At 45.2% G+C, this 116,747-nt stretch overlaps 2 protein-coding genes, 1 non-coding gene and 1 pseudogene across 5 annotated transcripts; 3 read left to right on the forward strand and 1 right to left on the reverse strand.

The window, feature by feature from the left end:
• The first annotated feature begins 37,857 nt into the window (after positions 1-37,857).
• Rmp24 (ribonuclease MRP subunit p24) lies at positions 37,858-45,293 on the forward strand. Its single transcript, NM_001024905.1, is given in 5 exon segments — positions 37,858-38,009; positions 38,085-38,107; positions 39,973-40,172; positions 42,855-43,057; positions 44,792-45,293. Coding segments are annotated over 5 exon segments (657 nt in total). The 5' UTR covers positions 37,858-37,932; the 3' UTR covers positions 44,946-45,293.
• Positions 45,294-49,930: 4,637 nt separating this feature from the next.
• On the reverse strand, positions 49,931-97,498 carry Rprd1a (regulation of nuclear pre-mRNA domain containing 1A). Of its 3 annotated transcripts, XM_087592572.1 has the most exons (8): positions 97,198-97,495; positions 75,273-75,402; positions 74,079-74,185; positions 73,833-73,930; positions 72,927-73,053; positions 72,648-72,823; positions 53,136-53,331; positions 49,936-52,847 (listed from the first exon to the last, which is right to left on the reverse strand). In XM_087592572.1, the coding sequence occupies exons 1-7, from the start codon at positions 97,346-97,348 to the stop codon at positions 53,182-53,184; spliced, it is 939 nt and encodes a 312-aa protein (XP_087448698.1). In that variant the 5' UTR covers positions 97,349-97,495; the 3' UTR covers positions 49,936-52,847; positions 53,136-53,181.
• On the forward strand, positions 89,603-89,902 carry Rpl32-ps6 (ribosomal protein L32, pseudogene 6; annotated as a pseudogene).
• Positions 97,499-111,741: 14,243 nt separating the features above from the next.
• LOC120098423 (U6 spliceosomal RNA) lies at positions 111,742-111,848 on the forward strand. Its single transcript, XR_015643207.1, has one exon. It is a non-coding gene; the product is annotated as a U6 spliceosomal RNA (small nuclear RNA).
• Positions 111,849-116,747: the final 4,899 nt, after the last annotated feature.

Below are 116,747 nucleotides of genomic sequence, written 5' to 3' on the forward strand. Positions count from 1 at the left end.
AAGCATAGTGGCTGGGGTGGGGTTGTCTATGACAGAGGGAGTGAAACACAATGTTTACAATCCAATGAACTGGGAGGCAAGAGGGCGGGACCAAAGTAAGGCTGGGCTGTCAGTCTCAACCTCCCTTCCATGATCCCTTTCTCCAGTTAGTCCCCAAAACAGCTTGACACCAAGTGTTTAAACTCAGAGCCCACAGAGGATAGTTCACAGTCATACTCCAACATAGAGCAGACTGGCCCTGAGTGCAGGTAGCACATCTAATAAATGGGAGAAGGGGGAAATCCCCCAGGGACTTCTTGGCCAGTATAATCTGTTTTACCACATCTTCCCCCTCATAACTACAGAAACCTCCAAAACCAGAAGCCAAAATAAATCTTTCCTCCACATTATATTGTTCAGGTGTCATTTCATAGAGAGAAAAATGACCAATACATCTGGAGATACAAACTTGGGAGTCAGCATGGAGTATGTTTAAAGAACTTGCCAGTCCGCATGAGTTGACCTGGGAATGTTCCAGGTGGAGGAGAGGGAGGTTAAAGAAAGAGGCCACAGGCAGTGGAATGAAGTCTCCACCAGGCATGGGCAGTAATCAGCACAGCAAACTGACAAGAAACTGTGGGCAGGGAGGCATCCCCAAGACCAGGCAAACTGGGTTTCTAGAAAGAAGCTAGTCAGACCGTGACAGGTGACTGTGACTGTGACAACTATGGAGTTTGAAGACTCCGTTGGATTGGCCACAAGGACCTTTGCAGCCAAGCTCTGGGATGTTCTGGTGCAAAGCTCCACCTAGGTGCGTTCTGGAAGGGGTGAATGGAGCAGCAAGTGGGGCAGCCCGTGGGCAATCCTCTCACAGAAGTGTCCTGAAAGAATCGGAGATGATGAGCCCCAATATGTGAAGGGGGATTTCATCAGAGAGAGGGACGGGGTAAATGGAAGACATTGCAGCAAACTGTGGCTGATGTTCATGGTCTAGAAGAGAGGAACAACTCAGACACAGAAGAAACGGGAAGAATTGGGGACAGAGGGCTGGAAGAGAGGAGAGGAGGTGGCCACTTGGCCACAAACGTGACTCAACCCTCTAGGGATTCGAATATCGGACCCACTTCCTCATACTTTGGAAGACTCTGAGGAGGACACGGGGCAAAGTTAAACTGACAACACTGAACTTCCGAGGAAAATAAAGGGATTTACAAAACTGAAAGTTGGGGTCTTTAAGTCAGATGATGACTGAACAGGTCTTCCCTGCAGGGAACACCAGGAGACAGTGGGAGCAGGGAGCTCCATCTTTTAGTACCTTCGAGTTGCCAATCCTCTAATTAGTTAATTTAGCTATGTTTTGCATTAGTCCAGGTACAGGGCAGCTGCCACCTGAGAAGCATATGCTGTCTCCTCAGAGAAAGTACATCCCTGCTCTCCCAGGCCTGAGGCACCCTCAGAATGTGGATACAAAAATGCCAGAAGACTCATGTCGAAGAGATGGATGGACACTTCTCCAGAAGACTCAAGCTTGGCTCTAGCTAATCTATAATGACTTGATTGGCAGCTTCCAGACACGTTCATGAGCAGTGAAGAACTCAGCACTGGGCACTGTTCCACAGCCACAGTACTCCTCAGAGGACAGGTGGAATTCACAACAAGAAACAGGGCTTGCTTATTGTGGTTGCCTTTTTTTTTTTCTCTGTTATAACAAAATATCTGAGGCTGGGTAATAGATAAAGAAAAGAGGGTTATTTAGCTCAGTTTTAGAGATCAAGGGCATAGTGTCAGCGTGTGGTGCCTGGGGTGACATCTTCCTAGTGAACGGCATCATGGCAGAAGTATGTGGAAGAGGGGAAGATCATACAGTGGGGCAGGAAGCCGGGGAGAATTAGGACAGGTCAGTCATCATATTCATCCATATCCTCCTTAAGGTGCTCAGACCCAGCCTCTATATCTAAACCCTGCTAAAGTGTGTATTGGGGGGGGATTGACCTACCCAACTCCCAGTAGGCCCCACCTCTTAAAGGTAGCATAGCACCTGTAGTGGCTATTCCTGGTTGTCAGCTTGACTATATCTGGAATGAACTGCAATCCAGAATTGGAAGGCTCACCTATAATCCTGATCTTGAGGCTGGGAGATACAAGTTTCTGACCTGGATCTTAGTATGGAGATCTTGAGGCATAGAGGCTATGAATCCCAGGAGACTAAGGCAAGGAGATCTCTGAGTTCAAGGTCTTCTGGGACAAAGCAAGTCCCAGATCCAGGAGTGGTGGTACACACCTTTAATCTGGGGCACACCTTCTCCTGGAGACCTACTTGGGATTGGGAGAAGGAAGAGTCTCTCTTCTTCGCCTGCCTGCCTTGTGGGACTGAGCCACTGCTAGATCCTCGGTCTTCCATTCACTGATGCTGCTGACCATTGTTGGGGAGTTGGGTTACAGACCATAAGTCATCAACAAATTCCCTTATTATATAGAGACTACCCATAAGTTCTGTGACTCTAGAGAACCCTGACTAATACAGCATCTTAACATAACACAGGGATGAAGCTTCTGACATTCAAGCCCAGTGAACATACTCTTACCTTCCCTGGACCACTGTGTCCATCCAGCCAAACTTTCTGTCTTCACTTCTTATTTATCCAAATTCCCACTTTCTCATTTAACTTTTGGTCTGTGACTGCTTGGCTTTGCTCCTGACTGTCTCAAGGTCTCTGCATCTCAGGAGGATCTGCCTCTTGGATTATAGGGCCATGCACGGGACACACATCAGCATGGTCTTCTTTGGAAACTTCCCAGAGTTGGTGTAGGCTCCCTCTGAAAGCCTGAGTCCTCTGAACTACGCAGGAAAGGACAGGGGACGCCTTGGCTGCACATTTTACCAACTGCTTCCATTTCTGCAGTTCCAGCACTGTGGCCGTCTCTAACAGCGGCAGCCTCCTCAAAGGCCTGAAGTATGTAGACAGTAGCTGGCAGGCCCTCTAGGTTTCTGGGTACGGTTTGCCTGCCCCTCATTCAAGGCTGCCTGTCTGCAGCCCTCCACCTCTTGGCCCTTCCTTGGCTCTTCTCCCTTGCTCTCACGGCCATTCTTCCCACTGCAGCCTGCCCATCCTTTATTCCTTGATTCTGCACCCCTCCACAGCACAAATCTTTCCAGTCTGACCTGAGCACTCAGGGGCTGAGACTCAAATCCTTCCTCCTCCTGTCCTCTGGGCACCTTGGGAAAGCATGCTGGGCACCGCTGTACCATTTAGTGTCTTCGTCTGCTGTGAGATTAAATGGCTAATGCAGAGTGAGGTGTTTATTAGCACATTTGTAGCTAGCTCTTCCTGTGGCCAATGAGCCATGCCATCCGCTGCAATGCCTTGGGGAACCTTTGGGTCTGGGTCCTTTCCAGCTGCCTTCAATCTTGTTACGAGCAACTCAGGGAGGCTGTTTCACTGCCAGGAACCTCACTCTCTTCTCTTCCACTCTGCCGCCCAAGTTCAAGATCACTGGGGCTGTTGACTCTGAATAACAGACTTGTTTTCTACTACTTAGTGTAGCCAGCTGCAGTTTCTCTGACTGCAGAGTGGCCTGAACTCCTGTTGGCACTTCCTTGCTCCTGTTTGTCCCTAGCCCTAACTGGTTCTCTGAAACACACACACACACACACACACACACACACACACACACACACACACACCCTCTCATCCTAGAAGCAGCAAGTGCATCTCCTCTATTTGTCAGCATGAAACCTTCGTGTCCTCTGTAGGAACTCATTTCCATCTCCAGCCCTAATTTTTTGCCCTTTTAGACCCAGCTATTATTGCTTCTAATTAGCATTGAATGGCTCCTTAGCAACCATCGCACACTGCTTTGGATACCAGCTCACTTGTAATCCTGCTCGATTCACCAGAGTCGCAGCTCTTCCAGAGTACAATCTAACACGTGATAAACAGAGAAGGGGGCAGCTCTCACCGCATCCAGATACACACGTGCCCTCTACCGAATAATGGCCCAGAACCGAGCTCCCCCGAAGGCACATCTGGATGTGGCATATTGTTCATTGGCCATTAAAGGGAGAAAGAAGACATCTGATCAGTTTACTACCCTTGAAACACTATTCAGCCCTATTAGACACTACCAGAGCTAAGTCTGGAAGAATAGACTTGGATGGGGGACGTCAGACACAGGAGCAGCATGAGCATGAAAACAACCAGAGCGACTGATAAGCAGAGCAATGTAGAGCAAAGCCACAATAAGATCCTTCTCTCTCGGGGAAGGTGGTTAGGAATAAATAAAACAGCAAGTGCTGGAGAAAAGCAGGAGAAAGGGGAGCTTGGAATGTTGGCAGGAGTGTGAATTCGTACATCCGTTGTGGACAACGGTATGTGGATCCTTTCCAAGTTTCAAAAAGAGTCAAAGCTGGTGTACTGATGCACACTTTTAATCTTCGTTCCCGGGAAGTAGAGGCAGGAGGATTTTTGTAGGTTTGAGGCTACCCAGGTTTATAAAGCAAGTTCCAGACCAACCAGAGATACACAGTGAGACTCTGTCTAAAAAGGCAAAATCAACAAGCCGGGACGTTCTGGAACACACCTTTAATCCTGGCACCCAGGAGGCAGAGGCAGACAGATCTCTGTGAGTTCAAGGCCAACCTGCTCTACGAAGTGAGCCCAGGATTGACAGGGTCCTGTTACAAAGAGAAACCCTGCCTCAAAAAACAAAACTTGACAAACAAAAACCACAGAGGTGACCAACAATCCCACTGCTGGGTATATATGACAGGTAACTAAAATTCACATTCCAAGAAACGTCAGCACCCTGCTCCTCGAGAGACTGCTCACCATATCTATAAAACAGACGCGAATGGGCCTGGGATGTAGCCCAGTCACTAAGGCGCTTGCCTAGTAGCGTACATAAAGCCCTTGGTTTGATTGCCAGTGCTGCACAAGGTAGGGAGGTGGCACATGGCTATAACTGGCTCTCAGTGGATGGAGGCTGGAGAATCAGAAATTCAAGGCTATCCTAGGATACACAGTTTGGGGACAACCTGGACTACAGAAGAATCCCTGTTGCGGTTGGGGTTGGGAAGGTAGAAAGAGATAAAGACACAGGGAGAGAAAGACTGAGAGAGGAAGAAAGGCTAAGGAGGGGAAAGAGAGGAAGGAGGGAGGGAGGAAACAACTTATGTTGTCTACCAGCCAACAAGCAGTTAGTGAAATGTCATACAGAGAACAACAGAATGCTCTTCAGCCAGAATCATCACAGAACAGAACCCTGACATATGAGACGACGTTTGAAGGGACCAGAGAGCATTTGAGCCAGACGCTGAAACACAAACACCGCAGGGCTTCAATCATTTGTACATGATATCACCGGAAGCTGGGACAGCAGCCGGGAGAAGGTATGGGCTGAGGTTGGCCTGTGAGTCCCGTGGGGCAGCTGCACAGAAGAGATTCTCGTGTGCACTGAGCAGTAGGGTGACTGTAGATACTAAAACACTGCATATCCCAAGGAGATGTGTTTGAGAAGACAGACATGCAGAACCTGGTTAACAGTACCAGTGTGCAGCAGTGACTGTCCCGTGGAGCACTACTAACACGGATGTTTACATTTAAGTAACATATAATATTAATGGAGACAGATAATTTATAATATCCTTTTAAAAGCTAGGCAGTGGCGGTACACACGTTAACCCCAGTTCCCAAGAACAGTGGCAAGGAAATCTCTGAGTCGGAGGTCAACTTGATCGACAGAGTTCCAAGGCAGCCAGGGCTACACAGGGAAATACTGTCTCAAACGCCACCACCGACAACCATATCTTTTTCTAAAATCACATTTAGCTAGATTCTGCCTTTCCCAGATCAGATGTGAGCTCTGTTGTGCTGGCAGACTAGTTCCTTGGGAGGGAAAAGAAAACCCTGAAGATCTAATTCTTAGTGTTTCTTGCGTTCTGTGGTATTGAAAGACCCACCCCATAAGTCTTAACTCAGAGCTGCAACAGGCTTGAACGAGCCCAGGCACGCCCAGATACCTAGGGCCGAGTCACCGTTAAAACTAACAGACAATAAAAGGAAAGGAATACAGAACAGACTAGGAGTACCGGATCTGGCAGGAAGGGATAAGTCCCTAGCCCCCTGACATTCAGGACGTCCCAGCCCGCACGTACTCTTACCATGTTACAACCTCATTCGAATATGATTCAAACCTGCCAATGTGTGTAGCTATACCTTATTACCTCATCTTGTGAAATAACCAATCATATGTGAACATGTCTATGTGCCTCGTTTGAATCCACCAATCCCCGTAACTATGCATCTGCTTCTGTACGCCCGCTTCTGCTTCCCCAAACCCTATAAAAGCCCCATGCTGGAGCTGCTGGGCGCACAAGTCCTCCAAAGAGACTGTGTGCCCGCAGGTACCTGTGTTTTCCAATAAACCCTCTTGCTGATTGCATCCGAGTGGACTCGGCTCGGTCATTGGGCGCTTGGGACTCCTCCTGAGGGAAAGGTCCTCTCTGGGGGTCTTTCATTATGGGGGCTCGCCCGGGGTTTGGAGACCCTCTGCCCAGAGACCACCGACCACCCACCGGGAGGTAAGCCGGCCGGCGTTTGTCTTGTCTGTTGTGTCTTGTCCTGTGAACGATCGATCAATAGGCTCAGATCTGGGGACTATCTGGGCGGGTCAGAGAAGGAGCTGACGAGCTCGGACTTCTCCCCCCGCAGCCCTGGAAGACGTTCCAAGGGTGTCTGGAGCCCGGTTCTTTGGGGCTCAGCCCGTATCGGAGGGATACGTGGTTTTGGTTGGAGGAGAGGGTCCAGGACCCTCGGCACCTCCATCTGACTCTTTGTTTTGGGTTTTACGTCGAAGCCGCGCGGTGCGTCTGTCTGTTATTTGTCTGATTGTTGGATTTGTCTGTCTAATTTGTGCCCTAATTTTCTTTGAAGCTACCATGGGACAATCGCTAACAACCCCCTTGAGTCTCACTCTAGACCATTGGAAGGACGTCCGAGACCGAGCACGTGATCAGTCGGTCGAGATCAAGAAAGGAAATGGCAGACCCTCTGCACGTCCGAGTGGCCCACTTACGATGTGGGATGGCCGGTGAACGGCACTTTTAACAAGACCACTATTTTGCAGGTTAAGGACCTGATTTTCCGCCAGAAGCTGTACGGACACCCTGACCAGGTGGCCTACATTGTCACCTGGGAGAGCTTGGCATTTAGCCCTCCTCCTTGGGCAGAACCCTTTGTGGACCCGAATTGGCTTCCTGTTTCCCCTAAACCTGTTTCCCCGAGCCCACCTGACCCTTTGGTTGCTTCTTCCTCTCTCTTTCCTGCTCTAACTAAGGAAGAGTCTCCCAAAGTCCCTCCCCCGAAACCTGTCCTCCCAGAGGACCCAAATTCCCCCCTTATAGATCTCCTCTTGGAAGAACCTCCTCCGTACCCTGTACCTACAGCCCCGCCAAGAGAAGAGGAAGTGGAGCCACCTGCTAGACCTCGACTCGAGGCGGCCCCTTCCCCTGTGGCTGGAAGACTTCGGGGACGACGCGAGGTGGCGCCAGACTCCACCTCCCAGGCCTTTCCGCTTAGACAAGGGGCTGGCGGCCAGATGCAATACTGGCCGTTCTCAGCGGCCAACATATATAACTGGAAACAACACAACCCCCCCTTTTCTAAGGATCCGGTGGCTCTCACCAACCTGATAGAATCTGTCTTGCTTACCCATCAGCCCACTTGGGATGATATACAGCAACTTTTACAGGCCCTCCTGACCTCTGAGGAGAAGCAGAGAGTGCTCTTAGAGGCCAGGAAACATGTTTTGGGAGACAATGGACGCCCCACCTTGCTCCCGGAAGAGATCGATGACGCATTCCCACTTACGAGACCTGATTGGGATTTCACCACGGCTGAAGGTAGGAGACACCTACGCCTTTATCGCCAGTTGCTCCTAGCGGGTCTCCGAGGGGCGGCACGACGCCCCACCAATTTGGCTCAGGTGAAACAAGTGGTACAAGAGGCTGCGGAGACTCCTTCAGCCTTCCTAGAGAGACTTAAGGAAGCTTATCACATGTATACCCCTTATGATCCAGATGATCCAGGACAAATGACAAATGTCTCCATGTCCTTCATCTGGCAGGCAGCACCAGATATCAGGGCCAAGCTACAGAGACTAGAAAATTTACAAGGGTATACACTGCAGGATTTACTTAAGGAGGCAGAAAGAATTTATAACAAGAGAGAGACACAAGAAGAAAAGGAAGATAGAGTACGTAGAGAAAAGGATGAGAGAGACTGAAAAAGAAGCAGAGAGTTGAGTCGAATCTTGGCCGCCGTAGTTCAGGGTCAAGAGAAAAGGGGAGAGAGGGTGGGAGTTCGAAAGGGGCCAAAGCTAGATAAGGATCAATGTGCGTATTGCAAAGAAAGAGGACACTGGGCCAGAGATTGCCCTAAGAAACCCAGCGGGCTCCGAAGACCCTGCCCACAGACCTCCCTCTTGGCCCTAGATAAAGATTAGGGAGGTCAGGGCCAGGAGCCCCCCCCCTTAGCCCAGGATAACTCTTGAAGTTGGGGGGCAGCCAGTCACCTTTCTGGTGGACACAGGAGCCCAGCACTCAGTCCTCACCCAGGCCCCTGGACAACTCGGCGACCGGACGGCCTGGGTACAAGGAGCCACTGGCAGCAAGAGATACTGTTGGACTACAGATCGACAGGTTCAGCTGGCTACTGGTAAGGTGACCCATTCCTTCTTACATGTTCCGGACTGCCCATACCCTCTGCTGGGCCATGACTTGCTTACCAAATTAAAAACTCAGATCCATTTTGAAGAAGGAGGGACCCGAGTAACCGGGCCCCGCGGTACTCCTCTTCAGATTTTAACCCTTCAGTTAGAAGATGAATATAGATTATATGAACCAGAACAGGACAAGCCAAAATCTCTAGAAATAGACTCTTGGGTCACGAAATTCCCACTGGCCTGGGCGGAGACTGGCGGGATGGGGTTGGCGCTCCAACAGCCTCCCCTAATTATCCAGTTAAAGGCCACCGCGACTCCTGTCTCCATTAAACAGTACCCCATGTCATGGGAAGCTTATCAGGGCATAAAGCCACATATCAGGAGGCTCTTAGACCAAGGCATCCTAGTCCCTTGCCGGTCACCCTGGAATACGCCTCTGCTACCTGTTAAGAAGCCCGGCACTGGAGACTATAGGCCAGTACAAGATTTGAGAGAGGTCAACAAAAGAGTAGAAGATATTCATCCAACTGTCCCAAACCCTTATAACCTACTCAGCACCCTGCCTCCCACCCATACTTGGTATACGGTCTTAGATCTGAAGGATGCTTTCTTCTGCCTCCGGCTGAGCCCAGAAAGCCAGCCCTTATTTGCTTTTGAGTGGAAAGACTCTGAAATGGGGCTTTCGGGACAGTTGACTTGGACAAGGTTACCACAGGGTTTCAAAAACAGCCCAACGCTCTTTGATGAGGCCTTACACCGGGACTTGGCTGACTTTCGAGTCCAGCATCCCACTCTTATACTTCTTCAGTTTGTTGATGACCTTCTTGTAGGGGCCACTTCTGAGACAGCATGCCACCAGGGAACAGAATCCCTCTTGCAGACTTTGGGGCGATTGGGCTATCGAGCTTCTGCCAGAAAGGCTCAAATTTGCCAGACCCAGGTTACTTATTTAGGCTATCAACTAAGGGACGGACAGCGATGGCTGACTCCGGCTAGGAAACAGACCGTGACCAACATCCCAGCCCCAAGAAATGGCTGACAGCTATGGGAATTCCTAGGAACGGCGGGATTCTGCCGCCTCTGGATTCCTGGGTTTGCCAAGATGGCAGCCCCCTTGTACCCTCTCACTAAACAGGAGGTGCTCTTCCAGTGGGGGGCAGAACAACAGGAGGCATTTGATAACATTAAACGGGCCTTGCTGTCCTCCCCTGCCTTGGGTCTCCCAGACATCACCAAGCCCTTTGAACTATTTGTGGATGAGAAGCAAGGGTATGCTAAGGGGGTCCTAACACAAAGACTGGGACCCTGGAAGCGCCCGGTAGCCTACCTGTCTAAGAAATTAGACCCTGTGGCCTCCAGTTGGCCACCATGCCTGAGAATGGTGGCAGCCATTGCCGTCCTAACTAAAGACGCTGGGAAGTTGACCTTGGGGCAGCCACTCACCATCCTGGCACCCCATGCAGTGGAGGCTTTGATAAAACAGCCCCCCGACCGCTGGCTCTCTAATTCCCGCATGACCCACTACCAAGCCTTGCTATTGGATGCGGAACGGGTCCAGTTTGGGCCCGTGGTCGCTCTCAACCCAGCCACTCTGCTTCCTTTGCCAGAGGAGGCAGAACAGCACGACTGTCTGCAGATCCTTGCAGAAGTACATGGAACCAGACCAGACCTATCGGACCGACCTCTCCAGGATGCTGACCATACGTGGTACACCGATGGTAGCAGCTACTTGGTGAACGGGGAACGGAAAGCTGGAGCCGCGGTCACTACGGAGGACAAAGTGATCTGGGCAAGCGCCTTGCCTGTTTGTACCTCCGCACAGCGGGCTGAACTCATTGCCTTAACCCAGGCGCTCAAAATGGCAGAAGGTAAGAGGCTGAATGTATATACAGACAGCCGCTATGCCTTTGCTACAGCACACATCCATGGAGAGATCTACTGGAGAAGAGGGCTGCTCACATCTGAGGGTAAGGACATTAAGAACAAGACTGAAATTCTGGCCCTCCTGGCAGCTCTGTTCCTACCAAAAAGACATTTATACATTGCCCAGGGCATCAGAAGGGACACAGCCCCGAGGCACTGGGAAATCGGCTAGCTGATGTCTCAGCGCATGAGGCCGCCATGGGCACCCAAGTTCTGTCCTTAAAAGACCAAGATCAACCCACGTCTCCACAGCCGGAACAGACCGGTTGGCTCTACACCACGGAGGACACAAAGCTCCTACAGAAAATGGGGGCCGTTTGGTGCCCACAACTAAAACGGTGGGTCTACACAGGGAAAACAGTTATGCCTACAAAGATGACCTTTGAATTAATCTCCTACCTACATAAATTAACACACCTGGGACTCAAGAAGATGAAGACCCTCTTAAGACGAGAAGAGATTGACACCTACCTCCTGGGACGAGATCAGGCCTTGAGGGAGGTGACTGAAAGCTGCAGGGCCTGTGCTCAGGTAAACCCAGGAAAAGCTAAAATTGGACAAGGAGTCTGTCCCCGAGGACATCGGCCTGGTACCCACTGGGAAATTGACTTCACTGAAATCAAGCCTGGTATGTACGGACACAAATACCTCTTAGTGTTCATAGATACCTTCTCCGGATGGGTAGAGGCTTTCCCCACGAAACATGAAACGGCCAAGGTGGTGACCAAGAAGCTCCTCGAAGAAATCTTCCCCAGGTATGGAATGCCCCAAGTATTGGGGTCAGATAACGGGCCCGCTTTCGTCTCCCAGGTAAGTCAGTTGGTGGCCAAGTTATTGGGGATTGATTGGAAGTTACATTGTGCTTATAGACCCCAAAGTTCAGGACAGGTAGAGCGCATGAATAGAACAATTAAGGAGACTTTATCTAAATTAACGCTTGCAACTGGCTCAAAGGATTGGGTGTCCCTACTACCCCTAGTCCTATACCGGGCCCGGAATACACCGGGCTCCCATGGCCTGACTCCCTTTGAAATAGTATACGGGACCCCACCCCCATTTATCAATTTCTTTGATTCAAACATCGCTGAATTCGCTAATAGCCCTTCCTTGGCAGCACATCTTCAGGCCCTACAAATCGTGCAGAGAGACATCTGGAAACCTCTAGCCGCGGCCTACCAAGACAGGCTTGAACAACCGACGGTGCCGCACCCGTTCCAGATTGGAGACACCGTGTGGGTGCGCAGACATCAGACCAAGAATCTCGAGCCTCGGTGGAAAGGACCCTATACAGTTCTCCTGACTACCCCGACAGCCTTGAAGGTAGACGGAATTGCAGCTTGGATCCACGCATCTCATGCCAAGGCGGCCCGACCTGAGGAAACGGCAGATCACAACATCGCGCCCCAGACATGGAAGGCTCAACGCACTCAAAACCCCCTAAAGCTAAGATTTTCACGTTGTTGCTCTTAACTGTCTTATGGACTAGGGGTGGGGCGAGTCTGGGGGCTAGCCCCCACCAGGTATATAATATGTCCTGGATAATAACTAATTTAGAGACGGGCTGGTCTCAAGTCCTAGCTAATGGTAAGCATGCTGAAGGAACCTGGTGGCCCCCTTTGACTTTCGACCTTTGTCAACTGGCTAAGGACTCCTGGGAGCATACTGAGCGGACTCCCCACAACTCATACCCACCCTGCAGACACTCTGATTGGTATACTTGTCCCGGAGGTAAGAGGACACGGGAGTGTGGAGGTCCTGAGACCTTCTACTGCGCTAAGTGGGGGTGTGAGACTTACACTCAAGGATGGTGGGGGACCAAGAAGGGGGACTTAGTGGCCTTCTCCCCTGAGATTCTAGGCGAATCTCGAATTACAATAGAATTCACGGATCAAGGTAAAAACATAGATTGGAAGGTGGGGCATAGGTGGGGGATACGGTTGTATACCCCTGGCCAAACTAACCCAGGACTCCTGTTCTCCCTCCAACTGGTGAGAGAACGGGTCACACAAGAGATTGGTCCAAACCCAGTCCTCATGGATCAAAAGCCCCCTTCCCGACCAGCACCGGCACTGCCCCCGGTCGGACCCCCACTATGGCTAAACACCACTCAGAACTCCGGGGATATCTTGACAACTCCCTCCCCGACTAGGGACCCTTCCACACCGGCCCCTCAGCTGCTAGGAACGGGAGACCGGCTAATCCACTTAGTGACCGGGGCATACTTGGCACTCAATTATTCAGAACCTGACAAGACCCAAGAATGCTGGCTGTGCCTGGTCTCTAGCCCGCCCTATTATGAGGGTGTGGAAGTCATGGGGAATTATACTAATCAGACTACAGCCCCGGCCAGCTGCACAACCCTCCCTAGCCATAGGCTGACGTTGCCGGAAGTCTCAGGACAGGGACTCTGTATAGGGACCATACCCCCCACTCACCAGGTCCTCTGCGCTATCACCGAGAGGATCCCCACTGGAAGCTACTACCTAGCAGCTCCTACAGGCACCTATTGGGCCTGTAACACTGGATTGACACCTTGTATCTCCGCCGCAATCCTCCGCAGATCCTCAGACTACTGTGTACTGGTAGAAATTTGGCCTAAGGTCACCTACCATGGGCCCGAGTACATATACTCACATTTTGAGGGGCTGACTCGATTCAGGCGAGAACCCATCACCATGACCCTAGCTCTACTCTTGGGAGGAATCACCTTAGGAGGAATGGCTGCAGGTATAGGGACGGGGACCACCGCCCTCATCGAGACGGGTCACTTTCGTCAGCTACAAGCAGCCATGAATGAAGATCTAAAAGCTATCGAGGAATCCGTGAGTGCATTAGAAAAGTCCTTAACATCTTTGTCTGAAGTAGTCTTACAAAATAGGAGAGGGCTAGACATGCTGTTCCTTCGCAAAGGAGGGCTATGTGCTGCTCTAAAAGAAGAATGTTGTTTCTATGCAGACCATACAGGATTAGTGAGAGATAACATGGCTAAGCTCCGAGAACGCTTGGCCCAGAGACAGAAGCTGTTTGATTCCCAACAAGGCTGGTTCGAGGGGTGGTTTAACCGATCCCCTTGGTTTGCTACCCTGGTGTCCACCTTGATGGGACCCTTAATCATCCTCCTCCTAATCCTCCTCTTTGGCCCCTGCATTCTAAACAGATTGATGCAGTTCATAAAGAACAGACTCTCAGTCATTCAGACGCTTGTTCTCACCCAACAATACCAGAGGGTAAGACAACAGGAAGAGATTCCTTAGAATTCGATTTGAGTAAAGGATTTTACTCAAGTCTAAAAGAAAATGGGGGAAAATGAAAGACCCACCCCATGAGTCTTAACTCAGAGCTGCAACAGGCTTGAACGAGCCCAGGCACGCCCAGATACCTAGGGCCGAGTCACCGTTAAAACTAACAGACCATAAAAGGAAAGGAATACAGAACAGACTAGGAGTACCGGATCTGGCAGGAAGGGATAAGCCCCTATCCCCCGACATTCAGGACGTCCCAGCCCGCACGTACTCTTACCATGTTACAACCTCATTCGAATATGATTCAAACCTGCCAATGTGTGTAGCTATACCTTATTACCTCATCTTGTGAAATAACCAATCATATGTGAACATGTCTATATGCCTCGTTTAAATCCACCAATCCCCGTAACTATGCATCTGCTTCTGTACGCCCGCTTCTGCTTCCCCAAACCCTATAAAAGCCCCATGCTGGAGCTGCTGGGCGCGCAAGTCCTCCGAAGAGACTGTGTGCCCGCAGGTACCTGTGTTTTCCAATAAACCCTCTTGCTGATTGCATCCGAGTGGACTCGGCTCAGTCATTGGGCGCTTGGGACTCCTCCTGAGGGAAAGGTCCTCTCTGGGGGTCTTTCAGTATACAGATCCCACCATGACGATTTCCAGCCACGGACTATGTGAGAAGAACTCACGACATTAAGGAAGGTTCTGCAGATTTCTGACAGCTGATAAAGCAGACGGCAACCGCAGCAAGATGGTGTGTAAGTGCGGGGAAAGAAAGCAGCCAGGAGAGAGGTTAAACATGGCGCCCGGAGGGCTGGGGATGAGGCAGCTCAGCTGGCGGAATGTTTAACTCTCAGACTTGGGGATCTGAGTTCGACACCAGAATCCAGGCGGAAACAGCTGAGCATGGCGGTATGTGGCTGCTGGCCCGCCTACCTATGCCACGGGCTGAGCTCCAGGCCAGTGAGAAGTCTTATCTCACAAACAGAAAGTGGAGCCATCGAGATGGCTCAGCAGGTAAAAGCGTTTGCTGCCCAAGCCTGGTGATCTGAGTCTGTTCCTCAGAATCCACATAGAGGTGGAAGAAGAGAACTGACTCCACAGTGCTGTCCTTGGACCACACACATAAATAATTACTACATATTTCAAGGCCCTCATGGAGTCTAGGCACACACACACACACACACACACACACACACACTCACATTATACACTCGCCCACGCACGTGCACACACACGCACATGCAGAATGAATGGACCCGGGTATTTGTAAATATAAACATTTACTGCTGGGCAAGGTGGCGCTCTCCTGTAATCCCTGCACTCAGGATGATGAGGCAGGAGGAAGGAGTATTAAACTGTCATAAAACAACAGTAGGGGTTGGGGATTTAGCTCAGTGGTAGAGCGCTTGCCTAGCAAGCATAAAGCACTGGGTTCGGTCCCCAGCTCCGAAAAAAGAAAAAAAAAACAAAAACAAAAACAACAGTAGTGTGAATACCATGGAGCCCAAGACGCGTTTGAATAACCGCATTTGGCTTTAAGGCTCCCCCAGCACCGCAAGGAGCCTTACCTGGTCCACCATGTTCTAAAGATAAAAGGTCACATGCAAAGAAGAGCCACTTTCCTCTACAGAGTAGGTCACATTCCTCACCTCCCCAGGCCTGGGAAGCAGCAACTGTGCCCTTCAGCACTTCTCCTCATCAGCATCAGCCTGTGCTCCACCTTGGAACTGAAAGGGCCAGCCAGAGGCCAGGGATGCAGGAGTGTGGGGCACAGTGCCCCGGGAGTCCTGCTTTGTTCTGCTGGGCCGAGCTGGGGTGTATGCCATGCCATGCCAAAGAGTAAAAAGAAAAGAAAAAAAAAAAACCTCTTAAAAAAACTACTTTAAAAATAAGCTTTTGTAACTAGGCAAGATGACTTATGTGCAAAATCCCAAATTGAGAAACTGAGGCAGAAAGATTTGTGCAGACTACAAAGTGAGTACCAGACACCAGTACTTCACAGTGAGACTATCTGAAAACAAAACACACATGTACACACACACACACTCACACACTCACACATATACACATTATCACACACACATTCACACATACATACACACACTCACATACACTCACACACATACACACACTCAACACACACTCATACACACATATACACACACTCACACATACACACTCTCACACACACACTCACATACACACACTCACACTCACACACTCACACACACATACACACTCACACATACACACTCACACACACTCACACACATACACACACTCACATACACACACATACACACTCTCACACATACACACACTCACACACACATATACACACACTCACACATACACTCTCACACACACTCACATACACACACTCACACACACATACACACTCACACACACACCCACATACACACTCACACACACATACACACACACTCACACACATACACACACTCACATACACACTCACACACATACACACACACTCACACACACTCACACTCACATACACACTCACACACACTCACACACTCACACACACACTCATACTCACACACTCACACACTCACACACATACACACACACATACACACTCACACACACACTCACATACACACACACTCACACACACATACACACACTCACATACACACACTCACACACACATACACACTCACACACATACACACACTCACATACACACTCACACACATACACACACACACACACACACACACACACACACACACACACACGGATCAGGGTGTGCTCTGCTTTAAGCTACTCCATACTGTATATGGAGTGCATGAAAAACTGTTTCTTCAGGCTGTTTTTCCGACTACGTTGTGCAAGCAGCTTTTGACTCCGTTTAGAGTCTGGGAGATGTCTCTGCACTTGGGTAGATGTGAATGTCACTGTCTGTCAGGCACCACAGACTGATAAATGGCTTATTCCTGGGAATACCCCTTAAGTTTGTTTGGGTGAATTGAGACGTAGGTGTATTAAGATCATATCTGAAAAGCAGGCCTAAGAACTTAGCAGCAGGTGTAACGCCTTCATTTGATCCCATGAAGCAGTGGACAGCTAGCATTATGGCGGCAGGCAACAGCCCCACAAGCTGTCATCTGATCACACAGTGACAAGGACAAGGCAGAGAGTTACCAGCTGTCCCAGGGGCTCCCCTGGATTTGGTCCCTGCTGCTGCTGTGACACCAACTGACATCTGCCTGACGTCGTGTTCACCCACCTGGCCCTGTATATATGGAGACATATCCACCCTTTACAGCTCTTCTGTAATCCAACATGTATGTATGGTGACATATCCACCCTTTACAGCTCTTCTGTAATCCACACATGTATGTATGGAGACATAGCCACCCTTTACAGCTCTTCTGTAATCCACACATGTATGTATGGAGACATATCCGCCCTTTACAGCTCTTCTGTAATCCACACATGTATGTATGGAGACATATCCACCCTTTACAGCTCTTCTGTAATCTACACATGTATGTAGAGAAACATATCCACCCTTTACAGCTCTTCTGTAATCCACACATGTATATATGGAGACATAGCCACCCTTTACAGCTCTTCTGTAATCCAACATGTATGTATGGAGACATATCCACCCTTTACAGCTCTTCTGTAATCCACACATGTATGTATGGAGACATAGCCGCCCTTTACAGCTCTTCTGTAATCCACACATGTATGTATGGAGACATATCCGCCCTTTACAGCTCTTCTGTAATCCACACATGTATGTATGGAGACATATCCACCCTTTACAGCTCTTCTGTAATCCACACACGTATGTATGGAGACATATCCACCCTTTACAGCTCTTCTGTAATCTACACATGTATGTAGAGAAACATATCCACCCTTTACAGCTCTTCTGTAATCCACACATGTATATATGGAGACATATCCACCCTTTACAGCTCTTCTGTAATCCACACATGTATATATGGAGACATATCCATCCTTTACAGCTCTTCTGTAATCCAACATGTATGTATGGAGACATATCCACCCTTTACAGCTCTTCTGTAATCCACACATGTATGTATGGAGACATATCCACCCTTTACAGCTCTTCTGTAATCCACACATGTATGTATGGAGACATATCCACCCTTTACAGCTCTTCTGTAATCCACACATGTATGTATGGAGACATATCCACCCTTTACAGCTCTTCTGTAATCCACACATGTATGTATGGAGACATAGCCACCCTTTACAGCTCTTCTGTAATCCACACATGTATGTATGGAGACATATCCACCCTTTACAGCTCTTCTGTAATCCACACATGTATGTATGGAGACATATCCACCCTTTACAGCTCTTCTGTAATCCACACATGTATGTATGGAGACATAGCCACCCTTTACAGCTCTTCTGTAATCCACACATGTATGTATGGAGACATAGCCACCCTTTACAGCTCTTCTGTAATGTGCAATGTGTAACGTATGACCTGAGAGTTACTATGTTCACCTCAGTCAGAGCTACCAAGGAGAGTAGGTATCTGGTAGGTTGGTCCCACTGTGAAAACACACACACACACACACACACACAGACACACACACACACACACACACACACACGTTCACATGTGTGGCTGACAGCAATGAGGTTTGTATTGCAGGGTGACACACACAGGAAAGCTCAGAAATCATAATGAAAAAGAGCTAGGACACCCACGGCCCCCCATCCCTGCTTACAGAGCGTGGCCTACCCCCAGTGGTCCCCTTATGCTTCCCCTCGGCCACTCTTCACAACCACTGACACCTTTGACTACCAGGGTCACTGATTAATGAATACAGATAGTGAGTGTGGAGGGAAAGGGTCATTAGTACAAGACCAGAAAATGGGACAGACCCCTGTTACAGCATCTTTAGAAGCTTGGTCCAGACATCTCCAACTGCTAGCTGTGACCACTGTCACCTGACCCCTCCAGAGTAGCAGCCCCACACACACAGCCCAGGACCCACTAACTAAGGCTGAACTTTGATCAACCAGGACTGCCCATATTCGTGTGGCTCTTACTTGCACGGCACAGACTGCAGACCTGGAAATGCACCGTGGCTCACGCTAACTTCATAGAGCTGAACACTAGCCAGTTGTAGCGTCTCCCTTCACGTGGCACAAATTACATGTCAGGAAACTGAACAGAAATGCAGACACACTCCCACTCACTTCCCTCTAGCCCATTACCCTAAGCCTCAGGTAAAATTACTGGGCAGCCTGCTGTCTTCTCGGAGTCCAGTCAATAAACTACTCTTACTCTGTTCCAGAGGGTGAATTCATTCCCTGCCCACTGACCCTGTCTCCACTACTGCTAATCCCTGCAGTACATAGTGTGTTCAGTTCCTCCTACTCATGCCTGGGAGAGTCATCTACAGAGTGACACATAGGTCCTGAATATTCAGGCCCATTGCTGTACAATGACTGTTTTGCTGTTTAAATACATACCAGTGTGTTGAAAATTGTGCTTTTCTGACACTATGAATAAAGCTTTTATTACCATTTGCCTTAGTTAGGGTTTCACTGCTGTGAACAGACACCATAACCAAGGCAACTTTTATAAAGGACAACATTTAGTTGGTGCTGACTTACAGTTCAGAGTGTCAGTCCATTATCATCCTGGTGGGAACATGGCAGCAACAAAGCCAACATGGCTCTGAAGGAGCTGAGGGTTCTACATCTTAGTTCCAAAGGCAAAGAGGAGAAGACTGAAGACTCTTAGGCAGCTACAAGGAGGGTCTCAAAGCCCACTCCCACAGTGACACACTTCCTAATAGTGCCACTCCCTGGGCCAAGCATATTCAAACCACCACACTGTTCTAGCACATATTTAGGGTATGTGTGTGTGTGTATGTATGTATGTATGTTTGTATGTATTCATTATGTATCTATGTATGTACACTAAATATACCTGTATTACACTGCATTGCTTTATTAGATGTAGCTGTCACGTTTTTTTCCAGAGTAATTGTACTGAAATGTAACATTTTATTTATTCAGTTAAATAAACAAAACTCTTTTAAAGTGTAATGATCTGTGCTGAAGAAGTTGTGGCAGATCTGGTGCTCCAGTGTACACTCTGTAGCAGCTCTCCGTGATCTAATGTCACAGAGCCATGTGCAATAAAGAGACCTGCTAGTTCAAAATGAAGGTCTTAGGTTATAAGTCCAAAATGTAGAGGAGTAAATATTTTTTCATTCCCTATGCAAATAGGAATACATCACCCGGGCTGTGACCACGATGGGGCTCGGTTTTCCGTTGCCAGCATTTATTGCGGTAAGGAACAGGAAGGGATGCTGTCCTCCAGACTATGGCTCAGTGCTCTGTGGCAGGGCATAGCCAACACATATAGATTAATGAAAGCATGTAGAGTCTGGCTTAGAGAGGGGCAAAAGAGGAAATCAGTTTATGCTATCTGCAGATGACATGAGCTCACACCTACAAAAAGTGTTTAGCTCTACAAAGCCACCATCAGAGCGGAAGGAGATAATGCAAACCTTTCGAAGCGATAGCCTTCATACGTCAGGGGATGCAAGGCAAGAGAAAATCCCACCTGTAGACAGCAGTAAGGAATGAAGGGAAATGTGGAAGGGTAGGTGGTTAGAAACATCTGAACCTAAGTGAAAAACTTAGGAAGGAGACTGGGACAGAGGGGACTGCGCTTTGGCTCTAAGAAGGAAACTTCACATCCAAAGATGTCAGTTCTCATCTAACTAATGGACAAGGGTAATGAAAGGCCAGCCGTGATGATTTGAAGGAGAACGTCCCCATAAATGCATATGTCTGACCGCTTGTCCCCAGTTAGTAAAGACATCCACACATATAAAATGAAATAAAATTTAAGAGTGGTGTCACCACCCGGTGATGGTACACTTGGGAGACAGAGGCAGACAGGTCTGTGTGAGTTCAAGGCCAGCCTGGAGCAAGTTCCATGGCAGCCAGAGCTACACACAGAGAAATGCTATCTCAAAATGCAACACAAAACAAAAAACCAAAGAGTGATTCCCTATGCCTGGCAGAAGGGAGAGTAGTAGAGATACCGAAGAATGCCCAAGTGGGTCAGCCCGCACTCACTAAGCCCCGGAGAGCTGTGAGCCCAGCAGGACGTTGGGCCCCAGGTAGAAGAGAGGACTTGCCCTGTAGGAAAGAGCCTCTGGGTGACTGTCCTTAGGGCTGCCACTAACCCATGCCGCATAGAGACATGAATTATAATGAGGACTCTCTCTTGCATACACCCAGACCTCTAATAAGGGATACAACTTGGGTGAAGAACCTTGCCTGGACTCACCCTTACTTGTCCCTCTAGGCCTTTGTGCAAGCAGAAACTATGCAGTGGTGTGCAGCTGCCCTCACAGTTTCTGCGCTGCCTGGGTTTGCAGTCCTGCCTTTCTTCATCCGCAAGTGAAACCTAAAACCAGACAGAATAAGGACTCAGAACAGCTGCCCGTGCGCCTAGAGTCTGGAAACCCCACCACGTTCGGTGTTCACAAGTCAGCGCTTCTGTCCCACATCCTAGCCAACAGGCTGGGCCCAAGAACTGGAGCGTCGGCCCGATCTCTGTACATGTCCCAGGCAGATGAACCCAGGGCTGCCTGGCCAAGCAGGGTAGACGAGCTAAGGAGACACAGGAAGGTAAAGAAACCCCTCGCCCGGGGTTGGGGATTTAGCTCAGCGGTAGAGCGCTTGCCTAGGAAGTGCAAGGCCCTGGGTTTGATCCCCAGCTCCGGAAAGGAAGAAAGGAAGAAAGGAAGAAAGGAAGAAAGGAAGAAAGGAAGAAAGGAAGAAAGGAAGAAAGGAAGAAAGGAAGAAAGGAAGAAAGGAAGAAAGGAAGAAAGGAAGAAAGGAAGAAAGGAAGAAAGGAAGAAAGGAAGAAAGGAAGAAAGGAAGAAAGGAAGAAAGGAAGAAAGGAAGAAAGGAAGAAAGGAAGAAAGGAAGAAAGGAAGAAAGGAAGAAAGGAAGAAAGGAAGAAAGGAAGAAAGGAAAGAACGCCTCAGAGCTTGGACAGCTTTCAGCCCCAGCATCCCAGTTGCCAAGCCTATTTTTAAGCAAAGATGTTCAAAGCAATGAATGAACCACAGTAGCTTAAGGCCAGGGTGGTCGTGACCTTGAGTGTTACCACCTTAGCACTCCTTTCTCTCCCCAAACCCAAGCGATGCACTTCAAAGAACCACTTCACAAAGAAAAACCCTTAAAGGAGTCAGAACTAGCTCGTATAGGTCTACTTAATTTTTAAACTTAAAACTTAAGCTCTGCTTAACCTTTCAATCTTTTCACAAATTACATTCTTTGAGTAACTTGGCTTAAAAGCTACATAATTGTTTCTAAAAAGCCCACAGCCAAGCCCTGGGTGTACCCTGTCCTTTCCTTAACTCTTTCTCTCTCTGTATTTATCGCCCCCTCTCCCCCTCTCCCTCTCTCTCTCTCCTCTTCTCTACCCTGGGTATCAATCAGAAATATGCGTTTCTCTACCTAATAAACTCGCTAAGTTGGCTCACCCTGGTTCATCCTGAAATTCGTTTCCAGTGTAGTCTAGTATGCAGCTTTACCTGAGAGGCATGGGATCCCGTGGCTGGGACCGAAGCAGTGCTGGGCTGTGTCTCCCTCCCTGAGGCTAAGGACAAGACAATCCTCAGAGCCTAGCATCCCTCCAGGTCATCCCTCTGTCTGAGCTGCTTCTGCAGCCCTGGCCTGCCCTTGGTAGCCTTGTTCCTAGTTTGTCCTCCCTGGAGCACCCCTCCAGTGAGTCATCCCCCCTCACTCCCCACCCCAACCCCAGACAGGCGGTCCACACTCACTCATGTCCAGCAGTGTCCAATCTAGGTGCCCTCACTTACCTTGTGCTGTCACCAAAAGCACACTGGGCCCAACAAACACAGCAGTGGCACCGACAGGAAGATGTGCTAATATGTCAGCAGAAATTCCTGAGAAGGCGCTACCCTCCTGATGCTCCCAGCACCTGCCCCAGTGCTGAAACAGCCTGGGCCTCCTTGGCCTGGTTTTCCTTATAAGGATAATCATCAAGTTCTCAACTCCAGGGTGATGGAGACACTGTGTCCTCACAGCAGTGGACAAGCTCTTGGGATGTCCCCTCACCGGTCAGCACGTCCATTCTTCCTTCCCGGACTGTGTTTTCTTCCTAATGCCAGGACTTGGGTATTGGAGCACATTGCCAAAGCTTCAGTCTGAAAAGGGAACTCAGAAAGCATACCCCACAGGCATCATGGTGCTCTGCAAGTGTAGGGCCCCCTTAGAAGCGCTCCCCTTCTCTCCAGTGGGGACAGGGTGGTGGAGGTAAAGAAAACAGTCCTGAGGTGGGAAGGAACCTGTGTACTGTGAAAACAGATGGAAAAGACAATGAAAAGGAAATCTTTTCAAAATGGAGTCTGGGGATGTGGGAGGCAGAACTTCAGCAGGACTCCAGTCTGAATGCAAACTGCAGCTGCCTCTACCAGATGCACTGGGCCACTGCAGTGAGCCCAGAGGCCCCTGACACAGATGAAGAGGCTTCTGACTCTTACTTCACCCGTGTCTCCATTCTGTCCCCTCAGCCACTACTACAGGAGAGGCCCAGCCCTTCTCAACACCACAGCCCCTCAGCTCTCACTCTCCAGCTTCAGGGAGCTCACACACAGTGCTACCTGAACCCAGGCCTTCTGCCACAGCTTCAACCCCTAAGAAACAAGAAGAGGGTTTTCCTGACAGTTTCTGCGTCCAGTGGTGAGGCACAGGTGTGCTGAGTGTGTGTGTCAAATGTGCATTTCCAGGGTCCCCTTCCCTAGGAAGTCTGATGGTCCCCGACTAGCCATAAAGGGATATGGGGGGCGGCAGGGGTGAGGAAGAAAAAAGGGGGGTGCTTTGTTTTGGGAGGTTGTTTGTTTAGTTGTTTGTGGGGGATTTTTTATTTTTGTTTTCTGTTTTGTTTTTTGTTTGTTTGTTCGTTTGTTTTGTTTTTTGAGGCAGAGTTTCTGTGTGTAGCCCTGGCTGTCCTGGAACTCACTCTGTAGATGTGGCTGGCCTTGAACTCAGACATTCATCTACCTCTGCCGCCGCCCCCCGCCCCAAGCGCTGGGATTAAAGGTGTAAGCCACCACTGCCCAGCGGGAAAAGGTTATTTTCTAAAACAAACTGGAATAGACGAAAAAAGACTTCAACAGCAGCTCTTTTCAGAACTGTATGAGGTGCGAGGAGAGGGACACGGTCACATACACTTGTGGAAGTGAGAGGGTATCAAACTCAGGTCACCAGGCTTGGCAGAAAGCACTTTGCTCATGGGCCATCTCGCTAACCAGAGAAAGAGCCAAGATCCAAGTGTTGTTCCAGGTGGCCTGGAAGTGAGCCGGGTTGACCTTGAATCCCCCCTAATCCTCCTGCCTCCAGGAGGTCTCTGGCATGATAAAAAGACAACCTGCAGACTCAGCTACATCCTCAGTACCAGCTTGTTTTGCAACAGGGTTTCCTGCAGTTTAGACTGAGCTAACCTTCCTCCACCACATTCCAAGTGCCAGGACTCAAGACGTGCACCTCCATGCCCAACTCATCTCCTACCTCTAAACACCCTGGAGTGCAGATCTCAAGGGACTGTGGGTGGTTGGTGGGCCCACAGAACTGCAAAGCTCTAGGGTAAGAATATGCAAAGAATGTATGCAAGAAGCTTTACACACACACACACACACACACACACACACACACACACACACACACAGAGAGAGAGAGAGAGAGAGAGAGAGAGAGAGAGAGAGAGAGAGAGAGAGAGATTCTGGAAGAATCATGAGGCTCGTTCTTCCTGGAATCCTGGCAGAGTGAGGACTTCCGGATAACCTAGATGGAATCCTAGCTGACAGGTGCACACAGCCTTGGAGGAGCACACTGGGAATAGTCGTCTTCTTCTTCTCTCTTGGAGGAGGGGATGACAGGCCTGCCTCCTACCCTGCTCACCCAACTGTGGAGCACTGAGCTATGTATGGAACGACCATTGGGGTCTCCCAGCTTCACCTGAGCCTGACCTGTCCAGTTCAATCGAGGCATCTCTGCTCGTTTTATTGTGGTATTTGGTCCAGGGATAAATCCCTACAGAGAGAATGGCCCGTGCAGAACACACAGGGTCATGATCCAGCAGCTAGCTTCCAGCCTGAGGGAAGGCTAGCACAGAATTGTAGGTTGATGTCTATATTCAGGTAAAGGCTGGTACAAGTTAAGTCAAGGCCATGATTTGACAGTAAAAAAAAAAAAAAAAAAAATAAGGCGGGGACAAAGCTTTTGTAAGAGGGGAGAGAAGGAGAAGGAAGATGGAGATGGAGAAAGATGACCCAGATCCGGGTGGTCTTGAACTGGTTTACATCCTTATCAGTTGGTTGTAAGTTTATTGCATGGATGTATTATGGGTTGAGAATTTAACATATAAATCTGATTGTGGGGTCACAGTTTGTTGAGTCATGATTTTAACAGGTTGTTGGGCGTTTATGCCATAACTATTAGGGGGTGGATTTGGGGAATGTAAACAGAGCAGTGGCAGAGTTATGAGAGGGTAGCTGCCTCTGGGACCAGGGGGTGGATGCTGGGAATGTGAGCAGAGTCCACAGTAGGAGAGCCTCAAGATAGGCGGTCTCTGTATGGAACTGGTGTGGCAGTGACCCGCCTGGTCAGAGTACTGGAGGCAGCATGGAGCTGCTGAGATAAATTAATGCTGGTTCCAGTGACCGGCTGGAGCCAGAACTAGTGAGGGTGACTGCCCTGGCATGGGTGGGAACCAGTCTCGACCTTTTTATTTTTTGCTGCAGTACAGAATAGAACCAGACACGTAGAGAGAGAACCAAGAACCCAGAACCCCGACCCAGCATAACTAGAGCCCAAACAGGTGTGCCATTAAAACCTGGGTCTAAGCTCAAGGCTGCATATGTGAGTGTATTTCTCATAATGGAAACCGGAGGGAGGCAACTAAAATGCCACGTATCCTCTGAATTGTTGAGCAACCATAGAACAGAAGCAGGCTGGGAGATGGTTATCTAACAGGGCTTGCTACGTAAGCATGAGGACCTAAGTCTGAGTCTCCAGCAGCCACAGAAAATGTAGAGCGCAGCGGCACACACCTGTCATCCCAGTGTGAGAGATGGAGACAGGAGGGAGCGTGGGACTTGCTGGCCAGCCAGTCTAACTGAATAAATGAACTCCAAGTTCCCACAGAGACGCTATTTCAAAAAATAAGGACAGCAGTGGAGAAAGACGCCTGATATATACATGTGTGTATGCATATATGTATGCATGCATTCACACATGTGCATATACATAAATACATGTGCACATACATGGATATGTATGTGCAAACAAATGAACACATGTGAACATTTGTACACACACTTGAACGCTTGTACATACATGTGAACATGTACACACACACACACACACACACACACACACACCATCTCAGGTGATAAACTCTGGAAATGCTGACTGTGAGGGGTTATTCTCAAGATTGACCCAATAAACTACACAGACTATTTTATGAAGTGTTGATTGACTTGTCAAATCATTCATGCATTGTTCTCAACTCTCACACTGCTTGCTCCTCAGAGGATTCAAGAAACCTTGTAAGGGTTATGGAAGCTTAAAAGACTGGCCTATATTTGTGGGCAACTCAAATAAGAATTAATTATTGTGGTGGTTTGAATGAGGCTGGCCCCTATATGCGCATGTATTTGAAAGCTTTGTCCTCGGTTAGTTGAACTGTTTGAGAAGGATTAGGAAGTGTGGCTTTACTGGACAAGGTGTGGCCTTTGAGGTTTTAGACGCCCCTATCAGGTCCAATCCCCCTGCACCCCTGTGCCTGAAGGTCAGGACGTAACGCTCTTCTGCCTGTCTATTCCTGTCATGATGATCATGGGCTAACCCTCTGAAATTATAAGCATCCCATTAAATGTTTGCCTGGATTGTTGTTGTTATTGTCGTTGTTGTTTTAAATAAGAGTTGCCTTGGTCATCGCGTCTCTTCACAACAATAGACAGTAACTAAGACAATTATCCAGGAAAAAGGCCGATGTACCATGAACCAAACATCAATAATAAGGTTTAGTTGGTATACTCACACAGTTAGCTGGGCACATCCTTCCGGCCAAGAAGAAGATGTGATCTTCCTATCTGAAAAAGAGAGGAGGCTTTTCCCTGGCAGCCACTTTGTAAAGTTTAGGCCCTTAAATGCTGACATTAGCAGAACCACACTTCAGCTTATCTGTATTTCAAGCGACACCAAAAATGTCAACATTAATCTAAGTGCTGGCAGTGTTCGAATGTCACCGATCCTGGCAGAGAAACGCTCACATCAGCACTCGCAAGAAAGCACAGTGGGCAGCAGTGAGATTTTCAAAGGAAGCATAGCCTGCCAGAGGCAGCAGGGACAGTGAGGTAGTACAGGCTCTAAACACAGGGCGAAGGGGTGGAGAAGCAGGGGACAAGAACAGGGGATAACGCGGGGTGGGCTCTCAGCAGGACTGCTAAGCTCCTGATAATGCAGTGGGAGAGAGAAAGCGGGCTCCATGAGCACGTGTTGCTAGGGGACACCACATTCCCCTCCAGAACCATGGAAGAAATGCAGCAAGCTGCACACGATTGATTGCTATAGGAAGACCTTGTATAATCATAGCTAACCTTGCCCCAAGGTAAGTTTGACGATAACTTAACCCCATTACCTGAACGTGCTGATTGGCTATTTGCCTGAGTTTTCATAGCTAAGAGACTGGTCCGAAGGCCACCCGCTCAGCTGTGTGGCCACAGCCATCCTATCTACCCTTCGGATCTACCCTTCTCTGGGGCAGGTCCTTGTGAGCTGGGCTAGCAGCTCCACCCTTGGCTTCCACTGAGCCTTTTCACATCACCACATGATCCCTCCACAGCGGCCCAAAGTGCAAACTAATGAGATGCTACACGCAATGGGCACCACGAGCTGATGAGAAACCTGCAGAAGGCTTTGAGAGTCGTTCTGCCCTGGGTCCTCCGCACAGCCCAACCAGAAAACCTTCCCCCGAATCTCCCAACCCCCATCATTCCCGTACCCGCCCCCATTCTCCATTTCCACATAAACCACATGCAGTAGAGCCTCTGCTAGAATAGGAGTGGCCCCCATAGGCTTGTAAATGTGAATGTTAGGTCATCAGGGAGTGACACTACTTAGGATGGTTAGTGAGACCTTGTTAAGGGAAATATGTAACTGGGCTCTGAGGTTTCAGAAGCCCAGGCTAGGCTGGTGGACCTCTCTCTTCCCGCTACCTCCGGATCCGGATGGACAACTCTTAGATGCTGCTCCAGCACCATGTCTGCCTGCCTGCTGCCGTGCTCCCCACCATGATGATAATGAACCTAACCTCTGAAGCCATGAGCCAGCATTAACTGCAGGCTTTCTTTTGTAGGAGCCGCCATGGTCGGGGCGTCTCTTCACAGCAGCAGAACACTAAGTTATAAACTAAAAGAAGACATCCTCACTGAAGAACAAACACCACAGGGAAAACCATCAGGACCCCAGCAGGTCCCGACCTTCGCTGAAGTCACTGACTGTTACCTGCCATGGACCGAGAAGCCACAGAGGAACAGGGCGCAGAAGGAAAGACTCCAGGCTGAGCCAAAGGCAAGGAATTCCTTGGACTACGGCTGCCAAGATACACATTTTCTGAAGGATGACTGTGCTTCAAAGTCAATCCCTGTAGGTGCCGCCAGACCCTGAGGCTGCCAGACAACGTGTGTAGGCCTCAGAAAAATTTATTTCAAAGCGTTCTTTCGCTCCTGGGCAGTTGTGAGAGGCCACTGAGATGGATCTGAGAAAGGGTGCTTAGTTTTCCAGTCAGTGGAGCCCAAGCCTCTCAGTTTACACAGGGAAAAAAAAATGACCCTATTGTAGCTATTAAATATGCAATGGGGGAGGGGCAAGATGTCTGAAGACATGAGCTTCCCCTTCAGGATCCTTAAGGTGGAAGGAGAGAACCAACACACACACACACACACACACACACACACACACACACACACACACACACACATATGCTACTCTGGTCCAAGCAATCTCCATAGCCAAGAGAGGCATAGAGTGGCCACATGACCTGTTCAGGCCTCAGGCCTATTCCCAACTTCCACTCCCACCCTAGACAGAGAATACTTGGGACACAGAAGGAGAGGAGACATGACCAAATAACTTTCTTCTGACTTCATGTTTTATTATTATTATTATTATTATTATTATTATTATTATTATTATTATTATTATTTCAGAAAGGATTTCTCTATATAGCCCTGGGGAATCCTGGAACTCACTCTGTAGACCAGGCTGGCCTAAAACTCAGAGATCTACCTCCCAAATGCTGGGATTAAAGGTGTGAGTCACATGCCCAGCTCTTTAAAAAGTAATTAAAAAAATAATATTTACAGTATTTTAGTTTGTTAAATGTGGTAACAGTGGCAATAACTTCGGTAGAAAAGAACTCTCAATTTTATAATGAACGTCTATTGAGGAATGTCTTTGGATTGATAGCTAAAGCTTTCACCAACATTTTTAGGGCTGGAGAGATGGCTCAGTAGTTAAGAACACATATTGCTCTTCCACGGAATCTGAGTTCGGTTCTCAACACCCTTATTGTCTCAGCCACCTACAACTCCAGCTCCAGGGATCTGATGCTCTCTTCCGGCCTCTACGGGTATGGGTGCTCAAGTGCACGTGCCCACACACAGCCCACACTCATGCACATCCTTCTTTAAAGGGTCTCAATCTATCCTTTGATAGCTTCGTAAATGTATAAAATATATCTTGGTCATACCCATTACCCGTTTCCCCACTCCTGCTGAATCCCTCACTCTGCCCAGTAAGCCCCAAATTAAGCTTCTTCTCCTGCTGCTGTGAAAAAACACCCCTACAGAGGCACCTTAAGGGAGAAAGGTTCCTTCTGGCCAAAGCAGCAAACACTGAAGCAACAGCTCAAATCACATCCACAGTTAGGAAGCGGAGGATGCTGAATGCTCGCTTCCAATCTCCATTTCTGCCACCCAGCATCCCAGCCAGGGACCACACACAAGAAAGATGGCTCCTGGGAAAGTGAGACAGTTCATGCGATGGAGAAACTTGCCGCCAAGCCTGAAGGTCTAAATCAGACCCCTGAGATCAACAGGGTGGAAAGAGAACAGACTCCTGAAGGCTCATGTCCCAAGTGAGTCTAGATTGTCAGGGTGATAATTAGCACTGACCATCACATCGCCCCTCCCACTTCCAAGTCTCTTTTATTGCTGTTGATGGTGGAAGAACGGTTTGTCTAATTAGGGTTGCTTCCATGAGCACGGTGGGATCACTCACAGGGACATGGGCAACTTACACCACTGGTAAAAACTCCTCTCCTGTCCCAGCAGTCACTAACCTCCAATGGCCCTTAAGGAAGAGGGACAGCTAACTGTTCAAGTAATACTGATTCTACAACCAACACACTCAACTGCTTACACAAGGTGAAATAAAAACAGTAAGGGGATGGCCCCTATTGCTGAGAAATTCTATACACCCTGTCTATTGATCTCACTGTAGCCCTCTGACATGAGTCCTGGAAGCCTCATTTTACAAATGTGGAAACTGAGGCAACAATACACACTCAGGACATGTGGCCAGGAAAAAGCTTATCCAGTTCTCTTGAAGCTCAAGAACACGTCTACCACACCACCAAGACATCCCTCTCTGCTCAGGCATACTCATAAAACCTCGGTGACTACGTTCACCACACTCCTCAAGGGAGCCTATGTCTGGCCCTTCCACAGCCCCATTATCATCAAAACTCACAGAGCTTCATCTCCTGCCACACCTGGCTGCAGAGGGCCGTGCAGACAATGCAGGTGTGGTCGTGACCAAGGCCAGATGACACAAAGCTTGTCCTGCGCACCGGCTGGGAACAGGAGCGAGGTGGCCAGGCACTGTGGCTGGAACTATGGACATGCCATGTGCCAGGGAAGAAGCCTGAGGATGGCACAGGAGGCCAAAGCTGGGTGGGTCTTGTGTCCTATGGGGCTGGGGCACCAAGACCGATGCCTCAGCAAGGGCAGCCGGAGAAGCTGGAGAAGCTGGAGAAGGTTAGGCCTCTGTCATCACGGCTATCCACAAAAAGGACTAGGCTACGGCTTTAACAGCAGCTAGATCCCATAAAGGGAACAAGAAACAGCAAGGCCTTGCTGGGCCTTTCAAAGCATCCTATTGGCCAAAGTGAGACACAGTGGACTATATAGTGAGTGGCAGGACAGCCAAGCCTATGTAGAGAGACCCTGTCTCAAAATACACTAACAACAAACAACTTTTTATTTAAAAAAAAAAAAAGAAGCAGGTCATAGAATCAGCTCTGACTTAAGTAAATGAAAAATACACTCCACTTCTTGATAGGAAAAGTGACTTGTGCCTACAGGGGTTATTGGCAGCTATTCTTGCAGACAATAGATACAAGCAGCCCAGGTGTACAGACTTTTCTGCTTTGTTTCTCTTTATCCCTGCCTGGGATGCAGGTGTGGTGGCTGGAACTTCAGCAGCCATCTTTCATCCATGAGGTAACCTGGGTGATGAGAACACACACACACCAAGGAAAGGAGAGAGGGAGAGAAAAGGAGGAAGGTTCCCTCAGCAGAGGATCTGACATACCAGGTACAACTCTTCCCAGGCTCATCTGACATTATAGGTAACATGGCATGCTCCAATGTACATGCAGACAGCCAACAGAAGGAATTACACAGATGGCCTACACTGCAGCCTTTCCCAGTGTGAGAAGTCCGTACCAAGGACCTGGGGTGTTCGGGTGACAGAGTGTTTACCTACCTTACAAGAAGCCCCAGGTTTGAAAGCCTCAGCACCACATAATCCTGGGCATGGTGCTGCTCAACTGTAATCTCAGCTCCCAGAAGGTGAAAGCAGGATGTCAGGATCGTCAAGCCATTCTCCCTAACAATACACGGAATTTGAGGTCTAATCTGAGCTACAAGAGACCCTGTCTTCAAAATAAGGTGAGCTAGAGAGATGGCTCAGTGGTTGAGAGTGGCTGCTGTGCAAACATGAGCATCCCCAGCACCCATAGTAAAACAGGGTGCTGTCGCCTGGACAACACGTGGAGCTGGCTGTGATGCTGCAGGTACGAGTGAGCCAGCCCCAAGGGTGTGGGAGCAGGGGCCAGCCCTTGACTGGCTGCTCTACTTGGGAGAGTGGGCCCCAAGCCTCAACTAGGCAGTACAGTGGACATGGCTCTGGAGGTCTACTGTGCCTCTCCCCTTTGACAAACCAAATGCTTTGAAAGGCCCAGCAAGGCCTTTGATAGCACGGGTGGCTTAGCCAGAGCAGTGCTGGTGAGCTCACCCTGGTGATGTGAATAAGGGAGAGCCAGGAGGCTGACCAGCTCAGACACTACCAAGGCCTAGATTCAGGGCTTCAAATTGGCCCAGGCCAAAAATCTAAATCATCTGTAAACTGTTGGGTCAAGTGAAAGGGTCAGGCTCATCCTACTGACCCAAAGCTGCAGGATCTCCATGACACAGGGCAACAACAGGATAACTGGGAGGAGGCCCAGTGAGGATCCAGTATTGATGGTGTCACAGAAACCAGAGACCTCGAATGATTCATTGCAATGAACGTTTGCATGGGAAGATGTGTGGACAGAGGGGCATATTGTGGGACACACTACAGCTTCCAGGATGAGATGTTTTCTATGCTTTGGTGTGTGTGTGTGTGTGTGTGTGTGTGTGTGTGTGTGTGTGTGTGTGTGTGTTTTATTTGGGTAGGGGGAGGTTGCATGGGTTAAGGGTGGACACCGGGGCACGGGGAGATGAGTGAGATTGGGGTACATGATGTAAAACTCACAGAGAACCAGTACAACTAGGTGCTGTGGTAGGCACCAGAATTCCCGAGTGTGTGGTGTGGGGGCAGAGACATGCATCCAGGACTCACTGGTCTGCTGGCCAAGATGAAATAGTTCAGTGTTCGACTCGAGAAAGGAAGCGTGCCGGCAGTGGGGGTGCACACCTTTAATCCCAGCACTTGGGAGGCAGAGGCAGGTGGATTTCTGTGAGTTTGAGCCCAGCCAGGACTACACAAAGAACCCCTGCCTTGAAAAACCAAAGGAAGGGAGGGAGGGAGGGAAGGAGGGAGGGAGGGAGGGAGGAAGGGAGGGAGGGAGGGAGGGAGGGAGGGAGGGAAAGAAAAGAGTGGAGAGTTGCCTTAGTGGTTACGAGCACTGGCTGCTCTCCCAGAAGATCCAGGTTTGACCTCCCAGCACTACAGAACAGCTCATAATCACCTGTAACTCCAGGTCCAGGGGACTCAATGTCCTCTTTTGGACTCCTTGGGCACCGGGTATACATGTGCACAGACAAACATAAATAAGCAACACAAACTCCTACACATAAAATAAATAAATCTCTAGAGAAAATACTGTGAAGAAGAGATTGAGGAAGACATTCTGACATCAACCTCTGGTCTCCACATTCACTGATGGATGCACCTGCGCTCGCGCTCTCTCTCTCTCTCTCTCTCTCTCTCTCTCTCTCTCTCTCTCTCTCTCTCTCACACACACACACACACACACACACACACAAGACCATCCTCAGCTACATAGAAAGTTCAAGGCTAGCCTGGTCTACATGAGTGATATTTACAATACATATTAGCTCTAATCCTGATTGTGAATTTCATTACCGTAAATCACATCCTAAGTTGAGGTTTGAGGAACGCCAGGGTTATAGGACATATATATACAAGGCAGCACCTTTATACTTTCTTATACCTATTACATGAGGAGAGACTTCCTTATGACCTTTCAGTCACAACGGAGCTTCAGGGGCTCCCAGTATGGCACCTTTTAGGGAGAAACGGCACGGAAAAGTCAAGCGTGATAATCAAACCCACTCCCACATCCCAGGGCTTTCTCACTGACAACCCACTCCCAGCCCTGACCTCTACCGCCACCATCTGAGTAACTTCTCCTTCCAAATTCACACAGCAGGCAGACGGCTGAAGCAAGAGCGGGTGTGCACCGGGGACCCCACAGCTGCCAAGTCAAACAAGAGAAGCAAGCTGGGTGTTGCAGATGAAAGCAGGGCACACAGGAATGAGTCTGCCATGACACGTAGCCCCTCTACCCTCAAACACAAGGGAAAGGCCCGCTGCCCTGAACAAGATTTCTTTTGAAAAAGCCGAACTTGGCTCTGCTATTATTTTACTCGTTTGCCTGTAAAGTTTGGCAAAACTTCTGCATATATTTCAAGTTATTGAAATGTTTTATTGGCCTTATCTATTTTCAAGGAGCACTTAGCTATCAAAAAACAAATGGGCCCTTTCTGAATATATTTAAATATAATTAAGGAGGTACGGCTGCTGCGCATAGTATTACTGAGACTTCGTGTAAACAAATTATTCACTGCGCCGCTTTGGCAAGACCCTGGGGTCCTGACGTCTAATTTTTTAACACTAATGATATTTTAGAAATTCCTCGGGGCACAGACACACAGCACCTGGCGGCCGGCCTCCAAATCCCACAGAGCTCCTCGCCTTCCCTTTCTGTCCCGCCCGGAGCAGACCTGTTGCCTGCGCGCCCCGCCGCGGTTTCTGCTGCCGGGCGGGCCGGATGCTTAAAGCTTCGGTGGTAACAGGTGGATTCCGGACCGCGCGGACTCCGACTCCGCTGCCGGGCGCTGGCGGAGGTGCCGATCCAGCCCGCTGCCTCCAGGTCTAACCTCCCACCCCGCTGCGTGTTTCCGTTCTTTGCTTCCTGTGTGCAATCTAAGTCAGTTTCTGCTCCCATCCCCTGGGTCTGGAAAGGTCCCTGGAGCCGCTCTGTTTCTCCCTTTCCGCAGCTCCTTGACCCAGGCTCTGTCACTGCTCGCCACAGTCCAGCCGACGTAATTCTTCGCGTCCATTCTAATAAAATAGCCGTTCCCCAGTCCCCGCACTGCCCGGTTTACTAGAGTGACTATTTTTACAGTTCATGCCTCAGCCTCTTGGTAGAAGGACCTTTCCAGGATCTGTGCCTTCCTGCCGGGATCCTTCTACCCTCGGACTGACCGCCCAGCCCTGGCCACTACTCGGGGCGGATGGACTGGGCACCAGGGATGCTCCGTGAAGCTGGTGCGAGCTTGCCAGGATCGCGTTCGAACCAGGATTCTCGCCTGGATCGCGCTCGGACCCCAGAGGACGCTTACCTGGTTTGCATTCGGACCCGAATTCGGGTCCCCAGGATTGCACTAGGACCCGGGCTTGAGCTTCCTTGATTGCACCTAGACTCACCTCCCGGGTCCTCCCGATCGAGAGAAGGTTTCGCTCGGCAGCAAAGAAGTCCGAGGCTGGGCGGTCAGCAAGGCGACCCAACCAAGTTATCCATCTCATTTCATTTAAGGGGAGCTGCCGAGACTCTGTACGCTGACCTAGCGGGGCCTGGGCGGTCTGAATGACTCCTCCAGGCCAGTTTACCCGCCCATAGTCCAGGGTCTCCCGGGTGCTCTCCGTTGCTTCTCTTTAGTGAGAGAATTTGCGCCGCGCGGAGATCCACACGAAATAAAACTACTTTTCCCTCTGCTGGTGACTGTCGGGAACTGCACTGCAAGTGAAGCTGAATGGTTTGCCTCTCCGCTGCCAACTCAGCTTAAGAATCTTCCCTCTACATAGGTTTTGGACCCGGCCCTTCCTTTAAGCAGTTTATTTTATTGTACCGTGTTCCGTTTTATATGTCATATTAAAACAAAGCAACTCATCTTAGGCTTTAGAGTCATTTCTCCACCTTACTTTACGTTAATTTTTTAATGTAGGAGTGTGTCACCTACGTGCTTGTCTGTGCCTTATATGCATGCCTGGTATCCAAGGAGTCCAAAAGAGGGCATCAGATCCCCTGGACCTGAAGTTACAGATGGCTGTGAATTGCTGGTCTGCAAAGCCAGTTCCAGGACTGCCGGGGCTACCCAGAGAAACCCTGTCTCGGAAAACAACAACAACAAAACAACAAACAAACAAACAAACAAAATAAAGCAAAACAAAAAATTAGTTTCCTTCTGGCATTTTTGGCCAGAGACCCAAGGACATCTCTGGAGAAGTCATATTTTTATTTTTGGGTTTTATTTTTTTCCTGACTCACAATGTGTGAGTTAACCCTCTGAGGAAATGCTGGGCCTAGTGGTGCAGAGTCATGGACTTTGTGGCTCGTTGCTGGGGAGCTTTTAACCTGAGGGCAGAGCAGTGGCAAGTAGTGGAAAGAGGAGTTAGGAGTGGGCTGGGGTCCGAGGCTGGAAGTAGACCGGGCATCTGGGCAGTTCTGTGTGGAAAATCAGGAGCGTTATTTCGGCAAATTTGCCACTTTGAAAATGAGAAACAACTCAAGCAAAGCGCTGAGGAGGCATCTGAATACACGAGTGTCTCTCAGAGGAGAGACAAGGGGCCGGTGAAGGGCTGTCTGGTGCAAAGGAAGCGTGTATTTCCCTTCTTTGCTTTATGAGTTGGTGAAACAGATCAAAGAGTCTGGAAACAGATGTAACCTGGTCGCTCACACTTATATATAATCTCAGGCTGTGGCAACAGGGTAAAATCAAGGACAGCCTGGCTTACATAGTTACTCTGAGACTATCCTGGACTACGCGGTGTGACTCGACATCAAAAAGGAATGAAAAAAAAAAGCCATTTCATCAAGATGAAGTGATATTGCTTTTATGCTCGGGGCTCATCATGAGGATTAATGAGCTAGCGATCTAAATTATGTTAAGAAAAGCGCCTGGGCGGGGTGTGGCAGCGCACAGCTTCAGTCCCAGCATTGGGGAGGTAGAGACAGGAGAATCCCTGAGTTCAAGGCTAACCTGTTTGTAGTTACAGGTCAGCCAGGGATATACAGACACACAGAGAGACTCTGTCTTGAGGAAAAGAGAAAGAGAGAGAGAGAGAGAGAGAGAGAGAGAGAGAGAGAGAGAGAGATTGATTGATTGATTCCTGGGTATAATGCTCAAATCATTTCCTATTTTATTTCAACAAGTAAAAGCCAGGGTCTGTGGTAAATAACTTGCTGTTCATCTTGAAAAAAATATCAGATGCTCTACTTTACAAAAATAATCACAAAGAATGTGTGTGTGTGCCTGGCTTGGTGAATTTGTCTTTAATACCAGCATTCAGGAAGTTGAGGCAGGCAGATCTCCGTGAGTTGGAGGCCAGCCTGGTCTATATGGCCAGTTCCAGGACAGCCATAGTTATGTAGACAGACTGCCTCAAAGAATTAAATTTGTAACGTGCATTCGTTTAAAAATGTATGTGAAATAAATTACACCGGGGTTGGAGAGATGGCTCAGTTACTAATGACACTTGGTGGCTTGGAATTTAAGAGCACTGATTGAGCCTGGTGATAACACACACCTTTAATCCCAGAACTCCAGAGACAGACGAATCTCTCCGAGCTCAGGGCAGCCTGAAACTTGCTACACAGAGAACACAAAACACTGTCTCGGAAAACAAAAACAAAACAAAGAAACAAACACCCGTTGAGTGTTCTTGCAGAGGATCCCAACACCCACATGGCAGCTCACAACTATTTGTAATTCCAGTTCCAAGGGAACTGCACGCACTGCATCCAAGTGAGTCACACATGCATAAGCAGGCAAAACACTCATCCACATCAAACCAAACTAGAAAGTAAAACATCTGGATGATAGTTAATTGATTAACCTTGATTACCCGGAAAATCTTGACCTGATGGTTAGAAGAGGAAGGAAGTCAGTGTTGCCGGTGGAGCCCTGGGCTCCGGAGCCTGTCACCATTCCGGGTACAAGAACTTAGCTCTAGATGTTGTGGCGGGGGTGGGGACAGGGACGGGAATAAGACAAGACCCAGGTCATAAGCCAGAGATGATCTCGAACTCCAGACACAATACGGAGGAGACCGGAACTCCTGTGTCGCGAATGCGTGTTTCCGGAGGGAATTTGAGGGCAGAGGCCTAGGATGGTTACACTGAGAAAGCCGACTTCCGGCGTGGCGTTCAATCGCAGCGTTTGGGCGACTGTGCTCTGGAGCAATGCGGCAGAAGTATTATATTGAAGCGGCTGCTCGGGGTCTGGTGGGAAGCTGCCCTGGCCAGGCCCGCTACCTCCTGTAAGAGGGGCGGAAGATGGGCGGGCGGGCTGGCGGCCGCGGTGCTGCGGCCTCACGCCCTTTTCTCTTTTGCAGGTGGGCCTACAGTTCGACACACGGTAGGAGAACGCCGCCTGCGGAGGCTTCGGCCCTTGTCACCCCAGTGGTCCAAAAGAGAAGGGTGATCGATTTGACTCATTGAAAAAAAAATGTCCTAGACTTCTCAGTTGCACGAAAACCCTAAATTCTTTAATATGTCTTAATCCTTAGCATTAGACACATTAACCAGTCTTTGTTTTTAAAAGTGTTCTGGTGCTTTGCCTGTTTGTTTGTCTGGGCACCAGGTGCGTGCCTGATGCCGCGGAAACCAGAAGAGGGCGACGAATCCCCTGGAACCGCACTTAAAGCCGTGGGTGCTTGGAATTAATCCTGAGTCTCTGCAAAGAGCAACAAATACTCCTTACCCCTAAGCCATCTCCCCTGCCCCTCGGTCAGCTTTTATTTTAAAATTTATTCTACGAAGTGCATAAATGTTGCCCTCATGTCTGCATCACTTGGGAGCCTGGTGACCAGAAGAGGGTGATGGAATCCCCTAGTTGTACAGACAACTGGGAGATGCTCAAACAGGGTCCTGGATATTGAACCTGGGTCCTCTGGAAGAGCAGCCAGCAATAACTGCTGAGTCATCTCTAGCCCACACGTATTTTTGTGTTTGTGTGCCCAAGCTAGTGGGTCTGGAGAGAATGTCTGGAGGGCAGAGAACAACTTTTGGGAATCGTTTGGGAAGTATTCTGGCTTCCTGTGGATGGAACTCAGGTTATCTAGCCTAGTAGAAGTGCCTTGACCCCCTGAACCAACTCAACAGCTCCACATTGGTCAGGGTTTCAGTAGTCCCTCCTGTTTCCAGGCATCTAGCTTTTACTCCTCAGTGTACTTGGTTGGTTTTCCTAATCTTCCAAGATCCAAACGTCGTGCTGTTCCAGAACTCGGTTCATAGATGACATTTTTTTCATTCAGCCTTGGGGCTGGACACAATATACGGAGACCTTCCTGTCCTCACCTCTCCTTTTTTAACAACTAGGTCTCACCTTAGTAAACAATGATCTTGTCTTTACCTTGGAGCTATTTCTTGATACCTTAACAACAACTCTCCTCCTTGGTCCACCTTGTACCAGCAAATCACAGTGGCTTTAAAATACCTCCCAAACGGACTCACTTTTTTATATCCATTGCTTGCAACCTGGTCCTAACAACTTAGTGCATCCCTGCTGGATTGCTGCCAGAGGGCACTCTGCAGTCTCTTTGGAAGCTGGAATTGCCACGGAATTCTGTGACATGCTTCCAGTTGGTTCACTCAACTCCAGCCTGGGCAGACCTGCTTGCTGTTGTGTTCGGGGCTTTTGCAGATGCCTTATCATGCCTGGAACTCTACTGTCTACTGTCTTTTCTCTCTGCAGTTCTCATTTGATGAAGCTTCCCTAGACATCCTTCTTTAAATTACAATAACTTTACCAGCCTCTGATCCCCTTCCTTAGTCCCATCCCTTGGCCCAGCATTAGCATGTGATGTTGTATGTCATCTGGTTGTCCTCTGTTCACAGTACACGAAAATGTACTGGTTGTACCGATGGTGAGGGGAAGGAGGGAAGGAGGGAAGAAGGGAGGGAGGGAGGACAGGAGGGGAAGAAAAATCCCGGCAGACTGCTCTGTGGTAAACGTACTGAAAACTAAGTATTAAATGAGCAAAGAAGTAAAGGCCCGTGGCCCGCCCGCCTCTCTACTGTTGAAGGAGTGGGTGGGGAAACCAGAGAATTCTGTAAAGTACATAACTGCCGGTTTGCTTTTATAATTTTCATATCTGAAGTTTGCTTTAAGAGACTTTCTGCTGATATCAGTATGTTTTTCTTTTTCCCCACTTATGATACCGGTTGTTTGAGGTAACAATATTCTGACTTGCAAACTGAATTTTATTTATTTATTTGTAGAGGATAACAGCACTTTTCAGGAAACATGTCCACACTGCTTCCAATTGTTGGTTCTGGATAATTCTAGAGTGCGCCTCAAACCCAAAGCCAAATTGACACCAAAGATACAGAAACTTCTTAATCGAGAAGCAAGAAATTATACACTCAGTTTTAAAGAAACAAAGCTGTTGAGAAAGTACAGAGACTCCGCAAGTGTGCTGGTAAGGCTGCAGCTCTGTCCTTCCCCTTAGGGGGAGCATCAGCGTGACCAGAACAGAGTTCTAGTCGTACATTTGGACTGTCTGAGTGCACACACCATGTTTCTGTGATAGTGGTTCACCAAGGGTATAGTTTAATTTCACCTTATTTTAAGACAGGGCTTCTCAAAGCCCTGGCTGTCTTCGAACTTGCTTTGTAGACCAGGCTGGTCTTGAAATCAGGGTCAGCCTGCCTCTGCCTCCCTGGTGCTGGGATTAAACATGTGCATTATCCCACTGGCTAATTCTGATAATTTCCACCAAAACCAAGGATTGAGGCTCTCACCTCACTGTTAGTTTTGAGAATTCCTTGTTTAGCAGTGGAACTCACAAGCTGAGTCACCACTCCATCGTTTCCTCAGTAACAGATACTTTCCTCCACACCAGCCTTGTGTGTGAGGCCCCAGGGTCAACATGTAGGACCTGTCCACCCAGCAAGTGTTTAGTGTATAAAATGGAATAAAAAAACAATTCCCAGGGGTTGGGGATTTAGCTCAGTGGTAGAGCGCTTGCCTAGGAAGCGCAAGGCCCTGGGTTCGGTCCCCAGCTCTGAAAAAAAGAACCAAAAAAAAAAAAAAAAACAATTCCCAAAGGTTTACTAAATGGAAACCTATATCAAATATATTTTCTATCCTGTATGCTCTTTGTATGCCTACTCAAGTGCATGCAGGCATTGAGATAGGGTCTTGCTATACCCCAGACTGGCCTTAAACCCACCAGGTAGCTTAGGCTACCTCAGCCTATGAGCTTCCTGCCACAGGAACTTACTAGAAAACAGTGCAATATATTGGAAATATATTTCCAACCGTGGGAAGATTTACAGTGTTCTGACGGTTTACTTTGCTGAAGTTTATTTTACTCTACTGTATTTTAGTTAGAGATTACCTGAAAGAAAGGTTCATGGGGGATGTTTTACTGACATTTTTTTTTAACATTTATTTATTTATTATGTATACATCATACAGCTTTCTGTCTGCATGTATGCCTGCAGGCCAGAAGAGGGCACCAGACCTGATTATAGATGGTTGTAAGCCACCATGTGGTTGCTGGGAATTGAACTCAGGACCTCTGGAAGAGCAGTCAGTGCTCTTAACCTCTGAGCCGTCTCTCCAGCCCTGTTTTACTGACTTACCCTCATCTGTACATAGCCTTTTTCCAAAACCTGTAAGGCAGCAGGCCTTCATCTCTGCAGAGTGCTGTAGTTACTTTTCTGTTGCTATGATCAGACACCCTGACTAAAGCATCTTATAAAACAAAGTGTTTAATTAATTAGGCTTACTGCTTCACAGGGCCAGAGTCTATGTTGGCCAAGTGAAGGAAGGCACAGCTGAGGGCTCATGTTTTGATCCACAACCTTGAGGCAGAGAAAGAGACACTGGAAGTCACCTTCTTCTGAAACCTCAAAGCCTGCCCCCAGTTACACACCTCCTCCAACCTCCTAATCTTTCCCAAACAGGTATACTAACTGGGGACCAGGTGTTCAAGCCTGTGAGCCTAAGTGGGCTATTCTCATTCAAATCGCCACACAGCTCTTTATTTGAATTTTTGTTTGTTTGAAATCTGAGTGCCTCTCACCTCACTAGCTTACATGGTGCTGAGACATAGGCTATGTAGAAAGGCATTTAGGTGAGGAGTGAACCTCGTCTTACCACTGTATCCTACTGGGGCCGCAGAGATGGCTCAGCAGCTTAAAGCACTTGCTGCCTGCTCGGTCCCCAGCAGCCACTGGCATAACCAGCACACCTTCTGCACCTTACTGGCCTCTTCAAGGGGACCAGTCTTGTATATGGTGGATATACTTTCATGCAAGCAATCACACACATAAAGTAAAAATAAATATTGATGGAAACGGAAGGATTTTATTAGACTAGCATTAGAGTCACTATGGATTCAAAGTGATCATGTCATGATCAGCCATGTTTCATTGGGAAAAGAACTAAAGTTCACCAGTTAGAAAATAATCAAATCTCTTCTGCTGTTACAAAGAGCATCCAGATGTTAGTGAATGCCCTCCTATCCCTAGTTCCTTCTCAAATCAGTTTCATAATGAGCATTATCTTTTTAAAATTATTTTATTTTTGAGATTACAATGTAATTGCACCATTTCCCCCTCCATTTCCTCCCTCCAGGCCTCCCATATACCTCTCATTCCTCTTTCAAATTCATGGCTTCTTTTTTCTTTGTTTGCTTACATGAGTGTATGTGTGTGTGTGTATATACATATATATACACATATATATCCTAACTATAACCTGCTCCATCTGTATATTACAATGTATGTTTTCAGGGCTAGCTGTTTAGCATTGGATAGCCAATTGGTGTGCTCTCCCTGGGGAAAACTATTTCCCCTGCTTTCCACATTCCTTAGTTACCTATAGTTCTTTCTATAGGATTAGGGTCTCCTCCACTCCCAACTCTATTGTCTTTTTAAAGTATTTAAATACGAATGTGTAGCCAGTACCTTCCTGTTGGCAGTTTTAATTATTTTTAATTAGTCTTATCTGATTCCTCCTGGTACATTGCAAGCTCCCAGAGGATAGTCTCCGTGCTAACTTGTCTCTGTCATGCTCACATAGGAATTGAGGAAAACAGTTTATTGGGTTACATACCAGAGAACTCATGGGACCAACTTCTTTTTTGTGGTAGCTGATTACCTGCAGAACATGCAACAGAACGGTGAGACACCACGGTAAGAGTAGAAGCTTCCTGTCGGCACTGAGGAGCAGCCGTGCTGCCAGTGCTGCAAGCAAAGCCAGCCCCAAGACGCCAAAGAGAGCGGCTGCAGGCTCTACAAACATCAGTCAGAGTGTGCATGGCTCCAAAGGCAGGAGCCCCTCCTCGACCGTCAGGTACTTTGTTAGCTGTGCTGAAACATGAACTGTGTGCTTCCTGTGCACTCCCGAGTACGCCATGGATTACAGGTCGTGGCTCATTTTCCTCCCATGCCCCTGGGGTGTCTAACAGTTCCAATCCTCATCTTGTGCATCAGTGCATATGGCTCCCATGCAGTCTCCCAGCACCTGATGTACATCCACAGCCAACTTCCAAGTCTTCCCTTCCTCCTGTTTCTTTTTTTTTTAAAGTCTTTATGTGAGTGCACTGTAGCTGTCCACAGGTGCACCAGAAGAGGGCATCAGATCCTATGACAGATGGTTGTGAGCCACCATGTGGTTGCTGGGATTTGAACTCAGGACCTCTGGAAGAGCAGTCAGTGCTCTTAACTGTTGAGCCATCCCTCCAACTCCCTTCCTCCTGCTTCTTAACTCTGAACAAACTGTCCTTTTATCCACCCTTACCTAAAATGGCAGAGGGATTGGCAGCTTCTGCACTGTAGTTGTCAGTTTCTCTTTGCTGCTGCTGCTGTCCTGGGCCAGGTAACCTTCTGTTTGGCCTAGAGCAGAGCTTCCCTCACGCTGACCTGGCTGAAGCCCATCTCGGCCAGCGTCTTTAACCCCAACTCCATGGCCTTGGGTAAATATGTGACCATGGCTTCCCAGCCCCGCCCCTGCCTGTCTGTTGTGTTGCCTCAATTTACCCTGTGTTGTCTGAAGCCCTCACAGTGTTTCCAAAGGGTTTTACTCTTTTGCCTGTTACAAATTCTTGTTGAAATCTAGATGAATAAATATTTGCCAGAGGCTCCAAGTTTACATTTTAGAAATCCTCACTATTATTATGATCGTCATGAGTTTGAGTGCAGTCCACGGCTACTGTGTGAAGAATTTATTTTTATTATAAATTATTTTAATATTTTATTATAAAAGAAACTGAATATGGTCAGTGTCCTGAACATAAACAACAAAAATCTAGCCAGGACAGGATTATTTGTTTAATGATTGAAATTTTATATTGAGCTTGAAGTTTATGATATTGGGTTAAAATGTCTAATCCAGTTTTCTGTATATAACTGATTTTAGTCAATATTTGATATAAATTTTCACTTTTTGTGTAAATGTGGATAAAAGAAAATTTTTGTGTATTTAAAGCAATTTAGTTGCATTTAGGGGTCCTGAGGAAAGGTTCAGTTGGTGATCCTTGCTGTGTAGACACAACTGAGTTGAGATCCCCAGCACCCACATGCAAACTCATACTAGATGGTGAATGGCTGATTATTCTGTGGATGTTTGTGGAGTGTGTCCTATGCACCTGGCAGAATCCAAAAACACCAGTAGCCTAGTGCCTGTCCTGTGGCACTGCCACCCTAGTGGGGAAGACATGGAGGGGGAACAGTGCCCCCTCAGGGCCTTTCACTTTAGAGGAATGCAGTCTTCAGTTATAAGAGTTGTCATGAATGCTGATGTCAGGTGTAAATTCAGCCTGATAACGTTTTACCTCTAGTTTATCTTTCAGGTATTTGGGTGATTCTAGAACCACCCAGTGTGCCTCCTAAATGGTGCCAGAATTGGATATTCCATGAGGCTTTTGTTGTCGTTAGTGGAAATTACTATGAGGACAGCCAGTGTCCACAAACGGAGCCATAATGCAGTGTGGTGTACAAAGCACAAGATGTTGGGCACAGTGCTTCTTAGCAGGAGGAACATTTTGTCCTTTGACAGTGATTGACAGTAGTCTTTTTCTCCTTTCAGAACACCTACATCTGGACAGTCAACACCCATTTGCTCCTCAAGGAATGGGAGCAAAAGAAAGAAACACTTCTCTCAACTAAAAGCACTGCTAAGTCAGAGTGCATCTGACAAGAACCCAACGCTAGACTTCAGGCACTTCTTATCTTCTCTGTGAAGAGAATGGCCTCTGAAAGAAGGAACTGTCTAGTGCAGCTTCTGAAATGGAAGTTAACAGCTTTTGTCCTCTGTGAGAAGCAAGCTGTTCTCGCCATCCTTCGGTGCTTAGGGGAAACGCCTCATTAAATTGAGCAACTTGTGCCTCCCTGGGTGAATGCGAAGATCAAAAAGTAAATGAGCACAGGTGGAGGTGCTGCTGCTGCTGCCAGGCCTACAGCCTGTATTTCATCTCCAGGACCGGACCAATGGAGCAGAAAGAATCCTGTTCTACAGGTTGTGCTCTGAGCTCCACACGAGTGCCCCTCACAGAAGATGAATAAATGTAATAAAGGGTTTTATAAACTAAGACAGTTTTTATGATAAAAGGTATAACGGGCACTGAATGGTGGTATTTATTTTAGTTTTTGCAGTTTTATTACCATTTCTTTCAGAAGGAAACAAGGTTTCTCCCATGTGTCAATAACCATTGCTAATATAGAAAAATCAAATGTATTTCCTCAGCCATATGCATAATGATATTAGTAAACTCTGAAAGCTAAAGTAAATACCTGCCCCCTCCATGCCTGTTCTAGAGATTAAGCTCGGGGCCTTGCGTGCTGAGCGAGCGCTGTACAAACCAAGGCTAACAAGCGTAGGCACTGCAGCAGCAGCCAGGCCAGGCCTGCCTTGTGTGTCTGCAAAGTCCACCCTGTTACTACTGAGCCTCTCCTGACTTAGATCTGAAAAGGGATTGTGCAGTGTGTTTTAGGCAGCGCATGTCTCTGTACTGGTCATTAGAGATTGCTTGGCACTGCCCTGAAATCGTGAGCAATCCATCACACCTTTCTCCCAGACTGACAATAAACACGTTAGTTCTGTTCAGCTGCACTGAGTGGATGGGACTGCCACAAGAGCTGCGTTTATCTGTGCGAAGCACGACCCCTGGTCCTTCTAAGGGGAGTATGATAAAAGTGCGTCACTGGGGAGTCCTTCAATGCACTGTTTTCTTGTCTTTAAAGAACTGGGGTAAAAAAAAAATTGAGTATTATGTTGGATCTTTGTGATAATGATAGGATGTCTTAGGAAGATGTAAAACTTCTGCAAATAGTTACTGAAGAAATGGGGTTTTCCTTTTGCGAATGAAAGTGCACTTGGACAGCTTCAGAGATCATAAAAAAAATGAAGGACAACTTCATTTGGCAACATACAGAAAGCTTCATTTTTAAAAATTTCCCCTTTTAAAAGCAAGATCGTATCTCTAGTGCCGTGTTGTCTGAGGAATAAAGATGAAGACCAAGCCACGAGACCCCACAGGGTCATTCACAGCCACTGGTATCTGGTAGGGCCGAGAGCTTTACTAGCGCAGGGACTAGAACTGCAGGCCTGCTGTGCTGGTGTATTTGAAAAGGTGATTATTTCACTGACTGTTGAGATGCTAAAAATACTGCAGAGGGCTGGAAGGGTGACAAATAAAAGCACTTGCCGCTAGTCCTCAGGACTGAGTAATTCCTCCGATGCACACGGTGGAAGGAGAGGAACAACTGCAAGCCCATCCCTTGACCTCCACACATCAACCTTAGTGTGCACAAGCACGTGAGGCCTGGAGAGCACTGCTGCTCTCGCAGAAGACTCAGTTTTGCCAGCACCTACATGGTGACTCACAACCATCTGGGACTCTAGGCCCAGATCAGATCCCTGCCCTCTTCTGACCTCCCTGGGCTTCAGGCACACATGTAATGCACATACATACAAGCAGGCAAAACACTAATAAATACACCTAGAAAGGTCATAGTGAAAATACTTTCCCTCAATTGTGAACATTTCCTTTAAATACTGTTACTTAAATAAATAGTATGCTTTGAAGTGTGTACTGTTAAAAATGTTACAACTCCAGCACCACACCATATTACGAACAGTGCTGCTAAGGGAACCTGTAGGAAAATGCACGTTAATGAACCAGTAAGCTCAGTCACTGGAATTCAGCTTCCGATAGGCTCACAATTGGAAGATCCAGATCTACCAGGAAAGGCAAGTTTTATGCTACTGATTTAAAATTTACTACAGCTATAATTGTTCTGTCCCATTAATGGGCATAAAAAGAAGCACAGAGGCAGGGGCTGACAACAACTTCCTTAGTGCTTGTAAAGGCACTCAGACCAGCAGCTCAGTGAAAAAGCATCAGTGACATTTGCTGCCAACAACATTCTCTGAACACCCATGACCAGTAGCCTGGGATGGGTCATGAAGCTCACCTGAGGCCCTACAATGCTCAATAACAGCTCAAAAACAAGACAGTGATAACTAAGGCTCAAAATTGGAACCACAATCAAACAGGTTCCCCCTATTTATGGCAGTATAGTGCATATAGTGAAATTATACACCATAAATAGCATTTCAAGTGGTCTAATAGTTTGGTCCCAACATTCAGGAAGAATGAGTTCAAGGCCAGCCTGCACTGTATAGTGAGGCACCATGCCAACAAGCACTAGAAGACAACTCATGACAGTACTATTTGGGAAAAGCCATATATTAATGTATGATGATCCCCCACCCCAACTTGTACTTCCAAATAAGTAAGATAACATTTTATTAGCTGAGCAAAGAAATGGAATATACCTTGGTGGTAGTGGGCAGTTCTCATGGGCAAGGTACTGGGTTCCATCACCAACAGCATATACACGCAGAGACTGAATTAACTGAATATAAGTATTTCTAGATATGTTTGAATTAGCCAAAATTCCAGTTTTGTATTTTTTTTTTTTTGGTTCTTTTTTTCGGAGCTGGGGACCGAACCCAGGGCCTTGCGCTTCCTAGGTAAGCGCTCTACCACTGAGCTAAATCCCCAGCCCCCAGTTTTGTATTTTTCCACGAAGAACAGAATTCAAATGTAATTCTAAAATGTGTTACATATCTAACTTTATAAGTTATGCACTTGGATCATGTTGGATGCTTAGCACAATTAAGACGTGTACTGCTCTTGTAGAGGACCCAATAATTTACACTCCACCTCTGACATGTGACTTACAGGTATACATACACAGACAAGCATGCACAATAAATATTAAAGACAAAATGTTCATTTAAAAAGCAATCTTTAAAAATCTTAAATTACCTAGAGGATTTGTTTAAGAGGTGTATGTCCCTAACTTTGGATATTGTGACTAAATCTGGGCCCAATAATCTGCACTAAGAACATTGCTGTTCCTGGCCAAAGCTAATGGCTGTGATCTAATGCACTTAGGAAAATGCAGCTTCAAAAATTATACTATTCCGTCCCCACTAGCTTTTACACATTTGAAGACACACACAGCTGAGTAGTGACCTCTGTGTCCCAGAAGATGCCCCATCAAACATCACCTGAAAACACCCATCTACTGCTGTGCTGATTCAAGAAAAAAATTAAAAGTACCTTTTCAACTTGACTAACTTGGGAGGGAGTAAAGCAATGTGGACAGTGGCTGTTAAAGTGGGAACAGGAAAGAGATGAGCAGAGCAAGCCCATCAATTAATATCAGAACAGAGAAGGTGGAAGAGGAAGAGTAAAGAAAAGAGAGACTCAATAAAGACAAACAAGGTGAAGTGAGCTAAAGTGAGAATGAAGAAGAGATTAGAAAATGTGACCCGTCCAAATCAATACCAGCACGGAGCAGGCTCAGGAAGAGACACTCAATCCAGCCTGTGTTCTTTGAGAAAGCAAACAAACAAACAAAAAGTCAAACAAACAGAACAAAGCCCCAATGGGTACAAGAGTGAGGCAGGCAAAGCTGGCTCACTGAACTCAACTTAGGTATAAAGGAGGGGAGGTCAATGTGAAGGAGAGACCTGGGAAGGTGCAGAGCCGGTGTGCAAACCCTTGGGGGTCCCTCACATGTCTTGGGCAGGCTCTGGCTACAGGCCAGCGTATGAAACCCACTCTCTAGAGTAATGTGAACAGGAAACATGAGTCCAGACCAAGTGGACAGATGTCATCTAGGAATGGGAGGAACTCGGCCCCAGCCAGAGGACTGTTGTCTCCCGAACTTTCCAGACTGCAAGAATCAGAACATTCGGATGCATTTGATTAGTCCTTTTTCAGTAAGCCTCAACTAAGCCCCTTCACTCCGTGTGTGTGTGTGTGTGTGTGTGTGTGTGTGTGTGTGTGCGCGCGCGTGTGTTACATCGCAGGTCTAACCAGGGCCTTATGCTTATGTACAAGTGTTCTACGACTGCACTACATTCCCAGGTGCAGCTGAGTCTTAAACAAGCTCTAGCTGACACTGCCCTACGAATCCCAGATTTCTGGTATCTCCCAATTATATTAAATCCAAAGCGTAGGACTAGGGTGTTGGTTAGTTAGCTGGACAGCACACACCTAGCATATGGGAACCGATTTTGAACCCTAGCACAATAAAAATTAACTTGGGTTGTCACAAGGAAGCTTCAGGTATCACCCAAATCTGTGAGAAAGGAACCAACTATGTAATGAACTGTAAAACCTGTACTTCATTATTACCCATAATTGCTTAACTATTTGAGCATTTGTGTGTATGCAAGGTACATGTGCCCAGGTAGAGGTAGAAAAGGATGCTGGCTTTCTTCCTCTGTTGCTTTCCCCGTTGTCTTGAGACAAGGGATCCTCTGAAGCTGAAGCTACTTTAGCTATCATCGCAGCTGGCCAGGGCGTCCTGCAATGTGGCTGCCCCCACCCCCTAGGGCTTGCAGCTATGCTCAGCTTTTATGCAGGTGCTGGGGAATCAAACTCAAGGCCTCATGTTATACAGCACAGGCTCTTACCCACTGATCTATTGCCCCAGGCCCTACTTAAATATTTGAGAAAAGAATCAAGTTGGGTGCTCAGCCATCTGAAGTTTAATAAATACCCCTGATGATTCTGATAGTCCTACAAGCCTGAACCATGGCCAAGTGAAAGCCCTGTCCTGTACTTTCTGTTTCACTCCCTCCCATTAGTCTACAACCTTCCTGTCCTTTACCAATGAATTGGATTCATAAAATAGCACACACAAAAACTCTTCAAAAAGAACACAAAACTTTATTAAGATCTTACACTGTCATCAGATACAGCCAAAGAAAAGGGTTTATAAAAGACGGAGAATCCCCTTCTCATGTGCTCCTGCCATCTGAGACTCGATGGCAACGAATGCTGTGTATAAACAACTCCATTGAGTAACCCAGTGTTCCCTTTCTGTACAGAGAAGAACTGAATTCACACTGTTAAAAGCCTTTTCTGGCACAACTGAGAAGCAGGGCTCATCTTTAGGAGTAACTCCTAACAGCTAGTAAAGCAATGTGGGACTTTACGTTACTTCACATCCTGTCCATTTCAGAGTGGGAATTCAGGAAGGCCCTCCTACCTTCCCAGTCACTGTCCTCTCCAGACTTCTCAGACCGTACGTGAGCCACACACCATGAAGCTACTCATGACAGTGGCAGCAGACAACATTCTCTGAACTGACAATCATGATGGCTGGATCATCCTAGACTTTGTTGATGCTAAAGGATTTCTTAGAGAAAACCCTGATTCAGAATGCTGTGAGCAGCTGTCACAACAGCTAGGTGGGGTGGCTTTCCTCAGGGAAGGCTGGCTATAGAGCACAGCTCATTTCCAGGCTCCCAGCTCCCCATATAGTTCATTTACTTACTGTAGTGTTGTAGGAGCAGAGGGAGCACCGGGGAATCTGCTCACATTGCCACTCCGACAGCTCTCTGCACTGTTTGTGGAGAAAAGAGGAATGGTGTCCAATCACAGCACAGGACCTTGCTACAATGAGACACGCTTTCCCTTGAGGGCCAGGCCAGGTTGCTCTCATACTTGTAATTTACCTCAGGTACACGGTAGAGAAACTGTGCATGATTTAGAGTTTGGTATTTTATACCCCTCACCTAAGCCCATTCTTATTTCTTTTTCTTAATGCAGGGTCTCACCATGTAATTAATGGCATGGGTCTCACTCTACAGAACAGACTGGCCTTAAACTCACAGGGATCTTCCTACCTCTGCCCCCCAAGTACAGAGATTAAAGGCATGCACCACCACGCCCAGTTTAAGCCCATTAAGTTCATCTTCCTTTTAGAAAGGAAGGCAATCTCCTGAGGCTGAGAACCTGACTTCTAGAACAGACTGTACAGTTTGTATTCAGGTAGCGAGCTAACCAACAACTTGAAGTTTGGGGGATTCGGGTTTTGAGTACTAGCATTTATCACAGATCTCATCACGCTCTTTAAAAAAATAATACATTTATCATAAATATTTAGATCAGATAGTGGCATCAAAAGAGTATCTAAGTCTGTCTTCATGGTGAAAATATTCAGGAAACTTCTAAAAGATTTTATATCTTCCCAAGAGTATACCATTTATAAATTAGTTTTAAATGGAAAAGTATCTATTTTTAGATGGATAAATCACTGTGTCAGCAAATCATAAATAAGTTCAAGATACTGAAAATAAGTTAACACACAAAGCTTTTGCTTTCAAAGACATCAACAACAAAAACTAACTTACTTGGCATACTTTCAAAACAGGCATAGTCAGGGTGCGTCATGTGCAGCATCCGTGCACCCTCCTGCTGAGTCCTTTCTTCCACCCCTACCCCTAGGAAAGGACAGCAGCACTGGCAGACACCCCAGCATGAGGAGGACCTTGCTGCTGCACACAGACCCCTTACTGTGACAGACAAATGCTGCTCAGGACGTGCTTGAGCCACTCGTTGCCCACGTTATGAGTGTATCCGTGGTCAGGTGGTTTTGGCTCCCCGTTGAGCTTCAGCAGTGTGCACAGAGAACAGCTCTAAGTTCTGTGAGGAAATGTGTCCTAACTCCCAAATGTTGTCTAAATCCTTGGAAGACAGGACATGCAGGGGATGGGTGATGTTATACATGTAACTCTGTTTGAAGAGAGGTCAGTGTTTAAAGCACTGTTCCCAAATCTACTGTCATTTCTTCACATGTAAATTCACTTCAACTATAACCTCGAATACTGAGAAAGAAAGAGTGAAGCCGTTCAGAATAGTGAGTATAATTGGCCTGTGAAATTTAAAAAGTGTTCTATTAACTATTTACTTTGACTCCGATTACATGAGAAATGCAAAGCAATAAAGGAGAAAAATATCCCCCTTCTGTCGTTATGAAACACAAACCTGCAGGCTCACAATGTAACTTAGAAGAAAGCTGGAGAGGAGCATGCAACTGCTCTCCCACACCAGGTTCAAGTAAAGGTACAGGTACATTTGCTGTGTATTTACATCTGTAAACATACAAATATAAAACTCACTACATCTACCCTGTAGTACAGCATTGCGTAATTCCAAAATATACAGTCATTCAAAACCTTACGGAAATAAAGTGTTCCGGGCAACTTAATTGGACATTATGGATACTGAGTTGTTGAGCTAATCAAGCTAAGAGCTATTGTTTACATTACATCACAGGGATTAAGCATGTCGCCATCCGATGCGTCCTTTCTTTCCTCCCCACGGCTGGTGTTTTGTTAAAGGGATCTGATGTAAAGAAAACTGACCTGACAGAAGCAGTCAGCTGTAGGCCTGGAGTTGTCCTCTTGGTAGGATGTCAGAACTTGCAACATTCTCAAAGCATTAACTGCACTTAGTTCTAAATAGTGTGATCAAGGGACTCTATTTAACAGGCCTCTTATTCTGGGATGGCATTTGGGATGGAACTACTATAGTGCTATCGGGGAAACATTCTCTAGGCTTTAATTTGACCCTGCACATGGCATCCATGTCTAGCGTTAAAACTCAAAAGGCATGAGGACACACAGAACCAGTATTTGGTGGCAAGAGTAAAGGTGAAGTTCAAACACTTAAGTCTCTTCTATAATCAAGTCCTAACGATCCCAAAAACAGTCTCACATCAGCTCCTGATCAGTTCTTCTCATTAGGAATTAGAGAGTGTACAGTGATTAGATACTGAAAAAAAATAAAGAAAAATAATTGAAAATACATGAAGAAAGAGAAACATGGAATTTTTCACAAGGCCTTGGATCAAAAAAAATTTACAAAAGATATTTTGAAAATAATCATTAAGTTCATTAATACACAGAAATCACTTGGTTTTAACTAAGTCGTGTTAACTCACCAATAAAATAGTAAAACAAACCAACATTTTAGACATTTTATACTGCCTTGTCATTTCTTGTGTTAGTACCATTCTCTCAACAATGTACAAAAATAACTCTACAGGACTATTCACCTAACCTGTCTCCATGTCTGGCAAAGTCCTGGCCCTGGAGGAGACTGGCCATCAGTCTTCACTGTAGATGTCCCCAGCAAAGGGCAGGTGCATGTGACTGCCAGTGACATTGGGCAAACGAGATAAATCTGGCAGGCTCTGGATCCGGGCTCTGAGTTCTTTTCGTACCAAGGAAACTCGGGCTAACTTGCGCTTGTATTCCTGCAACAACAAACCATTCGTGTTAGCTTTCTAGCTCTCTGCTGATTCTCTGCAGACAATTTGTATTATTTAGTCAATGCCAAAAAGATGATCGTTCCACCGTGAGTTTAGTCAAATGGGCTACAGAGGCAGTAGAGGGGTGAATAAAGGTGCATGATGTCCATGCAGCAAAGTGTCACAATGAAATCATTAGCGTCTACTTCCTTAAACTGACGCTGAAGTCTCTAAGTGTTCTGACTGCTAGCAACACACCGTTGCGACATTGTCAGTGACTGGGACTTTGTCTCTACTACAAGCCAGCGGCTTCATAATACATTGTAACTTCATTGGTGGTAGGTTTAAAACAGTTACACTGGCCTTGGATTCCGTATGAAGCTGAAGATGTCCTTGTAATTCTGATCCTGTTGCCTAAACCTCCCCACTAGGATTGAGAGCAATGAATCACCACACTCAGGTTATGTGGTGCTGGAGAGGAATGTGGGGTGCTGTGTACTCTAGGCAAGCACTCTACCACTGAACCTAGGGGTTGCGGTCAACCCCTAGAGTCCTTTATTACTATCTATATTACTGCCTTAAAATTAATATCATGACTACCCCCCCACTATTATTAATAATATATACATTTTGAAATTCTGATAGCCTATCTTCAATGCCACTTGCAACATTTACAAATAGTATGCATTTTCTTTTATGTATTAACTTCAAATGGGGAACACAGATCACCAGACTGGCACCAAAAGCAGAAAAAAGAATTTTAAAAGGCTGGCAACCCATAATTCAAGGAATAAAAGACAATAAAGTGAGTTCGGGTGATCCTTGGTTTAGCAGGACGAGCCCATTGTCTGTAGAAATTTCTCACCCTAAATGACTCCTCACAATCCCCAGGCAAATCCTCCCCAGGAGAGCTTGTGGAAGTTCTTATACTCTTAGCTTATAGAGATGAGGCCTGAGGGGGAACAAAAGTAGATATCCAGAACCCTTCTTCTGTGTACCCCAGTGTTGGCTGTATACCTGAATTTCCTTAGTGATTTCTAAGGAGAACATACCCCCCCTTTTCTTGTTTGCTTGCTTGCTTGTTTTGTTTTTAAGAGAACTACTGGCCCCACTACATATTAGTATCTGAGAACATCCAGAAAAGGGTCCAAAACATATGCATTTTATGCCTCCCAAATGATGCTACCACACAACCAGATTTGGCACTCACTTCCCTATCAACCAGAGTGTAGTCTTAGTACTTATTTCTAAGCCTCCTCTTTAAAATCACAATTGCCCTGGCAGGGCAGAGGATCTGTCAGACGAGTACGACCCACAGCTCTAAGCTGCATTAGCTACAAAGCACACTGATAGCCACAAACCTGAGAGGTTTCAGTGTCCTTGCTTTCCCACCAATTCTGATGACAAGGTGCACTAGCAATGCTCCAAAGACTACAACCTTGAGGACTGACTCCCTTTTGCTTGCCAGGACAGTCTTAGCATGACAATGGTGCACCCCCATGGCAGCTCGAGTGGTTTACAAACATTTAGAAGCAGAGGAGGAGGTCTCTTTAGGTTAACTACACACTTCTAAAGAGCAGGAAGAAGAAGGACGACCTCAGTGAAAAGAATGCTTGTCTAGCATGTGGAAGCCCTAGGTTCACTCTTCAGCAGCAGGTAAACTGTATGTGAGGGAGGGAGATGTACTACAATCAATTAGAGCACCCTGCTATTCCTGACATTATCTCACCATGTAGGCTAGACCCCAACCCCAAGGGCGATGTTAACGGAAGAGAAAAACAACTTCAATTCTTTTCCATCCTATCCTGTTGTGTTTAACTGGTAGCTAGTTTTAAATACTGATGCACAGCCAGGAGTCATGGCACCTTTAGTCCTAGCACCCAGGAAGTGGTAGCAGACGGATCTCTGTGAATTCAAGACCAATCTGGTGTGCCCTCCAGTTCTAGGCCAGCCAGAGCTACAAATACACACACACATGCACACATACATAGTAAGGTGTAAGATAACACTATAGACTACGTGCCTGAAATCGGATCTGTGTGTGAAGTCAAAGTAAGAACTGAACAGAAGCAAAAAAAACTGGCATTTTTGTATTTGACATTCTGGGGTTTTACAGCCCCGAGTATTTTTTAAAAATATTTTTATTCAAAACTGAAAATTACCTACTAGAATAACCAACTTGTTTCTTTTCTGTGTGTCCCATTAAATTACTCTGCAACCTTAGTACTACAAACTGTTCTCTGACCTCCACATGTGCAACCTGGCACACAAATACACACATGCACAAAATACATTTAGTTTTGAAAGGATACAGGCTTTTTTCAGAAGCCTAGACAGCTTCCTCATAACATTCTCCCTAATCTAAATCACTATCTGTCAAGCTTTGGCTGGGTCATCCTTTATGACTTTATCAAAAACCAAGCATACCACTCCCACATATCTAAGCCAACTCACTAAAAAACTCCCACTGTAAGAAATAAAACTATGAAACCATATGTGTGCTAATTTGGGCTTCAACCCACATAGTAAGAATGGAACCGACAGGTTCTGGGGAAGCCTAAAGCATGGGACCACTCCTAACCTTGGTCTAAGTCCCCACCCAGCTGCTCCCTCACAAAGGCCCACATTTCCAACCCCGCCCTCTCATCTCCACTCTACTTCCCAGTATCATCCCACAGAAGCAGTCAAGCTTCATTCAAACACAAGTGCACTGGTTTAACCCACACCCTCCATTCTTAAAATGTTTAGCCCTAAGTCAGGCATGGTGGTGCCCACCTTTAATCCCAACACAGAGGCAGAGGCAGTTGGAACATGGAGCTTGAAGTCAGCCTGGTCTACATAGACAGAGTTCCAGGTTAGGCAAGGATACTTAGAGACCCTATCTCAAACAAAGGGTTGGGGGCTGGAAGCTGGCTTAGCTCTTAAAGGCTTGGCCCAAAGGAAAACAAACAAAAACCCCAAACCCATAAAAACATACCATTGTTACAGAGCTGTTTCTGTCTAGAACCTTTCTGACCACTCTTCCTCCTTCCGCTTACGCACTAAAATGCATGTCTTAACCAGAAGGAGGCTTCACCTTGCCATGCTTCAACACTGCGTTAAGGCCCAGGTTTAAAGATTTATTTTTATTTATTATATATATAAGTACACTGTAGCTGTCTTCAGATACACCAGAAGAGGGCATCGGATCTCCTTACAGATGGTTGTGAGCCACCATGTGGTTGCTGGGAATTGAACTCATGACCTCTGGAAGAGCAGTCGGGTGCTCTTAACTGCTGAGCCATCTCTCCAGCCCAAGGCCCAGGTTTAAATCTGAGGTAAAACACTTTTTATCATGTTGAAGTCCTGGGCTCAAGCCTAGCACCAAAGGTAGTGGGGGTGTTGAACCAGTCCCTTAGAGGATGTGATCAGCCCTGTATGCACTGCCAAGTTAAGTCAAGACTTCAAACTGGAGTTTTTCTCTGTAGCCAATCCTTATGTATAGATGACTTCATAAATGCTCTTGACCAAACATGGCCACCAACACTGCCTGCTCCTACCTCAGCAGACCTCTGTGCTGTGCTCACTTCTCAAAGCTCGTTCTAACCTCAAGTACTACAGGATTGTTTCCAAATTTCCTACTTGTACTGGGGAGGACACAGTTTTGTATGGTAACATGCAGAGCTGACTACTAAGATCAAGTCAGGACACAGATAAACTCTGCTTCGGCAATCTCCTACCTCCATGCCCTTGAGCAAGGATTAAAAGAAGGGCAGTTTTACAGATCTGTAATGCTAAAACTGTGATTGCCATTCTGGGATAGCATCGGAATAGCTCAAAACAAGCAGCTACAGCAGCAGCTCTCAACCTTCCTAATTCCTAATGCCTGGGCCCTTTAACACCTCATATTGTGCTGACTCCCAACCTTAACATAATTTTTGTTGCTACTTCATGACTGTAATTTTGTTACCGTTATAAATCATAATGTAAATATCAGTGTTTCCCCATGGTCTTGGGCAACCCCTTAGAGAGGGGCATTCAATCTCTAGGTCTGATCACCACTGAGCTAGAAGAGTGAACTTCCCAGGCTGGGTGGGGTCACACACACTAAAAATCATAGCACTTGGAAGGCATAGGCAAAGTAGCCTAAAGTTTGAAACTAGCCTGGTCTATATAGTGAGTGCCAGGCCAGTATGAGCAACAAGTTCTGGAGACCCTACCTTAAGAGGAAAAATAAAATAAAACAAATCAAGAGTTATTTTAGGCATTAAGCAGTTGTTCTAAAACTCACTAATATAAAGGTTTTTAAACGTGTACATTCATCTTTCCTTGAAAATGATTCTATTCCTGCTCTCTCTTTTCTACACAATTGTGACAAAAACCAAAACAAAACAAAACCAAAACCCCACAGAACTAGGTGTAGTGCTTGTGATTTCAGTACTAAGAATGAGGCTGGGAAGAGGTGGAAGTCAGTCTGAGCCAGTCTCAAAAACCTATCCAAATAAAACATGTATTTAAAAACAAACAAACAAAACCTATCAAAACAAAGATGAATTTCCACTACATCTCCAAGATACCAGAAAGGCTGGGCAAAGAGAAGGACCTGCCTATTAAAGCCCACTCACTTCCTGGAGCCCTCTGCTGTAGCGTATAGCATGCCACACCAAACCAGAAACACTAGGATTAATTCTTTTGAACTGTTTTTGTGACCTACTGGAAACATCTTGAGCAGATTTCAAAATACTATAAAAACAGGCTTAGACAAGTCACTCCGTCCTCCTTGCGAGGGCTATCTCTAGGGTTCAGTAAGTATAACACAACTAGATTGACAATACCTGTTTATCAACACCTATTCTTTCAGAATAGTAACATCCTAGCACAAAGACTTCTCTCCACAAAAATTCTTTTCTTTTCTTCTTTTTTTCAGAGCTGGGGACCGAACCCAGGGCCTTGCGCTTGCGCTCTACCACTGAGCTAAATCCCCATCCCCACACAAAAATTCTTAAATAGAACACTATTTCCATCTAACTCCAGAAGCTGCACTATGCAAATATCCAAGCAGTTTATCTCTGAAATCTGTGTATCATTATGATAACTGACCACTTAAATTCTGCTATGAACTCAAGATACTTCATCTAGCATATTCTAACCCAAATGAAAAATGCCAGTTATTATTCTAAATACTCCGTATAGAGACTACATGCTCTACAAGATGAAACTTGTCTTGGTTAGGGTTTTACTGCCGTGAACAGACACAATAATCAAGGCAACTCTTAGAAAGGACATTTAATTGGGGCTGGCTAACAGGTTCTGGGGTTCAGTCCATTATCAAGGTGGGAGCATGGCAGCTAAAAGGCAGGCATAGTGCTGGCAGAGCTGAGAATTCTACATCTTCATCTGAAGGCTGCTAATGGAAGACTGACTTGTAGGCAGCTAGGATGAGCATCTTATAGCCTACACCCACTCCAAGAGGAGCACATCTTCTAATAGTGCCAACTGCCTGTGCCTAGCATATACAAACCATCACGTTCCACTCCCGGGCTTAATCAAACACGAGTCTATGGGGGTCATATCTAGCCATAGCACATTAAAAAGTACGCCTAGTCCAACTTCCAAAAATCCCCATAGTCTAAAGCAGTTTCAAAAAGGTTAAAAGCCCAAAGCTCAAAATCTCTTCTGAGATCCATCCAATCACTTAACTGTAATCTCCAAATCAAGATGGGAAACCAGCTGGACAAACTCCAAACTCTGCGTCTCCATGGCTGATGTCAAATCAGTCTTCAGATCTCCAGCTCCTTTTTCATCTTTGTTGACTGCAACAAACTTCTTTTCCTGGGCTGGATCCACTCCCTGTTAGCAGCTTTCCTCAGGAGATAGCCTATGACTTTGGCATCTCGAAAATCTTGAGGTCTCTAAAGCAACTTAAATGTTACAGTTTCTTGTTTCAATGTCTGGGATCCACACATGATTTTCTGGACTCCTCCAAAGGGCTGGCATCACTAGTCCAGGTCTTCCCTCTGTAGCACTCTAGGTTCTAATTAACTCCACTCCACTGCCACTGTTGTTCTTGGTGATCATTCCAAGGTACTGGCATATCCAATAGCTGGGTCTTCTGCAACTAGGCTTCGCCAATAGCTTCATAGGCTCTGTTCATGGTGCCAAGCCTCAGCTCCTTTGCATGACCCCTTCAGTCCTGGGCCATCAATGCAACTGAGGCTGCACCTTCACCAATGGCTTTCCAGAGCCTCACAGCGCCAGGCCTCAGCTGCTCTTCATGACCCCTTCATGCCTTCAAAACCAGTACCACCTGGGTGACTCTGACACATTACCAAGTCCAGCTGCATCATGATGTACAACCTTGGCTATCTCTGAACACTTCCCAGATTTCACCTCATTGATGCTGGTCTCTTCTCATCTCCAGCTAACCTGCATCAATTGTCCCAACAGTCCCTTCTACTTTTCACTCTAAAGCCAGAGACAGCCACGTGGCTGAAGCTACCAAATCCTGCTGCTTGCTGGGGCTGGAACACGGCTCCCCTTACTCTATTACCAGCTTTCTTTTCCGACTCCCTCTCCCTACGCCTGGCTTTCCTGGAACTTGCTCTGTAGGTTGACATTGAACTCAGAGATCTGCATGGCACGGTCTCCTGTAAGGCTGGGATTAAAGGTGTGGTCCACCAAGCCTGGATTTAAGCTTTTGTTTGCCTAAAACCTACTTTGCTCCAGGCTGGCCTTGAAATCTGAGACCTGTTTAGCTGTCTCCTGGGACTATAGGTGCATACCACTATGCCTGGATCTAAATTTAGCTGGGTAGAATCTTACCCCAAATTCCTTAATCTGTTATCTCCTAGAAGATAGGATTCACTTCCATTTCACTTCCTGGTGCTCCTTTAATACTCAAACTATACATTTTCTATTTTCCTTTTTCAGTTTGCTATGCTTATTTAAAATGCTGTTCATGAGCCTTAACCAGAGAACAAAGTCTCTGCTGGGCTTTTTTGAGATTTTCTTTGTCAGTGCAGTTAATATAAATCTTTTCACCTTAGCCTTGGGTAGACAGGAGCAAAAAACAGCCACATTCTTCACCAAGATACTACAAAAACAGTCTTTACATACTGAAATTCTCCTCTGAAACCTCTTGGGCCAGGTCTGCACAGTTCAAATCACTCACAGCAACAAAGTCTTCCATATTCCTATTAGGATAACCCATTAGCCCAACTTAAAGCATTCCATGGTTTTCCAAATCTGAAGTCCCAAAATCCACATTCTCCCAAACAAATGGCATGGTCAGGCCTATCACAGCAATACCCCAGTCACTGGTACCAGCTTCTGTCTTAATTACGGTTTTATTGCTGTGACCAGACACCATGACCAAGGCAAAGTCTTATAAAGGACAATATTTAATTGGTGCCGGCTTATAAGTTCAGAGATCCAGTCCATTATCAAGGTGGGAGCACGACAGCATGTAGGCAGGCATGGTGCAGGCATAGTGGAAGGCTGCTAGTGGAAGACTGACTTCCATGCAGCTAGCATGAGGGTCTTATAGCCTATACCCACAGTGATACACCTATTCCAACAGGGCCACACCTTTTAACAGTGGCACTCACTGGGCCTAGCATCTACAAACCATCACAAAAGTTAAGTCATAACCATTAAGAACCTTCACTCGGGGCTGGGGATTTAGCTCAGTGGTAGAGCGCTTACCTAGGAAGCGCAAGGCCCTGGGTTCGGTCCCCAGCTCTGAAAAAAAGAACAAAAAAAAAAAAAAAAAAAAAAACCTTCACTCAACGTCAACAGAAAAATGAAAAACAAAGGTTCAAACTTGGACTGGCTCAGTCCTGATGCTTCCCATTACGCCCTCCTGTTTCTTGAACCCTGGAATTAACTGAGCAATGGGTATTCTCAATGCTCCACACTGAAAGCCCCTACACCACCACCCGATCATTGCTGAAAAAGGTGAGCGACCAACCAAGGAGAAAACTGCCATTTTAAACACCTCTGTGTCTAAGGGCACATACATCATTGAACACCTCTGTGTCTAAGGGCACATCATTGAACACCTCTGTGTCTAAGAGCACATCATTGAACACCTCTGCCTTTTTCAGTAGTTGAGTCACCATTTCCACCTATGTAAATATTCAGGTGATTTTTACATTCATTAACAACAACAAAAGAATAAAAAAGATGGCCATGAGGGCAAGTTCATTTAGAAATGGTGCCTAGTGCTCCAGGAAAGCTGAATCCACTGGCGAGTCTCAGTTTTAACCTTAAAAGAACAGAGGTATTGGTAAGATATGAGCTGACAGGCAGCATACAACACTAGTGACTTCTCCATTAACCAGGCAACCTCAAAAGCAAGACGATGCAACTTAAAAAAAAAAAAAAAAATGACCTGCTTCTACACATGCTGATGACTAAGTGGAGGTGGAGCTGATATAACTTGTTAGCTTGAAGTTTTATTTTCTGAGTAATATTACATCACAGTATCTCTGGGCTGTTAAATATCATGTGACATATAAATAGGATGTGCCACTGCTCTACAGCTTCAAAGAAGTATGCCAGAAAGACAAGTCTGGGCTAGTGTTTGGGATAAAATTACAGAGTGGTCTATGTTACATCTGTTATATCCTCAGTGGGCTGAGACCATGAGGTGCACACCAAGAAAGTTCCGCAAAGAGCTGCTTCACTCACACAGGTCTCACTTAGGTCGACACTGCACCCAACTTCCCCTCACCCTTGTTATGTACATAATCCGATTGCACCATCACCTCCAGCATCAGACTTCCTTCACTTTCAAACGTCTTTTGACATAAAACCCCAGGTTGGTGGGTTTTCACCCTCTCTACCAGTCTTCCTGGGATGCTGTGCACCAAGGACAACCAGGCCCCTCCATCTTCTTGCCCACAGCTTTGTCCAACCCATTGCAATTCTGCTGCACTGCAGGAATTCCCCTCTGGCTTAAGTCTCCTCTCTGGTGTCCTAGGATGTAAACCGGATCCGCCCAGGTGTAGACTGTACTTTGTCCCTCAGTCTTGCCTGACATTCTAGTTTCCCTAGATCAGGATTTGGTTTCTGCCATTGATTCTGGAAATCCTTAGTCATCGGGGCTTCATGTCTTTCCTGCTTCTCTCTTCTGGTATTCCAGGCATGTAATGAAACCGTCTCAATCCTTGGCTGTACTATTTGTGGATGTGTCTTTCCGTTCCTTTTCCACTCTGCATCTGTTAGGGAAGTTCCCATTGGCCCTCACACCCTCACCAAGTATTTTCATGGCTGCCCTTCACTGCGTCAGATGCCTGTCTGAAGAACTAGGTGAGATTCTCTTTTGGTTTTTTGGTTTTTTTTTTTTTTTCCTTTTTTTTTTTTTTTTTTTTTTTGGAGCTGGGGACCGAACCCAGGGCCTTGCGCTTGCTAGGCAAGCGCTCTACCACTGAGCTAAATCCTCAATCCCTCTCTTTTGTTTTTATTTGGGGAATTTTTACCTCTTTACTTGCATTACCTGTCCAGTGAGGCATTGTGTCTGCTTTACCCACTAGAACCCTTAGCTATCGATAAATTCCTGGCCTGGACATACAAAACAAAACAAAACAACTTACCCAAACAGGTTAAGTTTGGTTCTGATGCTTGTTTTGCCTCTATGTTGTTTTCCTGGAACAATGTACCAGGTACCAGTGAAGAGTCATGCTAGGGTGGGAAGCTTTATGTTAATCTCACGAATTAGGCTGTGTAATGTTGAAGTAGATATAGGTGTCAGACACTGAGAACCCAACATTAGCAGTAGTGCTCCTAGTTCTGCCCTTGGAAGTAAACCGAAGTCTTGGGTTAGCTTCCAAAGCACCTGAAGGCAAGTATTCACACACGGCATTTAGTCCCAGCTCTCACTCTGCTCGAGCTCTACTCTGAGGCATTGTTGGTACATCTCCTGCCACTACCATGGCCCTGGCTTCTGTCCTTGGATGAACTGTGGATGGCTCATTCACTTTGTTAATATGGAATCCCATGTTTACTAACTAGTTCAGCTCAATGCAATCCTATCTACATTGACTAGTACTTTCCCTTATTTGGCATTACCTAGTAAAGAGCAAATCTTAACCATGGGTAAAAGTTAGCTAATCTTGGTTAAGTTTTCAGAGCAGCTCTAAGTAACTTCCTATGAAGCAAATGTGCACATACATTTGAAATAACTGCATTCTCAAAGCTATTGGCAACAAAAGCTATCTCCTCCTAATTATTCAATATGCTTATGCTGTGTATCTTTCTTAATCAAGAAAAACTAAACAGTCATAATCTCAACATTCCATTAACTAGAATACTCTTTGGAATTAAAATAATTAAAACACTGCTGCATAGTAAACTTACTGAAGTCTTCTCACAATTAGCTTCTACTCAGTTCTGCATTGTGACATGCGAGTTATCTCAATTTTGAAGTGTACTGATTTTTCCTATAAACTCCCAAGTGCATTACTGTATGCTGGAACGAGACTCACAGAGGCTTCAAGAAAGAAGCAGACTTTGTTCCACAAGTTATTATTCTACCAAGACTGACTATATATAGGCCAGCAAGCCTGACCAAATTCTATCTGAGATGACATTACTCTAAACACCACTGGCCACCCTTCAACGCAAAATCATTACTGTTTAAGAGGCTCATGAGTTATTGGTCAGAAAGGCCCCTCAAACACCACTCGCTGTTGCTCTCACTCTTGGCTGCACACTAGGACCACACTGTAAAATCCTATTGCTGCACTTTGCTAATTGCTGTTACTGCTTTGCTCCCTTGTCTCATTCATGCTGAAGTTCCACACAAAGTTCACTTTGCTACGGTGTACACTGGTTAGCAAACAGGTTCTTGAGCTGTCAATTTGGATTCTACAACCCTCACTTCACTTCTAAACAGCAGGTTCTATGAGAGATTGAAGTGCTGGCACTTGGGAATGTCTGGAAACAGACACTGTAAGTAGCAAATGTTGGTTCATTCACACTGACTTTCAGCTGCTGTTACTGTGTGCAAACCACAGGAGAAGTAAGGGACGTGATACACCTGGACTTGCTGGGATTCAGCATCAAAACTCCAATGACACAAGTGGAAGGTTTGTGGATTCAAAAAGAAATCAAGAAACAAAGATTTCTACACATCTGTTGTTTGACAGATAAGTTCATGAGATGGACATACCCATCAAAATCAGCACACAGAAACATTTAATCTACCAAAAATTCTTACATTTTACTCTTTAGCTCCAAGGGGAAACATTTAAACTACATTCTCTTTATTTTATAATTCATTTATTGTGAGCATACAAATTTTATACCTTGAATACTAAAGGACTTATAAGCCAAAACATTAACTATTTTGTAATTAAAACCTTAAAAAAAAACCTCTGGGGAAAAAATCCAATCCTGTGCACCATACATAGATGTTAGCACACTGTAGGGGTCTCATACAGCTCGGGCTGGCCTCGAAGTCACTATGCAGCTAGTGCAGCTGGAACTTCTAATTCTCCTGGCTCCACCTTCCCAGTGCTGGGATTACGGGTATAAACCACTGTGGTGTTGGGAATCAAACCTAGGCCTTCATGCACACTAGGCAAATACAATACCATCTAATAATCTCCAACCTAACCATCCATCCAGAGAAAGGGACATGCATGTATCAGGGCATAAATATAGAGGCCATGGAACAAGTTGAAGGAGTCAAGCTCTTGCCTTTCTCCACAAGGGTTCTGGGGATGAAGCTCAGGTCAGGTTTGGCAGCAAAATGCCATTACCTGCTGAGCCATCTTGCTGGTCTGCCAATACTTTGTTCTATACACGTTTTAAAATAGTTAATTTATTGTGTCGGTACACTTGTGGAGACTAGAGGACAGCTTGTTTTTCCTTTTCTTTTTTTTTTTTTTCGGAGCTGGGGACCGAACCCAGGGCCTTGCACTCGCTAGGCAAGCGCTCTACCGCTGAGCTAAATCCCCAACCCCTAGAGGACAGCTTGTAGGAATCAGCTCTCCCCTTCCAGCATGTAGGTTCCAGGGACTGAACTCAGATCACTAGGCTTGGAAGCAAGTGCCTTTTCCCACTGAGCCACCTTGCTAGTTCCTGTCAAACATTTTTACAACTGTACCCTGTTCGAATGTAAGTACCACATTAACTTTAAACTACAACCAACCACATCTCACTTTGCTATCTGTGCCCCATTCGTAGGTCACAGCCACGACGTCTTTGCTGTGGTTGCCTGTGTTGTTTCTTTCTTGCCTTGCCTAGAATACTCCTTTGATGACCCCCCCCAAAAAAAATTAAAGCGATTTCCTCATACATAGCACCTAGAGCACGTGTCTTACGATGGACACTAACTAGTTAGGGTATTTCTTAGTTACTCTACTGTGACCATTTTCCACCACACACACCCCTCCTCCAGCTCCTGTAGAGCTGATAGCAGTGGACGGATCCCAGGGCCTCATGCACGCATGAGCTACAAACAGCTCAGGGCCCAGATGAAACTGCTGCCAGAGGAGGCAACCATTCTTCAGTGTAAGGAGTAAGAGGGCAATAGTGATCAATGTGATCAAAAGAATTGCATACATGTATGTAATTGCTATAATAAACACTAACAAAATTCTTTTAAAGGTCAATGCCTAGAAGAAAAAAATGCCATAACATGCCATAGAAAAGATTTATTCACTAGAATATTTGAATATTCTCTAAAAACTAGAAATGAAAGAGTCATTATATATTTTACAAACTTCCTTTCCTTACTTAAGATTTTCTTTTTCCTCAGAGGCTGTAACTTGTCTATCAACCATATAATTTAAAATGTTGACTTCCCTAATTCTTCAATCCATGGATTAGGTAAAGTGGAACATGGGAGACAGAAGCAGATAGACCTCTGAATTCCAGGCCAAAACTGTATACATAGTGAATTCCAGGACAGCCAGGGCTATGCAGATTCCCTTTAGGGAGGGGAACAGAGGGGAACAGAGGGGAGAAGAAAGGAGGAAGAGAAAGGGGAGGAAAGGAAAATGCTTTAAGAAAGTACAGTGTTAGCAATCCTAAGTTTAAGGAGTTAGCAAACTAAGCAAGAAGCCCACAGTCACATCTGTAGAAAATGCACAAGAGCTAAGTAAGCTGCATTTCACATGTATGTAAACAGGCCTGACACTGCTGTAGTCTCTACCCAGTTCTGCAGAGTCATTGCAAACATTCATAACCCTTGCTAACTCACTTCATCATTTTTAAAAGGAAGCCTGTACTTCCTGTGGCTCTCCAAAGCAAGATAAAATAGTAAAGGCCATGACAATAGTAGTCACCATACACTGGGAAAACCCACTTCCAGTCAGCTCTAGGTGAGTCCAGAAGTCTTGACTTCTGACTCCCTCTTAGCTCACCCTAACAACAGTTTGCAAACTAATTAAGCACCTGGATAGCAAATCCCTTTCTTCAACAAAGACCTAAAGCAAACTGATGGAAATCAACTCCACTCCTAATTAATCTGGGGATAGTGGGAAAGGCTTGTAATTCCTCACTTGGAAGTCTGAGGCAGGTTTCAGGCCAGACTGCATACAGAGGGAGATGTCATTAATGCACAACAAAAAGAGGACAATAATGAGACAACCACTAAAAACACTAGACAAGCAAAGAGCAAAGCTTTCTAAAAAGAGTAAAACAAACAAAACCCAGCATAAATGACAGAACATAGAGGAAAAACCTGTTAGAAATGGTTAAAACGGAGAAAAGATAAGCAATATGGAGTTGCAATTCAAAACATCTAATGTATGTAATAAGAATATGAGAAACTCGGGGTTGGGGATTTTGCTCAGTGGTAGAGCGCTTGCCTAGCAAGCGCAAGGCCCTGGGTTCAGTCCCCAACTCCGGAAAAAAAAAAAAAAAAGAATATGAGAAACTCTAAGTAATTCAGAAGCAAAACCAAAACTCAACAGTGGTCTTTCTGCAAAACAACAGGTCTCCAAAACCAATGAGAGACCAACATCCTGGTCCATGCAGACAAAGTGTGACCCTCTAATGCAGAGAAGGAAAGGGTTGCTCAGCAATACTGTTTACTGAGGACAATGTTGACACAGTCAACTAGATCCACCTGCCTCTGCCTCCAAATGGTGGGATTAAAGGTGTGTGCCTCCATGCCTGGCCAGAATAACTTCATTAAGCCAATCAACGAAATTCTGAAAACTAATAAAAACCACCAATAAAAGGAACTGGTTTTTGGCAGAAGCTAGAGAATGGATAGGCCTAGAAGTTGTAATGCAAATTAGACAAACATTTCACTACTCTAGGAGTCGGGGTTACTGACAATGGGACTGGTAAGCTAAGCAAAAGGGGAGCTCTTCAGTCAAAGTGGTTGAAGAGTTTCATCTTTCTAAGAGTCTTAGAAGCAGAGCATACAATGGTGGAATGTATTTCAACACTACCAAAAAGGCTGTGAAGATGGGAGGCCTCAGAAAAAACAAGAGTGTGGAGAGGCTCACTTGTTAATTCCAGCCCTGAGAAATAAGGGATAGGGAGAGCTCCGAGGCTCATCAGACAACCAGCCTAGCCTACTTGGCAAATACAGGGCTAATAAGACCCTGTCTCAAAACACCAGGACAATGGTGCTTTGGGAAACAGTAGCTGATGTTGTCCAGAGGTGTATACACACATAAAAACTGTGTGTCTCCTGTTGGCTTATTTTTTTTCTTAGACCTTAAAACTATCACAAATAAGCAAAGATTTAACTTGAGATTCAGAGCAGTATTTCCCAACAGCAAGAAGTTGGATGTAATTTGGGATCAAAATGTTATTTAAGCCAATAGTTTTCAAAAGTAAGAAAGTGAAACAAAGGTAGACAGATACTATTTTACAAAACAAGATATAACATAAATAGAAATCAAGAAAGAATAGATGGCAGAGAGCTTGCTTATCACAGGTGAAGTTTAGGGTGCCATCCCCAAAAATAAAGGGGGAAGTGTGATAATTATATGAAAATGTTTACAGTAAATGTGCAAAGACAATATACAAAACAGCTATAGGTACAATAATCTCATCCTGTTAAAAGTTAAGGAATACTGGAATTATAGATCACATCTATGCCTTTAGCAATGAATGTAAAACTTTGATGACCACACACACTACCTTTACAGCATTAACAAAACCTCACCTCAGGTAGGCAAGGTGGTGTACACTTGTAATCAACAGGGAGGTTGCCCCAGGCTTCAGAACAAGATTGTCCAATCCTTCATTGCTACCACTCACAGCTCACACTGATGCCAGCATACTGTTAGATGAAGTCCTGTTAAGGACTCAGCACCCAGAGTACAGCCAGTGTCCTGCTCCTTCCTGCACTCTGAACTTCCGTAACCATCTCTTTAGGGACATTCACGTGAGATGGACTCTGAGTGCCATCTCACTTGTGAGAACCTCGGCTGTGCTGACTGTGGGTACTCTGCCCCTGCAGCCAGCATTCCTGTTCATCGGCCCATGCCCTCCATGCCATGTAAGACACAGGGCAATTCCAGCCCAAGGATCCAGACGCATTCGGCACTGTCCCCTTTCAGCCTCAGCCTGCTCAGTATACAGCACGGTTCACTCTACAAGTCATAGGCCGCTCAGGTGTTCCTCTTTTAGCACGGGGAAAGGACAAAATAGGAGCACTTTCGAAATGTAAAAAGTGGCCACTTTCACCTTGTTCAAATTACTGAGCCAAGCTTGTAAGCCACTGTATTCCCTGGACTGCTTTGTAGTAAGCAATCCTCTTCCAGCCTCTCTTTCCACTGTGTCAGTCATCCTCAATCACCAGGGTGCACAAATCTTACTACAGTGAACTAAGATATCGAGAGGTAAAGAAACCACATCTCATATGCTTATTTCAATATATTATTTTAATGTAGTGCTATTTATTCCTTATTATATCTACCTCATACATTAAACTTTACCTTGGGTATAAATGATAGAAAAGTGACCCATAACAATGTTAAAAGAATAAGCACTCAATTAAAATGCAAAGAATGAAATAATGAAAAGAAACAAAGCTTTACATACACAATAACCATGACTGTTGAAATGACAAACATGAACAATATTAGAAAGCAACCAAAGTCACAATTTGCACAGGTCACTATACACATACAGGAATTAAGCTTGGCAGAGTGGCATTTCAAAACACTAGTAAAAAAAGATTCATTAATTTAGAGTTTTAGGAAGGCTGGGGCAGAATCTCACTATGTATAGAAAGGCAGTCTGGCCTGGAACTTCCTACAAGGATCAAGCTGAACTCAGACTCATGCTTCCTGCTTCAGTGTACAATTCACTAAGAGACACGAGCTACTATACCTGGTCTGTTAATTACTGATCAGTAAAGGCATAATTATCGCCTTCAATTTGTCACATCTCTATCTCACATGCAAAACAAATTCCAATAAAACGGGTTCAATCTCTGCCTGGAATCAGTTTCACATCACTTACATATGGAACTTGCTTTGTTCAATGCTGGCCCTGAACTCAAGAGATTCGTTTACCTCTGCCTCCTGAGTGCTGGGATTAAAGGAGTCAAGCACTTTATAAAAGCGTATTTCTTTCCACAAACTGTGCTGTGGAAGCTGAGCAGTCAAGGATATCGCTGATACAGAAGAGTTTCTCATCTGTATATCACTTCCTCTCCAAAAACGGCAAATGAAAAAGTCACTACTTCAAATGATCCTGCCGTGGTAGACACATACAATCCCAGGACTCCTGAGGCTGAGGCAGGAAGCTTGAGGTTCCAGACCAAATCAATCAATCTGTCTATCTGATCAAATCAATCTACCCATCCCATTTCAATCAAATTAATCAATCAATCTGCCTACCAATGTACCTAGTGTATATAACAAAGTATCTAGTGTGTAACAATTTACCTAGTGTGCAAAATTTTCATTGATTTCAAGTGCTTTAATAGTGGCTTTCACAAGACATTAAACAGCCACTTCTTAAACTGATACTTTTGTTCCACTTTCAAACAAAGAATAATTGGTGACAGCAATACATAATCAGTTTAATTGGGGCTCCTGAGGACTATAACCTGAGACATCCCAGCTGATACAAAACTATACACTCTCAACTTTCAGTCCTTAGTCGCTAGCTCAGGGTGATGGTGCCTCCTAATACAAACCATTGTTGGGGTAAATGCCAAGTCACTGTCACATCTTTCAACAAAAATGACACCTGCCCAATGACAATTTATAAGGACTTCTTGCTATTTTAAACATCCTAGTTTATATAAGTAAATAGTATCCTTAAACATATGATTAAGAGCTGGGCATGGTGGCACACACCTTTAATCTAGGCATTCTAGGCAGAGGCAGAGGCAGAGGCAGAGAGAACTGAGTTTGAGGCCAGTCTGGACTACAAAGTAAGTTCCAAGACAACCAGGGCCACACAGAGAAACCCTGCCTTGAAAAACCAAAACGATTTAAAACAAACAAACAACAACAAAGTAAAAAAAAAAAAAAAAAAAAAAAAAAAACTAGTCATAACTGAAGTTGTTTTTTTCAATATAAAATTCTATCATGCTGAAAACTCCGTACAAGACTTTATTTCAAGCCAGTAATTAGATGGAACAGAAAGATTAGAAAGAGCTGGAGAAACACTTCTGATTTTGCAAAGGGGGTATATTTCTTACTGTAAAAGCAGGAAGCTTTTTAAGTAGAATGCACTGATGCTACAGACTTTCTCTGGGCTCTAAACAATCCCTTAGCGCTTTGTGAAAACGTAGGAGTTACTTTACCTCCCTGTGCCTCACTTCCATGACTATAAAGTGTGGATAATAACGCCCCTGCTGCGTAGGACTAAGTAAGGTGATTATGTGATGTGCCTAGAACAGGACTCCTGAGACATGGTGAATGTCAGTGTTACCACCATCGGCTCTGTGTATGACTATCAACTAGGAAATTGGCTAGAATGCAACGGCAAAAGGGCTGGGGGGGGGTGGTGATGATCTATTTTCTACATTCACACATTAAATATAAATTCTATTTTTGAATCCAATGATAGCTAACATCAAAAGTGAGAAAGCAGGTACTAAGTAGGATAATGAAGCTTTGGCTCTTCAATTTTCAAAAACATGAGACAATACAGGCTTTGGAGTTTGATGTTTATTTTTAGCAGGAAGAATATGCTAACGGTGATGGCATCAACAGAAGATACGCCGTGTCCAATATCTGCAATAGAAGCTCAACAGAAGTTAAAGAAACTGTACCAAAAGGCTGAAGACAAACACTGCTGACATACTCACCCTGAGTGCTGCAAACAGTGAAAAAGCAATGATGCGTTAAGACTGAAGACCACTACGACATCACAAACAGGTAAGTCAACTATGAAATTCATGTTCTAAGAAACTCTATTGTATCTTCTCCATTTCAAGTGGGCAACCTCTTCCAGGACAGAGCATAGCAACAATAACTGAAGAACAAGTTTATGTGAACAGAAAGGGAGCAAATGGAAAAAGGACAGTGCAAAATTAGGAGTTGAGCATTTGGAGTGGAATAATCAAACAGCTCTCTCAGAACTGCAACAACAAGCCAGTTCAAACACCACCTGGGGCTTACTGAAAAACGAATGAACCAAGAGCTAAATAATAAAAAATAAACTTGAGGCAGTACCAGGATACACCTGCAAATTCAGAATGAGCTGTCTGTAAGTAAAGGGACTCAAACAGAACAGTCTTACATAGCATTGGAATTAGAACAACTCAAATAAGAACTAGGAAATCCAATGGTCTTTTAAATAAAACCAAACCCAGCTTTCCTATATTGACAATGGCTACTTTGCTCAAAATATATTAAAAGACTACTTCTTTATTAGCTCCTGAGCCCCCAGACTCATTACCAACAGTGACAGCCATACCTCATCTTTCAACAACCTTCTCTGGAACAGCATGTGTAAGCCCAAGGAGTGTGTATGTGTGCAGGAAGATGTTAAGTGTGAGAATCAAGAGGTGGAGAGAATACTTCAAATGACAGACCTACAGATGGTGGTATGTGCTAGACTAAGTGTTCAAAAGACCCAACAATTTATTGCCACTAACATAAGACTTCAAGAGAGTTGTTATGTCCTTATTATTTTTTGTGCTTGAAGGGTTTACTATTTTCTATTTCATGGAATTGAATATAAATCATTTTAAATGTAACAAATTCTGCTAACACCAAAATTTCAGAGTTACTTAATCAGGCTGCTGTGGTTCAAGGGCAGAGAAAAAATTCTTGATAGCAAGAAAAAGCTTACCTGAGCCAATGGCTAGAACAGTCCATGATGAAAGAACTCTAAGATGCACAGATACATTAAAGTATATTAAAATTAAATGGTATGCATTAAAGAAGGAAAAGGTTACGCACTTCCAATTTATGTTCTTTCTCTGCAAGGGCTTCCTTTTGACAACGAAGAAAGTCCGCTAACATCCGAGTGAGTTGCTTTCTGTCGTCTATTTCTGCTGCCAGTCTGCCATTATAGTCTGCCAGCAGCATACAAGCGTCTTCCACCATCTTAGAAAGCCTTTCTCCAGATTCTTTATCTAAGAAAAGCAGAGGGTAACACAACCATTACACAAGAAATGATGCTGTGCTGTTCCCATTCCCTGCCTCCCAAACCCTGTGGGTCTCGCTTTCTCTGCTCACCTGTTATTTTCTCGAGCAGGGATACTTCTTGAACTTCAACAGGCAAAGAAGCTATCCTTTGATGGACTGCTGCATCACCTGAGGCTGCATTTTCTAAATCTTGTAATGCTCTAACAAGGTCGAGAGTCTAAAAGATTACACAACTTCAGAACCAGAAGAAAGAAAGCCCTAACACACACGCACACACGCACACACACACAGAGGACTTGACACCTCTTTCATATTTCTAATTCTTATGAAGCATTCACTAGTAAAAAGTCTGCAATGTATAACATTCTTAAGACAACCCTTTAAAAATACATTTTTAGACTAATTTTTTCATTTGTTTCGCCTCTGTGTCATGTCTGTCTGCAACATGATCATGCCTGGTGCCACCAGAGGCCAAAACAGGGTGCCAAACGCCCCAGAACTGGAGATGCAGATGCTGTGAGATGACTAATGGGTGCCGGGACCAAACCAAATCTAGCTAAGAGATTAACTGAGTTAAGAGGAGCAGCACTCTTAACTGACAGCCATCTCTCCTCCCCCCAATCTCTACGTGTTAAGAAACTGGCCAGGTGGTGCTAGTGCAACCTTTAATCCCAGGACTTGGGAGGGAAAGGAAGGCAGTTTTTTGTGAGTTTGAGGCCAACCTGTGTCTGTATAATGAGTTCCAGGACAGTCAGGGCTACACAGAGAAACTGACTCATAAAACAAAAATTAACAACAAAATCTTACACACAGACAGACACAGAGGTGGGGGGGGGGGGTGACAGTGGTGGGTGGTATATGCTACTTCAAACAAAAGCAATTTGTTATCCAGGAAAGAGAAAGAATAATTTAGAGTTTTCTTATACCCAGAACACTGGAGTCCTCAAAGCCCAAAAGTAATAGAGTAAAAATCCCAGCGCTGTCCTGGGTTTTTACCTGTGGTGGTTCACTTGGGGACCCTAGAGAGGAACAATTTTCATTCTCATCCACCTTTATTTGCTCATAAGTCCTCTTCCTCGTCTTCTTATCTCCATCTGATTTAAAAGACATGAGATTTTAATGAGATGTTTTCCTGAGAGGATCACACAAAGAGATCATCTCCATCTGATTTAAAAGACATGAGATTTTAATGAGATGTTTTCCTGAGAGGATCACACAAAGAGATCGAGATCCTGTACTTACACAGAGCGTGCTTAAGTTGTTCTAATACATCGTTTTCATAAACAGACCGCTCTTCCCAAATGGATAATACTCTCCCAAGGTGCTTCTTACAGCTTTCATCAGTTTCACTAAGAAGAAGAAGAAGTAAGACACTCAGAGTGAAAACGCAGTGAGTGCTACCATGACTTACTGACTTAATGGAGTACATGCTGGCTCCCAGCAGGAGCTCCCAAATATGCTGAGCACCACTGCAGCAGCTCAGGTGAGGCTCAGGCCAAACACTGCCTTCACCTCCCCTCAGAACTCAGTAACAAAACTGTACATCAGAATGGTTTTAATTGTCAAAGGCTTCAGCAGTAGATGCCAGGGGTTTACAAAGATGAGGTTCCCAAGTGAAAGGAACTAAAGGACAGTTCCAGGCCACATTTTTAAATTAACTGAGCTCATCGATATCTGTGGCATGGACAGGAAATGGGGCTCACAGCAGCTCTTGCTCCTAAGCGCTATGAATGAGAAAAGCATGGTGCTAAGATAGCACCCTCAGAGACCTAGCCCAGTTAGAGCAATCAGGAGGACTGTCTGAGAAGTGAGAGCAAATCTGCAGACTGCCTCTACATAGGACTTAAGAGACTTTATCCCTCAGCACTACCTAACCTGGGTTTTGCATTTGTCTCACAAACCTAGAGCCTGGAGTTCAATCCCTTGGACTCACATGATAGAAAGAATGAATCAAGCCTAATATCCATCTGTGCACAATGGTACATATGCACACACAAATAAATGAAACAGGAACATTTTAGAGTGCATAATCTAGAAGATTTCCATGCAGAAAATTACCTGAAGAAAATCTTTTCAAACAGTCTTTATTTCTAAAGCACTTAAAAATGTTAGGAAATACACCCGCACACTAGAAAACCAAGAGCCACTGTGGTATTGATTCCAGCATATGTGACATAAGATGGAGGTCTACAAGCATACATTTTCAGTTCAGTTCCCTCCTTTTTTCTCTCAGTGTTGTTCATCCCAGCAGTCTGTAGCAGGACTTCTGGTCTCTTACAGGAAAGCTGAGATTCGAGCACTCTAAATGCCCCCTTGGTGGCACCTTAACTCCTCACAGAAAGCAAAACCATCACATACTGTATGAAACCTTTAAAAGAACGTAATCTGTTTATCTGCTGATTCTAAACCTTACCTCATGTACAGAAAAGATCCTACCTTGAAACATGCTTGAATGCCTCCACTATTACTGGTGCAAAATCTTTTGTGAACTCTGGCCCCTTCCTTTTGCTGTTTTGAATGACATCATTGGCCAAGTAGAGAAAAGTAAGCTTCCTGTTGGGTTTGGCTAAAAAAATTAGAAAAGGAAAAATAATTAAGATACTAAAACATCCTCATTTAACTTAGCCAAACTTTCTTAGCACACGAACAGCTCCAACTCCTAAGTCATCAAATCACTGCTGCTAACTCTGCAGGGTAGCTACTCAACCACTTCCAAGGTCAGTCTCTCGTGTGTGTGTGTGTGTGTGTGTGTGTGTGTGTGTGTGTGTGTGTGTGTGTATAAAAGTATCCTTAAAGGGGTCAGTGATGGATCTCTCTGTCTCCTTACTTCATTTCTGGTCTCACCATCATTCCCAAGCTAAATATACTTTATATACAGAAATGCTCATACATGCACAAAACTACACCTCCGTAGGTCTATATGCATTAAGCTTTACAAAGGAACTGAATGTAGCTATTTAATACGATGGTGACTGAGTCTAAACACTGAGTCAAATGTATTAGGGGACTCAAAACCATTGTGAAAAAGCAGAATACAAATATAGAACAGGCTGCAAGATATATCACTTAATTATGTTGATTTGCCTTATGCAATAAATATTTGCCATTTAATCAGTGAGACAAAATGACCAAAGGTTAGACTTTTTCTTCTTTAGATTACATGACCTTGTATCATTGAGTCCATCTTGACAAAACATCCCTCTACTTGCTATAGTCTGTGGTATGCTCATCCTTCTAGGGAAGCCACAAGACTTCAATGGCTGTGGCACAGTATGTTTTTCCCAGTTAGTGTTGACACTAAGGTTCAGAAGCAGAGGATTTTGTTTAATTTTTATCAAGACATTTCTAGGTTTACAAGTTGAAGAGTTCTACAGACTGGGAATAGAGCTCTATGGAAGAACACTTACTTGGTATGCATGGGGGGAAGGGGGAACAGAATTGATTGGATAACTATGAACAAGAATTCCCCCCCCCGGGGGGGGGGCTGTCTGCAAAAGAGTGTTATAAAGAGGTTAGAATGTTGTAGACCCAGGGTCTAAGGACAATTTATCTTTAACTCCCTTGCTCATCCTTGCCCACCTCTGTGCCAGACCTAATGTCCTGTGACTAGCAGAGAAGGATCCCTTGAAATGTATGAACAGATCCCCTAGTTTCCAAAGATTAAAGAACCAAGAGAAGTTAGGTGTGATGACACATGCCTTTAGTTTCAGCACTCAGGAGCCAGAGGCAGGAAGATCTACTTGAGTTCAGGACCAGCCAGCCTGCTACAAAGCCCATTCTAGTACAGTCAGAGAAACCCTCTCTTGAAAAACCAACCCCTCCCCCAAAAAAGAGCTAAGAATGCTGTCAGGTAGCACCAAAAGCCTGTAGCCGGGTTCTCCCTATTTTGCGACCATCTGTTGTTTACCGGATGTACTCACCAAGGCACTTGAAAAGTATTGTGATTTTACACCTTTCCTCGTTCTGTCACTACACAGATTCATGAACTAGGTTAGGCATGGAGGTCTTTACTCCCCCAATTCCTAGGCAGAACAGAGGATGTGGGGGGTTTCAGGCCATCCTTGTCTACACAGTAAGTTCTATCTCTAAACAGACAAGTGTGGTGCTGAGGAGGCCAGCACAAGTACATCTCTGCAGCTCGGGGGCTGGCTTAGACTGGACGGTCCCAACACCAAGGGTTTTCAATTGTTCCTCTTGTGGAACCAAGGTTAAAATATGAGAAATTCTGAGTACTCCCCATAAAACCAGATGGGATGGCGCACACATTTAATCCCAGCACTTGAGAGGCAGAGACAGGCAAATCTTTGTGAGTTCAAGGCCAGTCTGGTCTACAAATTGAGTTAGTTCTAGAACAGCTAGGGGCTGTTAAACAGAGAAACCTGTCTCAGGGCAAAGGGAGGGAAGGAGAGAGAGGCCAGGTGAGAGAGAAAGAGAGGAGAGAGAAAAAAAGAGAGGGAAAGAGGAAGGAAGATGGAGAAAGGAAGAGAGAGAGGGAAGGTGGGAGGGAGGGAGGAGGGAGAGAATGAGAATGCTAGGAGAAAATTGCAAAAACTATTTACAAATAAATTTAGACAGTTTTTAACATAATAGCCATGAATACTTTCACACAGGCTTGTAGCAGTGGCACCTGGGAGGCAGCTGCAAAAAGACTGAGAGTTCAAAGCCAGAGTAAGATGCAGAGTAAGACCTGTGTCAAAATCTAAAACACAAAACAAAAAAACTAGGGTTGTGACTCAGTAGTCGAGTACTTGCTTAGCGTGCATTAAACCTGGTTTTTGTCTCAAATTCCTGATTCTCTAGAGAAACTCTGGGGTGGCAGATCATCAGCCAAGGCCAAGAAACCGACCTAGTCGGTCCCTATGCTTCTGCTGTTACAAGATTCCGTAAAGATACCTACTTTCCATATCTTCTATTCAAATTAAGCAGTTTTTATGTGATGTGTGCTGTGTGCCAGGGATCATAACTGGCACACACAAAGAAAGTCTTTCCTACCCAGTGCATGCGTTAAGAATTTTTGCAAGTTACTTACACACTGGCAGATTAGAAGCCCAACACTAAAATGCATATTCCTCCTTGTCATTAACAGTCAGGCCAACACGAAAGCAATGATGAGCACAACACCCACTGTGCCTTGTGTTTTGCTGTATTTTCATCAGTAAAAGTAAGTGTCACTCACTGTCATGCAGCACTACCTCTGGACATCCCTCTTCCCCGAGGGAAATCATATGGACAAGTATACACTCTTTCCCTAGAGCCAGTATACCAGCACATCAAGGCACGCACGCACGCACGCGAGCGACAGGGAGTGAAAGTCGATTACAAAGAAAGATTTGCCACAGTCATGCTTGGTAATCCCACACTCAGAAGAATGAAGCGGGAGGACCACAAGTTTAAGGTCAGTGTGTGATGAGATTTTAGATTATGAGACCTAATCTAAAACAACAAACAAACTATACTGGGTTGCAGGACAGATCAACATGTAAAGACAATTGTTGACAAGCCTGACTATCTGAGTTTGATTCCCCAGGATCCATGTTGTCCATGGACCTCCACAGATAGAATATACCCAGTAAATAAATGTAGTGATATTGTTTTTTTTTTTTTTTTAAAGCTCTATTAAGCCAAGTGTGGTGATGCTGACCTATAACCCTGGTTGTTGGGGGCAGAAGGCAGGATGATCTGGAACTCAAAACCTGTCCAGTAAACAGCAAGTGTGAGACCAAACTGAGCTGGAGAGACCTGTGTCAAAAAACCACAACAATGTAATTTAATTACATTTCCAGAATGAATTTATTTTGCCAAAGAATTAATTATAAATGATGAAATGATGAAGAGATCATGCCGTTTCTTCCTTCACTGGCTCAGGTAATTATTTAGTGTTTACCATATTCATGGGCACTGCACTAGGCACTAGGAAGAAAAGACGACTTGGCAGTCAGGCACACACAAACCTACATACACATCGCACACAAGAAAATAATTAAATGAATAAATTAAAATATAGTATTTAAAATGCTTACAGTGTTTCAGCAAGTGGATGGTGGGCAGGGCACACCAATACACCTTCTGGAAAGCTCAACCAGGGAAGATTTGTTATCTATTGTGGAAACAGTGGTCCTAAGGAAGGTAGTAAGAAACTTCAGAAGGCAGGGGTCTCAAAGGATGAAGGTCACTGGAGACATTCCCTTAAAAGCTGTACTTGAATCTGGACGCCCCTCCCCCTGCTTCCTGACAGCAGCTTTGTCACCTCAAAGTCACCACAATGCTGCCTCTCCACAGTTCCAAAACCAAAGGAGCCAACTAACCATGGACTGAACCATAAGTCAGTCCTCCATTTCTGCTTTTGGTTTGTGGGTGTTGACAAGACAAGACAGGCCATAAGCTTGGAGTTTTCTTGCCCCAGTTGACTATCTCAGATACTGTGTTGCAATAGTTGCAGGTTACAACTAACCACTGAGAATACTGCAAAGGGCTAGACAAGAGGAGGAGGTTCCAAACTGGAGCTGAGGTTTCCGTCCTGTGTTCTTGCCCACTGTAACCATCTCTATCAATTACCTTGCTTTTTAGAGGGGCAATGTTTACACAGAAGAAAAGGCATTCTTTTCACTGACATGATGCTCTGCCTCATCCAAGGGCCAAAACAATGGAACAAGGGACCACAGACAAAACCTGTGAAGCCATGGGCCAAACCTTTCCTCCTTAGACATTGTTAATGTGAGGGATTCTGTGGCACTAATAAGAAAGGCTACTAATGCAGTTTGAGCCCCAATGCTATACCCATTTCACACAGTTCTCAGATGATACTGATGCTATCAGTCTGAGGGCTATATTTTTTTAAGGCAAAGTCTCACTCACTATGTAGCCCTAGCTAGCTTAAACAGAGCCCTTATATAGACCGGCTAGACCTTGAACTTGGCTCATTCTACTGCCTGTCTCCAGAATCCTGAAACCACAAGTTGACACCAACATGCCTAGCTGAAGACAGACATGAGAGGACACAATCTCTTCAGCAAATAAATTGCATGGAATAAAAAACAATGCACAAACAAAAGGAGGGGAAGGATGCCAGGCATGGTGATTGCACACCTTTACACCCAGCATTCAAGAGGCAAGGCAGGCAGATCTCTATTAGTTTGAAATCAGCCTGCCTGATCTACACAGCAAGTTCCAGGTCAGTCAAAGCTACATGGTGAAATCCTGTCTCAAAGTTAAAGGAGGAGGGTAAAGTGAAGAACTGTCAACCAAATTCTGTGTAGATTCTACTTTATAATATTATTATTCAAGATGTATCTAAGGGGACTTGATACTAAACATAGAGTGTAGGATGAAAATAACCAGTTATGGGGCTCATAATTATGATGATAGCTCAGTGGGGCACAAACGAGCACACACAGATAATTTAAAAAGAATTATGGCTAATGTTATGATTGCACCCTATGGTAGTATTAAAAGTTCAATATAGGTCTTAGTGTATGGTAAATATATCCTGATGTGTTAGGATAAAATGGCTCTATATCTGATATTTGCTTTAAACCAGAGGGAAGAATCAAGCAGCAAAATGAGGACGTCATAGGCATGAAATAGAGAAGACTCAATGTCACTAATACTGAAGCCAGATTTGGGCTCCAGAGCTGAAGCTACCGCTCAGCTGGAAGACACTGCCTAGCACACATTCACAAACCTTGCTTCAATCCCAGAACCGCATAAACCAGGAAGTAGTGGTGTACACTTGTGATCCCAGCACTTGGGAGGTTAGAAGCAGGAGAATCATATGTTCAAGGTCATGCGTGACTATAAAATGAGTTGGAGGCAGCCCAGAATATACGAGAGCCTGTCTCAAAAAAACAAGAACGATAATGAAAACTGAATGGTGTTCATGCAGCATCTGGCCATTCCTTACGCTTGTATATGATTGGTCCACTACCCTTTTTTTTTTTTTGAGACAGGGTCTGTGTAGTCCCGGCCACCCAAGAACGAGTTGTGTAGACCAGGCTGGCCTCAAACTCACAGAAATCCATTTGCCTCTGCCTCCTGACTGCTTAACTTAAAGGTATGTGCTACTATACCTGGCCTTCAGTAAGACTCTGAAAGTTTATCACAGGCAATGCGCTAGTTAGCTGTCCTCATCTCTATGCCCAATTCAGACAAACATGGATGAATAACTCAGTGCATGTACCTTTCACCACTGTGTGAAGTCAACACACACATAGACTTTTCACACAAATGAAATGCTATATATTATGCTTTAAAAAGAGCCAACTCGCTCCTGCTATCTTGCTCCTCCCTTCCTGCTTCCCCTCTCTCCCCATCCCCTCCCCCTCCACGTGCTCATGGCCAGCCTCTACTTCTCTCTCCTCCTACCTCTACTACACTCCTAACTCCCCTCCTCATGCCCTGAATAAACTCCATTCTATAACTAAAAAAAAAAAGCTAACACACTTCATTTAGATAGTACCTTCTGTACTGAAAAACAGATAATATCACTTTTCAACAACCTCCATTTCTTCAGATCATTTATACCTTTTATCCCATAAATCTGAGCAAACATTAACACATGATGGATTCTAGAAGGCAGGGATGGTGTACTGAAAGGTATACAGTAAATTTCAACAGATGCTGTCATGTCCACCACGACACACTCCCTGTAACAACACACTACACAACCAACAAGCAGTTAACATCTTTGCCAATTTATGCAGCAAACGGTATTTTATCTGTAATTCCAAACTAGTGAGGGTTCCAAAAAGTGACAGGTTTTTGTTTGTTTATTGAGTTTGTAGACAAGGTTTCTCTAAGTAGCTTTAACTGTCCTAGACTCAGAGATCTGCCTGCATGGCTCCTGACTGCTGGAATTAAAGGTGTGCACCCCCCACACACAGAGTGAGGCTGAGTTCCTAACACATTTATATTCCCTCTTTAGTGAACTTTCCATTCACATCATGTTGCTTGGTTTCAGCTAAGATAATTGCTTTTTCTTATTAATTTACATTTATGAATAGATTATCCTTTTTCATGCTTTAGATATGTTCTCTGGAGCTGTTGCTTAAGACTGAAATTTGGCATTTCCTACATTCACAAGCTTTAAGCCTGTTTAGAATAATAGGCTATCAGGAAGTAGTGGGATTCGTTCACACAGAATTGGCTTTCTCTATGGCATCGGGTAGGATAAAGCCTACTTGTTGATACTCTATTGGTTCTCAAGGATCTGAGTGACCACAGGCCTCCATCTTCCTTTGCCACAGTTCTGTTCCATTCTGTGGTCTTCTAACTCCTGTGCGACATCCCTGTTTTGAGTAAAACGAGTTTACAGTCTGCCTAGAAAACTCACAATGGGAACCTAGGCTCTTCTCCCAAGTCTTCTTTTCCCAATAATCTTTAGAATTAGTTCTAAATTTGTTTTTAAAAAGATCCTGGGGTCAGCAAAATAGCTAAGTCTGTAAAAGTGCTGACTAAACTTGACAACCGGAATTCAATTACAGAACCTACGTGGAAAAAGAAAACAAATTCCATCATATTGTCCTTGCATGTGTGTGTGTGCACACACGCACACACATGCACACACACAATGTCTCTGCATTTACGAATTAATCCAGAGATCACTATACTGACCGCTCTACAAGGGACTTTTATTAAGCAATTTTACATACTGCTTTGCTATTCTAAATTTTATGTATATGAGTGCATTGTTGCTCTATTCAGACACAGCTGAAAAGGGCACCAGATCCCATTACAAATGATTGTGAGCCACCATGTGGTTGCTGGGAATTGAACTCAGGACCTCTGGAAGAGCAGTCAGTGCTCTGAACCACTGAGCCATCTCTCCAGCCTGCCATTCTAAGTTTTAAAGCAAGAATTTCAGGACAACAGAAAGTGACAATTAGTGTCTAGCATGGCATCACATTAAGTTAGGATCATTAAACACTAACATAACCAGCCAGAGCACAGCAAGGTGCTTGCTGCTAAACAGTGCAAACCTGATGACCTGAGTTCCATGCCCAAAACCCGTGTGAAGGTGGGAAGAGAGAACCTCCACAGTTGTCCTCTGACTCCAACTGGTGCTCCACAGCACGTGACCCCCACCTTCCTGCCAATCATACACACATAATAATAAACTTAAATGTTTTAATTTTAGAGAGTACCAACACAGCATGACCACCAGAAAGTATCTGGTACTGACAGACAGAGACAGAAAACACTAGCCTGGCTGAATGTAGCAGCTGTTACAATGGCACCCTGGACCCTGAGAACCATCAGTTCAAGGCCAGCCTAGCTGGTTAATGATTGGGGGGGGGGGGTGTTTTATTTTGCGGGGAGAGAGAGAGAGACAGAGAGGGAAAGAGGGAGGAAGGGAGGGAGGGAATTGGGTCCCCTGAAACAGCCACCATGCAGGTGCCTGGAATGGCATTAGCCCTCTAAGAACAGCCATTGTTCTGAACTACTGTTCTCCAGGTCCCAAGACAAAAAACTTTTAACCAATAACTGTTATACTCCTGCCAAATACCACAGAACAAACCTGTAGCCGTATTCCAAAGCAAAGGTCAAATGGGAAACCCAGAATTCTGCCTTCATAGGCCCCTAACTTGGAGTCCCACAGCAGTCACAGCAGCATTAGAAGGCAAAGTGGGATGGACAACCCCATCCATTCCTAGTAAGACGCATCCCAGGCAGAAAGCCTGCGCTCCTAAAGCCCAGCAGTAAGGGGCAACACACCCGTTCCCATTGTCCTTGTGAAGTCAGTGAAGACCTAGTGAATCCCCACTAGGTGATCCCCAACAGCAGCCATGCCTCCATCCTAGGACACGCCTTGTCTAAAATCCATCTAAATCAAGACTGAACAAAAATAAGTTTCATAATATCATGCAGTAACTCTATAAATCAAAGCCAGATGTGGTGAAGCTTACCTTCAATCCCAGTGTGTGTGTGTGTGTGTGTGTGTGTGTGTGTGTGTGTGTGTGTGTGGAGTGTGTGTGTGTGGAGTGTGAGAGGGTGTGTGTGTGTGTGTGTGTGTGTGTGTGTGGAGTGTGTGTGTGTGTGTGGAGTGTGTGTGTGTGTGTGTGGAGTGTGAGAGGGTGTGTGTGTGTGTGTGGAGTGTGAGGGTGTGTGTGTGTGTGTGTGTGTGTGTGTGTGTGTGGAGTGTGAGGGTGCGTGTGTGTGTGTGTGGAGTGTGAGGGTGTGTGTGTGTGTGTGTGTGTGTGTGTGTGTGTGTAGTTAGCAAGCAACTCTGTGAGTTCAGGGACAGCCGGGGCTACACAGTAAAACTAGGTCTCCAAAACAAAACAAAATATGAATCAACTTTTTTGGGGGGGTGGGGTATCTGTTGTTTTCTGGGAGGCTCTCACTGTCCTTTGAACCTGGGGTGGTAGTGTTTCTCAAGTGCTGGCAGAGGATTAGTTTTTTTATTCTCCAACTAAAGGCAAGAAGCTCTCAAACAGAATGAAAACCACAGTATCAACAGATGCCAACACCAAGGAGCTGTGAGAAGTATCTGACAAAAAGCCTTAAAATAGCCATCATAAAAAGGCAAATCAGCATGAAAATATGTTTAAAAATACATTTCCTATCCATGGGACACAGGTGAAGCGGTGCCAAGAAAGGAAACTGAAACCATGACTGCACACTGCAGAAAGCATGTCTCAGATCACCAACAGACTCAGAGCTCAAAATCTAGGGAGGCATGGGGGTTCCACAAAACAAAGCTAAGCGAACAGGAGTCAGGATCATCACACTGGAAATGACTGGTGAAAATGAAGTCTCATCTCGGAAAACAATCAATCCAACAGGAAAGTCCTAGCTGTAGCCAGCCCAGAAGCTGTCGTAATGTCCAGCAAGGTGGTCTTCAACTGCAACAGATCCACTGGAGCTTAAAGCACACACCACCACACCAGCCAACTGAAAACTCTTTAGCTTGAGCGGCCAAGAAACAATGAGGGAGGCACCAGTCATGAGTATCTAGAACTATGCAAGGACTCATTATCTGAAGAGGTCACAAGTTCCTTATGAGATCTTTACTTTTAAAATGAAGAAAACAAAATACTGTGCAACTTATTTTATTCTCTGAGATCCAATCAATAATTCATTTAATACATATCTATAAAATATCTAGTGAGCTGTTATGTTGAAAAAAAAAAAAAGGACAAAAGGCTCAGTCTTTCAATACAAAGAGATTCAAGCCTGACTTGTTATAACACATATAAATGCTATAATAACGATATAGGAAATTGATGCCCTCCACTTAGTAATATCTACCTAATAAGAAAAAAAAAAAAATCATGTGCTCAAGTTCCTGTGGCTTATAGTAAGGACGTCTACTACTCCCAAGGCTTTAAGGACTTACACTGGCTCTACTGCGACATCTTAAATGTACGTTATGACACATGTGCTTTGCTGAGATGGAAAATCCATTAATGTCTCTGTGCATCTGTTTAAGGGGAAGCACTGAGCACAGGAGTCAGTGCTTTGGGAGCCATGGTGGTAAATCTGCCCTGTGGGTAAGTGGGACTACTGTAATGGCTGAAAATGAAGATGGCTTCTAAAGCTTGAGCAGACATGGGAATCTACAAACCTCATCTTAGTGAACTCAAAAGAACTCACAGAGACTAAGTGCGAAATGACAACAGTGAGGTGCTCACACAGAGACAACTAACTAGAGAATGACAACCATGAGATACACATAGCAGTAAGTTACTCTCTTCTCCACAAGAGACTAAAAGCCAGTTTCTCATCAGAAACAACAGACACGAGAAGACTGAGACACTCAACGTCCTGAAAGATGGTAGGTATGGTGTCCCATTAACCAACAGTTCTGGGTAGGAACAGCTGTTCCTGCCTGCACACAGGCTTCGGTGGGATTACCATGAGTTAAGGCACAGTCTTACTCTGAAACACCCTTAAGAATGTACTCTGTGTTCCTGGTGTATGGGTGTTTGCTTGCCTGTATATCTGCACCACTTGGGTACCTGGTACCCAGAGGCCAGAAGCATCAGCAGCTCCCCCGGAACTGGATAGTTTGTGAGCTGCCCTGGGGGTGCTAAGTACTGAACCAGGTCCTCTGAAAGCATGGCCAGTGCCCTTCACCTCTCCAGTTCCTCGAAGACTGCCCTATAAAGCTGTTAAGAGAACCTAAAACCTTTCAAGCTACCAAAGCTAAGGTAAGTTAGGTCAACACTAGTAGACCTAACTATAGGCAGGACATGAAAAAAGTTCTAAGATATAATACTCAAAAGGGGGGCTGGGGATTTAGCTCAGTGGTAGAGCGCTTACCTAGGAAGCGCAAGGTCCTGGGTTCGGTCCCCAGCTCCGAAAAAAAAAAAAAAAAAAAGAACCTAAAAAAAAAAATACTCAAAAGGGCAAATATGAAATCAAACACAAAAGTTAGTATTACTTTTATCTTTTTATTTATAATTTATAATTGCTATTTTTTATTTATAATTGTTGAATACCTCTAAAGGGTCACTGACTTGGCTAACTTAATTTTCTTTCTTTTATTGGGGGGTTGCTTTGTGTAGCCTTGGCTGTCCTGTAACAAGTTCTGTAGACCAGGCTGGCCTTGAACTCAGAGATTCACCTGCCTCTGCCTCTCCAGTGCTCGGATTAAAGGTGTGAGCCGCCGCCACCGCCACCACCACCCAGCAAGATTTTACTTGGCAATCCCTCCAATCCCTTTCCTATAGTGTCTTCCCAGCCCTTCTCCTCTATTTACCTTGGCTCTCAGGAATAAGAGATCTGAACAGTTTTTTATTTATTTTAAGTTTGAATCAAGAAGTGAGGCAAAGAGAGCCCAGGTTTGGACAACTTGTAGGACTCAATTTTCTCCTTCTATCATGTGGGTTCAGGAGCTCAAACTCAGGTTGTCAGGTTTGGCGGTGTCTTTACCTAATGAGATATCTGGGAGGTCCCTTATTAATATCTTTAAGACAAGAATGGGCACTACCCTCTATGGAACAGAGACATTGGCACTAATGAAGGCCTGCACAGCAGAACTTCTGAGTAAGCCTACAGGCCTGGAAAATACCTGGATAACTACTGTGGAACGCTTCATCCTGGCCTTCTTTTCTTCCTGATTACCTGAAGCATTCTGGTGATCCCATCACTAAATCTCTGGACTTTGAGCTAAGCTCATGGGGTGATCAGTACACTGATTTACATTTAAGAGGCTGGGGAAACAGTGGGGTTCTCAGGAAGTGAGGCCTACTTAGATGAACCAGGTTGGGCTTGGAGAAGACACCTTGTCCTTAGCCAGTCACTTACATGCGCTTTCTGTTTCTTCCTGGCCACCATGAACCGAACTTTGCTCTACTACATACATGCACCTTGCCCTGATATTCTACCTTACGTTGAGCCCAAAAGCAATAGAACTACTGATCATAGACTGAGACCTCTGAAACCATGGACTCTAGTAACACGTGCCAAGAGTATTTTATCACAGGGATAGGAAGTAAACTATAGCTTCCACCTGCTTCCACACTACTTTGGTACAACATGCCTGGCAAAAAAAAAGCAAAAGTGCATGTGTTTACGGATTCGTGCCCAACAGGGAAAGATGGAAAGTGTGAGGACAACTGATTTCATTTGGATGCTACTTAGGAAACTGGTAACAAAACAAGGAGGCTATACACTGCAGAGAGGAACTGTCACCAGAGCATGGGCTGGGGAACAGGAAAGAGAGAACATGGAAGACACTCACATTCAAGTGAAAAGTGGTAGTGTTCTTTTTAAGGCAAAACTCACTTAACAAAATAATCATATTTGTCTCTTCCTGTTGCCTGCGGATCCAGATGTAGAACTCTCCTCTCCCTCTACAGCACGGTGTCTACCTACATGCCACCATGCTTTTCACATGACAAATGGACTAAACCTCTGTAACCTGACCCAATTAAATGTGTTCTTTTATGAGAGTTGCTGTAGTCATGATGTCTATCACAGCAATCAGACTCTAAGACATGTAACCAGCACTTCTAGGTAGTTCCAATACATTTTCAGTTCTCCAAAGACCCAACATTCCCATTTCCTTCCTCCCCTCACACCCGATCCTTCTAATCTTGTATTTCATATGAACAGAACTATACAGCATGTGGCCTTCTGTGTGAGGCTTCTTCTTACTTTCCATGATGCGCACACGGCCCATCCATCCTGCTGTATGCATCAGCACTTTCTTCCTTTTCATGGCTGAATGTAATGAAATCCATTTCTTCAGTAAACGTAAACATCACATTTGTTTATCTACTCATCTGGTGGTAGAAATTCCGGTCCATGATTAAGAAAATCACTGAGTTTGGGGCTAGAAGCTCAGAAACTAAGAGCCCTTGCTGCTCTTACCGAGGACGCAGGTTCACTACTGAACCAACACTAGGTTGCTCACAACGGCTTGTAATCCCAGCACCAGGGATCTAATGCCCTCTTCAGGCCTCCACAGGGATCTGCACCCACAGGAATACACCTTTTTTATTATTATTTTTGGGGGAGGTTGTTGTCATTTGGTTTTTGTTTTGTTTTTCAAGACAAGATTTCTCTATGTAGCTCTGGCTGTCCTGGAACTAGTAGACCAGGCTAGTCTTGAATTCAGAGATCCTCCTGCCTCTAACTCGCAAATGTTGGAATTAAAGGTGTGGGCCACCACCACCTGGCTCATAACTTCTTTAAAAAAAAAATCTAAAAATTCATCTAGTTATGAGTGTGTTAAGGTATACAGCAGAACTAGTATCATCTAAACTATCAGCTGTAAGCATATCAGCTGACTAATATCTGTTTAGACAACTCTCAGAGTAACACTCAGGATATACAGAGAAAGACACAGCCATTAACTGTGAGAAATCAATCAGCTCGTGGGATTAGCAAACACGGTAAGCTGTAGCTGACAAACTAGAAACACAACAAAGCCAACACTGTAGATGTAGTCGAGTCTGAGTCAGGAGTGCTCAGTGTTCTGAAGGCTGTGGTCTGCAGGCTCACAATGAGCAGACAGATGTGCCTGTTCAAGTTGAAAAGCAGGGAAAAACACTGCCCAGGGGCTTGACGAATGTCTCAGTGGATAAGAGCATAAGCTCTTGCAAGACTAGGAATTCGTTCCCAACACCCACATGGTGGCCTCACAATAATTCATTAACTCCAGTTCCAGGGATCAAACACACTCTTGACCTTCATGGGCACCAAGCACTCATGTGATACACAGACATATGCAGGCAAAATACTCAAACTTAAATCTTTAAAAAAAAAAAAAAAAAAGGTAGGGAGGCCTTGTCTCAAACAAACAAACAAACAAACAAACAAAGATAACACCTTGTATCTTCAGAGTGCCAGAAACTCTGAAGACTGAGGCAATAAGACTGCCAAAAGTCAGGTATCGCCAAAAGTGAGACAGACAGACAGACAGACAGACAGACAGACAGACAGACAGACACGATAGAGCCATGTTACAGCAAGACTATTAACTCAAAACCAATACTTTATAATATAATATACTTCTAAGAAAACTGGGTATATCTGGTAGTTTGAAATACAGTCCTTGACTACTCAAATAAATTAAATTTTTTTAAAGACTAATCTATAAAATTGCTCGTAGGAGATAGAGACAGGAAGATCAAGAATTCATGATCATCCTCTGCTACAGAGCAAGTAACTCAAGGCCAGGCAGAGTTACAGAAGACCTACCTACAAATAAATAAGAAATGAAAAAATTTAAACTACAACCTAGGAACAAAAGCTAGATTCACACCTTCCTTCTTCCTCTACATTGCCTTCGAGGTGGCTGCCATCTGTTGTGTGGCATCATGGCTGCCCTTCGGCCTCTGGTGAAGCCCAAGATCAACAAAAAGAGGACCAAGAAGTTCATCAGGCACCAGTCAGACCGATATGTGAAAATTAAGTGAAACTGGCAGAAACCCAGAGGCATCGACAACAGGGTGCAGAGAAGAGTCAAGGGTTACCAGAGTAACAAAAAAACCAAGCACACATTGCCTAGAGGCTTCTGGAAGTTTCTGGTGCACAATGTCAAGGAGGTGAAAGTGCAGCTGATGTGCAACAAATCTTACTGGACTGAGACTGCTCACAATGTGTCCTCCAAGAACTGAAAAGCCATCATGGAAAGAGCAGCACAGCTGGCCATCAGAGTCACCAATCCCAAACGCCAGACTACACAGCGAAGAGAATGAAGAGATGGCATGTGTGCCTGTTGTGTTCAAATAAAACCACAAAAACTGCCACAAAAAGCTGAGCTTTACTAAACTGTCTCTGAATCACAGCTATGTTCCTAAACTGGACCAAAGTGCTACTGCTACAATACAAACCATTTTTTTAACTTGCAAAAACACAATTTTTTTTCAGTTTAATTCTGATTAAAAAAAGAATAAATGAATGATTGTGTGGAGTTGAAGTGGACGATGTCCTGAAAGCCACGAAAATCCCAGTGTGGCCTAAGAACACAGACCAGCAAGGGACACACAGTGGAGAAGCCCATGAAAGGCGCATATAAAATGCATGTTTCCCTTCCTTCCTTCAAAGCAGAAATTATGAACTGGAAATGTCCCATGAAAACGTCAATGGCAAGTGCCTACATTCAGATGACCAGAGTGACTGAAGACAGAGAGTGGCAAAGCATTTGCTGCAAGACAATGAAAGAAAACAAACATTTAAAGCGATAGTAAAAATCTGTATGCTTAAACCAGTTTCTAGCGGGGCTGGAGAGATGGCTCAGTAGTTAAGAGCACCGACCGCTCTTCCAGGGGTCCTGAGTTCAATTCCCAGCAACCACATGGTGGCTCACAACCATCTGTAAAGAGATCTGATGCCCTCTTCTGGTGTGTCTGAAGACAGCTACAGTGTACTTATAGATAATAAATGAATACATCTTTAAAAAACAAAACAAAACAGTTTCTAGCAAAGTCTACTCACACTAACAAACTTCAGTGTCCTCTGATGTCCTAAACTAAGCTAGGCCCCTCACAGTTAGTACTCAGCAGCAGAACCCACTTCTCTGTCTGCCGTGTGAGCCTCATGGAGACAGCTGTGCACTAGATCTGCTCGATCTTCTCAGTCCAGTAAGAAGACCACACAACAATTTACCCAATAAAGTGTACATTTCAAATGAAAAATTCATTTGTTAAAAAAAAGATTAAGGCTGGGGAAATGGCTTATGCTTGGTATGTAACCTGAATCCAATCCCCAGAACCATGAAAGTCAGGCAGTGCACCCAAGCTACAGGAGGCAGAGTCCTAGAGCACACTGGCTAGCCAGCTTGGCCTATTCAGTGAGCCCCGGGTGAGACAGCCTATCTCAAACAAGGGGCTGGTTTCTGAGAAAGGGCATCGTCCTCAACCTCTGCCAGTGACATGTACACACACAGGTTACACTCACATCCACGCCCACGAACACACATAAGAAATCTTTACTATTATATAATACATTATGCATTCGTGTACTTACATGGGCATGTGTGTTCTTCAGTGTTCAAGCGGAGGTCAGAGGACAATTCTGTCCACCATGTAGGTAGCAGAAATATAACTCAAATCATCAGACTTGGTAGCCAACACCTTAATCTACGGAGCCATTTTATAAGTCCTTTCCCCTAACTTTGTTAAACCTATAAAATTATACTTGTTTGTTTAATGTAAGAGCATATGCTTATTTTTACTAGAAATTAAAGCTAACTTCCATAACCAGAAACAGAAATAACAAAAATCGCCATTTTGAAAAAGTACATGTCACAGGGAATAAAAAACTAAAGATTATATTACAAAGCAGAGGGGAATTTCAGTAGAGAGGAATTGGTATTTTAGAAGGAGCATGTCTGCTTAAGGCACAGCAATGCATCTTCTGCATTATCTAACGACCAGTTTATAGGAAATACAAATATTCCTTAGAAAATAGTCTGTGGGTCCCTTGGGATCTTCAAAACCTGGGGGTTAATGTGGTCAGAACTACCTTTACAATAATGCTAAACTCCTCTCCATCTTGTCCTCCTCTTCTCACACACATCGCACCAGGAGGCCCTGAACTGCACCTGCATCAGCACAAATAACAGCACAAACAACAACGCAGAGTGTCCACTCCTCGGCCTGACATTCTTTAAGAAAACACACTTTCATCAAAAACACTTTGTTACACGAAATCAATTTGGTAATTTCTAAATACTTAACAAATGTAGTGAATACAAATATACACCCCACTCTAAAAGAAAGAAAACCTAGCATGGAATTATAAGATTATAATCCCAGCCCTTGGGAGTCAGAGGCAAGAAATTAAGGAATTTAGGGCCAGCCTAAACTGCCTGAGATTGTTGCAAAAAACAAAATCTTAAATTTAAAATAACTTGTGCTAGTAAAGGGATCCTCAACCCAAGAAGCCTGGAAAATGCTGACCCTAGCTAGAGGGTACAAACCGTGAGCAAGCAATGTGGCTTATCTGAATAGACCAGTAAGAGGAGCCACAGAGAGAGTAGGAAAGTAACAGTGACCTGTAACAACCACAGAGAGAGTAGGAAAGTAACAGTGACCTGTAACAACCACAGAGAGAGTAGGAAAGTAACAGTGACCTGTAACAACCACAGAGAGAGTAGGAAAGTAACAGTGACCTGCAACAACCACAGAGAGAGTAGGAAAGTAACAGTGACCTGTAACAACCACAGAGAGAGTAGGAAAGTAACAGTGACCTGTAACAACCACAGAGAGAGTAGGAAAGTAACAGTGACCTGTAACAACCAGAGAGAGTAGGAAAGTAACAGTAACCTGTAACAACCACAGAGAGAGTAGGAAAGTAACAGTGACCTGTAACAACCTTTTGATACTGAGCCAAAGAAAAACGGGAGGCAGTGGAAAGATGACCAACAAATACTGGCTGTGTATATGCATATTTGTTAAAAAATTAGCATTTGGGGGCTGCAGAGACGGCTCATCAGGTAAAGATGTTGCCACCAAGCCATAAGCCATGGTGGATGATTTCCAGAGACTGTCCTCTGACCTTCACAAGGGTGCCATGGCAAACCCAAACACACACAAAGATGAAGGAAAAAACAGGCTAACATGTTTTAAGTGTCAGTAAAGATTATCTGTTGAAGCTGGGTGATATCTACATGGTGTTTATATTTATGTTTCATGATCTGCTTTTCTTGATCAGCCTACAGGTTGATGATTTAAATTTCCCATCCCAAAAAATGTTACAAAATCACTTTATATTAGTTTATTCCTGAAAAGGAATATAAAAGTGAGGAAAAAGTTTTGTAGCTACAACTCAACAATATCTTCAAAGATATAGTTCATATGAGAATATTAATTATTTTTAACTATGAAAACTACAGTGGAAACTTTCAATTCTAACTCCAAAATACAAACAATTAACATTATCACACAACACAGATAATTATCAATTTATAACAGAATCTCTTCAGAAACATATACATATATTGCTGTTTTTTGAAGCAAATGCTGTTTCTAAAACCAAACAAATCAGAACACATAATACACAATACTTATTTTTATAATGTCACTTCTTGCAAATCTAAAGCATTATCTGTGAATACAAATTCAACAAATACGTAAGGACTTCCATCAAGACAACAGGTTGAGCTAAAAATTGAAACAGAAAAACCTAAAGGAACCCATTATCCACTTCATACAAACATACCACCACTCCCCACCTACAACACGAAATAACAGAGCAACGTTCCCTGTGGATGCTCACGTGCTGCAGCAGGTAAGGATCCTAGAGCTGATGAGCAAAACTGGATGAAGTGGAAGGGCACTCAGGTGAGCCTTCCCTAGGCTGAGGAAAGAACACGCAGGCAGACTAAGCCAGCCCACTGTGAGTTACTTAGTTACCACTGCCAGGGTAATGGCAACTAACTTGGAATACGGTGCTCGATCACTGCTTTTCACAGTTTAGGTTCTTGTCTGTTTTGAGACAAGGTCTATTTATGCAGCCAGACTGGACTTGAAATTTTAATTTTCCTACCTCAGCTTCCCAAGTTGGAATTGTAGGTAAGTATGACGTGACCAGAGATAAATGTATCCTCTGTAACTGGAGGTATATGTAAACACTAGATTCTGCTCATTTTCTAACTTCTCTAAATGGCAAATTGGTCTGTACCTGACTGTTTAACTCAAGATCTGGTAATTTCTTAATTCGGTTATGCTGTTTCACATACTCAGGAGTGCTCAAGATTTTGACACTGTAACATACTGTCATCTACAAAACTCACAGGCAAGAACCATGCAATAGGGGGCTGTAAAGATGGTTCGCTAGTTAAGAGCAATTGTTGCAGAGAACCGGAGTGTAGCACCCTACAAAGTGGCTCACAACTATCTGTAACTTCAGTATCAGAGGAGACGGCCTCTTATGGCATCCTTGGGCACTGCATGCACATGGTGCACATATATAAATGCAAGTGAAAGAAACACTCATACATATAAATTTAGTAATTAAAAACACTACACAATAGGGCTGGGATATGACTCAGTGGTCATGAGCACGTTCTGCTCTCGCAGAGTTGCACTCACAGTGCTCACAGCCATCTATTCCTCCAGTTTCAGGTTTCAACACCCTCTTTGGGCCTCCTCAGACACACAAATGGTACACAACATACATGTGTACCCAAACACACAAAAAATTTTAAATTTTTTTCTAAAGAATGGTGCAACAGAATGACCAAAGAACAACAAAACCATTCATTAAAAAAAAAAAATCAATACTGTCATGGTCGTGACTATACTTAGCCTTGACTGGATGGTGCCCAGAATGCACACAACTATATCTAGGTCACTGATTAAAAACAAAACCAAAAACCTTGCTGGGCATCACTAATTTTCGTGAATGTCACAATTTAAAGGCCATCTTCTAACTACAAGAATGTCTCTTTCTCCTTTTTAAGGGCTGGGAACAACTCAATGGTCTTCTCTCCTTACCGTACAGGACCCAGACCACGTGTCCTCTTCACTTGCTACAGTTTTGTTTATCAATGTCAGCATGCTCATCTCTTACAGCACAATGCTAATGGCAATCATTTAACTATTTATTGTGGACTAGGAGACTATCACTGCAGACGATATTTTAAGACTGGGGCTTATGTTGGTTATGAATAAAACAATATGGTGTGCAAGACCTTGGGTTCAATCCCCCAGAGTATACATCCCCAAAAGTAAAAGATTTTTCCATTTTTGTGATAAGGTTTAACACACAATTCTGTGCCCATGAACTCTGTTTCAGAATATATCCCTGGTAAGAGAACACTGACATATATATATAATATATATGATGTCTATATTATATATATTTTACACATACATAATACATGCACGTGTGCGCGCACACACACACATACACACACTCAACTTCACTAGGTCAAGTTCATCTCTAAAGCAAGTATACCTCTTTAACTCTTCCACCAATCAAGTAGTGTGGTGAATGTTTCTCACCCCACCTAGCTTATCACACTTTTTAACTGCCACACTAATCAACAATTGATATCAATAGTCTATTTTTTTCTAATTACTGTCACTGACCTTTTCAGGTTTCTTCACGCAAGAAGTGTATAAACAATATTGTCACTTTTCTATTGATTTTCTTCTTGTCTCAGCTCTGTGTAGGTTGCATGTGTTTATAAATGCTTCCCTCTCTACCATAAACCCTTCGCTGACTTTGAAATTTGACTTCTCAAAATTCACAACTACTTCCTAAGCCCTACTAGTTTCTCAAAGCTTTTGATCCCTCAGCTGAAACCCTCACTGGACACCAATCCATGTAATCAAACCAAAAGTGTGAACAGTAGCTCAATTCTTTTTTCAAAAAGTTACCTTTTTAACCACAGCAAACACATGAGACAATCTATCCTCCACAAGTACCCATGTCCAAGTAAGAACACCAAGCACATACAAACACTCAGTATAATAAGAAGGGGACTGGAGAGATGGCCAAGAAAAGCACTTGGAGTTCAGTTCCCAATACTCACATCAGTAGGCCCACAATTACTTGTAACTCCAGTTCTAGGAACCTCAACGCCCTCTTCTGGACTAGACGTGCACTTGGCACACAGCACATATATTAAGGCAAACAATCGTACAGATAAAACTATCTTTTAAATGTAATAAAAATAAGTTAAAACCCAGACATACTATATAGGAAATCCATGCAGATGTCTGAAACAATAAAGAACAGTGCCACGATTCCAGGATATAAGAATTAAGATACAATTCAGATTAAGCCAATGAAAACAGACAGGATCTCACTATGTAGCCCTGGCTGATCTGGAACCCACTTTGTAGATCAGAAAGACCTGGAGCTCTGAGCCCATGTGCCACCACACCAGGCCACCAATACCTTCCTTATGTTCTGCGTGTCTAACACAAACTAGCTCTTTACAGATAGTTTCTCAGCACGGATGAACTGAATTCTTTTGTTTGTCAGTGATCGAAAGACGTGTTCAAAAAAGTTCACTTCACTTTGGGGATCACTATTAAAATTTTGTAAAACAAGGACTCTAAACTAAAGGATCCTTGGGTTACTAACTCCTGTCATTTTCAGGTAAGGAATTTACAATCCAAAAGCTAAAAGAAACATGCCAGCCAAGATTCTCTTTCCTGCCAAGAAAGGGCGAGCAAGTTGATCTATCATAGAAAGGGCACAACAACCAACCCCATGTACCTTTTTCCTTCTCCTATCCTCCATGAAAAACTACAGGATGAGAAAAACGCCGACTGAGTGAATTTCCGACTCTTGCCAGATGCTAGGCCTAAACCTCGATACTGACTCAACGTTAGATTATAGAACTTTTGGTTATTTATACTTTTAGTCTGTCATTGCGGACCAAGCACCGGCTCTGTGGGACGCATCATCAGATGAACGAAGAGGCGAACACCACTCCCCGGTCCCACAGACCCCTCGACAGTACTAGCAAGCCGTGGCGGGGAGCGCGGAAGGGACGCGCAGAGCCAGGGCTAAAAGCCGAGCACCAGGAGCACGACTCGACAGTCGGGTGGTTCACTGAGTGCCAAGGGCAAGACGCCGGGAGCCCGGGAAAGAACGCGGGATCCAGGAAGCCGGGCTGAGGCGCGAGATGCCAGGAGCCCGGCGTGTAAAACGGGGAGCCTGGGGCAGGGCGCGGGATCAAGGGGCTCCGGAACATTACCCGGAACCTAGGGGAGGTCGCAGGGAGACGGAGCGGGAAGCCAAGGAATCTGGATAGAATCACCAGGAACCTGGGGAACACTGAGGAGCCCGGGCTGAACTCAGGAAGCCTGCTCAAGGGGAGTTGGAGGTGGGGAAGCTAGGCACCTGGGGAAAGACTGAGGAACCTGGAGCAGGATCCTGGGTCCAAGAACCCAGGAGCGGGGTAGGACCGGGAAGCCCGAGGTAGGACATGCGCGGCGGGACCGCTCACCTTTGCGTAGCTCCCGCTCCCACACCGTGACGATGGGCCGCGAGTGTTTGCGATGGTGGATGAGCCACAGGGACAGGGTCTGCACGCTCTGCTGCGAGTTGCTCAACTCGGACAGCTTCTTCTCCAGCGCCGCCTCAGAGAAGGCGGACATCCCTCCAAAACCACGTTCGCGCCGTCCCACGCCGTGGAGCTGAGGGGAGGAGAGTGTCGCCGCCCTCGTCGCCGCCTCGCCCCCACACCCCACCCTTCCCCACGCCCTCACCACTACCACCCCCGAGTCCGAGGCTGGTCGCAATCTAGCAAGATGGCGCCCAGCCGGCAGTGACGTCACACATCGGGCCCTGCCCCTCGCGCTGCTCTCCCTGGGAAAGGAGCCGCCGCCTGGAGGCGGGAGTGGGAGCGGAAAAGGAAAAAACAATAGAAGTGTGGAGAAAGGGGGCGGGGCGGGGCGGGGCGGGGCCAGCATCCTCGGGCGTGGCCAGGCCCAGTTCTGGGCTTTCTGAGTCTGCCTTGTTTCTAGGGAAAAAGTGTTCTGCTACTTTAACTGTAATGACAGAGCTCTGAGCAGGTTTGTACGTTGTTATAAGTTGATGTAGCCACTTTGGAGGACAATTTGCATAATTGATTACATTAACTATCTCATAATCCTGTCAGTAACTACAGCCAAGTGGTGGGGGCCAGTTTAGGTAAGATAGTATAAAACCCTATCTAAAAGAAAACTGGGGTTGTAGCTTATTTGTACATTTGCCTAGCATTCATGAGACCCTGGGTTCAAACCTCAGTATGGTAATTAAATAAGCAAATATACAAATGTGTGTCCCTACCTCAGTTGGTTGAGTTCTGGCCCAGCAGCCTAGCATACAGGAAGTTCTGCCTTCCCCAGCACTGCAAAATCAACCTAGCCATCCACAATCCCATGCCTGCAATCCCAGCTGGATTGGGAGTTGGGGGCAGAAGAATCAGAAATTCAAGCTCCATAGTGAGTTTGAGATCAGCTTAAGATAATGAGACCCTGTCTCAAAAAAAGGGGGTAGGAGGCTGGAAAAATGGTTCAGCAATTAAGAGTGTTAATTGATTTTGCAGAAGACCTGATTTCAATTCCCAGCATCTACATAGCTCTACATAGCATCTACAACTCCAGCTCCAAGGAATCTAACACTGTCTTCTGGCTGCCTAGAACACTGTAGGCATGCATACATGCATAACACATAAAAATGAAAAATATGTTTTAAAAACCAAAACAAGGGCTAAAGAGATGGCTCAGTGGTTAAGAGCAGCGAATGTTCTTCCAGAGGTCCTGAGTTCAATTCCCAGCAACCACATGGTGGTTCACAGCCATCTGTAGTGGGATTCGATGCCCCTTTCTGGTATGTGTTAAGAGAGCAACAGTGTACTCATATACATAAAGTAAATAAACAAATCTCTAAAAAAAAAATCAAAACAAGAATCAGATGGGCATGGTGGCACATACCTTTAATCTCAGCACTCAGGAGGCAGAGGCAGATGGAACTCTGTGAGTTCCAGGACAGCCAGGGCTCTACACAGAGAAACCCTGTCTTTAAAAAACCACAAGAGGGGCTGGGGATTTAGCTCAGTGGTAGAGCGCTTACCTAGGAAGCGCAAGGCCCTGGGTTCGGTCCCCAGCTCCGAAAAAAAAGAACCAAAAAAAAAAAAAAAAAAAAAAAACCACAAGAACCAGTTTAACTCACCCAAGAGATCCACAAGGTTTGGCTGGTTTTTCCTTTCCAGACTCAGCTATTGCCAACTTGGAATGATGGTTACCCTTTCAAGACTGTGAACACCGGTCATCATTACTCTGTGGCCTACCTAGGCCAAGTCCTATCCTCAGTACTTGCTTTTCCTGATACTCCAGGTGTCTTGAATTTCTGAAGCCCAGGACCTGGAAGGCACTCTGGGTCCTCGATGCTAATTGCCAATCTTCCTGTTCCCAGGGAAGAGTGTGCATGAGGAGTCCACAGTGTGCCACTGGAGACATGGGTCATGACCTCCCCGACTTCTTTGTTGTACTCTGCATACATGTAAGAGCACACAGACCCTGAAGGCTTTGACTACATGAGCTACAGTATGTGTATGTGTTTGTATGTGTGTGTGTTGTGTGTAAGCTGTACAGGATGTGTATGTAACCTGGCCACACATACAGATGGGATCCAGGCTTCTGCACAACACTGAAGAAGGAGTGGGTGATGGCTCCCTCTAGGCATTTTCTTACCGTCAGAAAGCTGTCCAATGTTCCTGTGCGACTGCTTCAAGCTCATAAAAAAATGAGGCAGGGACAAAGCTCTTGTAAGGCGGTAGAGAGGGAGAAGGAGGGAGAAGGAAGATGGAGACAGAGAAAGATGACCTAGATCTGGGTGGTCTTGAATTGCCAAGGTAGTTGGGATGGATTTCTGCAGATGAATTTATCTTATCTAGGTGGGCGGTTTACAACCTTATCAATTGGTTGTGAGTTAATTGTGTGGATGGATGTATTGTGGGTTGAGAATTTAACCTATAAACCTGATTGTTGGGTTGCAGTTTGTTGAGTCTTGATTTTAATGGCTCATTGGGGGCTGGGGATTTAGCTCAGTGGTAGAGCGCTTGCCTAGGAAGCGTAAGGCCCTGGGTTCGATCCCCAGCTCCGAAAAAAAGAACCAAAAAAAAAAAAAAAATGGCTCATTGGGAGTTTATTCCGTAACTATTTAGGGGCAGATGTTAGGAATGTAAACAAAGCAGCAGCAGAGAGTTACAAGCGGGTAGCCGCTCGGAGACCAGGAAGTGGATGCTGGGAATGAGAATAGAGTCTACAGTAGGAGAGCCTCGAGATAAGCAGTCTCTGTCGGAAACTGGCGTGGCAGCGGACCAGCCTGGGTCGGGAGTACTTTGGGGACAGCATGGGACCTCTGAGATAAATCAGCACTAGTTCCAATGGCCTGCTGGAGCCTGAACTAGTGGGAGTCAGACCACCAGGGTATGCGTGGGAACCGTTCCACCCTTTTTTTATTTTTACCGAAACTCCAGCTCTTCTGTTCCATACACATCACAACATGAACATAGGATGTGAAAGATGGAGATAGTGGACCTGTTTGTTTGTTTGTTTGTTTGTTTGTTTGTTTGTTTTAAGTTGAAACAAGAAAATTACCATTTAACACCATTTAAAAAAAAATTTTTTTTGAGATAGGATCTCATTGTGTACTCCTGACTGTCCTGGAACCTGCCACCTAGCTGAGATTAGCTTTGAACCCATAGAGATTTGTCTGCTGCTGCCTTCTGAGTGCTAGGTGAAAGGTGTTCACCACCACACCCAGGTTATTTTTAAATGTGTATATTATATGAACTGAGAAGTACTTAAGTGTGCTGTTCTGTAACTCTCACCATGTAGACGAGGGTGGCTTTGAACTCACAGAGATCTCTGCCTGCCTAAGATTAAAGGCGTGAGCTATGTTTTTCATCTCTTAACCACGAATTAGAAAGGAACAGTAAAATCATTTATAGTAATAGAAATCTTGTTGGGTGTGGTGGTGGCGGTAGGGTGTGTCCACTAGAGAAGATGACTCAGACGACGGTTTAAGCCAGTTGGAAGTCTTTATTAGACAGCACGCTAGGATGTCTGGTGTAATAAGAGCCTTTCTCAGGATAAGGCTTTAAACACGAAAAAACATGCCCTGGGCTGACATATTTCAGTTAACAAGAACAGCTATCCAGAAGCAGAGAACTACAGAAGCCAAAAAAAAGTAAGGTCAGTACATTTAGAACTTTGATGGATCAGGTGTTTGTTTTCATTTTGGCGACTGATACTGCCTACGTGCTGAGCTGTACGGCCGGAATGACACTTCCCGTCGTGGAGTCAGTTGTACTAAGGCCTGAGATAAGGGATCGTGGATTTATGTAATAAATTACAGGTCAAGACAGACTATGAAATAAGACCCTGTCAAAAACCAAACCAAAACACATAAACCAGGACTAGTGGTGAGCACCTTTAGTGCTTGGGGCGCAGAGATAAGTAAATTTCTCTGAGTTCCCAGCCAAGCTGGGACATACAGTGAGATTATGTTTCAAACCAAAACACCATAATTCTAACAAAAAGAAGACAGATACAAAAGGCTGGATATTTTGTGATTTCATTTATCTGAAATATTCAGAATAGATTAGCCCAGAAATAAAAAGTGGTTACCATAGGGACTGGGGGAATGGGTAACTATTCAATGGAAATTTCTTTTTGGCATGATGAAAATGTCCTGGAACTAGATAGAATTGATGACTGCATTGGAGTCTTGATGTACTAAACACTACTGGCTAATTGCTTAAAGACAGTTAATTAAAGAATTAAAAATTAAAGTAAATGGTTATTTCTCCATTATGTGAATTTTGCCTCAGTACAAAAAAAAAAAAAAAAAAGAGGGAGGAACAAAACAGGAAGAATAAGTTTATTTCTTATAGGATATAATGCAAGCGAGGGAAGGTCGTGGGGTCCCTTTCGTGCCCATACCAAGGTTTACCCCTGAGAAATTACGCATGCAACAGGTCTAGTGTAAGAGGTTTATTGGGGAAGGGAAGCACAAAAGGTTGTCACAGAGTGGGAACATGAGAGAAAGATAGAGGCAGGCAGGCAGGCAGGCAGGCAAGGCAGGGCAGGCAGACAGACAGGCAGGCAGACAGACAGACAGGGAGAGGAGACAGAAACAGAGGGAATGAGAGAGGCAAGAATGAAGAAAGAATGAGTGATGACATAGAGAAAAATAAAAGAGAAGGTAAGAGGATGCAGAGAGAGAGAGAGAGAGAGAGAGAGATCTGGGGTGGCTGTGGCTGGGGTGACTGGGGACCCTTTTATGTGCAGCACCCAGCACACCTGGTGCACCTGGCCGCAGCAGGTGAGGACATAAGCTGCTGCTAGGTCCTAGGTCCCTGAGAGCAGGCCAGTGGGAATGCCTGTTTACTAACAATTTTCCACTTATCAATTACACGTATTTGTTTATTGGGTGCTGAGTCTTGAACCCAGGGTTTCATGCGTGCTAAAGATATACCACTGAGCAACACCTCCAGCCACACTTCTCAAACTTTAATTAACACCAGATTACTAGTGAGGGATTTTGTGTTTACCAAGTCTAGATAAAAGAGAAAGAGGTATGTCTTAGAGTTCCATTACTGTGAAGAGACATCAAGACCATGGCAACTTTTATAAAGAAAAAGTTTGGGGTTGGGGATTTAGCTCAGTGGTAGAGCGCTTGCCTAGCAAGCGCAAGGCCCAGGGTTCGGTTCCCAGCTCCGAAAAAAAGAAGGAAAAAAAAGTTTTCCCTGGGACCGGCTTACAATTTAGAGGTTTAGTCCATTATCGTCATGGTGAGAAGCTTGGCAGCATGCGGACAGACACGGTGCTGGAGAGAGAAGAGAGCTCTACATCTAGGTCGGCAGGCAGCAGAGCCACTGGGCCTGGCTTGTGCTTCTAAAGCCCCAAAGCCCACTCCTAATTACTCACTTCCTTCAATAAAGCCACACCCACTCCAAGGCCACACCTTCCTTTAGGAGCCTGTAGGGTTCGTTTTCATTCAAAGTATCAGAAGGTAGTCTGCCCAGCATGCAGGGAGCCCTTGATACACTAAACATGGCATCACATGCTTGTTATCCCAGCACCAGGGAGATGGATAAAGGAAGATCTTTCATTGTCATCTTGGGTTATATAGAGAGTTGGAGCCTAACTTGGGACACATGAGAAGCCATCCACATAAATAACAAAAATAAGAACAAAAGGAGAAGGAAAAAAACTGGCATTCTAAAGTAAATCAAATCTTTTCAAATTAAGAAATGTGTGAACAGGGGGTTGGGGATTTAGCTCAGCGGTAGAGCGCTTGCCTAGCAAGCGTAAGGCCCTGGGTTCGGTCCCCAGCTCCGAAAAAAAGAAAAAAAAAAAAAAAGAAATGTGTGAACAGGGCTGGAGAGATGGCTTAGTGGTTAAGAGCACTGACTGCTCCTCCAGAGGTCCTGAATTCAATTCCCAGCAAACCACAGGGTGGCTCACAACCATCTGTAATGGGATCGGATACCCTTGCCTGGTGTGTCTGAAAAGAACAACAGTGTACTCAACATACATAAAATAAATAACTCTTAGAAGAAGAGGAAGAGAAAGAAGAGGAGGAGGAAGAGGAGGAGGAGGGGGAGAAAGAGGGGGAGAAGGAGGGGGAGGAGAGCAAACATATATATAAATCAGGGTCTGTGAGGGCAATGAGATAGCTCGGCTAATAAAGATATTTGTCATTGAGCTGGAATTCAGCCCCTAGGGCTAGTAAGATGGCTCACCAGGTAACAGTGCTTGCTAATGTATGAGTAAAGCTGGTAGACCTCATTCAACCTCTGAATCCCAGCAAAGGTCAGGAAGTAACTTCACACAGTTATCTTCTGATCTTTGCATGTATTCCCATTTCTCCCTCTCCCACCCCCTCTTCCTCTCTCTCTCACACACACACATGCCACATAATATATGTTTTTATTTTAAGGGGGAAAAAAAGTTCTGTACTTCCCAGAGATAAAGAATCATACAAACATTTACCTACAAGCACTATGAGTAGAAACCCAGAGAAGATTTTAGTTACAGGTGTCCAGGTTTAAACACCCTTGTCAACTGATATCATGGTGTATGTTTTATGAATTAAATTAAGTCTTGGAATTTTAAAAGATAATCTCACTATCTACGATATAACAATATTCCTAGACTAAACTTCTTTGGCCCTTCTCTGCTTTTTTTTTTTTTTTTTTTTTTTCGGAGCTGGGGACCGAACCCAGGGCCGTGCGCTTCCTAGGTAAGCGCTCTACCACTGAGCTAAATCCCCAGCCCCCCCTTCTCTGCTTTGATAATGCACTGACACGGTGAATTGGAGAAAGCAACTGGACCTGAGTGTCAGTAGATGGGAACCATCCCAGTCCTCGTCCGTCTTAATCAGGCTCACCAGGCCCTTGGACTGAGAGCTTCTAGTTCCAGAGGCAATCAGAGAAGAGCCTTAATGGAAAGGACTTCAATAAATGTTGACTTCAATCAGTTAAATGACAGAAGATTCCGGAGTGTTGATAAAATATTGGTGTCTAAATATTGGAGCCTGTGTGTGAGGCAGGAGAGACAACTGATCAGTCTTGAGTGCTTACTGCTCTTGGAGAAGACTGGAGTTCAATTCCCAGCACCCACAGCCACAAGCTCACAACCAACTTCTAGTTCTAGCTCCAGGGCATCTGGTGCCCCCTTCAGGTCTTCTTAGGCGCCTGCGTGTGCATGCCCATATTAACGCACATACTTACAACATACTTAAAACTAGTAAAAATACGTTGTCTTTAACAAAAAAAGATGGAACCCGTGCCATATCAAACAAGGAAATCCGTTGTACTTCCAGCCCCATGGATGTCTACAGAATTTTCGGTATTGCTAAGTAAGTTCTAGGAAACAGAAAATGGAGGTGACGCCTTGGTTGAATCTCCTGTTCATACAAATGCTATTCCACAGCCAGGGTGACACTGGGTAACTGACAGTTCATGACACGACCATGACACGGTGATGTTAGATGGATAACACGTTGTCCACACAACCTTCTGATGTTGGAATTCTGATTAATAGGTGTTATCTTTAACCTCCTGATTCTCCTTGTTCCCTCCTCAGCAACCCTGAGACTTCTTATATATGAATAAATGCCTAAGCCAATAGCTCGGCTCTGTTTCCTAACTAGCGCATTACTTAATGACCCTTTTAGTCTGTTCTAAATAATGAATGGAGGAAGTACAAAGATAGCATTGGTTGTCCCGACTAGGCTGCAATGTCCCTAATATAATCTACCCTTAAAGGCCATAAACAGTAGGGAACTACATTCGGCTGTCCTGAACTCAACTTTCAAAATGGAAACTGCTAACATCCAAAATGAGTAAGAGTAGTTATAACTCCTTTACTTGGACAACCTTAGTTCAACTTTTACCTTCTAGTTTTATACATACAAATGATCAACTCTCTCCCCAGTCACCCACCCTGCTTCTAACAAAATAACACTGTTGTCCATAAAAACATCCACATGGTGGCTCACAACCATCTGTAACGGGATCTGATGCCCTCTTCTGGTGTGTCTGAAGACCGCAATGGTGTACTCACACAAAATAAATAAATCTTTAAAATAAATAAATAAAAACATGCTAGAGTTGTAGTTCTCATAGCTTTGCAGCCCACAGCTCCCTAAGCCACTCCTGAGCCTCTAGCAGTGGCAAATGTCTGTTTCCCAAACCTACTAATGCTTCTATCCATTAAACACCCAGATAGCATGTATTAAGATGGTCTGAACTCTAGACCTTAAATTTCCTACTCTGAGATCTCAGTGAACCTGGCCAGATCACTGAAAAGGACAGTGGTGGTTCATATCTATCTTCCTCACACTAAATGGCTTCTCTGGTTTATTACATTAACAGCATTATCAAAATAAAGGGACAAAGAATATATAAAGGCTACCATAATTATTCTAAGAATATTGATATTAACAAATAGTAGGAATTTCCTTTTTAGAATAGTTCTCTTTCTCTCTGTGAGTATGAGCGTGTGTGTGTGAGAGAGTGTATGTGATTGTGTGAATGTGTGTGTGAATGTATGTGTGTGTATGAGGGAAAGTGTGTGTGTTGTGTGTGAGAATGAGAGTGTAAGGGTGTGAGTATGTGTGAGTGTGTGTATTGTGTGAGTGTGTGTATGTGTGCGTGAGTGTAAGTGTGTGTGAGTGTGTATATGTGTTGTGTGTGAGTGTGTGTGTGAGTGTGTATGTGTATGTGTATATGTGTTGTGTGTGAGAGTGTGAGTGTGTGTATGTGTGTGTGATTGTGTATATGTGTTGTGTGTGAGTTTGTGTGTATTGTGTGAGTGTGTGTGTGAGTGTGTATGTGTATGTGTATATGTGTTGTGTGTGAGAGTGTGAGTGTGTGTATGTGTGTGTGATTGTGTATATGTTTTGTGTGTGAGAGTGTATATGTATTGTGAGAGTGGGTGTATGTGTGTGTGTATGTGTTGTGTGTGAGAGTGTGAGTGTATTGTGTGAGTGTGTGTATGTGTGTGTGTGTAAGTGTGTTGAGTGTATATATGTGTTGTGTGAGAGTGTGAGTCTGGGTATGTATGTGAGTGTATGTGTGTGTATATGTGTGGTGTGTGAGAGTGAGTGTGTGAATGTGTGTGTGCATGTGCATGTGTGTGTATGCGTGTGAGTGTACACACATACACTGTGGCATACATGCGCAGCTCAGAGAACATCCCCAAGTGCTGTTCACCACCTTCCAGCAGACAGTGTCTCTCATTTGCTGCTGCACACTGTCTAGCTTGCCCCACAGCTTACAGCGACTGTCCTGTCACCATCTCCCTCTCACTGTAGGAGCATTGTGATTACGGGAGTTCTCCACGGTGTTTCAATCCATTTGAGCAGTGGACGCTTACCTACTGAGCCACTTCCTTCATCCCACGAGGATTTCTTTTTAATATTTATTTGGGGTTGGTGAGATAGCTCAGTGGGTAAAGGTTCTTGATACCAAGCCTGAGGTCCTGAATTCAATCCCCAGACTCCACATGGTGGAAGGGGACAACTGTCCTAGAAGTGTCCTCTGACCCCTAAACAAGAGCTGTGCCAGGCATACATGCACACCTACACCCACAGTAAGTAAACGAATAGATAAATGTAGTAATTGGTACTACTGGTTCCTGTTGATTGGAACGAGCATATGAGGATGATACAAATAAAGAATGTGCATATAAAAGGAAACTGTTTGATGGTGCAATGTGCGTGAGCCCTGAAAACATCACACTAAGTGAAATAAACCAGATATCATGTAACGGAGACAGAACAAAATGGGAGTTGGGGGGGGGGGAAGAACCTTATGAATAGATGCAGGGTCTCTGTGTGGGATGCAAATAAGTTCTGTCTGTCAACCGTGGTGGAGGTTGTATGACATTGCAGTGCATTTACCCCTGATGTCCACACTGGAAAAGAACTAACTGGAAATTTTATGTCAGCTGTAATTTCCTACAAGAGAAAAACTCTACGTTGAATATTTAGTTTGAAAAATTCCAAGAATATACAACGTTTGATATACAATGAACCTGTATAAGGGTGTGTGACATAGCAATGCACACCCTTAATCTCTGTAGGCCAAAGACTGAGACAGGAGGATCACAAGTTTGGGATCAGCCTGTAGCAAGACGTTTTCCAAAAAAAAAAAAAATATATATATATATATATATATATATAGCATAATATAAAACAATAGAAATACAACAAACTTCCTTCTGTCTGTTACTAGCTTCAATAATTATCAGTTCCTTGCCAAATCGTTACACACCAAGTCCCTCCTGGACCCCAGGACAACGGACCTCAGACATTCCATTGATACATCTGTCGTTATTTCAAAATGTTTCTTGAGAGTAAATAAAGTGTTTTCATACCAGTCAGTTTGTATTTCTCATTAGGAACTCAGATCAGGGATGGGCTGTGGCTCAGTGAGTGGAGTACCTGCCTGCAGTGGTCAGGGACAGCCCTTGGATCTGTTCCCTAGCACCACATAAGCCAGAGGTAGTGGTAACACACACCTGTAACCCCGGCACTCAGGAGCAGCAAGCAACAGAGCCACAAGTTCAAGGTCATCCTGGCCTGGGGGTGCCTGTGAGGGCAGCCACAAAACACTGATAAACACAAACAACAAAACCCTCAACACTTCAGATCAGATACCAGCTCCTGTCAGACTTTTCCGAATTATCCTAGAGTGAGCAGGACACATCTCTCTACCTGTGTCTGTGACTGCCTGTCTCTGATACACTGTTTCTCAAACATTGGCAGAGCTGATATTTTTACATAATAAAAGAATAAATAAGGGTCCCATGAGGGTGGAAATAAGAATCGTTAACCGGGAGGAGGAGTCAAATCGTGAATGGTACCAACTTTTAGATTCTTCTCATTCTCTCCGGTACCTGTCCAGGCTTTTCTGTACCTCAGCAATGACTCACGGATGACTCCGGGATGGCTAACATAGAAGCAGCATTCCTCATGCACATAGCCCTCCTCATTGCAGGAAGACTAAGTCTAGTTCCCACCTATTTTGTTAACATCACTTCGGACAGAGAATGTATGTTGCGCTCCAGGTGGGAAATGGATCTTTCTAGGTGCTGGATGTCTTCATCGGTGTCTGCTTTTAACCTGTTATAGTTTGTTTTTTAACAAAGAACTGGGATAGCTGTAATGCCAGTGCAGCTATCCCAGTGCCAGTTCTGGCTAGTCCTGCCTGTGGAATCAATGCTAAAGTCAAAGAAAGGCTCTTCCTTTGTCTCTCATAAGGTCTCCCTTGATTTGTCCTATTAAGGCTCTCAATACCATTTCTTCTGAATAATACATTATACAGGGCACTTATTGAACCAAAATACAGAACCCGTTTGGGGTAGAAGAATCAAGAACTACCCCATTCATGCAAGAGGTCAGTCCTGTCGAACAGGCCCTCCATACCTGTTCTGGGGGAATAACCCATTTAGAATGACCTATGGGAACGGTCTAATTGCAGAGGTGTTGGTGTGACAAGGGGACTTTGCCCAGACAGATACACTGTCCCGATATAGTCTGGACCTTCCTGTGACCATCGACTTGCAGAGTCCCCTTCATAAAAGGGGGCTACAACAATATATACAGTTAGCAGGGACAGCAAACTCAGGACTGAGACTGAGTCAACTTTAACGTGAGGTTGGTGCCCTTTTGACCCCTCCATTCTGGTTTACCTATACAGACTATTCAGAGTACTAGGAATGCCCTTTAGAGTCGCTTCTCTATGGCGCCCTCTGCTGCACACACTTCCTCATTGCAGGGCAGGTTTAAATACTCCTTGGTTGTCCTTGTCAGAGAGCACGGACCTGCTCAATAATTAATATGGTTCAGGCTTTGGGTATACAACAGCAGCTAAAACAGACAAAAATTCCTCAAAAAATTTTTTTCTCATCTGGAAATGAAGAGTGAGATGTACAGTATTGAGTGTAATATATGGCATCAGTTTATGCCTGCTGGTTTGAGGCAGAACACATGTGGGACAGAAGATGGTTCCTATGGGACCTGCAAGGGCTTCAACAGCCTTTACTCTGAGACAGACAGAAAGTTCCTTGAACAGGAGAACGGGATGGTCTGGCGTTTCAATTAAAAAGAAAAGCACTCTATCTGTTCTGTTAAAAGGAACCCCATGGAGGTGGGACAGCATAGATCTAAAGAGACCAATTACTGCTAGCATAGGAAGAGAGGAGCAGGCAGGCTCCAGGGGAGTTTAGAAGGGAGAACAGACCAGGCTGACTGATGAGGACAGAGACGCGAGACAGTGAGGTCAAAGATGTTAAGGTTTTCAGCTGAACTAAAACCGGAAGGCTGAAGTTATCATTAGCCGCTGAGACAGAGATGACAGTGGGAGGGCAAAGATCTGGGGAGAAAAAACAACAGGAATTCATATTAAATTTGCAATTTAAGTGGGCAATGTTGGGTAGGTGGATTCAGAGCAGTCTGGGCTGCTGCTATAGTTTGGGGATTGTGAGTACAGACAGTTGGATCTACAAATGACACAAGCAGGGCAGTGTGTAGACAGATGGGGGTCCAGGGCTGAGTTCAGGCTGAGGGCAGTGAGAAGAGATGAACTGCAAATGTAATAACCTCCAGCATCAGGGAACCAGCGGTGTGGAATCTCGGCCCCTGGGAAAATGCTATGGAAGGCAGGAAGCCAGCTGTTAAATTCTTTTTCTTTTTCTTTTTTTTTTTTTTCTTTTTTTTTTCGGAGGTGGGGACCGAACCCAGGGCCTTGCTAGGGCCTTGCTCCTGCTAGGCAAGCGCTCTACCACTGAGCTAAATCCCCAACCCCTGTTAAATTCTTTTGACAGATCAGTAAGCCAAGATATCTAAGACTCCACTATCAAAACCATAAGTTGAATCACAAATCAAATACCTTGTTTGAGCCTTTTCCGGAGAAACACCTGATTTCCCCCCCCCCCCCCGCCCCTGGAGCTGGGGACCGAACCCAGGGCCTTGTGCTTGCTAGGCAAGCGCTCTACTGCTGAGCTAAATCCCCAACCCCAACACCTGATTTCTTTTTTTTTTTTAAAGATTTATTTTATTTATTATATATAAGTACACTCTAGCTGTCTTCAGATACACCAGAAGAGGGCATCCGATCTCTTTACAGATGGTTGTGAGCCACCATGTGGTTGCTGGGAATTGAACTCATGACCTCTGGAAGAACAGTCGGGTGTTCTTAACCACTGAGCCATCTCTCCAGCCCAACACCTGATTTCTTAACATTATATTTTCTTTGTATTATATAGATAGTTTCATAGGACTATAAAATATACATTGAATATGTTCTACCCCATAATCGTTCTTTTAAAATTTAACTTCCTATTGATTCCCTGTGAACTGCACATGCGCACCCCGAACCCCTCATCTCCCCATCCCTTCGCACTCATCCTCTCCCCCTGAAACCTTCCTCACAAGAGAAAAAGGGGAAGTCGCACTGAGGAAGCTGCGGTGTGTCACAGTGTCCCACAGTACACCTTTGTCCCCTCTTCTTTTCTTGCAAATGTAAGCATTCATTACAATGAGTCATCGGTCTGCTCTGAGCCTCTGGCTTCTGCGGCACTACCCATACTGGGTCCTCATAGAGACCCCTCTTGGATATCCTGTTGTCCTGTGTCGTGGAGATCCTACAGCTTTGGATCTACAGGACTGGCCCTATCATGTGCTCCAGCAGTTCATTGGGGTGGATGCTGGGGAGGGCTAACTCAAAGCCCTGCATCTGGGCCTGGGTGGAAGCTATGCTGGTTAGATCACCAGCTCCCCCACATCCACACCGCCAGGGCGTGCTCTCCAGCACAGTCCCAGACAGCTCACCCAATGTCCCAACTGGCTAGGGCCAGCTCTTTCACTTTCATGCCTTCAGGGCCAGTTTACTCTTGCCCTGCCAGCTGGCTCCCCTCTATTGTGCTACCTGGGTGAGGTGCTGGGCCTGCTCTCCCAAGGGCTGCAGCCAATGAGGGGCAGGACCAGCTCTCATACCTGCCATAGGTAGTGAGGGGTGAGGGTGGAAGGGGACATCTCTCCCTTGCCCACGCCACCTTGGCAGACAAGTGACAGGGCCAGCCCATTCTCACGCTCTTGGGGCTGGCTCGCCCTGGCCCCCACCAACGGAGTCAGCCCTACTGTGCTTCCTGCGAGAGGTGCAAATCCAATGAGCAAAACAGTGTGTTCCGGTGTGACGGACCGCTCGTGTCTATAGTCCTAGCACTCGAAAGGCTGACGTAGGAAGGTTGCTGCAAGCCTGAAGCCAGCTTGGCCTCGGAAGTTCAAGGCTAGCCTGGGTAATGTGTTAGGACAACTTCCCAGTCATGGAAGGGGGTGTACTTTTTTACTGGTGACTCCATCACCGTTTAACTGTAATCAGATTCTGACACACAAACAACACTCTTCATGGTTCAAACCCTGTGGGATGCCAGGTTATTGGCATGTTCTTCCGAACTGCTATTAAAATGTTTCTAGAAAACACAACGTGCTCACTTCGGCAGCACATATACTAAAATTGGAACGATACAGAGAAGATTAGCATGGCCCCTGCACAAGGATGGCACGCAAATTCGTGAAGCATTCCATATTTTTATTGAAGAGGTCGATTAAGTCAAAGTAGAGGGTATAGCATTGTTCCACAGGGACCCAAAACAAGTAACATGGAATAATAAAACTATTTAAATTGGCAAAAAGAAAAAGAAAAAAAGAAAAAGAAAACACAACAGGACGCCACCAACATAGAGGTCTCTGGCTCCAGTAGGAGCTCAGAAAAGACTTGTTTTGTAAATCCACCTTGACAGTGGTTCATCCATTCTTTTGACAGTGTTCCTAAATGTTCAGGCCATGCTTAGCTAAGTCCTGGAGTCCTAGGTTGGCTCCTCTCTGTGCAAGGCCTGGTGTTTTATGGTGCAGCCAAACAAGTCCAGCCTGTTTGACCGCCGCACCTCCTAACTACTTCATGCCTCACCACTCAGAGCCACACACTTTCCCGGGAACTGAAGAGAGAACAAAATCCAGGAGCAGCGGAACCCTCACAGCACAGGATGTGTGCTCATCTCCAGTGGAGGCAGCCCAGGCGGCAAAAGAAATCAAATAGAAGAAAAACCAGGCTTTAGAGCAGGAAGTCTCTCTCAAAATAAGGATGCCTAATCTAAATTCCCAAAGTGTTCAGCTTTGGGGGTGATCAGTAGGCAGGAATTTGAGCTGATACTTTCTGGGAACTTCGTGAAAACAATTAACCCCATAGAACTTCATTCGTGTGCAATGTAGAACTGATGGGGTGAATATTATTGGGCTCTTTGGAGAGCTGGGTGGGGGGATTACGTAGAGGACTCCAGTAGACTTTAATAAATTACATGGACATGTGTACATGTACAAGTACATGTGTATAACACATATGTGTGCAATGTGTTCTTTTTATTTCATGATCTTATCCAATATTCAATTGGCTGCTTTTTTTTTTTTTTTGGTTCTTTTTTTCGGAGCTGGGGACCGAACCCAGGGCCTTGCGCTTGCTAGGCAAGCACTCTACCACTGAGCTAAATCCCCAACCCCAATTGGCCGCTTTTGTTGTTTGTTTTTGTTAAGAAAAACTGAGGGCCACTGTCTTAGTTAGGGTTTCTATTGCTTTGACAAATAACCATGACCAAAAAGTGAGTTGGGGGAGGAAGGGTTTATTCAGCTTACACAGTACTGTTTATCACCGAGGGATGTCAGAATAGGAACTGGCAGGAGCCTGGAAGCGGGAGCTGATACAGAGACTCTGAGGGATGCTGCTTGATCCTTATGAACCCAGGACAGCCTGCCCGGGGATGGCCCCACCCACCATGGGCTGGGCCCTCTCCCATTCATCACTAATTGAGAAAATGCCTTACAACTGGTCTCATGGAGACATTTCCATTCCCATGGAGGCTCCATTCTCTCTGATGACTCTAGCTTGTGTTAAGTTGATATACAAAATCAGCCAGTACGACCGGTGAGAAGGCTCAGCAGGGAACAGGATTACAGCTAAATGGGACAACCTGAATATCCGGTGTAAGAGGAGAGCAGCCATCCGTAAGTTATCTTCTGCTCCTGCCACAAAGAAGAATGATCATGGTAATAACGCATGTTCTTTATTCCCACTCGTCTTAGGGCTTCATGGCTGTGAAAAGACATCATGACCAAGGCAACTCTTTTTTTTTTTTTTTTTTTAAAGATTTATATATTTATTATACACTGTAGCTGTCTTCAGACTCACCAGAAGAGGGCATCCGATCCCATTACAGATGGTTGTGAGCCAACATGTGGTTGCTGGGAATTGAACTCAGGACCTCTAGAAGAGCAGTCGGTGCTCTTAACCACTGAGCCATCTCTCCAGCCCCAAGGCAACTCTTATAAAGGACAACATTTCATTTGAGCTGGTTTACAGTCTGAGAGGGTTAGTCCAGAGAGAGAGGCGGGTTGGGGGAGCGGAGGGGAAGAGCCCTGATGGGGGATTTTGAAGCCTCAAAGCTCACCCACAACAAAACAGTCCACACCTACTCCGATGAAGCCACACTTCCTAATCCTTCTCGAACAGTTCAGCTCCCTGGTAACTAAGAGTTCAGATATATGAGCCTGTGAATTCCCATTCAAACTACCATAGTTGCCTTGGTTGTGGTATTTTATCACAGCAATAGAAAAATAACTGAGTTCACAAGCACGACAGCCATGCCACGCCCGGATGATGCATTTCATAGCATCCTCTGCATCCTTTGACTCAATCCATCTGCCCCTCTTCCATGGCATGCCCTGAGCCTTGCCGGGGAGGGTGTAGATGTCTCATCTGGGGCTGAACACTCATCATTCGCTTGTCCTCAGTACTTAGGCCAGTTGTGAACCTCCGCATTAGCCATCACTCACTTCATGGAGAAGCTTCTCTGACTAGGGCAAAAACAGAATAATCTCTGGGCATAAATGTGGGATGGTGTCACAGGCGAGGCAGGTACAGGATAGAAGGAGGCCTGTCATTGGATGAGAAGGAGGGATGGGTGGGAAAAAAGTTTGAAGAAAGAGGAGGAGACTGGAACGGAAAGGAGGAAGAGACAGGAGGGACAGGGAGGGAAGCCGTGGCAGGACAATATGGCGGGTGACGTTAAGATTCCACGCTGTACCTTTACAGGTTATTATGAATGTCCTTAAGGGATGGATGTGTACAGGGTTTAGGTGGGCCATTATATCTTACCAATTGGGCTATAGGTTATTGTGTTGTGTGTTCTTTCATGTGTAGATTTAAGTGTAAGAAAGTGTGCGGCAGCTGGTCTGGGCCGCCACAGAGTTGGGATGTGTGTTTCTGGCACGGAAACCTGCCTTGGGAACTAGATAGGCAGAGAGATTGCTGCCAGGCTCAGAGAGAGGCCTTCGGCAGTGTGATATGGGATGGAGCAGAGCGGGTGAGACGCTTTGCTGACTGAGACTTAAGATATCCAGCAGACATCTTGGGGCACTGCGGTGCCAGATCTAGAGCAGGATAAAAGACTGCGTTTTATTTTTTAAATTTTTACAACAACACATAAACATTAAGAAGGCCATTTAGCAATGGAGTGGTAGGTTCCCTCCTTGACCTATTTTCAGTATTAGGCAAGACTTCCATCCTGTGCCTCAGGCCTTGTGGTGGTTTGGCTCCCAATAGAGTCATAGGTTTGAATGCTTGAACATAAGGAGCGGCACTCTGAGGAGGTGTGGCCTTGTTGGAGGAGATGCCCCACTATGTAGGTAGGCTTTGAGGGCTCCTGTGCTCAGGTTCCATTTAGTGTGGGACCAGCCTCCGCCTGGCTGCCTGTGGAGGACAGTCCCCTTCTGCTGACTGCGGATCACCATGTAGAACTCTGGGCTCTTCCAGCACCACCACATCTGCCTGCACACTGCCATGCTTCCTGCCACGATGATAATGGACTGAACCTCAGAACCTGTACGCCAGCCCCAATGAAATGTTTTCTTTGTAAGAGTTGCCTTGGTCATGGTGCCCCTTCACAGCCATGAAACCCTCACTGAGACAGGTCATAAATCCAGAAAGCAGGTGGTTACCCACATAACAATTATGCCACTAGTGGACCAATGAGCACATCCTGCCTGGCAACTTGATATCACAGCTTTCATAGCTTACAGCTGGGTAAGACCATTGGCGATTTTCCTCCCTTAGCGGACTGGGTAGCACATTTTAGCCACATGAATGCAGCCGCCTGGCTCGTGTTTAATTTACGTGTCTTTTTTCCCCTTTAAAAATCACATTTCCCCTCACGAGAGAGCTGAAATCCTGTGATGTGAAGTTAGTCATCTTTTCCCCATCAGTTCTCAGATTGTTTCGTTAAAGGATGCACCATCCCAAGCCAGCTCCAGCTACTCTCCAGCCCCAGTGGCGCCTCCATGGCTAGCCCAAGGCAGTGACTGCCCATCTCGTGGTTAGCTGTCACGAATCCCTGTAATCTGGTAAAATCAAAACTCTAGAGGCTTATAATTTATCAGTCAGATTTATACCAGTAAATTCTCAACCAACAAAATGCCCAAACAAAGAACTCAGAGCCAATTGTTATTGATATAAGCTGCCCACTTCAATTGGACTAATCGTCCTGTAAAAATCCATCTCTTATATGACATTCATAGCTACCCGAGGCTGCTTAAGGCCACACGGATCTGGGCTGTCCTTCTCTTCCTCCATCTTCCTTCCTCCCCTCTCTCTCTCCTATCTCCCCCACCTCTCAAAAACTCTCAGCCCGCCCCCTTTTCTACTGTCCAATCACAGGCTCTAGCCTTGTCTTTCAGCTGCCCTTACCTGCTTACAGACATCAGTCACATCAGATCATGTCTATAGTCCCTTCCTTCTATCTATAGGGGGAACACCTTTGCATACATGCGAATATTTATGACTAAGTTCTCTCCATATAGCTCTTGCATATCTATGTTAAGTGAAACTAGTTCTTTTGTGTATATGTGGGAGGCGGATATGGAGAGTTGAAGCCTCAGCCAGTGCATTCTAAACAAGCACTCTATCACAGAGCTGGATTCTTAGCTCCAAATTAATTCTTCTTTTTACTAGTTAAATTTATTTACATGTTAGTTCTCATTTTTCAATTTTCACTTCATTTTGTAAAAAAAATATTTATTTTACTTATATGAGTACACTGTCACTGTCTTCAGACACACCAGAAGAGGGCATCAGATCCCATTACAGATGGTTGTGAGCCACCATGTGGTGGCTAGGATTTGAACTCACGATGTCTGGAAGAGCAGCCAGTGTTCTTAACCACTGAGCCATCTCTCCAGTCCTTAGTATTTTGAAAAATAAGTTTTCAGATTCACTTTTCATTCCTTCCCCCATATTCCCCACCCCCACACACCACTCTTCCCTCCCAACTCATGTGTGACCTTTTTCTCTCCTCCAAAAGCCAGTGGGTCCACCTAGTGCTGACAGTGAGAGGGAGGGAGCAGCAACTGAGAGGCACAGGTAGTGGCTGTCGGGGTCAAAGCATT

Source organism: Rattus norvegicus, chromosome 18 (genome assembly GCF_021556685.1).
Source record: "Rattus norvegicus strain SHRSP/BbbUtx chromosome 18, alternate assembly SHRSP_T2T, whole genome shotgun sequence".
Classification (NCBI taxonomy): Eukaryota; Metazoa; Chordata; class Mammalia; order Rodentia; family Muridae; genus Rattus; species Rattus norvegicus.

Coding starts and splice junctions, on each gene's coding strand:
- Rprd1a (XM_087592572.1), bottom strand. CDS start 97,348: ATGTCCGCCTTCTCTGAGGCGGCGCTGGAGAAGAAGCTGTCCGAGTTG. Junction 74,186..75,272: donor GCATTCAAGCATGTTTCAAG/GTAGGATCTTTT, acceptor TCTTCTTCTTAG/TGAAACTGATGAAAGCTGTA. Junction 73,931..74,078: donor ACAACTTAAGCACGCTCTGT/GTAAGTACAGGA, acceptor CTTTTAAATCAG/ATGGAGATAAGAAGACGAGG.